Genomic DNA, 144,179 nt, shown 5'->3' on the forward strand with positions numbered 1-144,179 from the left:
GATTTGGCAAGAAGATAGTGGAAGGCCTTGAAACGTGGTGCTGCAAAAATATGTTACAAATTCAGCACCCATATCCAGAACGAAATTTACAAACATTCTGGAGAATAGCTGAGAAAAAGATGTGAAGAGTATAGTGGGACAAACAGCAAGAGTTAACTTGACGCTGGAAGGCACGCTAGAGGTGGAAAACTGTAGGGAGAGACAAAGATCGGGATACTTAAAACATGTTATGGAGTTTGCTAGATGTAGAGGGTGTGTAATTATAAAAATATTAACCAATGGTAGGCAGAGGTAGAGGAAGACATGAAACTATTGGATGGATTGGTAACTCAAATAGGAACACTCATGCAATCGGAGATAGGTTCACTGCACGACATTTTGAGCTACCGAGGGCGACAACTGCCGAGGACCGAGATCTCCACAAGTGCGGCTGATATATAGGTTCCGAGTAAATCCACAAGTCAATTGAGCGTAAAACATTCCCGTCATAGGGGTGGTGGGGGAGGGGAGGGAGGAGTCTCTGCGAACATCTTGAGACTCCGGCAGGAGAAACTGGTGGTGATACCCCATTACAAGAATTCGGCAAGAGAGTTCTCGTAGCCTCTAGCCTGTGTATCTCAATTCTCCAACTTCCTACCTACACGTGGTGCCCCTGTAAGCTGAGCAAATTAGCGGAAAGTTGGGTAGTCAGCCGAAGCGGGAAACTGAGTCGATGAGTGGGCAGGATTTGGAGGTCAATGGAAGACAACGGGAAAGTACCACTGAAATTTTTCCCATGGGAACCCCATGGTTTTTCTCATTTCTTAATTATCAAGAAGTCCTCCAGTCGTCCCTCCGGGAAGGTGGGGTTCGGGGGGGGGGGGGGGGGGGGGAGGGTTTGGGGAAGTGGATTGAACGAAGCCATTAGACCAACACTACAGTGCAAATGGTACATGTGTATTTTAAGAAAGGTTGCATCAAGGAATGCGCGTGGACTACTTCAGGTGGGAAAACTTTCCATAGTAGAAAGAGAAATGAGCGTGAAGGACCAAAATATTCTTGGGCTTTGGGAGACTCGCTAAAAGGATGGAGTCATTTCAACACCAAGGGCAGGAATACTGTGAATTTCTCAGGAAGTTGTGACCAAAGCCGAAATGGTGTTGCAACATGTTGTAATAATCGTTCCTAGAAATCTGAACAATTGTGTTATCTGTTAGGAACCCGTTAATTATAAGATCATCCCTATCAAGTTAGTTGCTTCTTCGTGTAAAATCAACATCATTCAGATATATCAGTTAATAAAACAGTACATATCGTAACAATCATTTATTTAAAAAAGATTCCCGGTTACGGCCTTTATGCTGGCCATCTTCAGATCTAACGCACCATATGGCTACAGTCAGCGTGCATGGTACAAGTGCATGAAACCACATTCGTATACGATTTTATGCAATTGTTCCGTGCATCGCCGGCCGCAGCCATACAACATAAATGCCGAAATAGGTCATTATTTTTAAATAAAGGATTATTACTATCTTGACTCTTTTATTAACTGATAATTTATGATAGATCGCTCTCAAATCTGCAAACTGTGTGTTTTTAAATTCAGATGTATGCCCCCACCGCCGCAGCATAGGATGAGGAGATAGAGGAATTGTAGATGTAGATGTATGAACAACTGGAACAAGTCCTTAGTAACTTCCCTAACAAAGAGCAGGTAATAATTCAAGGTTAGGTGTTAACGTTGGATATATTACCAAAGACCCTCATACTGTGTCGTTGGACCTTGTGGTCTGGGTGGGAGAAATGAGCGAGGTAGATATGTACTAGATTTCTGTGTAACGACATTACTGTCTGTAACGTAATGCTCCATCATTACCCAAGACGGCTGTACACTTACATTATCACCTGGTAATAGATTTAGCAACCAGATTCACTTCATCCTAGTGCGAAGACATTGGAAGACTTAGGTCTTGGACCGTAAAAAATTTCCTGCAGTTGATTGAGGAAGTGATCACAATCTGCTGTCCATGACAATGCTGATACAGCTCGAATCCGACAAGAAGACCAGGGAAAGACAATTAAGACTCACAAGCGAGGAAGGTCTATGGGAGTCTGGAGAGCTTGTGAGAAAAAACACACAACATGTCTGGATAAAGAAGCATCAGCATCACAAACGTGGGACCGGATGAAGAATGTCGTTTCATCCTCACATCCGACATCAGAACAACCGCAGAGTGCGAAACATCCTTGGATATCACAGTCCACACTACTTTAAGTGAAGAAAGAAGCAATCTGAAGAAAATATGTATCCATACTACCCCGGATCAAGACAGATATAAGAACCTGTACAGAAAAATACAATGGAATTCTAGAAAGGACGTGTCACACTTCGTAAACGGTATATGTGGCGACGGTTCAATCCCGAGTCCGGCCATCCTGATTTAGGTTTTCCGTGATTTCCCTAAATCGCTCCAGGCAAATGCCGGGAAGGTTCCTTTCAAAGGGCACGGCCGACTTCCTTCCCCGTCCTTCCGTAATTCGATGAGACCGATGACCTCGCTGTCTGGTCTTCTTCCCCAAACAACCAACCAACTTCTTACATATTCGGAATTTTCTCATGTACCTGTTTTTATCACGTCATCTCTCTTGAAATATGTGTCGTACAATCATATATTTAGAATGAATGAAATTTTCACTCTACAGCGCTGATATGAAACTTCCTGGCGGATTAAAACTGTGTGCCGGACCGAGACTCGAACTCGGGACCTTTGCCTTTCGCGGGCAAGTGCTCTACCGACTGAGCTACCCAAGCACGACTCACGGCCCGTCCTCACAGCTTTAATTCCTCCAGTATTTGTGCGCATACATTCAGAGGATTTGGATGCTATCAGCAAAATACGTTGCGAAAGAATTAGTAGCAAAGTACTAGACTAAAAAACTTAAAAGCCAGGCATGAAGCGGCAGCTTTTCACGCACCTCATTGTTTACGACGTCCTATCTCTTGAATTATTTGTGGTACCATGATACATTTTTGTATGCCCATTTAGCGGCATATGTGGATAATGCCTGCGAAATTTAATGCGAATATAGTTATGTGCACAGAAGTAATACATTTAGACGTCATGTATAATGCGGCGGTTTTTCACGCAATTGTTTATGAAGTTATACCTCCTGAACTATGATAGTTAGCTGATTCTTACCCCACAGCGTTTGTTGCTTGACAGTAATGGATATGTGTACCAAGTTTGTTTGAAATCGGTCCAATGGTTTAGAAGGAGATGTGGGACACACACAGACACACACAAACACAATCACACAAAAACACACACACACACACACACACACACACGCACGCACACTTTACGATAAGTATGCATTTCTCTCATTGAGACGTGTATTTGAAGTGAAGCGCAAGTTTCTTTTACAATTTTACAGGCTTTCTTATCAGTAGAGTACGCACTTCTTCGGCGTTGACAATTGGGTGGAGACGAATAGTATAAAACGGCAGCAGACAACTATATCACTGACTGCTCATCGTAAACGTGACATACAATCTTCGAAGTACCTGAAATACTTAGACAGACGCACGAAATTACGCTCACGATAATGCTGGGTACGAGTGAACGTGTGCGAGTCGCAATGCTACGGCGAACGGCAGATGTGCGCACAAAGCTGATGTACCGAACGTATCGGCCAGAACATAGATGTCAGCTTTGGCTCTGGTCGTGATTAATGGAATCTCGGGTTCACGGTGCACAAAACCGCATCTGCCGAGCAAGCGATATAGGAAACCGTACACGTCATATTGTTCGGCAGGGGGGCTATGCGCAAAGGAGAGTTTTATTGGCTAGGTTTCAATAGGATTATGTCGTCATCAAACGGTTCTTCATTAAAGCTGAATCGAAACTGGGGCGCCGGACCCCCCGAGGGCTATTGGAACGGCGGCGGCGGGCGTCGATACCGAACAATGTAAACGAGACGCCTGACTCCGCGCAGCGGTCGTTGCAGGCAGTGCGTTGGCGGCAGGATTAGATAATACACCGCGCCAAACTAGTAGACCATTACCTCTACATTGGCCGCAATTTGCATTGCGTGACGATGCGAAGACCATAGTCTGCCGGGACACAGACGCGTGCGATATGTGAGCTTTTAGAAAGTTTGCCGAGTGGCATCAATAAACGCGAGTCTCATCTACACTTGTTTCGAATAGGCCGGCTAACATAAAAATTACAGCGTATCGTCTGATTTAAGGTAGGAAATTACCTGTATCTGCTGTAAGTAATAACCTTTGAACCTTTATAGTTGCTGCTAATCAACATGACAAAACTTCAAAAATGTTGAGTAACACTTGTTTCACGACTCTTTCCCTTTCAGCCACAGAATCACCTAGTCTACTCGTTACTCCTTAAGGACCAACCCACTACTAAATTTAATCAACATTTCTTTAGCTGTAGAGAGTATTATTTTAACAAAACGCAGAAGGTTATACACTGCAAATACTGTCATCAGTGCACGACTTCATACAGAATAATGTAAGTAATCACTTGCAATATCTATCAAGAAAACCTTCACTGTGCACTGTGCTAAGATCATTGTGTTATTTAGTTTTTATAATCGATGCCTGTCCTCCACAGGCTCAATATTCAGGGGCTGTCAGTAGTACATAACGCAATATTTTGCGGGTTAAGCTATATTTTCACCTCACTAAATGCATTCATCTTATACCGCTCTGCTTTTCGCAGCTGTGTTAAGAAACTGCGTAATTAATTAACCAATAAATTACCGATGTCTTTTCGGCTCCTAGGATATGGTTGTGTGTGATGTCCTTAGGTTAGTTAGGTTGAAGTAATTCTAAGTCTAGGGGACTGATGACCTCAGATGAGAAGTCCCATAGTGCTCAGAGCCATTTGAACCATCTTTTCGGCTGAAAAATTATGGTCAATCACCCACTGTTTTACAGTGTCAATCGATAGCGCTAATGGCCGGCCGTTGTGGCCGTGTGGTTCTAGGCGGTGCAGTCAGGAACTGCGCTGTTGCTACGGACGCAGGTTCGAATCCTGTCTCGGGCATGGATGTGTGTGCTGTCCTTAGGTTAGTTAGGTTTAAGTAGTTCTAAGTCTAGGGAACTGATGACCTCAGATGTTAAGTCCCATAGGGCTCAGAGCCATTTTTTTTATTTTTTATTTATTTATTTATTTATTTTTTTGATAGCGCTAATGCTGCACTTTTGAATGACATCCTGTTTATTGCAGTCAAAATTACGTAATATTAATAGATTAGTCCTTCACTTTTAGTACAACAACTTCATATTTAATAGTGTGATTTGTTCCAGTAATATTTAGTACGAAGCAGTTATCGGTTTATCAAGCAATCTTTAGGAAACAACTGACTGTCGTTGGCAAGAGACATTAATGCACAAGAAATCAGATCTTAAAAAACTGGAGACACTAGCAATGCATAGAAACTTCAGTCATAACATCACGCAGAAAACAACATATCGAATTCTCATCACTCGCTTAATATATAATACATGACACAGATTTTGCTTCCAATATATAATCATCACATATAAGCATCATATGCCCTGCCGGGGTGGCCGAGCGGTCCTAGGCGCTACAGTGTGGAACCGCGCGACTGATACGGTCGCAGGTTCGAATCTTGACTCGGGCATGGATGTGTATGATGTCCTTAAGTTAGTTAGGTTTAAGTAAAATTGGTAAGAAGCACATACTGCCACGGAGCATCGGTACAAAGCACCTTGTGCCATGCAACTTGCCTAGGATGCAACCTTTACCATGTAACATCCGTACAGAGCATCGGCGAGCTACCGCAATTCCAAGGAGTTCTGCCATCCACCGCTAGATGGCAATAACGTTGTTTTAAAAGGAGCGAGAGGCTTTATTTCATCATAGTGGAGCCAATTTGCACGAAATATTTATAAATTATATACACAAACCTTCCTCGCAAGCCAGTCTGTCTATTAGTGAAAACCGTAGCAAAATCCATAAATCAGTTCCTGAGACTAGTCCGAACAACAGATAAAACCGTGGCAGGGGACTTCAATTTAATATACGTTATATAGATAGAGGAAGATACATCAGCCGGCATCCTGTACACCTCCCGCAAACTTAATCCTCCTCACCCGCTCATATCACCGATCCTCTCCCACCCCCGCCCGCTGCCGCGCCTGTATTCCCACGTCCCACCTGGTCTCCATCTCCACCCTCCATACCCTCTTCCAAGGTGGCTTCCGCCAGCTCCCCCTCCCTGATGATGTCCTCCTCCCCTCCATCTACCCCTCCTATCAACTTTGATCCTCCCCCCCCACTTCCTGTGCCCTTTCCTTTCGGCACCCTCCCTCCCTCCCTTCCCTTCCCTTCCCTTCTCTTTCCCTTCCCCCCTTCCTCCTCCCCTCTTCCCCTGGGCTTCCCCGCCCCCTCCCTCCCTCCCCCTCTCTCCTCTGCCCATGGCATCTCTTCTCTCCCCTCTCCCATTCCCCTCCTCCTCCTCCTCCTCCTCCTCCTCCACTCTTGGCAGGTCCCCGGACTCGTACACGCTCAGTGGACTTTCGCGCGCCGGAGATCATCGCCATCTCTGTGTCGTGTGTGTGCCTCGATTTGTGTTTAGTGTTCTGTCGCCGTCACGCCAACACTGTTCACGTGTGCCGTCGCCGTCCTCCGTGTTCTGTGCGCCGTGTCACCGTGTGTGTTTTTTCGCGTCCAGCGTGAACGGCTTCATGTTTATTGTTTTTTGTATCTCCATTTTTTGCCCGCCGTTTTTTGTATTGTCTGTATCACCTCTATGTCATGTTGTTGTTCCACTTAAGGCTGAAGAGCAGCGTAATATGCTGCTGACAGCCCGCCTGTATAGGTGATTAAAATTACAATAAAGGAAAAAATATATATATATCAGCCGGCCGTTGTGGCCGAGCGGTTCTACACGGTTCAGTCCGGAAGCGCGCGACCATTACGGTCGCAGGTTCGAATCCTGCCTCGAGCATGGATGTGTGTGATATCCTTAGGTTAGTTAGGTTTAAGTGGTTCTAAGTCTAGGGGGGCTGATGAATTCAGATGTTAAGTCCTATAGTGCTTAGAGCTATTTGAACCATTTGAAGAGATATCTGAAATCTCAAACTCCAGTTTTTCAACGTATTACAGCAAGAATTTTTTGATTATTACATACATTAATAAATAAAATTCAGCATGAAGAAAATTCGTGCCGTGTTCTTGTAATTTTGCACAAAAAAAATGTACAGTGTGAACACTGTCGTCTTGAACAGCAGTAAGGTAAATTGGACTTAAAAATTCAATAGACGACGAGGTCATTACAGGTAGCACATTACATGGGGGAGAAAACTGGCTGTATCCTTTTTATAACAGTAGTTCCAACATTCTAATTGGTTTGCAGTGGTTCTCTGTGTATGATGACCAGCCCACGAAGTAGGTTAAGTACTTCGACTTGGCAGATACGTGAAATTTTTTCCATACGTCAACCAACCAGTCCACAGGCTCAAAAAACTTTCGTAGCTGGTCCCACGAATCCGCCAGGCGGATTAGTGTGGAGGTCCGGTTTGCCGGCCAGCCTGTGGGTGGTTTTTAAGGCGGTTTTCCATCTACCTCGGCGAATGCGGGCTGGTTCCCCTCATTCCGCCTCACTTACATTGTGCCGGCTATTGCTGTGCAAATACTGTTTCCAGGTACGCGTAAACGATAATTATTCTACTACGCAAACATTAAGCGCTACACTCATCTGGTATGAGGCGTTCCCAGGGCCGAACTGCAGAATAACCCTGGGTTCGGTGTGGGGTGGCGGTGGGGTGGGTGGACTGCTGTGGCCTGTTGTGGGCTTGTGAACCACTGAGGGCTACGGCGGGACGAAGCCTCTCCGTCGTTTCTAGGTCCCCAGTTTAATACATACATACATACAAGGTCCAGTTGATGCAGTTGCCAATTTTCGGAAGAGACCAATGAGTGTCAGCTTGAGATGAGGACAGGAGGCACATTTTTTAACACTTATCTCAAATGTTTTGGGTGACTGGACATTCCACGGTACTACGTCAGTCCCTGAAAAGAGTTGTCGTTTCAACGATCTAAGTTTCGCTTTCATCGACAGCTGTGCTGCTGCTCCGCCATGTTTCTGTGACCACACTACATATACATACATACTTTGCAAGCCGACACATGGTGCGTAGCAGAGGGTACTCTGTAACACAACTAGTGATTTTCTTTCCTGTTCCACTTGAAAACAGAGCGACGGAAAAACGATGCTTGTTCTCTAAATTTTCTCAATAGTGCTCCTTGAAGAGAACGTCGTCTTCCCTCCAACCTACTGGTAACAAATCTAGCAGCCGGCCTCTGAATTGCCTCGATGTCTTCCTTCAGTCCGACTTCGATACATATTAATTACTGTTCCATCGAACAACCCGCAAGTACAACCTTAAGTGTCTAACAGGCTCCCAACAACGATGAATCCATACATTTCTCTCACTAGTTGGTCGTTTCTTTGAACCACTCTACCACTGTAACATTGCACAGATTGTCGAGACGACCATAATTCAGTGGTGACACAATGTGTGTTCTCATATGGCTTGCTGAGCGCAAGGCTACCTCTTGTCGACATGTGTAGCCTTTACAGCAAATCGTATTTAGATAAAATCGAATTTTTCATATAACACGTTTTTAAATTGAACTAAAAAGTATAAAATAATTTCTTCTCGACCTATCTAGATTCCTAACCCCCTATAGGTAATCCTAAGAAATTGTGATTGTGAATTTTTAATAGTTATAAAAATACTTGTAAGATTTAAAACGCAAGAATGATCTATTACACTATCTACTAATTGACACATTGATAAATCATCTGCTTAGCATTATCTGTTGCATGTGCTCCACGTTTCTTCTTCTTAAATCTTAGAAGTGTTTTCATAGCTATTATAAAGTCACGATTTTTCAAATCTCTGTATGGTGTAAGGACCCCGTATGAGACTAGGATAAATTATTTTATACCTTTTAGTTGACGTTAGAAACATGGTATATCAATAATTCATATTTCCTTAAATAATTATTTTCTGCTTTTTATGCTTGTATACGTGAAATATTCTAGCTAGTTTCAAATATTTTGAAGAGATTACAACAGAGACGTGAGGCAAATTTCAGATTTCTTTCAGTTGCTCTTCACCTGACGCAACCAGTACACTGCTTCTTTCTCCTCGTATCTTGTGAAAAGCCTGTGAAGATAAAAACTGGAAAGGTTGGAGCTCACAAGGATGCTTACCAGAATCGTTCTCCCCCAAATCATTCCTGACTACAACAGGAAAACTGAAAATGGCAGCAGTACACAAAATACTGTCCGCCATGCACCAAACAAGAAAGCGAGTTAATAATGCATTGTCATCAAATTGTAAGGTGTATAGAAAGTCTCAGGTCCCTAGCTCATCGGGAAATGACAATGCCAAACAAAGTAGCCTCCTCCTACACTAGGCCAGCCGCTGTGGTCGAGTGGTTCTAGGCGCTTCAGTCTGGAACGGCGCCACCATTACGGTCGCAGGTTCGAATCCTGCTTCGGTCATGGATGTGTGTGATGTCCTTAGGTTAGTTAGGTGTAAGTAGCTCTAAGTTCTAGGGGACTGATGACCTCAGATGTTAAGTTCCATAGTGCTCAGAGCCGTTTGAACCATTTGAACCTTCTACACTAGACAAGCCAGCGGGTCAGTGTTGGAGCATCATCCCGTTGTGATCTGTATTAAAAATTTCAGCTGTCTACTTCAGTGGCAAGTTTAAAATCAACTGCAAAATTTGTGCCGAACTGATAGACAGACAACAAAGCTATTCAATCTCTTCTCTCCTGCGCTCTCCGTTCAGCCGTGCCATCCGCTAGCGTACCGTCTGGAACGCATTCCGATATTACTAATGCGGATGAGCAGTAAAAACAATACCTTAATGTTCGAATGTAGCTTTAGCGCTGTGCTGCTTCACACAGCCTCATAGATTAAATAGCCAAGCACAAAGTTACAAAGCGATGTGAAATGGAACAAGCACATGAAGGCAGTAGTATGGTATGTGAATAGTCGTCATCAATGTATTGGAAGAACTATAGCAAAGTGAAGCTCATCTATATTAGATACCGTGAACAGAACACGAGTGTGACCCATTCTTGTGTACTGTTCGAGTATTTGGGATCTCCACTAGGTCGCTTTAAAGGAAGACTTCGAAATATTTCAGAGTCGTGCTGCTAGATTTGTTACCAGTAGGTTCGATGAGCACCCATGTATCACAGTAAAGCTTCATGAACTTCCCTGAAGGGAACATGAAGTTTTTTTTTGTGAAACGCTATTGAGAAACGCCAGCATCTAACTGACTGCAGAACGGTTCTACTGCCGCCAGCGTACATTCTGCGTAAGAACAGTGAAGGAAAAAGAAGAGCCGGCCGGAGTGGCCGTGCAGTTCTAGGAGCTACATTCTGGAGCCGAGCGACCGCTACGGTCGCAGGTTCGAATCCTGCCTCGGGCATGGATATGAGTGATGTCCATAGGTTAGTTAGGTTTAATTAGTTCTAAGTTCTAGGCGACTGATGACCTCAGAAGTTAAGTCGCATAGTGTTCAGAGCCATTTGAACCGTTTTTGAAAAAGAAGAGAAATTAGGGCGCGTACGGAAGCGTTCCTCCCTCGCCTCATCTGCGAGTGAACAGCAAAGGAAAACACTGCTAGAGGTACAAGGTGTCCTGCGTCATGCATTATAATGTAGCTTGCGGTGTTTGTACGTATAAGGAGCAGTCACATGTAAATCGAACACCCGTCACAACGAGTCTTCGGAATGGTTCCATTCGAAACTAATAATCACATGCCTTAAGATGTATGTCCCACTGGGAGACGAGATGGTCAACTCGTGTTTCGTACAACGCGGTCGACCACTGACGGACGCACAACCGCACGCACTCTTGCACTTCTTCATCCAATCGTAACCAATGTCCATGCGTCTTTTTCTTCAGGTCACCAAACAAGTGAAATCAAACGGTGAAAAATCCAGAATGTACGGAGATCTTCCAGTGTTTCCCAACCAAATCACTGAAACGTAGCTTTCTTCCGATTGGCAGTATGGAAGCGGACGTCATCGTGCAACAGGATGCTGCCTCTGGTCGTTGAGTGCCCCGCTCACAAAATCACAATAAATGCGATACACTATGAAGACATAAAGTCAAAACACCTAGGAATGCTGTCACATGGAATCATTTTGTTGCATTATAAGGCTTCAACAGTTTGGTTTGTAAACGCTTCAGCATCCTCCGTACAACCTGGATCTTTCACTGGGTGATTTTCACAACTCTGACAGCCTGAAAAAAGACATGCACGGACTTCAGTTTTAGTCTGACCGACAAGTGCCAGAGTGGGTGCTGTAGTGGATCCGTCATCAGCCAACCACGTTCTATGACACAGGAATTGATCATCTCATCTCCCAAGAGGATAAATGTCTTAACACATGTGGAGAGTACTTTTGAATGGAACCATTCCATGGTCCCGTTGCGGCAGGTGTTCATTTTTCATTTGACTGCCCCTCACAGAAGTACATGTCGATGTACCTACACAACACATTGGTCCTGCAGGGCAGCCTAGATGTCAGCTCCACTAAACTTTTTCACCCCAACCCCACGGCTCCCTAACAGAGCGATAAGAAAGTGAGTTAATATTGGAATATAGTCCAGTACTATGTTAGTTTAAAAAATGAATTAGAAAATTTGTAACGAACAGAAAAGCTGACAAGAAAGTGACTTATAAAAACATGGTAAAATGTTTTTCTGTCAGAAAGAGACATAGAGCCATATTAATTATAAACGTCAAAACAAATCATCAGCCTTGTCTATGGCACTAAACTTACGGCGTCTACAGCAATAATAAAGGAAACAGTGTAAGTCACGGAATGGGCTGCTAGGAAATAAATCAGCGACCGGGATTGGAATGTGGCTCATGGCTGCGCTCAGCTCGCCGGCAAATGAGATGAACGCGAGTCGGCACCTGCGCTTCCGGCGCCGCGGCGAGACATTTGCATGCTTATCTCGGCATTTGCATGTTTATTACTTGGCGAGTGCGCGCCCCGGCACGCGACGCGGCGCTCAGCGCCCACGCCGTGTCGTGTCGTGTCGTGTCTCGTGGCGCTCGTTGGCCTCGTTCGCACGGCCGCGGGGCTGCGCCCATGTCTTGGACTCCAGCCACGCCGATAAGGAAAGGGCGCTCCGGCAGAACTGCTCAGATAAGGGGCGCGATAAAGTGTTTCTTGCCAAGGGCCCACTTCTGTGTTGTGTTACAGACAGAGAAAATTAACGAGAATCGGAACTAATGTCACCCATGACTCAAGCAGAAAGCGTCAAGCTTTCACATCACTCATGCTAATGGATTGCCCTATCGTTAAGTTTCTAGTACAGTAACCAAATATGCACATTAAATCGGTATTCCATAGTATTATTTATAGTGTCAGCGGTGTAGAGTAATATTTACGAAATGCCTTAGAAATCAAGCGGTAACGTATTTCAGAAGTCGAAACACGCAGTTGAATTTTGACTCAAGATCAGGCGAACAGGCTAGTTAGTACCAAGAGAAAAATTGAAACTTAATTTAATTTTTTTTAATTTTGTAGACTCCACATGTAGCTGCTAACGCTCGTTTATTGTGGTATCGAAGTACAATCGGTTTCGCGATAATAATTCGCAGTTGCAGCTTAAATTTGGCTGGGTTACATTACGCCATTAAATCAATACAATCTCGCAACTATCTATAAGGCATATATCCTCACATCATCCAGTGCAATGAATGTTGAAACATTTGTCAATAATCTTAGATAATTACGGGTCTACACTGAAGGACGTTCTAGTTTGGACCAGTGTTGAACTCCTAGTAGTACGCAGCGTTTGCGAACAATGTTATCAATTCTTCATCGCAGCCGAGGTAGCTGTTTTTCTAAGTACTATCAAGAGCTCAATGCTGGACCAAATTAGAATGTTCCTCAGTAAATTCCAGTAATTTTCTAAGACTACTGATCGATCTTTCAGCATATTGCACTTCACAATGCAGATTATGTGCCTTACAATGCTGAGAGATCGCATTGGTTAAATGGCTTTAAATAATCCAGCCAAATTTAACCTCAAGATGCGATTCATTTATCACTCGAAGTAGTAATCTACAGCTGTGTCAAAGCAATGGACGTTGAAAACGTGAGACTGCAGTTTTAACCCTTTAGTCGTTTGCAAGTGGAATATTTTCTGCCTACGCACGTGTCATAACTCAAACGTCCCTTGGTTTGGAATGTCTTATCATGAACAAGAATGTTCACATTTTTCGCCATGTGCATAAGCAAGAAATCGTCCACTTAAAAATAGACGCACAGTTGGTTTTTCGTATCAGTAATCAACAGTATGAGTCTCCAGATCCGTTGCGTATGGTCGGTAGTGTGGTCTGGTGCTGATGGACCCCTAAAGAGCATAGATTAAAACATGGCCGATTTCCAGTTTGGGGAACTACTTGTGAATTGATTGTATCCGACAAAGCCGAACTATTTCCCAAATGGCGGTACAACAACACGCTAAGTGATTGTGATTCCCCAGTGCGAGAATGGTTTGAAGTTTAGTTAGTCCTCTGTATTTTTCATCAATGTGCGACCCTTGTTTTGTAAAAGGGATGAGGTGAAGACAATCTGCTTGCATCGACAGTGGTTTGTTTAGTAAGGGTGGAAGTGTCCCAGAAATTCTCAGTGATCTCCAATGGGAACTGGATATTATGGGCTTCGTAGGTCACGTAAAGAGTCTGTTTTAAAATTTTGAGCACTTTTGTTCCTCATAAAACAGCTTCCCTTGTGATCATTATGATCGAGACGATACAATTAGAGAAAGAAGGTAATACAAGAACCTTCTCAAAAATTAGAGAAATTCGGACTTTCACGAAGACTTGACGACACTCCTTTCCCCCGTGCACCATCCATGAATGGAATGGGAAGGGTGTGTTGTAATCCGACTGAAAGCTCGTGGGCGAAGACCGTGTGTGGCGGTCACAAACAGCTGTCACATCAAGCCGGGCCCAACTCTACGCAAGGAACAGTGTACAACAGTGTTAGTCAGGATTGCTGAATCTTAACAGGATTGTGTGTTATTACGTACAGCCGTTATTACGAAAAATTCAAGGTTAATATTTTTTAAATAATCAAGTCCACTGTCATTCGAAGCCACAGGTTCTATAACAAAAGTCATTGCAGATTCGCCGTTGAGTGGGGAACAGTGAGCACCTGGGCAATACAACACTGAGTCTTATCGCAATAAATGTACTGGAAGAGCTGATCGCGCACTGTCTATCGAGGATAATCAGATCTGCAAATCTGAAACACAACAGCAATAAATTTTGCACCGTTTAATGTATAGCAACACTTACGATATGAGGAATGATTAAACTATAAACTGATGTTAGACTGCAAATCACTTACAAAGAAGCCGTTCAGTTGTCGTAATTGTGAAAGGTGCAGTGCCGGTGTGTTCTGATTTACTTGCCTTCCTCTTCGTCACAACGCCACACCTTTTTTCCTTTCAGTTAACAGCTAGGTAAAGCTTACGGGCTAAAACAAAGAGAAAATCATAATTGTCATTTCACAGTAAAATTTCGGGGTTCATTAAACGCTGTTGTAGCATTGAATATTCTCTTCTACATCTACCAACACGTCTAGAACCCGCAAGCCACCTTAGCCGTCACAGTATTTCTCTTGCAGCGTCTACCGCCGGAGCTAGCTGAGCATTTCCATGATTCTTTCACGACTTAATGAACGTGTGAAGAAACACGCTGTTCTTCTTTGGCTCTTCTTTATTTCTTCTTCCGATCTTATCTGGTGTGGATCACAGACTGACGAGCAATATTCAAGTATTGGTCAAACGAGGATCCTTCTGCCTGTTTATGCGCAATATATCACATTTGTTTATGTTGTGAAGTACCAAGCATCGATCCTCTGTAGATCTTCTTGCATTTGTCTACAATTTTCTAGGTTTGTGACTTCTCTGTATTGAAGAGCATCGTCAGCGAACTTTCAGAGTTGTTCAGGGATCTATATGAGTATTTTAGTACAACACATCCACGGTCGCCGACGGCTCGTTGCAGAGTTATAGCATTTGGTTTGGTTTCTTACGGTTAGCTAGTACTGGATGATTGTAATTACACTGCAGCTGCTCACGGAGGTCTAGTGTGGGCTGTAATTATCGTACAGAAGAGAAACATAGTATATATGCTCATGCGTTAGTGCAGAATCGATTTACACTGGCAAAAAGTTAGTCCCAGTTTTGGCCACCAGGTGCAAATCTGGCACTGTACGGTATCTCGTTGACGTCTCCGGTGCTCATATTGAACAAGCGGCAGAAAATATAATAAGCTCAACGTTATACCTTTCTCACTTGTTTGACCTTTCCAGCCCAAGTCCCGTTCCTAATATACTGAAAATGCAAATAAACTGGTACACCTGCCTAATTTCGTATAGGGCTCCCGCGAGCACGCAGAACTGCTGCAACACGACGTGGCATCGTTCAAATGGCTCTGAGCACTATGGGACTTAACATCTGAGGTCATCAGTCCCCAAGAACTCGACCTGCTTGGACCTAACTAGCCCAAGGACATCACACACATCCATGCCCGAGGCAGGATTCGAACCTGCGACCATAGCGGTCGGGCGGAACAGACTGAAGCGCCTAGAACTGCTCGGCCACATCGGACAGTCGACGTGGCATGGACTCGACTAATGTCTCAAGTACTGCTGTAGGTAATTGACACCATGAATCCTACAGAACAAGTTGCATGGCATCTCAGATATGCTCAATAATGTTCACGGGAGTTTCGTGCCCAGCGGAAGTTTTTAAACTCAATAGAGCGAGCGTTCCTGGAGCCACTCTGTAGCAATTCTGGACGTGTGGGGTGTCGCATTGTCCTGCTGGAATTTCGTAAGTCCGTCGAAATGTACAGTGGACATGAATGGATGCAGGTGATCAGACAGGATGCTTACGTATGTGTCATCTTTGAGTCGTATGTAGACGTATCAAGGGTCCCATGTCACTCCAACTACGCACGCCCCACGCCATTACACAGCCTCCACGAGCTTGAACAGTTCCCTGCTACACGCGGGGTCCATGTATTCATGAGGTATTCTCCATATCCGTACACGTCCACCCGCTCAATACAACTTGAAGCGAGACTCGTCCAACCTGGCAACATGTTTTCGGTCATCAACAGTCCAATGTCGGTGTTGATGACCCAGGCGTGAACCTTCGAGTCGTGTTGTCATCAAGGGTACTCGAGTGTGCCTTCGGCTCCGAAAGCCCATATCGATTGTGTTTCGTTGAATGGTTCGCGCACTGATACTTTTTGATGGCCCGGCATTTAAATCTGCAGCAATTTGCGAAAGGATTGCACTTCTGTCACGTTGAACGATTCTCTTCAGTCGTCGTTGGTCCCGTTCCTGCAGGATCTTTCTCCGGCCGCAGCGATGTCGTAGATTAGATGTTTTACCGGATTCCTGATATTCACGGTACACTCGTGGGATGATCGTACGGGAAAATCCCCACTTCATCGCTACCTCGGAGATGCCATGTCCCATCGCTCGTGCGCCGACTATAACACCACGGTCAGGCTCACTTAAATCTTGACAACATGCCGTTGTATCAGCAGTAACCGAGCTAACATCTGCGCCAGATTCATATTGTCTTATATAGGCGTTGTCGACCGCAGCACCGTCTTTTGCCTGTTTACATATTTCTGTATTTGAATACGATTGCCTATACCAGTTTCTCTGGCGGTTCAGTATTGGAAACATTTGTGTACGTTTTTCTTGCATTCACGGCACAAGATTTGCACCTGGTGGCCAAAATTGGAACTAATTTTTTTCCAGTGTAAATCGGATGTACATTAACGCATTATAATATCTACGAAGTTTCGCTGCCATACGATACTCACAGCCCACACTGGAACTCTGCATTCTATTTAAAACAGTGCACAACAGTATAAATGGCGCTGATGCATGTTGTGTGTCTTCTTTCCATTCGATTGCAGTACCTGTTTTTGAGACGGTGACTCCCGCTTAAACTCTTTGCTCACAACTTTGCATTCAGTACTGCTCGGTTCTATGTAGGGTACTGTTTACCGGCTGTGTTACTTGTGCGTTAACGGTGATATACAGCAGTAGTGTGAATGAGTTAACAAGGGCTGCGCAGTGACGCTGTGCTGAGCTGTTCCCGCAGTGGCGGCAACTATATCAGTAGTACTTTTACGTTATATTACTCTGAGTTGTGTGTTGTACGTTTTGATTAATGCAAATTGTGGGTTTGTTCACTGAGTGAAGGTATTTTCATATAAACTCGGGTGAATACAATTTTGTCTTGGAACTCTTCCATTAGTCCGAGTTTGCATAGAGAAACAACAATATCACAAATTGAGTCCGCCTTGATGCAAAACAACTTGTTATTTGTTTATTTCTTTATTTTCCCAAACTAGTTTCGGTGACAAATATCACCATCATCAGTGGGTTTTTTAATCTAAAAAATGCAGAAAATATCATGGTTATAGGAACACAGTGGCACACTATTACATTTTTACTATTTGTTTTTTGAAACATAGTTTTCTATGGATACTTTCATACTACCTTATTTATTGTATGTTACAGCATGTTTTTGAGAATTTTCTGTGTGCTTTTTTTTTCGTTGCCGTTTTTACTCAGCGAACATCATGTCATCTGCGGCTGTTAGTAAACAAAATACTAAAAGGTGAACTTACGAAAGGTGGCTACACTGAGCCACAGCGCCAGAGATTGCGCCAAAGAGTATTATTCAGCCGCCTCCACTGGCAGTTCTTGTCGAGAAGTCGTGGTGGAGAGTGCTTGTCGAGAACTCGTAGTAGTCAGTGCTTGCTGAGATGTCGTAGTGAAAAGTTCTTGTCGAGAAGTCGTGGTGGAGAGTGCTTATCGAGATGTGGTAGTAGTGAGTCGGTGTTGAGATGTTGTAGTAAGGAGTGCTTGTTCCATGTTTTATGCAGTTGTTTGATGGGCTAGACAGCAGATGTTGTTCGAATGGAGATATTGTAATGATCCGAGTGCTTTTCGTCAATACATATTAAGGTAAAAAAATCCCTAATGTGTCATTACAGGTTCAGTCAACAAAGCATCTGGCTTGTGTTCTTGTATTAGAGTGTAATTCTGGTTTTCTTGCGCAATTATAGTATTTCTATTTTTTTTAAATTACTTCAGTATAAATGGTATTTAAAATTTCTTGTCTTATTGAAGAAGAACCGTGCCAGATGTGTACGTTGAATCACACTTCCACACACAGAACAATTACACTTGTGTTTTGGTTTCGTACGTTTTATAGTTGCTGGGGACTTAATTAATTAGTTGTGTTAACGGAAATTTTCTTTCATTCTTTGTTGTTATTATATGCAGTCAGATTGCGTACTAAAACTAGTCAGGGTTAACCGTTTACGACACCTCGTAACCGAACAGACAGCTACTAAAAAAAAAAATTAAAAAACTATTTGCATTGCATTCATTAATATTTAATTAAGCCCCCATGCACGTGGCGACCGCTGCTTCGGATCGTCCCTTGGAATTCTTCTGATTGTAAAAATAGTAGACAGTAGTATTGTTGTAGTAATTTGTAGTTTAGTAATTGTAGTCTATATTGCATGTGTAGATTTGGTAATTGTCATTCTTCTAATGGTATTTTTTCCAGAATTTAATTTTTGTTGTCTTGTATACGGGTTTGACAATTCTGTGCAGTTAGCAAGATTTCAATTGTTCGTTAATCGTGTTTGAGGGAAACATTTCGTGTGAGTGGTATTGTTGGAGATAAAGAGTCATTGTGTGTAATTTTTGTATAGTGACGAGTTTTGTATGTTTTGTAAATGATTACGCGATCTATGAGAAAGGCAAAAATTATGGATAGTCAGAATGACGAAATTGTTGACATGGCGAACTCGCCAACACAGGACAACAGTATGATGAATAATGAAGTTGAAAACAATTTAATAAGTCGGGAAAATAGTCCGGAACCAATTCAAATTTTTTCACAATCAAAAAATTTTCAGAATACGAGATTAACGACAGAAGATTCTGGAACAGTATCGAACACAGATAGCTTTAAAGCTATGACGAAGGAAGCTGGTTTTGTGGGAAAGGTTAGGGGTGAAAAGAATTTTGAACCAGTTAATATGGAACAGTTGATGGGTGTAATATTAAATTTGGGATCTGAATTAAAAACAGTGGGATCACAGTTACGATCTGAATTTAAAACAGAGATGGGAACTTTGGCAACACGGTTAGACTCACAAAAAAGGACAATTAAAACAGAGATAGGAACAATTACACCTGGTATGGGAACAATGGAAACACGGTTAGACTCAGTGGGATCACAAATAGGAACAATTAGAACTGAGATGGGAACAATGGAAACACGGTTAGACTCACGAATAGGGACATGTTTCAAAAACATGAAAGATGAATTAAAGAAAGAAATTAGAGAAAAAGTACAACCGATTTTGAATTCTCACAATAATAGATTATTTGCAGTAGAGATTAGACAAAAGGAACAGGATAGAGAACAGGATAGAGAACAGGAAGAAAGAGATCGCGTGATAGTACAAAAATTTTAGAGTTAAATTTACAACGTGCACACGATAAGGAAGAAATATTTGAGAGAATCGAAGAATCCGTACCAAATGACAGAATAAATAACCTAAAACAACAATAAGAACAGTTAACTAATGTCTCAATACTGAAACCCGAGTCGCGACACTTACGGAAGACGTAAATAAACAGAAAGAACAAATAGGTGACTTATCGGAAAGACTTGAGGAGATTGCAGATAAATTAACAAGTCTTAGTTTACATGGGGACAGTGGTTCAGATGATAAGCTCCATTACCATTTGCGGAAACTGAAGAGTACCAGAACATAAATAAACATGTTGAAAATCAGGGAAAATTTAATGAACGCGTTAAAAGGGAAGTTGAGGCATTAAAAAAGTAAGTCAAACAAATTGAAGGCGAAATTGTAGGAAAAGACAGCAGAAGAAATTTAGAATCACAGATAGCAGAAGGGTTTGAAGAAAGTAATTTGTTTCATTTACGGGACGCAACAAGAGAGCGCCAGGCGCGCGAACTTGACAATAATCGTCATTGGGACTGGGACAGACGCGGTAGGTCTTTGTCGTCACGAGGCGAAAACTTTGACTATAAACACTTTTTGACTGTTCAGAAATTTAAGATCTTTCACATTTCTAAGAATGACATACATCCATGTTCATGGATAGATCAATTTATGTACACACTTCCACGAAACTGGCCACTAAGTCACAAACTGGAAATTATGTGCGGCTATTAAAGTCCTCAGGGGATTCACTACACTAAGTGAATATGTGCCGTAGCGTGCATAGGGCCCCGAGCCGTAGTGGTGCTAGTTCCCTTTTAGTTTTCTGCACCGCTGCCTACTCTTTTACTATTCTTTGCATCTGTCAAAACAACTCTTCGACTATCAATCTATCTAAAGAATAACCGGATATGACTATTTTACCCAAAAGTGATTTCGGAAATTACCGTTTGGACTTACTGTATCTTCAGCAGCATTCATTCGTAGTTAAAACGAAATTTTACCTGTTTATCTTCGTGACAGTATTACTTCATATGTTGACATTCTTATTGCTAAACATTCTTGGAGTGAACACAAAAAAAAATTTGGATTCATTATTATGTATCTTTGCAAGAGTTGGCATTACAGTGAACTTGGAAAAATCTGAATTTGGTCGATCTCAGGTGAAATTTCTCGGTCACATTATTTCTACAGAAGGTATTCTCCCTGATCCAGAGAAACTAGACGCTGTTCGTAATTATGCTGTTCGTACTACAAAACGTGATGTTCGTAGTTTCCTTGGTGTCTGTAATTTTCTTAGACGCTTTGTTAGATTGGACAATTTGGCCACACCTCGTTTTGCGAACTATCTGGAAAGTTCTTTTTAAATGAAAATCGGTTGACAACTCTGTTTGGTTAGTTTGTATTCCTGATGAGTGGATTAAAAAACTGATTTGGTACACACATTTCAGTTACGCACACTTTGGTCCCAGAAAATGCTTTCATAAATTACGAGAAAATTGCTACATCAGTAATATGGAAAAACGTATTCGATTTGTTCTTGCCAAATGCAAATTATGTCAAAAGGCTAAGCCGCCAACTATTTCTCACAGAGCACCGTTGTTTCCTATTATTCCAGCGAAATTAAAGGACATGGCTGCAGTCGATTTGTTCGGTCCAGTGGTTCGTTCTACTAATGGTTTTGCGTACATTTTCGTAGCAGTGGAACTGACGTCAAAATATGTGTGTTTTACACCTTTACGCAAAGCAACAGCTCGTTCAGTATCTAACGCTTTCATCAAACATTTTCTTAAAGAAGTGGGTCATGTTGATAAGGTTATATCAGATAATGGATCACAGTTTCGCTCTAAAATTTGGCTTCGTACTCTACGGCGTCGTAAGATTAAACCAATTTTCATTTCACTTTTTCACCCTCAATCTAACGCTTCAGAGAGATGGATGAAGGAAATCAATAAACTGTGTCGACTTTATTGTCATCAGAATCACAGAACATGGGATCAGTATCTTCATATTTTTCAAAACATTCTGAATAAACTCCCTAATGATTCAACTTCTTTACCGCCTATACTGATGAAAAACAAAGCACAGACAAATCGCATTTCTGAAATCGTTCCTTTTCCGCCTTCACGGAAACTGCGGCATTCTGAAGTTGTCAACCTGGCTCTGCAAAATATTGCATCTGCGGCTGCTAGTAGAGAGAAATCAGCTAAACGTCCTGGTCGTTTAAAAACCTTGTCAGTTGGCCAAAAGGTGTTAATTAAGTCTCATCGTTTGTCTCACAAAGGAAAGGGCTTGTGTCGTAAATTTTTTCTGCTTTATAACGGTCCATATAGAATTCGCAAAATTATTCACGATAACACTGTTGTAGAAACTCTTAAATCTCGGCGCTCTAAGGGAATACATCATATATCGAACGTTAAAATTTTTGTAGAATGACATACTTTCGAGGAACCAATAGTTATACGTAAACACACGGAGAATGCAAGGATACCGCGCCATGTTCCGGCGGCGGCACATACTCAAAGCAACAGTCAAGTCTGCGCGCCGCACAAGGCAGTCGTTGACCGCAAACAATTGCTTCCTACGTCACGCGCACCTACAGCTGATCGAGCGCTCAGTGCGAATGCACTGACAGCCGTAAACAAATACACAGTCTAATTTCTCCGATTAAATTCAGTATAAAGCTATAGTGACTTGGTAAATTATGTTATTAACGTTCAGTATTTTTCTGGATACGGTTGTGTAAAATATTTAAGAACTTCAGGTAAATTCTGTGTGTGTCCGACGTTAAGAGGACTTGCTATCGAGAAAATTTCAGGAAGAATGTAATTTCGAAGAAGAAACTAATAAACTAAAAAGGTAAGTATTAATTGAGTTTATTTTTCAGGTAACAGATTTCCACTTAGGTACGTACTTTAGACGCAATTTGCTGCTCCCGATTACGTGATTCATACTTTGTGCTAAATTTCATATTCTATGAATTTACTTGTGAAGCGACGTGCTTGCGTGTATTTACTGATTTTGACAATGATTGATTAATGAACAGGGTTGTTATTTGTATATATTATGCATCGCTTGGCTGCTATGCTTTTTCACTGATGTCACTTTTTTCTATTATGTGCCAGCTGTGCTTATTTATTTAAATTATAATTGTCACGTGATTAGTTGTGCTGATATGTATGTAAGTTATACTTTGTGATTTATCTGCTTGCGCCTTCATGTTTACTTATTAAGATTACATACGAACATTTATTTACTTATGTTGATATGATGCTAATGACCTGTTTATTACGTAAGATATATGTTTGCTGCTGTGCGTATGGACTGCATATTTATACATTTCTGTTTGTTGTCATAACTACTCTTTAATTTGGTATATAGAAATGCTGATATACTGTGTGCAAACATAGAGTTTAGGTCACACTATGGTATTAATTATAGATTGTTTGCTTGGCAGAGCCTCGTTGTAGGAATTATGCTGCATCCACTTGTTGACATTCTGTTCTCTACTGGTATATTTACTTACTATTGCATGTTTTGCTTACGCTCAGTGCCTTATATTTTTAAGATAAGAAAATGAACTGCTATAATTCGACGAACGACATTAATACAAGAAACTTCATAGAAGTCACATGAGCTGGAGGTTTTATGGAAGCTGTATAAATTTATGCCAATAGGAAGGAAGCTAACGACATTACATACAAACACTAGGGTTAGACCATTGACAGTTATTACACTGCATTCCTCGTGAGCAACTGAAATAGCAAGTGACACTTGACACAAAAATACTCCACATGTTTGCTTCTGCCATGATTCTTGAAGTGGTGTACACACTGTGAAATATTATGATCATTCACATTCCGTAATCGTACTTAATTACTGAGAGTTATTCGAACTAAAGTCTGTTAGAGGTCATGTATGCATTTCTTTTATTTAATGATGGACAAGGTAACCAAAATGTATCTTATAATTCATAATGAGTAGAAGCTTTGGGTCAGATGGATTACACAGAGGTTGTGTGTGGACACTGTGTCTTCGGATTGTATGGGATGATGAATTGAAGTTTGCACTAGGATTTTATCTGTACTTGTTCGAGGAGACTGACTAGAGGAAAGAGTTGTTATGGAAGTGAAATGATATTGGTAATAAGGTTTATATGTATCGACGTATTGAAGAGGTATTATTGAGGTATTGAGATTGTGTGAAGCTGATGATTATTGGAGTTTTGGTGGACAAGAGGTAAGGTAAATGCTATTGATGATAAGGTTTATATGTATCGACGTAAGAGGTATTATTGAAGTATTAAGATTATGTGATGCTGATGATTATTGGAGTTTAGATGGATAAGAGGCAAAGTAAGTGAGGAGCATATTTTTTTTTTTTTTGTTGGTTTATATGGAACAAGGAGGATGAAGATGGCAGACTAGAACACTCAAGTAGAAGGAAGATTGTCTACACACACACTTTGTTAAATCAATAAGCAGTATATACTTCTTTTTGGAGAGAGGGAGTAATTGCATATCTTGGCTCACTGACAGTTGTTCAGCAAACGTACATTTTGATCTGGCTTGGCAAACATTGGTCTTGACATGATGACTATGACGTTGACTAACTATTATTGACTGTTATACATTGCTGCCACTACTACTTGATACACATGATGAACATTAAATTTTGACAGAATTGCATTTACACAGTTAACACTATTCAATTACACAGTAGTACTTAATGTGGATGAAAGATGAGTGAGTGTGTTTTGTGTGTTTTCCCTTCCTAATCCCAGATAAGTGGTACCGACTTATCTCCTAAATATTATTTTACTTGTTTGTTGTGGCTTGCACTGACACCCATAAATATTATAGGTTTACTGATATTTGTGTATTTGTAATAGTTAATATGACAATTATCTGACATCATTTGTGTGTTTGTTATAATTTGTATGTTTAGTGTAAGAGCATTGAGAATAATTTTGTAAAAGCAATTGTGTGTGCATTCAAACTGTTGTTCACACCTGTACCTGTTCAACATTGATGTTTGACACTTAGAAATGTTTAATTTCTGCTGATGAACTGTCTGATTAGTGATAGTGAATATTATGGACTGCTGTCTGCACCTGCTTAACATTGCTGGGTGCCACTGATGGACTGCTTCTACTGAGATAATGTCACTTGTTGGTGTCTGCACCTGTTCAACATTGCTGGGTGCAACTGATGGAACTGCTTCGATTGAAATGATGTCACTTGTTGGTGACTGCACCTGTTCAACATTGCTGGGTGCAACTGATGGAACTGCTTCTACTGACATAATGTCACTTGTTGGTGTCTGCACCTGTTCAACATTGCTGGGTGCAACTGATGGAACTGCTTCTATTGAAATAATATCACTTGTCGGTGTCTGCACCTACTCAACATTGCTGGGTGCCACAGTTGGAACTGTTTCTACTGAAATGATGTTACTTCTTGCTGTTTGCACCTGTTGACCATTGCTGGGTGCTACTGCTGGAACTATCAACTACTTGTTTTTTTAATAATTAAAAGCATTTTATGTGAACATTTGTATAAACTGATTTTTTGTGTATTGTGTAAAGTATTATGTAAAGTCACATGTATGAAGGAATTTGTATTGCTTACTGTATTTTATATATTAGGTTATTGAAAGGTGAGTGCAAAGCCAAAATTTTATCTAATTATGTGATATTTACGTATTAATATTATCTTTTATTTTTGTCTGTATTTTTGTGGACGAATTTGGTAGTATTTTCACCACCAATTCTGGCAAAAATACCATCAAATTATGGCCCCTGGAGGAAGGGCATATGAAAGGTGGCTACACTGAGCCACAGCGCCAGAGATTGCGCCAAAGAGTATTATTCAGCCGCCTCCACTGGCAGTTCTTGTCGAGAAGTCGTGGTGGAGAGTGCTTGTCGAGAACTCGTAGTAGTCAGTGCTTGCTGAGATGTCGTAGTGAAAAGTTCTTGTCGAGAAGTCGTGGTGGAGAGTGCTTATCGAGATGTGGTAGTAGTGAGTCGGTGTTGAGATGTTGTAGTAAGGAGTGCTTGTTCCATGTTTTATGCAGTTGTTTGATGGGCTAGACAGCAGATGTTGTTCGAATGGAGATATTGTAATGATCCGAGTGCTTTTCGTCAATATATATTAAGGTAAAAAAATTCCCTATTCTTTTTATTATTTCAATGTCTTAAATAATGTGTCATTACAGGTTCAGTCAACAAAGCATCTGGCTTGTGTTCTTGTATTAGAGTGTAATTCTGGTTTTCTTGCGCAATTATAGTATTTCTATTTTTTTAATTACTTCAGTATAAATGGTATTTAAAATTTCTTGTCTTATTGAAGAAGAACCGTGCCAGATGTGTACGTTGAATCACACTTCCACACACAGAACAATTACACTTGTGTTTTGGTTTCGTACGTTTTATAGTTGCTGGGGACTTAATTAATTAGTTGTGTTAACGGAAATTTTCTTTCATTCTTTGTTGTTATTCTATGCAGTCAGATTGCGTACTAAAACTAGTCAGGGCCAACCGTTTACGACACCTCGTAACCGAACAGACAGCTACTTAAAAAAAAAAAATTGTAAAAAACTATTTACATTGCATTCATTAATATTTAATTAAGCCCCCATGCACTTCGTAGCCGGCCATAGTGGCCGAGCGGTTCTAGGCGCTACAGTCTGGAACCTGGCGACCGCTACGGTCGCAGGTTCGAATCCTGCCTCCGGCATGGATGTGTGTGATGTCCTTAGGTTAGTTAGGTTTAAGTAGATCTACGTTCTAGGGGACTGATGACCTCAGCAGTTAAGTCCCATAGTGCTCAGAGCCATTTGAACCATTTTTTGAACTTCGTATGTCAACAATATACACTTGGGGTTGCGGTAGTGTTGTGGAATCCAGTTATTTGGTGTGTACTGAGCTGTTACCTTAACTATTCGTGTACTCACATTCTTTGAATGGTATGTAGCTGATTCTATACACATAAAAACAAAACTTTTGCACTTTCTTTACGATCAGGAATAATACGCCATCTTGCCGCTCGCGTGTGTCGTGAGAGGTGTATCGCATGGGGCGATAAAGGCTATGATAACTGTAGCGCGAATTACGACTTCTGTGTGCTCTGTCCACTTCTGTCTGCTCTGTAACAGGACACCGGAGACCGTCGGTAGCTATACTCAGAAGGTATCCCTGAAGATCATCTGAAATTTTCTCGGTGGACTTCTGGTTCACTCTGTACATATTGTGAAAAGTAATGGTCCAGTACCGTTCTCCTGCGGTACCCCCGAAGTCACTGTTACGTCTGAAGATTTATCTCCGTTGAGAATGATATGCTGTGCCCTGTTTGCTAAAAACTTTTCAGTCCTGTCACACAGCTGATGTGATATTCTGTACTCTCGTATTTTGTCCGTGAGGCGGCAGTGCGGAACTGTATTGAACGCTTTCTGGAAGTCAAGAAGAATGACAACCTAGGCGACGGTGTCTACAGCTTTCTGGGTTCACTGACGAAGAGAAAGAGCCGGGTTTGACAGGCCCGCTGCTTTCCGAAAATTTCCTCAAAGCTAAAATAACAAGTATGCTTAAAACTCGCCTATGGAGAGCTTTTAATCTTCCCCGACTACTGCCTTTTCATCGCCATACGTCTCTGAGGAATACCTACATTTGTTCCAGTGCAAATGACTCATAGATGCGGCGCGGAGTGAGAGAGGAGTCGTGTGGAGGAGGACAGGCCAGCCAGCTGCCTCTGAGTGTGCGACGTGTGTTTTCACTCGCTTTTTTCTGCTCTTCCGCAGCTACAATTTTTTTTTATTTGTAAGCCAGCCGGGGGCGGAAAGACGTCACGCCGAATTACGCGGGGCCACACGCGGGCCGAGCTGATGCGCAGCGTAGCGAGAGGGGGTGGTGCGCGGGCGGCGGAAGCGGCGGCCGGGCCACAGCCGCCCCCGGAGGGCGTGGCCCGCAGGAAATTAAATCGCCGGCGGCGGATTAGCGAGATTGCGGTGCACGACCGGTTACCAGCTCCAGATGCAGCACGCGCCGTAGCAGGCGACACCGGCGTTCCGGCTGCACCCCACCCTGCGGTAGTCGTCTACACAGTGCGTGCTAAGTTTTCTGGAGAACTCTGTCTGCAACGGTGCGCAGCGTAAAGATAATACCCGACAATCTTCATCCTTTTGATGCTGACCGTCTGGTGACAGAGGAACTTGCTCCACACCAACGAAGAAAGACAGCTTTTGTACGTTATGAACCTATCATACCACTGTCTCATGAATTAGTATGAGACAGTAACGCAACGGTTGTCAAACGTGCCAGATATTTATAACAACACGTATCGCGATCACGTTATCCCATTATCAAGTGCTTAAGTCTTCTACGCCGTTAAGCAATGTCGTAAGTGTTTGCTGCCAGTGGTCCCGAAACATGTTGTAAATATATCACACATTCGTCAATCGGTATATAAGATTCTCACCATTGAAAGACAGCTTCAATACGTTTTTATTTTTAAAATTTAACAATAAAACTTGTTGCGATTCATTACTACAATTACTTCTCACTTTTTGCCCTTACTGGAGCACGTAACACACTACAACATATTGTGGGTGAACCCTTATTGGGCTGCTACTGCCTCATTTTAAAGTGTTTTAGTTGTGACATGTCGGACCATACATTAAATGAATTCACAATTGTGAATGAGGACAACTATCAGCTGTAGAATGGAATGACAACTAAAATTTGTGCCGGACCGGGACTCTAACCTGGCCTTCCGGCTTATCGCTAGCGGTTGACTTACCATTGGCTATGCGTGCGCAACTCATAGATAGACCTAAACTTCCATATGTCGTCAACCATGCGTCTAAGACCTGGACTAGTACATCCATTATGTACACTACTGGCCATTAAAATTGCTACACCAAGAAGAAATGCAGATAATAAACGGGTATTCATTGGACAAATTTATTATAGTAGAATTGACATGTGATTACATTTTCACGCGATTTTGGTGCATAGATCCTGAGAAATCAGTACCCGGAACAACCATCTCTGGCCGTAATAACGGCCACGATACGCCTGGGCATTGAGTCAAACAGAGCTTTGATGGCGTGCACAGGTACAGCTGCCCATGCAAATTCAACACGATACCACAGTTCATCAAGAGTAGTGACTGCCGTAATGTGACGAGCCAGTTGCTCGGCCAACATTGACCATACGTTTTCAGTTGGTGAGATATCTGCAGAATGTGCTGGCCAGGGCAGCAGTCGAACATTTTCTGTATCCAGAAAGGCCCGTACAGGACCTGCAACATGTGGTCGTGCATTATACTGCTGATGTAAGGTTTCGCAGGGATCGAATGAAGGGTAGAGCCACGGGTCGTAACACATCTGAAATGTAACGTCCACTGTTCAAAGTGCCGTCAATGCGAACAAAAGGTGACAGAGACGTGTAATCAATGGCACCCCATACCATCACGCCGGGTGATACGCCAGTATGGCGATGATGAATACACGCTTCCAATGTGCGTTCACCGCGATGTCGCCAAACACGGATGCGACCATCATGATGCTGTAAACAGAAACTGTATTCATCCGAAAAAATGACGTTTAGCCATTCGTGCACCCAGGTTCGTCGTTGGGTACACCATCGCAGGCGTTCCTGTCTGTGAGCCAGCGTCAAGGGTAACCGCAGCCATGGTCTCCGAGCTGATAGTCCATGCTGCTGTAAACGTCGTCCAACTGTTCGTGCAGATGGTTGTTGTCTTGCAAACGTCCCCATCTGTTGGCTCAGGGATCGAGACGTGGTTGCACGATCCGTTACAGCCATGCGGATAAGATAACTGTCATCTCGACTGCTAGTGGTACGAGGCCGTTGGGATCCAGCACGGCGTTCCGTATTACCCTCCTGAACCCATCGATTCCATATTCTGCTAACAGTCATTGGATCTCGATCAACGCGAGCAGCAATGTCGCGATACGATAAACCGCAGTCGCGATAGGCTACAATCCGACCTTTATCGAAGTCGGAAACGTGATGGTACGCATTTCTCCTCCTTACACGAGGCATCACAAGAACGATTCACCAGGCAACGCCGGTCAACTGCTGTCTGTGTATGAGAAATCGGTTGGAAACTTTCCTCATGTCAGCACGTTGTAGGAGTCGCCACCGGCGCCAACCCTGTGTGAATGCTCTGAAAAGCTAATCATTTGTATATCACAGCATCTTCTTCCTGTCGGTTAAATTTCGCGTCTGTAGCACGTCATCTTCGTGGTGTAGCAATTTTAATGGCCAGTAGTGTATGTTCCCGTACAGGTAATACGTCGTACTTTTAAAGTCCCTTGCCCGGTATCAGAAGATAAATACGATATTGCGCTGCCTGTGTTATTCTGATTACGATGCAAAGTTCCTTTGGACATGTATGCATCGTAATGCATCGAAATCAGAATGACACAGGCACTGCAATATCTTACGTGTCGGTTCAGATCTCAGGCCTCCTGTCCGCTACTGTCTAGCATTTTGTTGGGCCCATTGAAGACACAGAACTTATATGCCACAGTGAGCAGTCACTTTCCATCGCCATAGCAAGCTTGTTGGTGTGCCCATTTCTCACAGCAAGTATGTAAACACCCGCCCGCTCCCCCGCGCTTCACCATGTTCGCTTGGAATCTGATTCAGAAGGATGTGCATTGCTGACAGCAGCAGTTCCTGTCGGGTAAGGAAGCGACTGTCATTGTCAAAACCGTGACACACTTCTCCAGTCCCTGCTAGTTCATATCTTTCTATGGTCACTGTTCTCACATAGTGTTACAAGTCTGCGGCTGATACACCATTCCTTGCATATACGTCTGATACTCCGCGTTGATACATCAACAAATCAGGCTGCTTCATTCACAGTGTCGTCATAAGCACGATAACTCCTTTCTGCCATTCTGTGCTAATTCGATACAGCTGACTGGAAAATACACACCACTTCCCTGCCACGACATACATCAGCGGTGGTGGGTCACACGACTGCCTGCTACCAGTCCTACAGCCGCGCTCCAAAGCGATGAATATGATGTCCTAGACTGAGTCCCAATCAAACTGGTAACGAAAAACATCCACTCGAAGCAATGCTTCCCGTGAATAAATCGAAAAGATCTTCCAGCTGTTAATGCGGCTTCCATCAGATTTCATTTTGTACCTGCTATTACCCGCGGCTACACTCGCACATCAATAGTTTTGTTAGCTGAGCGACGGTAAGTAAAGTAACTTATTGTGCGAGCAATAATGTCAGCTGCTCTCGCGTGTCTGCCGGCCGGAGTGGCCGAGCGGTTCTAGGCGCTACAGTCTGGAACCGCGCGACCGCTACGGTCGCAAGTTCGAATCCTGCTTCGGGCATGGATGTGTGTGATGTCCTTAGGTTAGTTAGGTTTAAGTAGTTCTAAGTGCTAGGGGACTGAAGACCTCAGAAGTTAAGTCCCATAGTGCTCAGAGCCATTTGAACCATTTGAATCTCGCATGTCTGCCTGTTTGGGTAAGCATAGCACAATGCATAGATGCCCCTCCGTCCAACTATCCCAACACACAACGACGTAGCACGCATAAAGCACTGCTATCGAGCGGTGCCTGGTGACGGGTGTGGGCGGGTGCGAGCGTGAGTGCATCTATGCATCGTGCTATTAAAGTAGCTATACTTTTACTCTATACAGTGCATTCAGTATGGAACAATTTTTTCAATATGTGTTATGTTCACTGATGTAAAAAAGAAAGTGTTCAATCCCCTATTTCACACTTTTAAGTTTCGACGTCTTTTTTTTATTTTTTTACTTTCTAGCATAGCCTACGTTCTTCCTGACGATCCATGCTATCTCCGCACCAAATTTAATTGAAATGGGTTCAGTGTCTTAGTCGTAAAAATTTAACATAGTTACTTTCGCACGTGTTATATTACAGTAGGGATTAAACACATTGACGATTGTACAAGCATTATGTACATTATGTTGAATCGTATTATGTAGGAACATATCGTTGAATAAAAACGTTTTCACCAAAGTCAAAGAAACATTAGCCTTTTCAAAGAGTAAATATATATTTCTCTAATTGCGTAATATATTCTAAAAATCCCGTAATACACACCGTCTAAAGTAGCCTATTTTCTTCCTTGGGCTTGAAGCTACCTACTTTCTAAATTTCATTAAAATCGGTTCAGCTGTTTAGTCGTGGAAAGGTAACAGACTAACACGCTTTCGCATTTATTAAACTTTAAGTCACAGTATCTTTTTTTCGCAATCCTATATTGAGGAAATGAAATCTATACCTTTCCCCAAGCTAGGCTCAAGTTACCAATGGAAAATCCATAAAATTCCTCAAGTAGTTTTGGAGAACAACGTGTTCACACACGAACAAACAGGCACGGCGGTTTTACCGTTTTACTATTATTACAGAATAGATTCACTGACTTCTTGTCGGTGTTGTGTGACGTCCTTAGGTTAGTTAGGTTTAAGTAGTTCTAAGTTCTAGGGGACTGATGACCATAGATGTTAAGTCCCATAGTGCTCAGAGCCATTTGAACCATTTGAACTTCTTGTCGCTAAAAGCACAGAAACGAGTCTCATCAAAGAAGATGCAACATCTCCAACTAACAGCAGTCAAATTTCGTAGTGTGGAGCAAACTAAAGTGTTATCTGTAGACCAACTGTCAGTAGCATGGCTGTAGACCATCTGTTAGGAAGTCCCATGCGCTGTAGGATTTTCTAATCACTATGACGTGAGAATGCTTGCCCTTGCTGTGTTCGAGCTATTCCTATTCAGGCACGATGGAATTCGGCGTCCATCGTACGTGGAACGCCACTGTTTCAAAGGAGATATTCGGCTCAGTTGGTGCTTTAGGGTAAATTTTCACCGCAGTGGTACCAGAAGACTTCGTAGTCTCTCTGTTGTAGGTATGTCTTGACTCGATATCCGGTGGTATTTTCGAGCAGTCACAATTCTCGCCGTTGCAGATGTTCTGGTCCCTTGCGGTAATATCCGATAGTTATTTTTGCCTCAAATACTAATCCTCAGCGATAGATGTGAACTACATGCAGACAGTGAGCACATGTGTCAGCTTTTCCAGTCTACATAAGTGACTTACGTCACGAGCTACGTGTTGAAGCAGACACACATAGAGAGTATTGTTACTATTGTGAATTGCCCATATATACTTGACAACTGAAACCTGGACATGCTGAAGGATAAATCGTATTCTCTTTTATTTCTGGCTTTTCTGTTCCACTCGCTAACCGGTCACCAAATAGAGACTGTGCTATTGTCCCTCATCCGTACCCCCTCACCAATAGTTTCTCCTATCTTGTTTTTATGGCCTTTATCCCTAGAAGTAACATTCTCCAAAAATATTCGACAGCGAACTATGGGGGGAGCTCTACAATGTGTTTCATGTGCAGCGCATACCCTGCTTTTTTCAAAAGAAAATGTACTGTAAACCATAACAAGCGAAACATCACTGTAGACCCTCCTCAAACTACTTTCAGATGCCGGTAAAGTATCTACACTACCTGACTAAACAAGTGAAGTTCGCAAAAGATACGTAAGGATGTTAATATATCTTCCTACACCTGCACACCATTGTCAGGCATAAATGATACGAATCTCTATGACAGGCAGAAAGGCCACAAAGTGAGTTAATGTTGCTCGTTTTTAGTGAGGTAGCTAGGCTTGGTGTAAAGGGAGTCAGATATTGGCTGATCACTGTGGAGACCAAGACATGACGAGTAATCGTGTGAGGCAGCATTATCACCAACCGACAAGAATTTAAAAGGGGCCTCATTGTGGTCGAATCTTGCTACATCCAGATTTGTGGAGCATTCAGATGTGGCAGTGGCCCACTGTTGGACTTCGTGTGAACGTGAAGGCAAGAACACTCGTCGGCAACGTACCACTTGAGTAAATTTGACCGTCACAAGGGAACACCGCTGTATTGAGCACCAAGCATTTTAACCCCTTCGCACATGCTCATGCCATCAGAGAACAAGTAATGGATTCCCCGCAACATTGTGTCATCCCATACCTCTGGTCAGAGACTAACAGTATTCGGACTAACGAATTACAGTCTCATGCGTAGGCTCCCGTTGACACCAAAATACAGAATGCTGCGCCTGGAATGATACCATTACCCAGAAGCTTGAACTTCCGACGAGTGGCATCACACTGTGATCAGTGGTGAATCGCAGTTCCTCACTACCCCAAATGGTCATCATCGGTGAGTACGATGGTGACTTGGAAATAGACTTATACACCACTGAATCTAACTTAAGCTAACTTACGCTAAGGACAACACACGCCCTTATGTCCGAGGGAGGATTCGAACCTCCGAGGGGGAGGGGGGGGGGGGGAAGGATCCGCGCGCCGCGCACTGTGGCAACGCGCCCTAGACCGCGCGGCTACCTCCATGGCTGGCGACCTGGGGCGAGGTGACATTCTCTCAGAGTTTTGGAGAGGCACAGCGATGTTAATCCTGGCGTCATGGTGTGGGAAGCCATTACATATGTCTTCTACATTTACATTCAAGTCACGGCTGGTAGTGATTGAGGGAACTTCGACGGCACAGCTGTACGTCACGGACATCCTACTTCCTCATGTAACACCTCTCATACGACAGTATCGTGGTGTCATTTTTCAACAGAAAAATGTTCGTCCTTTCGTGATACGTGTCTCAATGAATTGTCTGCGCGATACTGAGGTATTCTTGGGCTAGCAAGATTTCCAGATCTGTCCCCGACAGAACATATGTTGATCCTTTCAGATGCAAGTATCCAGGATGTCAAGTACAGTTATAACAGTTGTGACCCAGCTTGCCTCAGGATACGATACTACGCCTTTATCACGCCATTCTCAACTGAATCACTTCTTCATTCATTCAGGCCAGATGGAGTCTTATACTGCCGGGTTCTTTGTAAATTTGGCTCGATTTCGTAATCATTGTCATAGCACCACATACTCTTTCAACTAGTTAATTTCTTTTTCTCCTCCTCTTTTAAATGTTTCACTATTTTTGTCCGACACTGTAAATTGATCAAAAACCTTAGTATCTCTAATGTCTATGCAGACAAAACAAGTTATGAACATTGATCACACAATAAACAAGTAGCCTCTCTGCGTACTTCCCCAACTATAACTGTTGTAATTGCTGGATATCGTCGTAGCAACAAAAATTCTAACATAATCGACTGCTTCAGTGTCAGCTCCACACGTGACGGATCTGGCGCTAAGCATTCGTTTATGATGAACTCGGTATTATTATTCAAAAATGGCTCTGAGCACTATGGGACTTAACATCTGAGGTCATCAGTGCCCTAGACTTATAACTATCTAAACCTAACCAACCTAAGGACATCACACACATCCATGCCCGAGGCAGGATTCGAACCTGCGACCGTAGCGGTCGCGCGGTTCCAGACTGAAGCTCCTAGAACCACTCGGCCACATCGGCCGACTATTATTACTCATGATTTTGTTTCAAGGTAGTGCGACTAATATAAATTTTCTATTTATTGTGGCATAAATCCAAACAAATATCCCATATAACCTGTCTGGTAATGACTGACATTGACGAAACCTGAGGCTGCATTAACTTCTCTGTTCAGTACATCACACAAATCAAGCGCTGACTCCGTTAGGAGAGACATCACTGGACACTTCTGTCAACACTTTTCCAAATAAACTCATAAAATTTTATCAGTATTATCAGAAAGTATTAGTAGTGGAAAGTATAAAATGTAACAGATTTGTTCGTATAATTTTTACTCTATTTTTTCGCTAACTTCTGCTTGCACATGTTGATTTAGCCACGTTCTTGTTTTTAAATACAAGAGATGCTGCGATGACACTTTCGGGGCATTAGAAACATACCTTCAGGTGTTTAAAACTCCGTAATTTATCTAATTCATGAAAAACTCAAAGATCACTCACATTTCAAACATCATGTTTAGAAAAAAATGTCGTTTTAGAGTTATTTATCTCAATTTTTGCCACATACTCGAACTTACTTTGGAAACTCGAGAGTTTTTGAAATAAGAGTGATGTTTTTTAAGAGCCCGCCAAGTTTGAAAGCAATAGGACTTAAATGAACCTCCATGATCAGGAATGTGATCTGCACGTCGTTAAAATTACTGCTTGGATTAGACATTCAAAAAGGACATTCCGGCAACCAGCACCAGCACCATGTTTTTTCATCTGTTTTGTCAGCTTCTTTCCTTTTCCCCATTTCTCTGGTGAACGCGCCTTAATTATATCACCTCTAACAACGATTGTGATTTTCAGTACTGTGAATTCCTATTTTCTCTGATAGACATTTCCTGCTTTGCATACAACACTAAAACGTGGAACTGTATCATAAGCATTTATTAACATTGTATTTCTTCCCACAAAAATAATTTTTCGCAATATTGTCCTAACAGACTGGCTGTTAGTTTCAAGTTCCATAGATGGTGTACTCGATAAAGCGTAACGATGTGGAACGAGTCCTTTTGTATTCCCATCACAAATTATTTGTTTTTGCCACTGGCGTCGCTCTTGTTGATGCAGGTGCATACTTTCTCATGTATTTGTTGCTGCGGTGGCGTTTATCACATCGAAGCCACGGACTCTAGGCCTTTTCTTGTTATATTCTACAAAGGAGTACAAAACAACGCAACACAACGAACAACGCTACTTGTCAAATTTATGAGATCTAAATGGAAACGAGACTGGTGCGGCTGAAAGTGATGATGGGGCTGAAAGTGCCCCTGTAATAACCGTGAGTGTTACAGTAGCTGCAAAAGAAATTTGATTTGTTTTATGGTTCTGGTCACGTTGAGTCGGAACTACAGAGATCATCCTCGCTGAGCGGTCGTTAGCAAGGAGTGAATTACTGTTGCAGAGGTTACTTCAGTGGTCCTCCAGTTGGACAAAATTACCCAGCAGTGAGCTCTTGCCCAGTAAATCTCAGTGCACTTGGCCTGGATGTTAGATTTATGCTACCTTAATTACTTCATGTGGAAAAATTAAACGACGCAAATTCCATCAGTTCCCATGTGTCATACATCTTTTTGCACAGAAAACATAGCTGGGATTTAACAGCACTCCACAGCACCTGGTGTACTCAAATCTGACAATACTAAAATCCGTTGGAAAGGGTGAGAGTTTAAACAGACTGAAGTGCAGCTGATTAAAATTAATATTTACGCACATCTGACTAATATTGGACATAGAAGCACATTTGACTAATACTGAATATACTAATACAATGAATATCGTACGCATAGTTATAATGAATATATAAACTCAACGGCATTAATTTACAATTATTTAAACAAAAATTCACACACCTTTAACGTTTCTGACAGCGTTCAAGATCATCCTATCGTCTGCTCTATTGTTCTGTATGTATTCTAGCAACCCGTGGAGTTAGCGAACAACTGGCATTTACCTGTAGTCTTGATCGCAGCGCTCCTCGTACCAGAGCACAAAGATGAAAGGGAGCGATGCTACGTACGGTTCGTAACCAGTAGTAGTGCGCTGAACAAAATTCGTTTTGACTGTATTTATCAAAACTTTCGCATCTTCCAGTACAAATCTTGTATTAACTCTCTGGACAGAATAATAGCTTATTATTAAGAGAGGACGTCTGTTTTAATAAAGAGAATGAAACTGCAGGCATAGGCGGCACACGATTAATAAGAGCGACATAAATCTTCAGCATAGCTAACAAAACTCAAAAGGACGAAAATAAAAGTACAATATCTGCACCTAGCAGAATTCATGTTATTACGTTGAACTTAAAGCACATCTCGCGTATTGGTAGTCCCAGGACAAAGAATTCAGTAACAAATGAAATCTTTAATCAAAACTCACGGAGTCTGGTTTTCACTTAGATTATGTATTCAAGACAGATCGAATTAACAGCAGTAAATTAGACAACACGTAATGTACAGCTCATATAATAAAGTGATCCATCAGACCTGTCGCAGTCCACACACACTTGCCTCGAAGCTGGCTCACATAACCATTGTAACGTTCCCTGGCAAACTCACACTATTAATAAACTAAAATTTAATTGTACCATATACGCCGCTCTGAGCAATTTGTATATACTGTAATTATTGAACAAAAAATATTATTGAATTTTGTGTAAAGGACATTCATTATTATTGTAATATTTTCTGTAGTAATATTCTTTCTGTATTTAGGATGGTAATATTTCTATATTCATAATATAATTGCGAAATGTGTCAATATCTGCGATAACAGAGATGTGAAATTCAGCCAGAGGAAAATAATGTTGTGAGATTACAAAGAAATGTTAATAGTCAGCAGTAGTATAAAAGCACAATGTACAATGTATTCTTTGGTCATCCTCCTTTAGAGCTGAAAGCGAGAGCAAGCTGTGACGAAGCATTTTATGAATGGGTAGACGTCTTTTGTCTGTATCGAGATTTAGCCGCCATTAGAGGAGAAATTACAAACTAATGTGAGTTGAATATTTGTTGTGGTTTAAATATATTATAATTTATCAAAAGTGTGTATTATTAATGTAAATTAGCTTGCCCATGTCATCTATAATATTTCTTTAAAGAATTTTCAGCATTTTTAGCGGTGTTGCTGGGCTGTGCCGCGACCGAACGATTTGCAGCGGCGGCACATTTAAAAAATTGTTCCGCTAAGAAAAATTAACCAAACCCGTAAATCGGGAACAGATAAAAATTAGCAGTGAATTAAGAAAATGTTCTTCTTTTACAGCGATCCTGAGACATACGGATTTTAAAAATAGTTACACATTTGTGCATTCATAGGCGGATAGTTAACGTTGAAATTTAACAATTTTGGTTCTTTCAAATAACTTAAATGTATAGGGATGTGTGTTTTATCAGTGATAATTAAACGTCGGCTTGGCAATATTTAACCGTTTTCTGCTAATAGAGACAGTCTTGTGTTCCATAGCTAACGCCGGGAAGGAATTCAGTAAATATTTAAATGAAAAAAAAAACCACTGCATTTAGAAAATGTGTGCCAAGGCCGAATTATGTAAAGGATTTAATTCTCAACTAAATATTCTTAATCAGTTAATATGAGTTCACGTAATTTTAAATGTACTTAGTTCCGTGTAAACGAATTTTTTTATTACCACACGTAAATGAGAGGTTCTGCAACAAAGTTCGTTCGTACGTACAGAAAGAAAGAAAGGCAAATTAACTAAAAGCAAAAAAAATTTAAAAAGGGTAACTGATTATTTACTTTTATTCTTTAATGAAATTCCATTTAAATTGGCAAATTTCATTAAATTGGCGCCCAACGTGGGGCTCGAATATGCAGTGGCCACAAAATACCTATGAGATAACTAGGGAATTATTGTAGTCGAACTTTGTTGGAGAACAACCAATAATTTTTTCCATGTATTGTATGTATTGCCTAACCAATATTGTGTGGTAATACCTGTATATGATTTTTTGCATGAGAACATTATATACCCAGAGGCAAGCTGAAGAAGAGAGCTCATTATATCGAAAAATTAATTACCTACCACAATACCAGGGGGCAGCTGCACCCAAGATAGATCACCAAAAGGTAAAGCTACAGTGTAGTTGTCCTGTGGGTAGTACAGTAGCCTCAGTGCAGTGTCCTCGGATCATTAGTGGTGTGCTTGTTGTTAGTGCTCTTTTTTTTTTTAAATAACAGGACATTTGAGTAGTTAGTCATTGTAGTATATAATAAGTGTGTTTCAACAAATGACCATTTCTTGTGCGATTATGTCAGTGAAACCTGAGTGTTAGGATATTTAGTTCAGATTTTGTTTCTTTTGTTGACTATGGTTAGATTGCGTAGTCAGAAAGATATCAACATGGATAATGAACAACAGTTAGCAAGTAGTGATACCGAGTTAGAAAGTGGGGCACAAAGTAATGTTAGTGGCATAGTTCAGGAAGTACAATGTGAGAATCTGGGGGCAGAAGGGCAAGAAATGTTGTCACTGCCAGCCAGTGATGCAGTTGATAGTAGAAATACTGTGCCACCCACAAGCACTAGACACGTACCAGAGAGTGGTGAGGGTCAGAAGTGCAATCATTAAGAGTTATGTTCGAGCGCATGCTCAATTTCCAAGCTACGTTTATGCATGAACAAGCAGAGCGTGATCGACGCCAGCATGAGAGAGATTTGCAGTTAACGCAATCTTTGGAAGCTATGCAAAATGAGATTGTTAGTATGAAACAAAACTATGAAACCATACCCAAAGCGGTACAAGAACTGAGCGATAGAGTAGATAACATCCAAGTGGCTAACGCCAGTATCGTGGGTGAAATCAGTGTACTGGCTAACAGAATCGAACAATTAGAAATTGACACAACTCAAGTAATTGATCAGAAAATGTCCGAACAAGTGCACAAAATTCAAAACGAATTTATAAAAGAAATAGACGAGAATGTGCACGCCGCGATTGAAGCCAAGACGTGGGCTCCAATGCGGAAATGGAGGACCTACAAAAAGCTGTACACACTGACATTCCGCTGTGGCAGCGGAATGTCAACCGTCGTCTTGCCGAGCTAGAAATCAGCTTGCTGCACGGCGACGCACAGGCGTGTGTCAAAAAGCTGTACACACTGACATTCCGCTGTGGCAGCGGAATGTCAACCGTCGTCTTGCCGAGCTAGAAATCAGCTTGCTGCACGGCGACGCACAAGCGTGTGTCACGCCAGCCAGGTCCAACAATGATAGGCATATAAATACAACAGTAAAAAATTGCGACTGCGAGACAGAACAGGCAACCAATGTTAGCGAAACAAATAAATGTCATTCCAAAATACCGTAGTGATTGAAGAAAGCCTGATTAGAAACCGACAGTTTCAGATCTTTACAACGGAGAAGAAATCTGTTCACCCTGTAGTGTTTATCAAGGGATTTAGAAACATTTTGCCTAGCGTTTGGAGTCATACACAGAAAATACAGTTCGTTATGTCTTACATACAAGGAGATGCTGCATTATGGGCAACCGAAGCAGCTGACAGTTGCGACACATATGAGCAATTTGAAAAGGCATTCTTGGCCAAATATTGGTCAACATGTATTCAGGAGAGATTACGGAAAGAGGTATATAATCCAGAGCCGTATTCTCCACGATTAGGCAATTTGCGAAAATATTTTGAGAAGTACATTAATAAGACCCGTTACTTGGACGAGCAGATTTCATCCCGGGATTTGATCAGACTTTTGAAATCACACTTGCCGATACACGTAAAGGAAAAACTTATACACGTGCCGGAGAACGACATAGAACATTTCTTGTCTGTTCTGGACTCAATTGATCTGATTCAGGAGGATGTTAAGGCAGCCTCTGAACAGGCTAGAAGTAACGGAAAAGGTTACAGGAATGGTCGAAATAACACGCCTCCACCAAATAATGAAAACGGCGGAGGTAACAATAGGAGACAAGATTATGTACAAAACGGGAATAGAGGTAGAGACCGGAACGGCAATAGTCCGCCGATGAATAATGACCGGAAAAGGAAGTCAGATGACCGATATGAAACAGGCCCACCAAGCAATAGTAGATGGAAAAATGCCAGGGGGCCGTGGAACAGTAATACCTATAACGATGCAAACCGAACTTGGCCACAGAACCAGAGGCCCAGTCCGGACCGGCAAAACAGTGAAAGATATGACAATAACCGACCGCCACCACAAAATGCGCCAATTGCGCAACCGTGGCGGCCGACGCAACACAACTTACACATAGTGGAGGTCAGTGACACAGAGCAGCCACACCCATCCACCAGCAGCCACCTTACGGTGTGTGGCGGAGGGTACTTATTGTACCACTATCTGATCCCCCCTTCCCTGTTCCATTCACGAATTGTGCGTGGGAAGAACGACTGCTTGTAAGTCTCCGTATTTGCTCTAATTTCTCGGATCTTTTCGTTGTGATCATTACGCGAGATATATGTGGGCGGTAGTAATATGTTGCCCATCTCTTCCCGGAATGTGCTCTCTCGTAATTTCGATAATAAACCTCTCCGTATTGCGTAACGCCTTTCTTGAAGTGTCCGCCACTGGAGCTTGTTCAGCATCTCCGTAACGCTCTCGCGCTGACTAAATGTCCCCATGACGAATCGCGCTGCTTTTCGCTGGATCATGTCTATCTCTTCTATTAATCCAACCTGGTAAGGGTCCCATACTGATGAGCAATACTCAAGAATCGGACGAACAAGCGTTTTGTAAGCTACTTCTTTCGTCGATGAGTCACATTTTCTTAGAATTCTTCCTATGAATCTCAACCTGGCGCCTGCTTTTCCCACTATTTGTTTTATGTGATCATTCCACTTCAGATCGCTCCGGATAGTAACTCCTAAGTATTTTACGGTCGTTACCGCTTCCAATGATTTACCACCTATGGCATAATCGTACTGGAATGGATTTCTGCCCCTATGTATGCGCATTATATTACATTTATCTACGTTTAGGGAAAGCTGCCAGCTGTCGCACCATGCATTAATCCTCTGCAGGTCTTCCTGGAGTACGTACGAGTCTTCTGATGTTGCTACTTTCTTGTAGACAACCGTGTCATCTGCAAATAGCCTCACGGAGCTACCGATGTTGTCAACTAAGTCATTTATGTATATTGTAAACAATAAAGGTCCTATCACGCTTCCTTGTGGTACTCCCGAAATTACCTCCACATCTGCAGATTTTGAACCGTTAAGAATGACATGTTGTGTTATTTCTTCTAGGAAATCCTGAATCCAATCACAAACCTGGTCCGATATTCCGTAAGCTCGTATTTTTTTTCACTAAACGTAAGTGCGGAACCGTATCAAATGCCTTCCTGAAGTCCAGGAATACGGCATCAATCTGCTCGCCAGTGTCTACGGCACTGTGAATTTCTTGGGCAAATAGGGCGAGCTGAGTTTCACATGATCTCTGTTTGCGGAATCCATGTTGGTTATGATGAAGGAGATTTGTATTATCTAAGAACGTCATAATACGAGAACACAAAACATGTTCCATTATTCTACAACAGATTGACGTAAGCGAAATAGGCCTATAATTATTCGCATCTGATTTATGACCCTTCTTGAAAATGGGAACGACCTGCGCTTTCTTCCAGTCGCTAGGTACTTTACGTTCTTCCAGCGATCTACGATAAATTGCTGATAGAAAGGGGGCAAGTTCTTTAGCATAATCACTGTAGAATCTTAAGGGTATCTCGTCTGGTCCGGATGCTTTTCCGCTACTAAGTGATAGCAGTTGTTTTTCAATTCCGATATCGTTTATTTCAATATTTTCCATTTTGGCGTCCGTGCGACGGCTGAAGTCAGGGACCGTGTTACGATTTTCCGCAGTGAAACAGTTTCGGAACACTGAATTCAGTATTTCTGCCTTTCTTCGGTCGTCCTCTGTTTCGGTGCCATCGTGGTCAACGAGTGACTGAATAGGGGATTTAGATCCGCTTACCGATTTTACATATGACCAAAACTTTTTAGGGTTCTTGTTTAGATTGTTTGCCAATGTTTTATGTTCGAATTCGTTGAATGCTTCTCTCATTGCTCTCTTTACGCTCTTTTTCGCTTCGTTCAGCTTTTCCTTATCAGCTATGATTCGACTACTCTTAAACCTATGATGAAGCTTTCTTTGTTTCCGTAGTACCTTTCGTACATGATTGTTATACCACGGTGGATCTTTCCCCTCGCTTTGGACCTTAGTCGGTACGAACTTATCTAAGGCGTACTGGACGATGTTTCTGAATTTTTTCCATTTTTGTTCCACATCCTCTTCCTCAGAAATGAACGTTTGATGGTGGTCACTCAGATATTCTGCGATTTGTGCCCTATCACTCTTGTAAAGCAAATATATTTTCCTTCCTTTCTTGGCATTTCTTATTACACTTGTAGTCATTGATGCAACCACTGACTTATGATCACTGATACCCTCTTCCACATTCACGGAGTCGAAAAGTTCCGGTCTATTTGTTGCTATGAGGTCTAAAACGTTAGCTTCACGAGTTGGTTCTCTAACTATCTGCTCGAAGTAATTCTCGGACAAGGCAGTCAGGATAATGTCACAAGAGTCTCTGTCCCTGGCTCCAGTTCTGATTGTGTGACTATCCCATTCTATACCTGGTAGATTGAAGTCTCCCCCTATTACAATAGTATGATCACGAAACTTCTTCACGACGTTCTGCAGGTTCTCTCTGAGGCGCTCAACTACTACGGTTGCTGACGCAGGTGGTCTATAGAAGCATCCGACTATCATATCTGACCCACCTTTGATACTTAGCTTAACCCAGATTATTTCACATTCACATTCGCTAATAACTTCACTGGATATTATTGAATTCTTTACTGCTATAAATACTCCTCCACCATTGGCGTTTATCCTATCCTTGCGGTATATATTCCATTCTGTGTCTAGGATTTCGTTACTGTTCACTTCCGGTTTTAACCAACTTTCCGTTCCTAATACTATATGCGCACTATTTCCTTCAATAAGAGATACTAATTCAGGAACCTTGCCCTGGATACTCCTGCAGTTTACCAATATTACGTTAACTTTTCCTGTTTTTGGTCTCTGAGGACGGACGTTCTTTATCAACGATGATAATGTCCTCTCTGGTAAGCCGTCAGGTATTTTATCGTTTCGCCCAAGGGGGGGGGGGGTCCCTCTAACCTAAAAAACCCCCGTGTGCACGCCACACGTACTCTGCTACCCTAGTAGCTGCTTCCGGTGTGTAGTGCACGCCTGACCTGTCTAGGGGGGCCCTACAGTTCTCCACCCAATAACGGAGGTCGATGAATTTGCAACCATTATAGTCGCAGAGTCGTCTGAGCCTCTGGTTTAGACCCTCCACACGGCTCCAAACCAGAGGACCGCGATCGACTCTGGGCACTATGCTGCAGATATTAAGCTCAGCTTGCACTCCGCGTGCGATGCTGGTTGTCTTCACCAAATCAGCCAGCCGCCGGAAGGAACCAAGGATGGCCTCAGAACCCAAGCGGCAGGCGTCATTCGTTCCGACATGTGCTACTATCTGCAGCCGGTCACACCCAGTGCGTTCAATAGCTGCCGGAAGGGCCTCCTCCACATTACGGACGAGACCCCCCGGCAAGCACACCGAGTGCACACTGGCATTCTTCCCCGACCTACCCGCTATTTTCCTGAGGGGCTCCATAACCCGCCTAACGTTGGAGCTCCCTATAACTAATAGGCCCGCCCTCTGTGACTGTCGGGACCTTGCCGGAGAATCGGCCACTGGCCCAACAGGCGAGGCATCCTGTGGTGGCTCGGAAACGATGTCATCACCACTAGGAAGCACCCCGTACCTGTTGGAAAGGGGTAAGGCAGCTGCCACGCGGCCAGATCCCACCTTCGCCTTTCGGCCAGGCACGCGCGAGCCCACCACTGTCCGCCATTCACCCTGGAGTGATGGCTAACCGGTAAGATGCTCAATGCCGGAAGACGCAGCGACATCAGGGGTTCCATGTGATTCCAAGGCCACCGAAGTAGGCATAGGTCTCACCACAGTTGCCCCAACGCCACTACGAGCCGACGCCTGCGCCTCGAGCTCGATGAGCCTAACAGACAAAGCCTCCACCTGCCCCCGAAGAGTGGCCAATTCTCCTTGCGTCCGCTCACAACAACCACAGTCCCTACACATGACTATGTTTACCCTACTCTATACGGTGACAAATTCCCAAGATAATCTTCTGATGAGCTACTCTGATAATCAAGAAACACTCACTGAAATACGAGACGCGAAAACTACGCTAGGTTTTCCCAGAAAAACTATTTAAAAGCTAAGCGCAGCAAATAAGTACAAAAACGCTTTATACAAACAGTACTCGCTGCTGCTGGTGCTCTCGCTCTGGCTGTCACAAGACAACTGCTGATTCAGGTGACTAGTGGCTAACGGCCGCGAAACAAACAAAAGACGGTTTTAGGGCGCTTTCTGTTCTAAACGATCAAGAAAACACTAAGAAATCTAACACGAAAACTACGTAAAGTTTTATCAAGAACTGTTAGTTACTATGCAGAGCAGATAAACACAAATAGAATCCCTTCCTTAGTGGAAGGTCGTAAACAAAATGCAAAATAAACGCTTTATACAAACAGTACTCGCTGCTGCTGGTGCTCTCGCAAAAGGAGCATAAAGGAGCACAAAGACAAAGTACAAGCGATAATAGAGATCAAAATTAACAATATTGATGTGCAAGCAATCGTAGATACAGGTGCTACTGTCAGTGTCATGAGTATGGACTTATTCAGAGTACTGGGGAAAGAAAAGCGTATGCTGACTTTTCCTGTGAACAATTGTAAAGTCTCTGGAGCCATCAGTGCACAGCGACAAATAATTAAACTCCAAGTGCGGGTAGAGATGTATATAGGGGGAGAAGCCATAGCGTGCTCATTCCTGGTAGTAAAGGGTTTAAAGGTAGCCTGCATTTTGGGTGTAGATTTTTTGAGAGAAAGGGACGCAGTAATCGACCTTTCTCGGGGAAAATTAAGTTTGATGAACGCGGGTAGGAGGATAGAATTGTCCATGCTCAGATCTGAAGAGGTAACTGTGCCTAATAGTAATGCTATTAACATAAAACGTAGGAATCAGTGGATACTACATTTAGACAATCATTGTCTAGGACAAAATCTCTATTATCCAGACGTACAAAGCGATCAATTAAAAGCAAATGTGGACGCACTTGTGAACAAAGTATCACAGTCCGAAAATTTGAACTCAATGCAACAGCAGGATTTGGTACAGTTATTATCTAATTATGTAGATGTATTTTCAGAACGACCAGGAATCGTTAAGGAGTATCAATACAATATCGAGGTGAAGCCTCACAAAACCTACTGTCGAGCCTCATACTCCATTCCTTAGTCCAAGAAGGAAATAGTAGTTATCTCTTAGCAGATCCCCAATCACGGAGAGTACGGGGACTGTATCCACGTAAGGATGTAAAAATATTCCTACAGTAAATGACTATAGTCCTATGTGATATGTGTAAAAAAAAAGATACACCATTCTTTTGAAAATGAATGAACATTAATGATGTGTGATCTTAGAGATAATGTATTAGTGTAGAAGTATTTAGTTATAAGAATATGATTGGCTTTCTCATGTGTTTATGAATATTTGTGTTATGTCTTCTTTTAATTAGTGTTAGCTTAAACATGCTCTAAACGTCTGCACAGATAACCTGATTAGTGCAATTATTTATAGTGTTAAATTGTGACAGAGATCAGTCAGGAGGAACATTTTAGTTGTGATTAGTTTGTGTACTGCATAATATTCTATATGTGTGTCAAACTTGAAATTTTTCTTGGCACGATCTTTTCTATTATATATGTATATATGTGTAGCTGTCTGATTGGCAGATTCGAACCCAGAATAATATCAGTAATATGAGACCCTGAGAACTTTATTTTCAAACCAGTGTTATCAAAGAGAATAATGCACCCAGTAGTGACCCGAGGGCACCATGGGAGGCAAAGTATAGAGACTCTTTGCCAAATGCTGCCAGGGGGCAATGTAACGTTCCCTGGCAAACTCACACTATTAATAAACTAAAATTTAATTGTACCATATACGCCGCTCTGAGCAATTTGTATATACTGTAATTATTGAACAAAAAATATTATTGAATTTTGTGTAAAGGACATTCATTATTATTGTAATATTTTCTGTAGTAATATTCTTTCTGTATTTAGGATGGTAATATTTCTATATTCATAATATAATTGCGAAATGTGTCAATATCTGCGATAACAGAGATGTGAAATTCAGCCAGAGGAAAATAATGTTGTGAGATTACAAAGAAATGTTAATAGTCAGCAGTAGTATAAAAGCACAATGTACAATGTATTCTTTGGTCATCCTCCTTTAGAGCTGAAAGCGAGAGCAAGCTGTGACGAAGCATTTTATGAATGGGTAGACGTCTGTTGTCTGTATCGAGATTTAGCCGCCATTAGAGGAGAAATTACAAACTAATGTGAGTTGAATATTTGTTGTGGTTTAAATATATTATAATTTATCAAAAGTGTGTATTATTAATGTAAATTAGCTTGCCCATGTCATCTATAATATTTCTTTAAAGAATTTTCAGCATTTTTAGCGGTGTTGCTGGGCTGTGCCGCGACCGAACGATTTGCAGCGGCGGCACATTTAAAAAATTGTTCCGCTAAGAAAAATTAACCAAACCCGTAAATCGGGAACAGATAAAAATTAGCAGTGAATTAAGAAAATGTTCTTCTTTTACAGCGATCCTGAGACATACGGATTTTAAATTAGTTCACATTTGTGCATTCATAGGCGGGTAGTTAATGTTGAAATTTAACAATTTTGGTTCTTTCAAATAACTTAAATGTATAGGGATGTGTGTTTTATCAGTGATAATTAAACGTCGGCTTGGCAATATTTAACCGTTTCCTGCTAATAGAGACAGTCTTGTGTTCCATAGCTAACGCCGGGAAGGAATTCAGTAAATATTTAAATGAAAAAAAAAACCACTGCATTTAGAAAATGTGTGCCATGGCCGAATTATGTAAAGGATTTAATTCTCAACTAAATATTCTTAATCAGTTAATATGAGTTCACGTAATTTTAAATGTACTTAATTCCGTGTAAATGAATTTTTTTATTACCACACGTAAATGAGAGGTTCTACAACAAAGTTCGTTCGTACGTACAGAAAGAAAGAAAGGCAAATTAGCTAAAAGCAAAAAAAATTTAAAAAAGTAAACTGATTATTTACTTTTATTCTTTAATGAAATTCAATTTAAATTGGCAAATTTCATTAAACCATTACTTCCAATACGGTGTGACAGAGCGTCCTTATCTCGTAAAAAAGTACCTCAGTCTGAAAAAGACTCGAAAGCCTGAAGGTATCGACCAACCGCCGTGTGGTCGCCAATCCATAGGCGTCACTCGATACGAATATGGAGAAAAGTCAGAACACTCCTCTCCCAGACGTTATCAGTTTTCGTGACCGGAGCCGCTACTTCTCAACCAAGCAGCTCCTCACTAGGTCTCTCAAGCGCTAAGTGCACCCCTCTTGACAAAAGCACTCGGCTGATCCAGCAATTTCTCGTAAAAGATACACAGATTCTGGCATCATTAATCGCTGCCTAATAAGAGAAAAGTACGCAATGTCCCTAATTCACCAAGAATTTTCTCTCGAAGAAGTGACCAGCACGCCACGAATCTCAAAACAAATTATCGAATAGTTTCGAAATACGCGTCGAACAGGAGCCACAATAACAGCATGTAAACTCACACAAAGGAACATGACAATAAAATCGAAGCAACGTCTTCGCTCGCTTATTTAGGACACATTGTATGTATCGAAACATATAAAAAATGCAAGACTAAGTATTTACGAAATAAAAGAGCAAAGTAATATTAGAACTCACTGGTGGCAGAAGGCCACGTAGTCTTTGAAGAAACATCTTTCAATTTCATGCCGGCCCTTGTGGCCGAGCGGTTCTAGGCGCTTCAGTCCGGAACCGCGCTGCTGCTACGGTCGCAGGTTCGAATCCTGCCTAGGGCATGGATGTGTGTGATGTCCTTAGGTTAGTTAGGTTTAAGTATTTCTAAGTTCTAGGACACTGATGACCTCAGATGTTAAGTCCCATAGTGCTCAGAGGCATTTTTCAATTTTATGTACTATATTATGGAAGTGACTGCAATAATTAAACTGAGATGAGGCATGTAACGAAAAATGTGAATATAAAGATAATTCTCACACTCCTGCGAAAGCAACCTGTTATCCAAGGTAATCCAACACCGGCGGCGGAAAGGTCTATCACAGGCAACGTCGTATGCACAAGTGTCCCCTCGTGTGTCTCGTCGAGACTGTGTCGGTGGGTCTCTGTTCACTCGTTTCCGCTAAGTCCTTTGTCTGAAGTATACGACCAGGCCAGATGTCACAGACTGTGCTCAGCTAGACTGTCACCTCTCTTACTGAACGCAGCTAACGTGACATCTTTTACCAACGTGGAAGCCAGAGTACGCACGAGAACTGGAAAGTGACCTCCCTTTCCCTCTTCCTCTCTGCTCTCACATTCCAAACATACATGTGACTTGTATTAAGATAGATATGAATACTAAGATATTCCACAAAAATCCAAATATGCGCTGTTACTGTGTCAGGCTCACATAACAGGGAACTTTCAAGGAGACACCAAAAGCAGCTGTCGGCTCCAGAAGGTAGTCACGTATCGAATTCAGCTGTCGGCTCCAGAAGATAGTCACGTATCGAGGATGATATATTTATGTAGAGTGATTTTACTGCTACATTGCTGAAGGATTTATTGGTAGTGATTCATGGCCATTTTGCTACGGGCATACCTCACAAGCAAGGCAAGGCAGTACAGAGATAGGTGGCGAAGTGGCTAGTACACTGGACTAGCATTCGGGAGGACGACGGTTCAAACCCGCGTCCGGCCATCTTGACTTAGGTTTTAGGAGATTTTCCTAAATCGCTGCAGGTAAGCGCCGGGATGAAAGGGCACGGTCGACTTCCCTCTCTATCCTTCCCTAATCTGATGGGACCGATGACGTCGCTGTTTGGTCCCCTTCCCTGAATCAATCAACCAACCAACAGATACGATAGTCGTCGCAGTGCAATGAATGGGTGATAAGGTATTATAGGATTGGAATAAATGTCACCATAAATGGTGATGTTGTGACGTTGGAAAAATGTACCGCTGAGTGCCACGATTATCGGCAGCTGATAAGACTTCGAATGATGTGGTAGCGACAGGTGATATCTACAAAACGCTTGGCAATGCAGATTACGCAGACGTTGATGACTATGACACATAACTTGAAACAATCAGTAAACTACGTAGACGAATCGCCAAAGCTGACAGGCAAGCAGCGATGTCTGGGCTAATACGAAAGACTGTTAACTGGTTACGGCTACGGCCACAACAGCAACGACGGCGGTGCGAAAACGTGCACGACAAAGCAACGAGGCTGCTAAGATCGGCGAAGGACATACAAAAGCATGAACACTCACCCTCAGAGCAGCCTAGGCTACTCAGTATGGTTGGTGGTTATCGCTGAAACAGCCGGTTTTCGGTTATATCGATTTTTCCTCCGCCAACTGCAACTGACTGTTAAACCTGCTCAAAATAATCGGTTTCTGAAATTACTGATTTTCGGTTTTTTGTTCTTATTATTTCCTGTAGTAAACTTAAAAATCAAACATAGACTGAAGAACCTTGACTCTCTCAGTTTCAAGACAGATAGAATCAAATAGTAAATTAAACAGACAAATAAAAGAAACCTTAATGGGGCCCCTTAGGGATATGGCAGCAAGAGAGGGGAAGAAAACCAATATGCACTCCGTGTGCATACCGGGGGGAGTCATTCCAGATGTGGAAAGGATCCTTCCGGATGCCATGAAGGGTACAGGGTGCACCCATCTGCAGGTGGTCGCTCATGTCGGCACCAATGATGTGTGTCGCTATGGATCCGAGGAAATCCTCCCTGGCTTCCGGCGGCTATCTGAATTGGTGAAGACTGCCAGTCTCGCTAGCGGGATGAAAGCAGAGCTCACCATCTGCAGCATCGTCGACAGGACTGACTGCGGACCTTTGGTACAGAGCCGAGTGGAGGGTCTGAATCAGAGGCTGAGACGGTTCTGCGACCGTGTGGGCTGCAGATTCCTCGACTTGCGCCATAGGGTGGTGGGGTTTCGGGTTCCGCTGGATAGGTCAGGAGTCCACTACACGCAACAAGCGGCTACACGGGTAGCAGGGGTTGTGTGGCGTGGGCTGGGCGGTTTTTTAGGTTAGATGGCCTTGGGCAAGTACAGAAAGGGCAACAGCCTCAACGGGTGCGGGGCAAAGTCAGGACATGCGGGGAACAAGCAGCAATCGGTATTGTAATTGTAAACTGTCGAAGCTGCGTTGGTAAAGTACCGGAACTTCAAGCGCTGATAGAAAGCACCGAAGCCGAAATCGTTTTAGGTACAGAAAGCTGGTTGACGCCAGAGATAAATTCTGCCGAAATTTTTACAAAGGTACAGACGGTGTTTAGAAAGGATAGATTGCATGCAACCAGTGGTGGAGTGTTCGTCGCTGTTAGTAGTAGTTTATCCTGTAGTGAAATAGAAGTAGATAGTTCCTGTGAATTATTATGGGTGGAGGTTACACTCAACAACCGAGCTAGGTTAATAATTGGCTCCTTTTACCGACCTCCCGACTAAGCAGCATTTAGTGGCAGAACAACTGAGAGAAAATTTGGAATACATTTCACATAAATTTTCTCAGCATGTTATAGTCTTAGGAGATTTCAATTTACCAGATATAAACTGGGACACTCAGATGTTTAGGACGTGTGGTAGGGACAGAGCATCGAGTGACATTATACTGAGTGCACTAACCGAAAATTACCTCGAGCAATTAAACAGAGAACCGACTCGTGGAGATAACATCTTGGACCTACTGATAACAAACAGACCCGAACTTTTCGACTCTGTATGTACAGGACAGGGAATCAGTGATCATAAGGCCGTTGCAGCATCCCTGAATACGGAAGTTAGTAGGAATATAAAAAAAGGGAGGAAGGTTTATCTGTTTAGCAAGAGTAATAGAAGGCAGATTTCAGACTACCTAACAGATCAAAACGAAAATTTCTGTTCCGACACTGACAATGTTGAGTGTTTATGGAAAAAGTTCAAGGCAACCGTAAAATGCGTTTTAGACAGGTACGTGCCGAGTAAAACTGTGAGGGACGGGAAAAACCCACCGTGGTACAACAACAAAGTTAGGAAACTACTGCGAAAGCGAAGAGAGCTTCACTCTAAGTTTAAACGCAGCCAAAACCTCTCAGACAAACAGAAGCTAAACGATGTGGTGGTGGTGGTGGTGGTTAGTGTTTAACGTCCCGTCGACAACGAGGTCATTAGAGACGGAGCGCAAGCTCGGGTTAGGGAAGGATTGGGAAGGAAATCGGCCGTGCCCTTTCAAAGGTACCATCCCGGCATTTGCCTGAAACCATTTAGGGAAATCACGGAAAACCTAAATCAGGATGGCCGGAGACGGGATTGAACCGTCGTCCTCCCGAATGCGAGTCCAGTGTGCTAACCACTGCGCCACCTCGCCTAAACGATGTCAAAGTTAGCGTAAGGAGGGCTATGCGTGAAGCGTTCAGTGAATTCGAAAGTAAAATTCTATGTACTAACTTGACAGAAAATCCTAGGAAGTTCCGGTCTTACGTTAAATCAGTAAGTGGCTCGAAACAGCATATCCAGACACTCCGGGATGATGGCATTGAAACAGAGGATGACACGCGTAAAGCTGAAATACTAAACACCTTTTTCCAAAGCTGTTTCACAGAGGAAGACCGCACTGCAGTTCCTTCTCTAAATCCTCGCACAAACGAAAAAATGGCTGACATCGAAATAAGTGTCCAAGGAATAGAACAGCAACTGGAATCACTCAACAGAGGAAAGTCCACTGGACCTGACGGGATACCAATTCGATTCTACACAGAGTACGCGAAAGAACTTGCCCCCCTTCTAATAGCCGTGTACCGCAAGTCTCTAGAGGAACGGAAGGTTCCAAATGATTGGAAAAGAGCACAGGTAGTCCCAGTCTTCAAGAAGGGTCGTCGAGCAGATGCGCAAAACTATAGACCTATATCTCTGACGTCGATCTGTTGTAGAATTTTAGAACATGTTTTTTGCTCGAGTATCATGTCGTTTTTGGAGACCCAGAATCTACTATGTAGGAATCAACATGGATTCCGGAAACAGCGATCGTGTGAGACCCAACTCGCATTATTTGTTCATGAGACCCAGAAAATATTAGATACAGGCTCCCAGGTAGATGCTATTTTTCTTGACTTCCGGAAGGCGTTTGATACAGTTCCCCACTGTCGCCTGATAAACAAAGTAAGAGCCTACGGAATATCAGACCAGCTGTGTGGCTGGATTGAAGAGTTTTTAGCAAACAGAACACAGCATGTTGTTATCAATGAAGAGACGTCTACAGACGTTAAAGTAACCTCTGGCGTGCCACAGGGGAGTGTTATGAGACCATTGCTTTTCACAATATATATAAATGACCTAGTAGATAGTGTCGGAAGTTCCATGCGGCTTTTCGCGGATGATGCTGTAGTATACAGAGAAGTTGCAGCATTAGAAAATTGTAGCGAAATGCAGGAAGATCTGCAGCGGATAGGCACTTGGTGCAGGGAGTGGCAACTGACCCTTAACATAGACAAATGTAATGTATTGCGAATACATAGAAAGAAGGATCCTTTATTGTATGATTATATGATAGCGGAACAAACACTGGTAGCAGTTACTTCTGTAAAGTATCTGGGAGTATGCGTGCGGAACGATTTGAAGTGGAATGATCATATAAAATTAATTGTTGGTAAGGCGGGTACCAGGTTGAGATTCATTGGGAGAGTCCTTAGAAAATGTAGTCCATCAACAAAGGAGGTGGCTTACAAAACACTCGTTCGACCTATACTTGAGTATTGCTAATCAGTGAGGGATCCGTATCAGATCGGGTTGACGGAGGAGATAGAGAAGATCCAAAGAAGAACGGCGCGTTTCGTCACAGGGTTATTTGGTAACCGTGATAGCGTTACGGAGATGTTTAACAAACTCAAGTGGCAGACTCTGCAAGAGAGGCGATCTGCATCGCGGTGTAGCTTGCTCGCCAGGTTTCGAGAGGGTGCGTTTCTGGATGAGGTATCGAATATATTGCTTCCCCCTACTTATACCTCCCGAGGAGATCACGAATGTAAAATTAGAGAGATTAGAGCGCGCACGGAGGCTTTCAGACAGTCGTTCTTCCCGCGAACCATACGCGACTGGAACAGGAAAGGGAGGTAATGACAGTGGCACGTAAAGTGCCCTCCGCCACACATCGTTGGGTGGCTTGCGGAGTGTAAATGTAGATAAATGTAGATAAATATTCTATCCACCGTACACCGCTTTTCCCGAAAAGTTATAAGTGTTTGAATACTACAAAAAAAATCACTAACATTCTCCTAGTAATTCTAATTTTTTGAATCTCTGCTCAGAAATGATGTTGTAATTAGGAAGCTTAAAAATTGATGAAATATTTTTACCTAGCGTATTTTCCATTTCATGTCACTGACATTGTGCCATTTTCCATTTTAAATGACTCACTCTGTATTGTCTTATATACTATTACATGCACGCTAAAAAAAAGAAAAGCTGGAAAACATTTATCATTATTAATGAGACTCCTGCCATCTACTGGTGCTCCTCCGCGTTACACTCTTATCCTGATTGGTATCTGGCAGTGTGTGGCCGGCAGCCAACCCAGATACATGCAGCACTTCCTGATGTGCCACACTTGTATTACGCTTTCTTGCCACGAAGACACAGCTATATTTTTTATGTTCTACTCTTTTTATTGTGATGTAATGTTATCTTAGGCGTATAACGGGATTTTTATATTTAGTGTAATAACTTAGGTAATTTTGTTGTATTTCACAGTCCGTTACGATGGTATGAACACAAACCTGCGGTTTATCGCATAGCATAATTTCATAGCCTCTACTCTGGGGTACGTCTAAAAGAACTTATGTAAAATCCTTGTTCTACGATTACAGCTACTACAATGCAAATATTTTTGTAACCTTGTAGATCTGAAGATGGTAGTTTAGTCCTGTCGAAACAAGTACGTATACGCGATCAAGGCAATAGAAAACTTTATAATAGAAGCTTTCTTAACATTGGCTTACTTGATCACTCTACACCCACAATGTCAGATATTTATATCGTAATTCTGTTTGGGAGTTACGAATAGTGAGTGTTAAAAGGCGAAAACTGAGGTTGGATAACTATTTTTTTGTGTTAACTTATCCAAACAAAAATATGAATAATTTTTTTTGTGTTAACTTATCCAACGGATGGCTGATAGCAGCAATGGACAGAATACAGTGGAGGAGGAAAATTGTAGATGCGTGCGGTCCACTGGGCCTGATCACGTAGTAGTAGTGGTTGTAGTAGTAGTAGTAAACTTATCCGTTTTTAAGGGCTAAACACGGATATTATGTACATACAGGTAACAGATCATATACCTCCTATTTTTATTGTATACTTTGAATGAATTATTGTTAAATTTTTAATTTATTACTGTTACCATAATTTCCTTCCTCTTATTATTTCATAGAAATGGCAGACACAAGTTTACCATTTTAAAGCATTGTACTTCATTGACACAGCACTTCGTAAAAATATTTCCGGACTACGGTTGGTGCCATCCTGCAGTACAACGGATGTCCGGCGAAGACAACGAGAAACTACCGTATAGAGCAGGTGGAGGCAAGTCTTGCAGAGTGCACGTACCCGTGTATCTTAAGCCACACGGTAACAGGGACACATTCTCTCGGCAGTGCTGTGCTGATTCTTATGACATATGAGGTTGCTCGTTTCCGTGGACATTGTCATTAAAATACCACTGATCAATGTTCTCATGTTCTGTCATAACACAATATTTCAAACAAATTGAAATTTTACGAATAAAAATAATTCCTTTTTTAAAAGAAAGGTTTATTCAAACAGAAAAAAATTACAACTGCTCCTATGGTTGATTAATATTTCGGACTTCTTACTCGGTTATTAGTAAAAGATAAAAAATCCCTCTTATAACTGAGGCCAAACAAATACCGAAAAATAGCGTTTATTCAAAACTAAGATTACGGTATCGGTTTGAACGAGCTGGTTTTTCCACCCCTACTACTCACCGTGTAGCCACACTGGAGGTCCTAATCCTGTTTGTGATTAATTTAACTGAAGCATCAGATCTCCAGAGAGCTACTGTAATTAATTACTACAACCAGGCACCGGAGATCTCAAGTTGTGTTTAGGAAAAAGGCGACCAGACAGGCCAGCGTGACCCGTCTGTGCGCAGATGTTATGCTGCCTCCTGCTCGTCTGTCGGCCTACTGAGCGCGGGCAGTGGGCCAAGCTGTGGTTCGCCGTTAATCATTGGTTGCAAGTGACCAAGATGGGACAGCAGGGATCCTACCACAAAATACGCTCCGCCCTCTTCCTCCTTGAGCATTCTGCGTACAACGCTGCGAGAGGTGCTGCAGAGACGCTGCAAAGCCATTACAAGAGTTTGACAGGGGGGCAGTGTCGCAGCTTCCACAGAAATCTGTCATCTGACTGCATCTTAACGAGAGAGCTGCCTAGTCCAAAAGAAAATGGGATTTCTTGATATTCATCTACAGTACCGCTACATAAGATGCTGCAGAATTCCGGGAGATCTTGCACAGAGTTATATACCGTACAACAAGAAAAACAACGGCAGAGGTTAGTTGAAGCAGTTAGTGGCGTTGCTTGGACGCCCCAATGTGTAGAGCACTGCCCGCGAAAAATAAAGTTCCGGATACGAGTACTGGCGCGGCACACGGTTTTCTGATTAACGAATGACATAATAATCTTACCAATTTATTACCGAAAGAATGTGAAGTTGAAAAAAGTTGAATAATAGGTTTCACTGAATTTTGCTATCGTTCATGGTGTATAAATCAGCAAGATAATCACACAACTCAAGACATCTTCAGAGCCCATCCCTACGAGTCAAACAAACAGCCAATACTTTGTTGACTGCGCCTTGATCTGCAGACCACTTAATATAGTCAGAGAAGCTCCCGAAATGATATTTTTGACAATAAGAACTAAGGAAGTGACAGTGCGTAACCACCACCCCTATTATCCTCTATCATGAAGCGAGCTCGCAAACTTAATTTGGTAGCTTGCAGGTGAACACACAAATCGACCAATTTGGAACAAAGACCACATTTACTCATCAGTTCCACATAAGATACCTGTATCCCAACGAGAATGATCTGATTTTAAATAGAATTATTTATTAGGAATAAGGGCTTAAAACCAACAAATTGCATACTAAATTACTCAAAAAAAGACAAACGTTTATAAAAATCCATCACAAATGCTCAATATGTCCTCTATTGGCTGCACGGACGACATCTAGGCGATAGCCGAATTCATCCCAAACTGAGCGTAAGGTGTCTTCTGTCACTGAAGCTACAGCAGCTGATATTCTGGTGTTTAGTTAATCAATGTCACGAATTAAGAGAGGAACGTAAACACATTGTTTAACATATCTCCACAGGAAGAAATCACATGGTGTTAAGTCATGGGACCTAGGAGGCCAAGAGTGTAAAGCCTGGTCTCGCAGTCCTGGTCCTGTACGCCCTATCCAACGTTGAGGCACGTTGGCATCGAGGAAACAGTGCACGTTGTTGTGCCAGTGCGGTGGTGCTCCATCTTGCTGATAGATGAAATTGTCAGAGTCAAATTGTGGGAGTAACCAATTCTGAAGCATTGCAAGATATGATTGTCCTGTTACGGTTTCTTCCTCAAAAAAGTAGGGTCCATAAACCTTGCTTCGCTAAACAGCGCAAAAAACATTCACTTTTGATGAATCACGTTCGTGTTCAATTGTTTCATGAGGATTTTTGAACCCCCATATACGCACATTATGACGCGAATATAGAAAGTTGCCTCATCCCTGAATATCAACCGTGACATAAAAGTGTCAACTTCCATGACCTCTAGAACAGCACTGCTGAAGTCCACTCGCTGTACTTTGTCAGTATCTCGAAGAGCTTGTACCAGTTGTAATCGGTATGAATTGAGGGCTGAACGACGCCGTAACACACGCCACACTGTCATGCGCGGTAATGCAAATTCTCGGCTAGCACGACGCGTGGACTTGCTGGGGCTCCGCTCAAATGCTCATCGGATTTGCTCCACTGTTTGTTCAGAAACGGGTGGCCGGCCAGGACTTATGCCTTTACAGAGGCCCCCTTTTCTTCAAACTGTCTATACCACCGTCGAATGTTCTTTGGTGATGGTGGTTTAACACGAAATCGAATATGAAACGCTCGCTGCGCTGCGATCACTGATTGAGTACCACTTAATTCCACAACACAATACATCTTCTGTTGCGCGGACGCCATATTGCGCGAGACTGGCTGCACGCTCCAGGTGGACGCTCGTAGCGACATCTATAAACTCTGAAACTCTAGATCACGCCGATTATATCTAGCGCTGTTCCAGTTACCTAGTGACATTGGCCTCAATATTATCACAAGTTAAAATCTGGTCATTCTTTTTGGGACTCCGTGTATATCATGACAGTTATTGCATCTTCTAAAATCATGTCTCAGTACTACACACATAAAACACACTCTAAGAAAAGAAAAAACGAAGCACCACGAAGGAATTATCTAAATGGGACGGAAATCTGTCTTTGTTATGTACATGTGCAGACAAACAGATGATTACAATTTCAGAAAAATTTTATAATTTGTTCAAGAGAAAGATCTTGACAAATTGAATCAGTCAATAATACTTTGGTCCATATCGGGCCCTTATGCAACCAGTTATTCGGTTTGGCATTGATAAAGTTGTTGGGTGTCCTGAGGGATTTCGTACCAAATTTCCTCAAACTTAGATCCTGAATATCCCGAGAAAGTTTGAGCGCCCTGCCGATAATGCTCCAAACCTTCTCAGTCGGGCCGTATGGTATCAGGCTGGTATCCCACCGCTGTCTGGATCGTCTCCAGGCACGTCTTCCGGCCTGGAATCCCACTGACAGGAGTAGCACTCTCTCCAGTTGTGAGTTTCGCTACGAACTGAGCCCCGACGACCAGCGAAGGCGTGTCTGGAAACGGTGGGATACCGACCTGACTACCGCCCGTCATACGGCTCGACATCCAGAAGCGATCTTCCGATGAGCCATTTCATTTCATTTCATAGGAGGACCACTTTCATCGTCATCCGCGGCACCCTTACAGCACAGCGGAACTACGATGACACTCTACGCCCCGTTTCATTACCGGTTCTTGACAAGCCATCCTGTTCTTACATTTCAGAAAGATTATGTGCGCCCACATAAAGTAAGAGTTTCTGCTGCTTGTCTTCCTGCTTGCCAAACTATCTTGACCAGCTAGGACGCCAGATCTCTTCCTAGTTGAGAATTTCTGCAGTATTATGGACAGGGTTCTCCAAGCAGCTCGGGTTTTTGACGATGCAACGCGCCTGTTGGAAGGAATTTGGAACGATATCCCTCAGGAGGATATCCAACAACTCTGCCAATCAGTCCTTAGCTGAATAACTGCTTGCAAAAGGACAGAAGTGAACCAACGTGCTATTGGCTTGAGCAATTCGTAAAGCTCTTTCACTTGAATAAATCATCTAATTTTTCTGAAACTCTAATGATCGCAGAGTCTGTAGATGTACATAACATCCGCTGATTTCCGCCCCATTCGGATAACACCTTCGTGGTGCGTCCTTTTCTTTATCTTAAAGTGTTCAAACGTTTTGCTCGATGCACATACCCGACCAATTCATGTGGCTGCCCCGTCGGTCTCGTGAATACTATATCGCACGCTGACGCATGCCAAAAACCCTTCCCCATTGTTGTGACAAACAAACAGCAGTGGATTTTCACATTCATGCAGTAGGAAACACATTTACATCGCTAAAAACATTATAAAGGCAGGATCGCATAAATATTTCTTTACAAACCAACCAGTTTCGACAGATTTTGCTGTCATCTCCAGTCTTAAAAATCTTTTTCTTATGAAACATATTCATTTTAAGTTAGATCTCACGCTAACTTAATGAAGACGTTTCATAGTAAAAAGATTTTCATGACCTGAAGATGACAGCAAAGTCTATCTAAACTGGTTGTTTTATATAAAACTAAAGAATTATTTATGCGATCTTGGTTTTAGAATGTTTTTAAGCAAGTAAAACAGATCGCTCCTTCTGTCTTCTCAAAATGAGGAAATTCAGTCACACACAAGCAGGTTGATACAGAAATGGAACATGTGAGGTACAAATACTAGTATATAATATAAGTCTCACAAATCCCCAGAAAGGGAAACAAAATTATTTTTGTATGTAATGAATGAAAATGAAACTAGTAACGGAAAAAAAGAAAAAGAAAAAGAATCAATTACAGTAAAAATTTACTAATATGCCAGAATGACGCAGCTGTGTAAAACATATCCCTACACAATAAACTTACGTACAATCTCAAAATGGTAAGAATGTCACAAAGTTGATAATGGCGTCTCGAAAAAAGTTGGTAAATCGGTATAATAGTGCATGTATTAGTAATATGACAAGGAAAATTAATGAGCGTGTTACATTTCTCATGTGTGTGCACCTAAGCATTTGTCCCCAACGTTCAAATGCAGCTTAATGTGTGTATCCTCATTCATTGCAGTCAGAATGACTTTAAACGCAAGACAAAATACAAAATTATTTTAGGTGTTCAAAGCATCAAAGTATAAAAACAGAGAAAAAAATTTAAAAGTACATTTCTTATACCGTATAACAGTAACATATTATCTAACCATAATGCCTCGTAGCAAATGCACAGGAATCAAAATAGGAAAATGTAAATAATTTTTTTTAAACTGTGCAGAATATTTACACCCAACCTTGTATAAATTCACCAAAATGCAAAAGGCTTACCTTAATACATTTCAGTAAAAAGACAAGTTACTAACAGAGAAAAGATCCCTACTAAACTTCGGTAAAACCTCAGAAACAAAATCTGTATTTCTGCCTAACTGGTACCAACATAAAATAAGCGTATACAGAATAGTTCACCTGCCCCTACCTATCGGTTTTGTGCGACCCACAGCACCTTCAAATACCACGAGCAAGATTTTCATTTTCTCTCCCTCTCTGTGTGCAAACTATTAGTCCTACAGAAAAAATGAACAGGACCGTTTAATAGCAAATTTGCTGTAGTCAAAGTCAATGTTGTGTTATGTAATTCATAACGTTGTGTTTCAGTGAATGGTGGTACACTGTGATACATTTTTGAATAGATCTGTAGGAAAGGAAATGAATTACCGAATAAAAAATACAGGGTGCAATTTAAAAAAGTCATACTGCTGTTCATATCTTTGTAGAAAACAAAGCTACAACGAAGGCAATCATGCTGATTGATGACCCCCTTACGTATAACGAACATTTGCTTGAAACATTTTGTAATTTGCATCTGGACAAACATTTAGGGTGGTCAAGATAAATGGGACACCCTGTATATATGTAGTTCAACTTTGTCCTGAGATACGCTTTCGCTGGAAGCGAGTTATTCAAGAAAAAGGCGTTTGAAGACCACCTTTTTATGTTTTTCATGAATAATTGGAAAACTACGGCCTCTAGCGAAAACGAATTGCAGTGCAAAGAATTATTTACTGCTTCCAGTGTAGCCAGCTGAAGAGAATTATAAGCAAGCACGATACGTTGCTGCATGTCCTCTAGAGTTGTTGGAATATCGCGATAGACAACATCTTTAATGGATCCCCAAAGAAAAAAGTCCAGAGGGTTTAAATCAGGAGACCTAGCAGGCAAAGTAACTGTTCCTCCTCGACCAATCCATCTGGCAGGATACCTTCGATTTAGAACACGACGTGCACGCAAGGTATTATGTGCTGGACATCCATCGTGTTCTGGTTCTTAGTAGCATTTCATCCAGAAGAGGAGCAAGAATTCGTCTCAGGAAGTTGGCATACGCTGTGCCGTTTAGACAACCATTGATGAAGTAAGGGCCAATAATTGTAGTACCAAGCTTCCCACACCAGCCGTTAATTCTCCATTGACGCTGATGTTCCAGCTAAGCCATCGTGGGTTGTCGCTGGACCAATGATGCATGTTCCTTGTATTTACCTGTCCTTTGTTTGAGAAAGAACAGTCATCGGTAAATTGAACACTGGAGAAGAAGTTCGGGTTGGTGAAGATTTGCTGCTGTGCCCACTGACAGAACTGTACTCGATTCTGGAAATCATTCCCATGCAATTCTTGATGTAAGTGTACATGGTAAGGATGGAAATGGTGACGTGTAAGAATACGATGTACACTGGTTTTAGGAATGCCAATCTCGTGTTCAAGCTGTCGTGGGCTCACATGTGGATTCATTGCAACGGAAGCGAGAACTGTAACTTCGATAGCTTCGTCTGTGCGAGTGCTACGACTATTGCGTTGTCGTGGGTTGAAACTTCACGTTTCCTGAAGCGTCGCAACAAGACGAGAAAACATCCGTCGGGAAGGTGGATTCTTTCCGGGATGTTGCTCTCTGTGCAGTTCCGCTGCCAGCGTAGTATTCCGCCTACCTTCAACAGCAACAATAAAAGAAACGTTATGTCGATGCAGTTTGTAGGGAGAACAGCCTTTACTGTACGCCTACTCTACACAACAGTATTTAAAAGGACTAAACTACTGTACTAAATGTATCCGTACACAAGAAAACAGTATTGCAATTACAGTTCTGTTACTTTACATTCCTCATAGATGAGTAGCATTTCTACCTTCTCTTCGTTGTTGTACATTCTACTCACACAACTCTTCAACTGACGATCGTTGACGGAATGACGGGTGTGCATTCTACTCATGTTTACATTTGTCCTCTGTGAACGTCAGCACGTGGATGTGTTCCATTACCCCGAATACCTGCACTAAGCGCTGGGAGTGTCAACGCCATTGTTGTGTTACGTAATTAATAACGTTGTGCTTCCGTGAATGGTACAGTATGATACATTTTTGAATAGGTCTTTATGAAAGGAAATGAATTACCGAATAAAAAATACAGGGTGCCATTTAAAAAAGTCATACTACTGTTCATATCTTTGTAAAAAACAAAGCTACAATGAGGGCAATCATGCTGATTGATGTCCCCCTGACGGCTAAAGAACATCTTCTTGAAACATTTTGTGATTTGCATCTGGACAAACAGTTATTTAGGGTGGTCAAGATAAATGGGACCCCCTGTATATACACCACTGGTATGTCATAAATGTATACATAAGCAACAAAGTAAAGCTTTGTGCGTTTGAAAAATATATTAGGCAAATAAAATTGCAGAATGTTTTGCAGTAAAAGTTACGACAAAGCATACATATACAAGGTGAACATAAACAAAACCGACAAACTTCAGGGAGGAATTCCTGACTGGAAATGGAGGAAAAAAGGACCTATGAACATGTGTCCAGAAATGCATCATTGCCATGGTAGATGGTATTAGCGAATAAAAGTTCCTCTGTCCACGTGCCATGTGTTCCTTTTATGCTGCAGACTGTGAGATCCACGCAACGTACTGTAAGCAGCAGAATGGTCCAGCATTCACGTCGGGAACAAGCCGAGATGGTGTTTGTGTACTTCCAAGCACATGGAAACGGTCGAGAGGTAGCACGGCCAGACCAAAACAAGTATCCTCACAGACGCTAACCATATCCCACAACATTTCAAACCCTTTTTGATTATTTGTGTGATCATGTGTCCTTTCAGACATGTTGGGAGCCGGCGGTAGTCGGCAACGGGATCATTAGAGACGGATGACAAGCTCGGATTATGGAAGGATGAGGAAGGAAATCGGCCGTACTCTTTCAAAGCAACAATCCTGGTATTTGCCTGAAGCAATGCAGGGAAATCACGGAAAGCCAAAATCAGGATGGTCGGAAGGGGGGTTTGAACTGTCGTCCTCCCGAATGCGAGCCCAGTGGGCTAACCTCTGCCGCACCTCGTTCGGGCAACGATTAAGTGAAACAGGGCAATTGGTATCAGACAGTTCAACGAACGAAGAGGACGACGAATTACACGGACTCCCGATTTAGAAGATGCAGTGCTTGCTTCAGTGGATGAGACGCCTGCAAACAGAACTCTATCAGATGCATCTGAAATAAATGTTTCCCCGAACAATTGTGTGTCGAGTATAACGGGAAATACGACTATACCCGTATGTTCATGCTTTGACTCCTGCTGCCTTCGGACGTTACGCCGTGTTCAGCCAACGGTTCTTGTAACGCTGTGCAGTGTATCCTCGTTTTCCTGCATATGTAGGGGAAAGTGGGATAAAATTGGGTAGCTAATACTCCAAGGACCTTTGAAGCTAAATATTTAACCTAGAAACTGTCAGATTTAGTAAATATAATCATTGTTTAATTGGCCACAATATATTAGTCCTGAAAAGTCAAGCTTCATTACTTTTTTAATGATAGGTGCTTTTATAGAAAAAGACTAATCTCTGATCATCTGAACTTATGCACATAATAACCTTATGGGAACACAGTAAAACAAGATTTTCAGTAGAAAAGCAGTACCCTGATTTATTGAAATATAATTTAACTAACAATATTATTCACGAAATTCACGTGAAAAGTAGCAATCACCATCATCTGCTGCACTGTTTTTGAGGGCCCAGCAAAGACATTTTCCGCACTGAATCCAATCTTCTGCTTCCTTGTTTGAAAATAAGTCGTCACAATACAAGCACCTGACGTCTGAATTGCTTATATAATCTCCATCCATGGAATCATGGTCGAAGTACTGCCCTGTCTTTCCCCTCACTCAACGTACTCTGTCTTACCAGGAGTGCAGACGCTACAAAAACGAAACAAAATCACGCTATCGTCGAACCAAATCCAACTGTTTGCTAGTATATAAATAGTTACTATTCATATAATACTCCTGAATAAATAGCGTTTTTATAATTCTAATGACTATAAAATAATAGCATTTCAAAATTAAAAGAACATTACTCAGCTGATACCGTAAAACAAACTTACCTTCACAAATGAGGAGAACTAAACAGGAACAGTACATCAATATAGCCGCTCTTACTTCTTGACTAGATGAATGTACTTCTGTCTCTCCAACAGAGTGCATAAACAGTGGTATCAGAAACACGGTGTCCAGTTTCACCCCTCTACACGGTCTTACCCCACTGTCCCCTACTTTTCACGGAAGAAGCCTGTTTCAGCAGAGACGGAATGCTAAATGGTTGCATTAGTAATGTCTGGGCCGATGAGAATCCCCATGTCAGAGCTGTGAAGAGCCACCAACACAGATGGTCAGTCAACGCGAGGGTAGGCATGGTCAGTGATTACCTGCTGAACCCATCTCTTCTTCCTCCCCGCTTAAATGCACCAGTATACTCAGTATATATCAAAGACATACTACCCAGGTCCCTGGAACATATCCACTTGTTAAAGTCTCTTCGGGTTTGCTGCCGGATCCTAAAATCAACTTGAGCCAAGTAGATTTTAGGATCCGGCAGCAAACCCGTAGAGACTTTCATGACTTGTTACGCCGGGAAAGCCTACGAAGTCACATATCCACTTGTTATTCGTCAACGGATATATTTCCAACGTTATACAGACTTCCCCTCCTCCGTCCCCTCCCTCCCCCCCCCCAACCTCATTTTGGACTGAGGATTCGTGAACGTCTGGATTCTCTGAAAAAATGAACAGGCAGAAGAGGTCCTGTTTCGTGGCCTGATTTCATCGCACTTTATTTCTTCTTATGGGGACATGCGAGAAGTCTTGTGTACTAGACGCCTGTCGGGATTGAAGAGGATCTCCTGGCAACAATTCTCGCTGTCTGCAACACTGTTCACACGACGCGAGGATACTGTAATGGTTATGACAGAACTTTGCCCTTCGATGTCATACCTGCATTGATGCTGTGGGACGTCATTTTGAACAACTGTTGTAAATGTAGCAGCTTGTGAAACATATGCAGGTAATCTGAATTCATTATCACTGTACCGTACACTTATGATTTTCGGTCTTTCCCACACCATGTTATGTGTGCTGTTACTAGCCCATCAATAGGGAAAATTATATGAGGGTGTTGGGGAGTATTCAGCAGGAATTCAGTGCGTCATGATTACAGTCCGGAAGTTGAGGCTCTTAGTTTGAGCTCTGCACATGGGTAAGTACTTCACTTATACCTTTCGACTCGGTCGTTCTACGATATTCGATTAAAATACTGATGGAAAAAAAAATCCTTATCAAACGCAGTGAAGTTACGTTAAGAGCGATACGAGAACGGTAGCAAAATCACCAAACTAGTCGTCAAAGACTAGCGAAAACTGAGTCCATTTCGTGATCACAGTACACGAAAGATTCTCCAGCTCAAAACAATTGAGCGTGATGATCGACAAATTAACACACACGATGCAAAGAATAGTAACTCTTGCTCTGTCTGTTCTCAGTTCCGTACTACAGACCGAAAAAGTTAGAGTCCTACTCTGGAGCACGTTCAGTCCTCACGAAATATAAAGTCCCTTGAGAAATTAAAGTACGGTAGCGGCCGTTCAGCCCCGAGAAACTATCAGCCACACGACAGTATAAAGCACTACATCAGAGGCAGGTTTGCCTTCTTCAAAAACTCAACATTAAGTGCCAGAATCGCTACCTTGACCTCTTCACTCGAAAAGTCTCAGTCTCCACTTGACTCTCGTAATATTCCGCCGCTGTCCACTTTCACTTTCATTGGCTGAAGTCCGTCCCCACCAAAAATACATCAACATTACGCACTAAAAACTTAATTTGACTCATTTTGACCACTTTCCCTCATTAAACTAATATATTATAACAATATTTAACTAAACGAAATATTATAAACATTCGGTTACGTTCAGATTATTTACAATAATTATAAGCAATATTTGATACATAAATAAAGAAGCCAGCGTTCTTGCTCAGATGCGTATATGGTAAACGACAACAGATTGTCGCTAAAAATTGCTTAAACAGTTATTTATGCGTGCTTGACAGAAGTGTCGTCTGGCATTCTTAACTGTGGTGTCCGCTAAAACATGCGACTGGCCACTTTTAAATTAGCACAGTTTATTCAATCACTTGCAGTCAACATCTAAATAAAGTTACTGGCAAAATAGTAAACTGTTCATTAAATGAAAACAAGTATAACAATATGTGAGGTACTGACGCTGTGTTCGTTTGTTGTGTAACTGTGGAGAATACGATGTTCTGACAAACATTTGCATAATGAAAAAGACATAAAAGACGTCGTAAATCAATAAGTGAAATAGATGCAGATACGTAGCTTTTAGAGATGATAGTTACAGTGCAATGCTATCATATGAGATAAGTTGTTAATCAAACGGTCATTGTGAAAATATATATTCTCTTTGAGATGTAAATTTCTGAAGTTTTAATGATATTGAATTATTGTTGTGTCATTGGATGTATCTCATTTTTCTGAGATCGCAGATTTGCATTGATATTTGACGTGAGTTATTGTCGAATCTCGAAGAGCTGTAACATGCCCATCTTTAAGAGTGTCTGACACTCCGCCATTCCATAGAGAATATTTTGCACGGAGGCAATATGAGCATCAGTCGTCCAAATTCCCAGCTCTGGGATTTACCCGTTTCCGGCAGCACACTTATTGCCTCTGCAACTGGATGGACGGAAATGGTCAAGTAGCAGGGCTAGCCACGGCGTGCGCTGTGTCCTGGGCCCGATAGCAACAAATGTGTGGTGTCACCGCCAGACACCACACTTGCTAGGTGGTAGCCTTTAAATCGGCCGCGGTCCGGTAGTATACGTCGGACCCGCGTGTCGCCACTGTCAGTGATTGCAGACCGAGCGCCGCCACACGGCAGGTCTAGAGAGACTTACTAGCACTCGCCCCAGTTGTACAGCCGACGTTGCTAGGAATGGTTCACTGACAAATACGCTCTCATTTGCCGAGACGATAGTTAGCATAGCCTTCAGCTACGTCATTTGCTACGACCTAGCAAGGCGCCGTATTCAATCGATATTTATTATGTGAAGCATGTATCATCAAGAGCGATGTTCTACAATTGTTGATTAAAGTTAAGTATTATATCAACTACGTACTTTATTTGCTACTATTAATTGCCTTAACTGTTCCAGACCTCGCGCCAGTCAGCGTGTAATTAAACGCGTGCATTTCGGCCTCCTCTAGCAACACAGTGTTGGCCCTTCTGCCAACACTACAAAATGCACCTTATCTCATGCTAGCTCTAGGCGGCCGATTAGGTCACCTACACATGCACAATGAGAGAAGATGGTGAGTAGAACTGTGGACATAATTTCCGATATATTCTTCTGTTTGAGTGTCGGCAGCCTGAAACACTTCAAAAAATGTCAAATGTGTGTGAAATATTATTGGACTTAACTTCTAAGCTTACACACTACTAAACCTAAATTATCCTAAGGACAAACACACACACCCATGCCCGAGAGAGGACTCTAACCTCCGCCGCAGAAATAGTTGCGCCGTGTATGAGGATAATGCCACTGGACAAAGCATGGAAAGATAACGGTCTTTTCGTTTTAAGGAGGATCGTTTTTACATTAATGACTCTCCACGTTCAGGAAGGCCTTCGGGATTTGATGAAGAACGTTTAAACAGTAATTGACAACGGTCCGTATCAGTGTACTCGAGAAGTGGCAGATGTGATGAACAGTGATCATTCTCATCGTGCAACATCTCCATGCAATGGGGAAGTTTCAAAAATCGGGTGTATGGCTACTGCATCCTCTAAGCCAAAATCCCAAAAATCAGCGTGTGGCCATGTGTGCATCTCTGCTTCCTCGTCATCAAATGGCTCTTGAAAAACTCCGGCAATTCCTATTCTGCATCGCTACTCGTGACTAGAAATGGTGTCTTTACGCTAAGGAAAATAAAGGAACAGTTGAGCCCAGACAAATGGGCAACTCCCTGTACAAAGAAAAAAAAAATGGAGATTTGTGGTAAGTTCTATGGGACCAAACTGCTGAGGTCATCGGTCCTTAGGCTTACACATTACTTAATCTAACTTAAACTAACTTACACTAAGGACAACACACACAGTCATGCCCACGATAGGACTGGAACCTCCGACGGGGGGAGCCGCGCGATCCGTGGAATGGTGCCAGTACAAAGACCTGCGCGCCTCCACAAAAGGTAATGTTATGCATCCGGTGCAACAGCGATGGCGTGGTGTACTACGAATTGCTTCCCCGAGGTATAACTACCAGTGCCGACATTTATTATCAACAACTGAGACGTCTTGCTGACGCAGTCCAAGAACAACGACCAGGAAGACTGCGTGAAGTGATGCTACTCCACGATAACGTCCGTCCGCATTCGGCTTCAATGATAAAAAAAAAACACTATTCAGGAGTTGGATTGGGAAGTGAGTCCGCGCCCACCTTATTCACCTGATCTTGCTCCATAAAATTTTGACTTTTTCCGAACATCCTTCAAGAAATTTCCTTTCCGGTGAAAATGCGCTACGAACATGGCTCGACGGGTTCTTCGCCTCAAAACCACGTTAATTTTACTGTCGTGGAATCTAAATGTTACCCCAGCGTTGGCGGACTGTTGTAAATAGTGAAGGAGAATATACTTGTGGTGACTGAAGCGTGTATCTGTTGTGAAAACTTACGGAAAAACGCTACGAACTTACGCGCCAGTGAAATAAATTATGTTTTTCAACTAAAAGCCAGAGGTATCCTTTATGGAATTCTTATATAGTAATCGAACAAAAGAACATGTACAACATGGTTGTCAGGAGGTAGCACAGGGTGGATTTAGACACTGAAAGGGACTGTTTTACGAGACATACTGTGAAGCAGTGACAGCTACCGGCTCTGACAGGCCGGTTAGGGTGAGTAGTTGGTATTGCGGCTCTCACATTCGTCACTCAGGAGACGGCTGGCGGCGACAGGGGCGGCCTACATATTCATGCAGCGTGGAGCTGGCGGCAGGCGGCTGACAGCTGTGGCTACTTATCTGGCGATACAGCCGCGAGGGCAGCAGGGACCGGCGCGCCCACCGTACCGTGAAGGCACCCTGGACATCTGACCGCTCAACCGAGCGACAACCTATAAATCATCCCGCAGCTATCGTGGCCAGTTTGTCTTTAGGGCTTCGTTTTGAAAGTTAGTTCGTCAGCGCGGCAGCCTTTCCTGCTGAAAACTGTGAGTTACTAACGTTCTTTCTTAATTTCGGATGTGGATATTTTACTCCACGTATATGCAGTACTCCGCAAACCACTGTACAGCGCATGGCGGAGAGCACTTATCTTTATTATAGATTTTCTTTCCTATCCCATTCGTGTACTGAATGAGGAAAAATAATTCAGATGGTTCAAATGGCTTTAAGCACTCTAGTACTTAACATCTGAGGTCATCAGTCACCTAGACTTAGAACTTCTTAAACCTAACCAACCTAAGGACATCACACACATCCATGCCCGAGGCAGGATTCGAACCTGCGACAGTAGCATCAGCGCGGGTCCGGACTGAAGCGCCTAGAACCGCTCGGTCATAACGACAGACGAAAAATAATTGTCTATATGCCTGTGTACATGCCATAATCTACATCTACATACATACTCCGCAATCCACTATACGGTGCGTGGCGGAGGGTACCTCGTACCACAACTAGCATCTTTCCTCCATGTTCCACTCCCAAACAGAACGAGAGAAAAATGACTGCCTATATGCCTCTGTATGAGCCCTAATCTCTATTATCTTTGTGGTCTTTCTGCGAAATATAAGTTGACGGCAGTAAAATTGTACTGCAGTCAGCCTTAAATGCTGGTTCTCTAAACATCCTCAGTAGCGATTCACGAAAAGAACGCCTCCTTTCCTTCAGAGACTCCCACCCGAGTTCCTGAAGCATTTCCGTAACACTCGCGTGATGATCAAACCTACCAGTAACAAATCTAGCGGCCCGCCTCTGAATTGCTTTATGTCATCCCTCAATCCGACCTGATAGGGGTCCCAAACGCCCGAGCAGTACTCAAGAATAGGTCGTATTAGTGTTTTATAAGCGGTCTCCTTTACAGATGAACCACAGCTTCCCAAAATTATATCAATGAACCGAAGACGACTATCCGCCTTCCCCATAACTGCCATTACATGCTTGTCCCACTTCATATCGCTCTGCAATGTTACGCCCAAACATTTAATCGATGTGACTGTCAAGCGCTGCACTACTAATGGAGTATTCAAGCATTATGGGATTCTTTTTCCTATTCATCTGCATTAATTTACAGTTATCTACACTCCTAGAAATTGAAATAAGAACACCGTGAATTCATTGTCCCAGGAAGAGGAAACTTTATTGACACATTCCTGGGGTCAGATACATCACATGATCACACTGACAGAACCACAGGCACATAGACACAGGCAACAGAGCATGCACGATGTCGGCACTAGTACAGTGTATACCCACCTTTCGCAGCAATGCAGGCTGCTATTCTCCCATGGAGACGATCGTAGAGATGCTGGATGTAGTCCTGTGGAACGGCTTGCCATGCCATTTCCACCTGGCGCCTCAGTTGGACCAGCGTTCGTGCTGGACGTGCAGACCGCGTGAGACGACGCTTCATCCAGTCCCAAACATGCTCAATGGGGGACAGATCCGGAGATCTTGCTGGCCAGGGTAGTTGACTTACACCTTCTACAGCACGTTGGGTGGCACGGGATACATGCGGACGTGCATTGTCCTGTTGGAACAGCAAGTTCCCTTGCCGGTCTAGGAATGGTAGAACGATGGGTTCGATGACGGTTTGGATGTACCGTGCACTATTCAGTGTCCCCTCGACGATCACCAGTGGTGTACGGCCAGTGTAGGAGATCGCTCCGCACACCATGATGCCGGGTGTTGGCCCTGTGTGCCTCGGTCGTATGCAGTCCTGATTGTGGCGCTCACCTGCACGGCGCCAAACACGCATACGACCATCATTGGCACCAAGGCAGAAGCGACTCTCATCGCTGAAGACGACACGTCTCCATTCGTCCCTCCATTCACGCCTGTCGCGACACCACTGGAGGCGGGCTGCACGATGTTGGGGCGTGAGCGGAAGACGGCCTAACGGTGTGCGGGACCGTAGCCCAGCTTCATGGAGACGGTTGCGAATGGTCCTCGCCGATACCCCAGGAGCAACAGTGTCCCTAATTTGCTATGAAGTGGCGGTGCGGTCCCCTACGGCACTGCGTAGGATCCTACGGTCTTGGCGTGCATCCGTGCGTCGCTGCGGTCCGGTCCCAGGTCGACGGGCACGTGCACCTTCCGCCGACCACTGGCGATAACATCGATGTACTGTGGAGACCTCACGCCCCACGTGTTGAGCAATTCGGCGGTACGTCCACCCGGCCTCCCGCATGCCCACTATACCCCCTCGCTCAAAGTCCGTCAACTGCACATACGGTTCACGTCCACGCTGTCGCGGCATGTACCAGTGTTAAAGACTGCAATGGAGCTCCGTATGCCACGGCAAACTGGCTGACACTGACGGCGGCGGTGCACAAATGCTGCGCAGCTAGCGCCATTCGACGGCCAACACCGCGGTTCCTGGTGTGTCCGCTGTGCCGTGCGTGTGATCATTGCTTGTACAGCCCTCTCGCAGTGTCCGGAGCAAGTATGGTGGGTCTGACACACCGGTGTCAATGTGTTCTTTTTTCCATTTCCAGGAGTGTATATTCAGAGTCAGCTGCCATTCTTTATACCAATCACAAATCCTGTCCAAGTCATCTTGTATCCTCCTACAATCACTCAACGACGACACCTTCCCGTACACCACAGCATCAGCAGCAAACAGTCGCACATTGCTATCCACCCTATCCAATAGATCATCTATGTAGATAGCAAACAACAGCGGACCTACCACACTTCCCTGGGGCACTCCAGATGATACGCTCACCTCCGATGAACACTCACTATCGAGGACAACGTACTGGGTTCTATTACTTAAGAAGTCTTCGAGCCACTCACATATTTGGGAACCAATCCCATATGCTCGTACCTTAGTTAGGAGTCTGCAGTGGGGCACCAAGTCAAACTCTTTCCGGAAGTCAAGGAATATGGCATCCGTCTGATACCCTTCATCCATGGTTCGCAAGATATCATGTGAAAAAAGGGCGAGTTGCGTTCCGCAGGAGCAATGCTTTCTAAAACCGTGCTGATGCATGGACAGCAACTTCTCTGTCTCAAGGAAATTCATTATATTCGAACTGAGAATATGTTCGAGAATCCTGCAACAATCCCATGTTAAGGATATTGATCTGTAATTTTGAGGATCCGTCCTTCTACCCTTCTTACATACAGGCACTTTTTTCCAGTCGCTCGGGACTTTACGTTGGGCAAGAGATTCGCGATAAATGCAAGCTAAGTAAGGAGCCAATGCAGTAGAGTACTCTCTGTAAAACCGAATTGGAATCCCATCAGGACATGGCGAGTTGTTTATTTTCAACCCATTCAGCTGCTTCACAACCCCAGGAATGTCTATCACTATGTCCTCCATACGGGAATCTGTACGAGACTCAAACGGCGGTATGTTTGTACGATCCTCCTGCATGAAAGATTTCTCAAATGCTAAATTTAAAATTTGAGCTTTCGTTTTGCTGTCTTCCGTTGCCAGGCCAGACTGATCAGTGAGTGACTGGATGGAAGCCTTCGACCCTCTTACAGATTTTACGTAAGACCAGAATTTCCTTGGGTTTTCAGCAAGATCTTTTGCTAAGGTATGACTGTGGTAGTGATGGAATGCTTCGCGCATCGCTCTTTTTACAGCAGCACGAATCTCTACTAACTTTTGCCTGTCCTCATTCTCCCAATCTTTCTTGTACCGCGAGTGCAACTGTGCTTCCTGAGCGTTCTCCGAATTGCGCTGTTAAACCACGGTGGGTCTTTTCCGTCTGTAACCCACTTTTTCGGCACATACTTGTCGAATGCGTGATTTACAATGTGTTTAAAATTTGCCCATAATTCTTCCACGTCCATCGTACCGGAAGTAAATGAAGTCGATTCATTTACTAAGTGGGATGCTAACAACTAATTATCTGCTCTTTCTAGTAAGAATACTTTCCTAGCCTTCTTGACCGACTTTTTTAACTTTCGTAACCATAGTCGTAATGACATCGTCATGATCACTAATCCCTGTCTCAACACTGACACCGTCGATGAGGTCTGGTCTGTTCGTGGCTACCAGATCTAAAATATTTCCATTACGCGTTGGCTGTCGATTTAGCTGCTCAGGACAGTTTTAGGATAATGTGCTCAAAAGTAATCACATGATGGCTTGTCCGTACCACCTGTAGTGAACCCATAGACATCCCAGTCTATACTAGGTAGGCTGAAGTCGCCTCCGACTAATATAGCATGATCCGGGTACTTCTGCGATACAGAACGTAGACTCCCTTTGAATGATTCTAGAACTGTCACGGTGGAACCTGATGGCCGGTAATAACACCCCACAATTAACTTTATTTCTCCTAGCCCTGTTAAACGTGTCCAGATAGCTTCACAATCACACTCTACTTCGACCTCAGTAGACAATATTTTTGTCATCTGCAACGAAGACACCACCTCCTACGGTGTCTAATCTGTCTTTCCGATACACGTTCCAACCCTCACTAAATATTTCAGAACTTCCTATCTCAGGGTTCAGCCAGGTCTCAGTCCCGAGAATAATTTGCGCGCCACACGCTTCCTGGAGGGCAGCAAATTCAGGAACACACTAAAAATTTACTGCACTGAAGTGACGAAAGTCATGGGATAGCGATAAGCACATATACAGATGGTGTTAGTATCGCGTACACAAGGTGCTGGCGGAGCTGTGATTTGTACACAGATCATTCACCTGTAAACGTTTCCAACGTGATAATGACCGCATGGTGGGAACTAACAGACTTTGAGCGCGGAATAGTAGGTGGAGCTAAACGCATGGAACATACCATTTGGGAAATCGTTTGTGAATTCAAATACCTCGAGATCCACAGTGTCAATAGTGTGCCGAGAATCCAAATTTCAGGCATTACCTTTCACCGTGGAAAACGCAGTGGTCGACGGCCGTCACTTCACGATCGAGAGCATTGGCGTTTGCAACAGACAAGCGACACCGCGTGAAATAACCGCACAAGTCAATGTGCGGCGTACGACGGATGTATCCGTTTAGATTGTGCGGTAAAATCTGACGTTAATGGGCCATGGTGGCAGAAGACCGACGCGAGAGCCTACAGTGCCACTCTTGGGCTCGTGACCATATCTGTGGCACCCTAGGCGACTGGAAAACTATGGCCTGGTCAGATGAGTCCCGATTACAGTTTGTAAGAGCTTGGTGGGAGAGTTCTAGAATGGCGCAAAATCCCACGAAGCCATCGACCTAAATTGTCAACAAGGCATTGTGCAAGCTGGTGGTGACACTATAATGGTGTGGGCTGTGTTTGCATGGAATGGACTGGGCCCTCTGGTCAAACTGAACCGATCACTGAGTGGAAATGGTTACGTTCGGCTACTTGGAAACCATTTGCAGCCTTTCGTGAACTTCATGCTCCCAAACAATGGAATTTTTATGGCTCACAATGCACCATGTCACTGGGCCACAATTGTTCGCAGTTGGTTTGAAGAACATTATGAACAGTTCGAGCGAATGATCTGGCCACCCAGGTCACCCGACGTAAATCCCACGGAACATTGTCGACAGATGAGTTCGTGCACAAAATCCTGCACCAACAACACTTTCTCAATTATAGACGGCTATAGAGACAGCGTGGATCAATATCTGTGCAGGGCATTTCCAACGACTTGTTGAGTTCATACCACGTCGAGATGGTACACTACGCCGGACAAAAGGAGTTCCGACACGATACAGAAGCTATCCCATTGCTTCTGTCACCTCAGTATATATTATTCTCTTTATCCTCGCACGACATATACTATTGCGGTAACATTATGATCGCATTCTCTTCAAATGCAAGTGTATCAGTTTACACAACTGGGTTTCCTAACGACTACGTCATCTTTCTCACATCATTTCCCATTTAAAAATCCCGACCATTTCTGGTACACATTTGCGTGGGCTCTACCTACATGTTTTGACCCTAATAGCGCTTCTCTGGATTCGTTCGATGTCTGTTTTCATGCGTACTTGATAAGAACTCCAACACTGAGGACCATTACAATGATTCAGTAACTCCTTTACAGGTAAGAGTATTCAGCTGTGATGTCATCATAACGAAATATCTTCATTTTTTTATATTCTCCGCTTTCTCAAGAATTAGGTTAGAAACAAGCTTTTTTATATCCTAAATTAGCCATCCTGTCTCTTGTCTCTTCTTTTTAATAGATAATGTGCTTCCGAACAATAGGATGATCTCATTTCTTTTGGTTACAAAAATACTGTTGATAAAAGTAAATATCCATCGTCCCCAACTTTGTCACATCAACAGGTTAAGAGCTACGAATTTACTTCTGTTGTCTTGTATGAACCGTCACAATGATTTTTTTTCCTTTCTTATCCTGCATAACTTTTCTTGAATAAGCAGTGATGTCTTGTACAACCGAAAACAATACTTTTAGGCCGAGAAAACAATTCGCACACTGTTTGGACTTGAATCCTAAACAAGCTGATTTAACGTTTATCTCCATGAGTAAAAAAGAAGAATGTCATTTTTGTCATCTGTTAAACATTCATCTCTGGTTAGTTTTTATTATGTTCCCCTTATTTGTTTGTATGTGTGCGCACATATTGTCCATATAAGTCTTGTAGAATAATAATTAGCGATAAATGAAATTCATTATATTGTGCTTCTTATTTTTATTATGAACATTACGTTTCAACAACTCATCTCATGGATCATGCGGTGAGTTTTTCTGATCAGAATAACCGGCTTTATCCCAATCTGTTCAGCAGCTGCTATGGTGATCTCATGGACATAATTACTATTTATATTTATTATATAGAACGTTCTTGTTTGGTCTTGACAAAGTCTGATTTTCTAGTGTGAACGGAAATTGGCGCACTTGTAATTTTAAATTTCACGATCATAGAGTCTTTAACCAAGCCAATTAATTCCAAAGGTAATACTTCGCGTTCTCATTACTTAAAGTTTGCAGCGTGAGAGAAAGCTATTTTATCGTAAAACATTTGTCATGAACTACTTCAACATAGTTTTATCTTTTACCGATGTGGCGGACGTGTAATCTGAAATCACAGTTCGCTAATGAATCACCCTGAGTTTGTACATTGCTTAATTTGAAAGATTTTTCGTATTTTCTTCTCTGCTCAGCCCACACGTAACGGAGGTTACCAAGAGCAACATACTTCCAGTTTCTTTCGGTATTCAATCTCATCTCTCTTCAGCCTGTTTTCTAAAGTTACCACTCAAAAACTATACTTACAGTTAATCATATTTCTGTCAGATACATATGTCTTAACGTATACAACTTCACGGTGATCCAAACATCAAATTTAAAAAGCACTGACACTGGTTTCAGGTCTATACACGCAACATCGGAGGCTTATATGGTTTTGTCAAACACATGGTTTACAGATGAGTTGCCGTGAAATCGACGCCAACAAATAACGTGACGTTCTTCAGATTTCCACGTATCTCACAGAGGTCTTTATCACTATACAAGTTCGTTGGGCAACAACACAATTCATTTAGAAATACCAGGTGTCTTGACTCCCTTACATTAGATGAAAACAGTACTGTAACGACTTACGGGAAAGCAGTCTAATGACGTCTAAAGATGAACGCGCCGTCGGTTTCAAGGCATAAATGCAACAAAAAAGTGCTGTTCTAGAAGGTTTAAACCCTCGATAGCTGAGGCTACGTCTCCCAGAACCATAATACCAGACACTCGGAAAGACCACACACACACACACACACACACACACACACACACACACACACAGTAAACAAACATCTCCGCAACACAACCCACGATGAACAAATACATTAAATGTATTCGCAGTTCCGAATATGGATAACTATCAGCTGTAAAATGGAATGGCGACAATGAAAATCTAAGCCACATCGGGACTCGAAACCGTATTTCCCACTTATTGCGAGCGGTCGCCTTATCATTTGGCTATCTGAGCACGATTTACTGCCAGATGCAAACTTCAATATGTCTTCAACCACGTGTCTACAACCTGTGCTCATACATACATTGTGTATATTCCCGTACAGGGGAGACATTTTACTTGAAAGACACTTGCCCAGTGTCGGCAGATAAATACGGTATTGCAGTGGCTGTGTTATTCCGAATTACGAAACAATGTTCCATCGAACATGCTGTTGGGAGTTTGCACTAGCTACATACGAATTAACCTTAGTAGTGTACACTTCTGAATTTATCACACTGTGTACACTAGGGCCACAGTGAACCTGAATCATTTTCTAGAGAAATTTTCTGAAAATAGAATATTTCATATGCAATTGGACGCTTACGTACTAAACTCATTTTATTTTACCTCTCCCATGCATTATTTAGATCATTATTAGTATTCATGAATCCAAAATTCTAAGCTAAGTAACAACTGTCATGGAAACTTTTCAATGAAGAAAATTGAAAGTGATACGGATTTAAAGAATTCAAAAATGGCTCAAATGGTTCAAATGGCTCTGAGCACTATGGGACTTAACAGCTCAGGCCATCAGTCCCCTAGAACTTAGAACTACTTAAACCTAACTAACCTAAGGACATCACACACATCCACGCCCGAGGCAGGATTCGAACCTGCGACCGTAGCGGTAACGCGGTTCCGGACTGTAGCGCCTAGAACCACTCGGCCACCCCGGCCGGCCTTGAATTCATTTGCAGTTTAATTTGATAAAAATCCTATTCATTTAAAGAAATGCACATATTACACGAATATTTTGAGTTGCTGTATGTCAGTCGCTTACGTCACTTTCACGACTGACTTGTTCTACCAATTCTTCCCGTATAGCACCTTTTGCTAGTGAAATGTCATTTCTGCTTGCCATTTTCACATAAATGAACTTTATGATCAGTAACAGAACAGTTACACAATGAGTACTCCAGAGTCACAGTCACCCTTCAAAAATATTTCTGTTAGATTAATTAAACAACAGCGTCTCACAACTCCGAACCTCCGCCCTCTGCTAGGCCTCACTCATCGCTGGATATACATCGGTGGCAGCGGGCTGCGTATGTGCAGTGGCGCGTTTGCAATAACCAACAAAACCCTAATGTACACTTCTAGGCTTAAGTATTACTATGTTATGGAAACATACAGACTTCAAAGACGTAGTAGTAAAGAAGTAACGAAACTCCATCCGAACGGGACTCTGAAGGCCCAACGGTACCGACCAACCGTCGTAGCATCCTCTCCCAACATGCGTCACTGGACGCGGTTACGGAGTGGCATGTGATCAGCACACAGCGCTCCTGGCCGTTGTCACTTTTCGTGTCCGGAATCGCTACTTCTCAGTCAGGTAGCTCCTCATTTGACCTCAAGAGCTGAGTGCACTCCGCTTGCCAACAGCATTCGGCAGCCTGGACGGTCATCCATTCGAGTGCTAGCCACGCCCGACAACGCTTAACTTCCGTGATCTGACGGAAACCGGCGTTACCACTGTGGCACGTCATTCTCTATCCTGGTTCCATAGTGGAACTTCTGGTTTTTGCCTCTGTTTCGGGCAAATGGTGTTATAAAACAGAAGATGTACAGTTACCTTGAAACGTCCCCTTAGAAAAATTATTGAATTACTGTGCTGATAAACATCTTATGTTATTTGATTTTCAAACAGCTGAGCAAAACTGAACGTACTCAGACATTACTCTCTTTACTTATTCTGATCAACACTAAACTGACACACAACATTTTCAGCGCAACGCAATCTGACTTCAAAAATCCCTACAAAAGGATGGCCCTGACTAACATTAACCTACACGTTTCACAAATCACTTACCTCACAAAAATCTTCGTTACTCGAACTACTGCAATACAGCGAGCGCCACTACTGCCAGCTAAATAAAAAATTCTAACTACTGAAGGCACTAACTACTGCTAGGCATAGTTAGCAAATGAAAGATTTTGATAGAGAAAAAACAATGTATTTACCTTAATAGTGTTCAAAAGTGATAATATATATATCTGTCCATGATATCCAGTATTACAAATTTACTGTCTCTGTCCAGGATATCCAGTATTACAAATTTACTGTCTCTGTCCAGATCATCCGCTCTCAAAACTCCGCTACACGCTGTTAACAGCCAACAGCCAACTGCCCACCACTACAATAGCAAATTCCAACAATGCCACCCAGCCACAGACTGCACACAGGACAGCCAGTGATTTTCATACAGTGCGCTACGTGGCGTTACCAGTATAAAAACCTAAACAGCCTACTTACATAGCCCCCATGCTTCCCACAAAAAATTTTACAAATTGTTTTGGGCACTGGCCAATACATATTTGTTAAAATTTTTGCACAATTACAACAACAAAAAAATCAAACGCACAAACTTATTGATACAATGTTGGTCAAAAGCTAAAATTTTCTCACAGTCCATAAAGACAGTCCTGATCGTTCATCATAGTAAAATTGCAGTGTTTTTCTCAAAGTCTGAGCAGTAAAAGAAAATGCACACGGAAGTAGCGGATTTCCATGCAGTCTTGAAGAAGTAGTGTTGTCCTTCCAACGGAAAGACAGTGCTGACTCTTGACATGCAGACAGGTAATGGGCCACAACAGAGCAAACCCACAGCAGAGTCAGTCGAAGTTTTGAAGAATACTGGTAGGTAGGTCATCACAGAGCAGACCACTGTAGTCTTGTTAGAGATTACGGTATTGGTGGGCCACTAGAGGTGCAGACCCACTGCAGTCCTTGTAGAAATAATGGTATTGGTGGGCCATCAAAGATGCAGACCCACTGTAGTCCTTGTAGAGACGGCCAGCAGCCATCTGTTGCGACTGTGCAGATGCACAGTCACCATCAAAGAGTCTTGCGGACAATATAGCACGTCCATAAACCACCACTTGTGCACTCACAAAGTTTTTGGAATTGTCCTTAGAACCAGCAATGCTGTTAACCAGTCCCTTGCTGAATTGTCAACACACGTGCAAACACTAACGGTCCCAACTTCTCACATATTGTGCATATACTATGACCAACAGAAACGTGTGCACTGAAATGAATGCTTACAAGTTACTTAATTTGCTGAACTGGTGTCCATTACAATTTTATAACATGAGAATACAATTATAAAGATACAAAAAACATCATTAAAACATAATAATACAGATAACATTTGTAGTAATACAGGCTTTACAAAAGAATAGAAATAAACATATACATCAGTGTTACAGGAATTATGACGTAAGTAAATATATAAAATAATGAGACTAGTTTTCGAAACATTAATTTCACACATGAGCATTGAACAGGACAGAATCAATAATGTCTATAAACATCTTTACAAAGTAAATAACATATTAATTGTTGTTGTTGTTGTTGTCGTCTTTAGTCCTGAGACTGGTTTGATGCAGCTCTCCATGCTACTCTATCCTGTGCGAGCTTCTTCATCTCCCAGTACTTACTACAACCAACATCATTCTGAATCTGCTTAGTGTATTCATCTCTTGGTCTCCCTCTACGACTTTTACCCTCCACGCTGCCCTCCAATGCTAAATTTGTAATCCCTTGATGCCTCAGAACATGTCCTACCAACCAGTCCCCTCTTCTTGTCAAGTTGTGCCACAAATTCCTCTTCTCCCCAATTCTATTCAATACCTCCTCAATAGTTATGTGATCTACCCATCTAATCTTCAGCATTCTTCTGTAGCACCACATTTCGAAAGCTTCTATTCTCTTCTTGTCCAAACTATTTATCGTCCATGTTTCACTTCCATACATGGCTACACTCCATACAAATACTTTCAGAAACGACTTCCTGACACTTAAATCTATACTCGATGTTAACAAATTTCTCTTCTTCAGAAACGCTTTCCTTGCCATTGCCAGTCTACATTTTATATCCTCCCTACTTCGACCATCATCAGTTATTTTGCTCCCCAAATAGCAAACTCCTTTACTACTTTAAGTGTCTCATTTCCTAATCTAATTCCCTCAGCATCACCTGACTTGATTCGACTACATTCCATTATCCTCGTTTTGCTTTTGTTGATGTTCATCTTATATCCTCCTTTCAAGACAATTAATAATGCAAATTATATTTGAGGATAACAGTATTCCTCATCATAGTGAATGTAGCTTAGTACTAGAAAAATTCTACAACATAAATCTTATTAGCGAAACACAAAGACAGGAAAAACACAAATACACAAGGGTAAACAAACATATAGGGGGATGACATAAAATGAAACGACAGAGTTCGTTTTCAGTGTAACATTTGGTACTGCAGTATTTTGCAAACAAAACCTTTTTTTCTTGGAGATCTCCCTTCGTTCATCAATATTCCCAAAAAGTCCTATCTATACCTGCTTTCTGTACTTTTTTCGTATAACTTCTCAATGCATTTCTTCCAATTCATCGCAACTCATTCTCTTATATAGTCTACCCCCTCTTAAGCTAACTTAAATCTAATGAGCTCAGATGCATAAACTAAGGGACGAGGCAATGCAGCAGCACAAAACAATTAACACAAACAGCAATGACAAAAAAATGCAAATTGGCAAATCAAGCACCATTATAGATATTAGCAAAGCAAATGCAACATTACAACTAACGTGAGGTGATCTGCAGCAAACAAGAAAAATAAATCAGTAGTAAAACTGGCTTAACAGAGTAATACAAAGTGAAATTCAGCAGCACTATGCCTGGCAAACAGCAGCAGCAAATGCTATAACTTATATCTAAACATGACAAAGCTCAAGCAGAAAAAATAGGACACTAAATACAAGAAAGCAGATAAGGGAAATGTCTATTCACATCCTAATGTCTACGTAATTAAAGTGGTGCACCACAATACTTATTCTACAAAAAATTACCAAGTACTTGAAAAGAAAATTATGTATGCAGTTACTGTTATTAGTCCCTTCTCATTATTTTTTCCTTTCCAAGTTCTCCTTTTTCGAAGAGTGTGGATCACAAAATTATTATTTAATAGATCTGTTGACAGAAAGTGTTCACATTAGCAAATGCATTAAATTTTATTTTATAAAACCAATGCTGCAACACAGCTGGAAATCAGATATCAAATGAAATAAGCAACTATGTACAAAGTAAAGCATAAAAATATCATTCAATAGTCATGTGGCATTTCATAAGTTAGTAGAAATTCTCATAACTCTCATAGAAAGACTCTTGTCATAATCAGGTGTGCAGATTTAAGTATCTTTCCAAGTAATGAGCGTGTCGTATTTGCGATGCTTTCTAGTAAGGAATGTCAATAGCGAGGTTAATGGCCTCTCCTTTTTTTGTTATGCCTCTGAAAGGTATGGCTTTTTTTTCCTGGCGACTGTCGCATAGCTTGGCGCCTACAGCACATTACGTCAAGGTCACTTAGCTTTCTTACCAAAATATTTACAATACCAGTTTGCAGTACAGTGACAGTCTCATAAAAATTTCACAGGTCGAGAATTTGCGTTGCAAATGTGTAGAAACAAAATCCTATAAATATAACAGTGTCCAAAAAAATTTTCGTCGGCACTGTAATACACTGACGCATTTACACACATTTCATAACACTTTAAGTATGATTCTTGGTTTCCAGCATCCTTTTTCACAAACCAGAGTCCCTAACCACTACTCATTATTCCTTACCTTATTACACAGACATATTCGTCGACATTCTTTAATATTTCATCGTTATAAATATGTAGCATAATCAAGTTCCTCATATAGCATCAGCTTATTGATCATAAACATACCTCAACAGTATAATACACATCGTCATCGCAATAATAACATCATAGCACCTCAGTCAAATCTCAGAATCGTCGTAGCTTTCTGTAATAATGTCAAAACCTAAAAAGATTCTCTGCTCATTTCAATAGTGTCATCTACCTCAAACGTACTTTAAAAATCATGCTCCCTTACCAAATACGACATTCAAAGCTCTCATAGTATCACAATGGTTCTGAAAAAATATGAACAGTTCACACAGTGCAGACAAAATACAATTTCGTAAGTGTGAAATTATCCAACTGTGTAATTGCGTAAACACGTATCACTGACATAGTAAAAAAATTTTGGTTTCTCTGTTAAATAATCAGATAGCTGTGTAATTCAGTGTTAGAGAAATATGGTACCGATGTGTAAAGTTGTATAAGCAAATACCATATTAGCTAGGGCTCCTTGTGCTTTCCAAACACATGGTGCACAAAGTAAGCGTGTACCCCCCTGAGGATTAATGTAATTATACCCTCAGGTCTTACAGATTACAGCAATGGAATGAAATCTATCACGGAAAACCTTTGTATCATTGTGATTCAAAAATCTTTAAAAAATAAATGTTTTAAGTACAAAATTTATCACTCAAATACGTGTCCTTTAGCGCTAAATGTGCGTCTTGCCATAATATAATTCTGTGGAAGTGTCGTAGTTATCGTCCTCCGAAAGCTAAGTTCTGCAGAAGTCAATATACTTACCTCATGATAAACAAAAGTGAAATGCTATGCGTATAGATATCGTAGTTATTACGTACATTACCGTGATCAAGAAAGTACTATACTGTAACGTAATATTGTGCTACGAAAAAGGCTGTCACATTGTAGCCATACCACAAAAGTTACTACTAAAACATGTTTTACTTTCCAGAAGAATTCAGAAAAACAGATACACTGCAAAAGCAACAATGTAAATTGTGTCACACATTAGTAGCGTCGTGATATAATCGTGTAGCTGTCAAAGAAACCAAATGCTAAGTCATCTTTAATCCCACAGAAAGTACTTCAAATAAAGAATGTATTTCAAGTAAACCAAAATGTTGCATTAAAATCTCATTAGCAGTACCTGTATACGTTCTAAGTATGTAAACCTTATAGTCGTTACATAATCGTGCAACTAACAAGCAAGAATGTACACACGCAATAACACTGTGTCGTCTGTTCACTATAACAAGGCATTCGTAATTACTGTCTAAATATGTTCCTAGGTTCTAGACTGGATAGTTTATTTTAAAACATAGTTGCATGTTAACAGTTTCTAAGTGTGACAAAGAGTACTAGAAACGTAAAGTGAAAAGTTTTATGGCAAAGACAAAGTTAAAAAGATTACCTTTCAATAAACGGTTTTACATGTGAAATGTGGTGTAAACCTTTACCCTTCCTAGTATGCAGAGTTTCAACTTCAACGCAATTATCATGTGGTATACGTCGGATTCTGTAAGGTGCATTGTAAATCAGAAATAATTTGTAACTCAAGTGTTTCTTCTTAATGAAGAATGAGCTTTAACGAGAACTTTCTGACCAATATATAATTTCTTTGCATTTACTTTACCGTGTAGTTTTCTCCTTTTGTCTGCTGCAGAATTTGTATTTTTAATAGCCAAATCAATGATGTCTTTGTGTCGAAATTTACGTATATTCGGAAAAGGTACAAGCTCTCTGATTCTGTTCGGTGGTTCTTCATTCTTCAGTACAAGAATAGGTGATAAAGCATTTGAGTCATGAGGCATTTCATTCAGCAAGTTTTGAAATAAGTGTAAATATCTGTCCCAATGCTGATGCTTTCTGTGACAAAGTTTGCAAAGCTTATTGATTTCTTTCATAATCTGTTCAGATGGCTTACAATGTGGTGAGTACAATGAAATAAAAACAGGTTTGATTTTATGGTTCCGAAGCATGCGTGACCAAACACCAGATCTGAATTGCGGTCCGTTATCTGAAATGATTTTAGCAACGTGGCCTACTTCACGTAAGAAATTTTTAACAAAGGCGTTGGATACAGACCGTCCAGTGGCTTTACGTAATGGAGTGAAAGAAACAAATTTTGAAGTAAGTTCAACAGCGACTAGAACGTACGAAAATCCATTCGATGTTCTGACAAGGGGTCCCAAGAGATCAACAGCAGCAAATTCTTTTAATTTAGAAGGAATGATAGGAAACAACGGAGTACGATGTGAGATAGTAGATGGTTGCGCCTTTTGACAAAGTTTACAAATAGACAAGACTCTTCGAATTCTCTTTTCCATATTGTTAAAATAACAAGTCGTTCGAAGAATATGATAACATTTTCGTGGACCAAAATGTGCGTAGCTGAAATGAATGTACCAAATGATGTTATTAACAAAATCGTCTGGAATGCAAAGTACCCATAGCTCGTCATCAACAGTACAGCGTTTGAAGAGTATGATGTTTCTAACCAGATAATAATGCCGAATCTGAGTGTGCGTCTCTTCATGCCATTTACTTTTGATGTCTTTCAAAATCGGATCTTTATCTTGTTCATGAGCAATGTCCTTTAAAGATGTGGTGATGAAGTTTTCAAAGACAACTTTCTGAATGTAAAGAATACTGAAATTTTTCTCGAGGTTGCCGCCTTCTGTGTTACTTTTCTCAAGCCCAGCCGGTGCGCGTGACAGTGCGTCCGCAACAATATTCTCCTTGCCGGGAATGTAGACTATTGTGAAGTGGAATTCTTGCAGAAACATTATCCAACGTTTTAACCTGTCATGATTTAATATTGAAGACATAAGAAATTGTCATGCACGATGATCACTGTATACTTTTACGTGCTTACCAGAAAGAAAGAAACGGTATTTGTTAAATGCCCAAACGATAGCTAAAGCTTCTAATTCAGTAACGGAATAATTTTTTTCAGATTTTGTTAGCACTCGGCTAGCAAAAGCAATGGTTTTCTGAACAGTAGTGTCATTTTCTGTGGCTTCTTGAAATAAATGGGCACCAAGACCGACTTTAGAAGAATCCGTGCTAAGGCAGAAATCTTGTGACCGATCTGGATGAGCTAGTATTGGCGCATTAAGTAGCGATTCTTTCAAAGAATTGATTTCCAACTGTGCTTGTTCGTCCCAGTTCCAAATAGTATTTTTTCCAGTGAGAGAACAAAGTTTTGGTGTAACTAGAATTTGCATATTCAGAAAACGATGGTAAAAATTTACGAGACCTAGAAAACTGCGGACTCTTTTTTGTGGATGGAACTGGAATGGCTCTGATTGCTTCTAACTTTTCAGGATCCGGCTGAATGCCTTCAGAAGAAATAATATGTCCCAAAAACTTCACCTTTGACCTACCGAATTCAGTCTTTTCCAAGTTAACTGTAATTCCAGATTCTGCAAAAATATGTAACACGTTGTTGAGGATGCGGTTATGTTGTTCCCATGAGGCTTCTGCTATCAGAATATCGTCCACATATAAGGTGATGTGACGTTTTAAGAACTCAGGTAATATGGAATTTAGCCTGGGAATGAATGCTGCCGAAGAAATGTTCAAACCAAAAGGAAGTTTCCAAAACTATAACAAATGCCGAAACAATGGAAAGCTGTGTATTTTCTACACTCTGGATGAAGTTCGATCTGATAAAAGCTGGATCTGAGATCAACAGAAGACAACACTTTTACAACCTTAAAATTTTGAAGAAATTCTTCCAACGTTTGCGGCCTGTCTGTTTAAGGAATGATGATAGTATTGATTTGTCTCGAATCTAAGACAAGCCTGATCGATCCATTTTTCTTCTCAACAACATGTAATGGATTGTTGTATGAGCTTACTGCAGGCTCAATAATGCCCTCGTCAAGCATAGATTGTATTCCTATTCTAACACAGTCCCTACAATGTACCGGAATTACGTATGGTCTAACACAAAATTTAGTATGCTCACGAACACGAAATTGGTATTGAAATCCCTTGATCGTTCCTGTTTTGTGGGTAAAAACTGTGGAATGTGCTTGTAAAATCTCAAAAAGGTCCTGCCTATCAGTGTTATTACAATTCTCAATTGTTTGAATAATTCTGAATTAACTCATTAGTATCAAATACGCCGTCGATATCATCCCTGTCAGTACTTGCAGAGTGATTGTTAGTATCAAGTTCCGTCGAAAATTCTGAACTGTTGTCTAACAGGAGGTAAAGCCGATTAATGTCTTCGTCATGGTTTGAGAGCCAATCTTCAAATTTCAAAGCTATTGACTTACCTTCTTTCTCTAAACTTATTTCAGCATGTGAAAGCTTAAGATTGCTTTGTATTCATTCAAAAAGTCTACTCCCAATATAATTTCCGTCGACAATAATGGAACAATAAGGAAGTTCATAGAGAAGCTGTGGCTTTGACAGAAGAATTCTAAGTTGGTTTGTTGGCGTACATCTAAACTTTTTCCAAAGATTGCACCTTGTAATTTAATCTTACGTAACGGAAGTGTGGGGCAATCGTTCGATTTGTTGCATTTTGCTAAAGGCTGTTTCACTAATTACTGAAATGGGACTGCCAGAGTCAAGTACTGCCGTAAATTTTACGTCATTTACATCACAGGATATGCAATGTTATGTTTTACGTCGTGTTCCTGGAGTAAGATGTCCCTAATGTCTTCCATTTTTACGTAATTACTAGCAACAGCAGCTGCGTCGTCATTTTTGTAATTACGTTTGGTGGCTGCCAGCGGTATGAGTCATCGCCTATTGTCTCCTTGTTGGCACGCGTCGTTATTGGGATTTGGAGACCTAACTTCTACAAATTCACCTTGTCGAGAGGGCCCTGCACTGTTTGATTCCCGCCAGTTCTGACGCAATTCGGGTCTTTCATTACGATCATATCGTCTGTCGTCATGTCGGTAGATTCCATAGTTTCTTTCTTGTCGGTCACGTGGCGGAGAATGTCTCCCTGAATCGTAACTGCGCACTGGACCGTTGCGTCTAAAGTTATTTTGTCTCCCTTGATAATAATTATTTTGGTTCCCATTTTGTCTGTTTCTCTGACTGTCTCTGTGATAGTCACTACCACGGAGAGGTGATCTTTCCCTGTAATTATTACTACTCTGCCAACGGTTGTCATATGGGTGGTGTCTGTTTTGGTCACGATTTGTGTTGTGAGAATAGCCTTGTCGTGTCCAGTTATTTCTTTCATCGCGAAATTGTGACGGATGTGACCTGTAATTGTTGTGCTCCTGTTTTCGCTTTCCACTATTGTCAGTGTCAATTTCTAATTCTTGTAAGAGTCCCTGAAAAGCTTCAATGTCGTCTTTGCAACGTCCTGCCAAAATAGTATGTCGTAAATGTTCAGGCAATTTGATTAAGCAAATGCGGATGAGTTCTGAGGGGCTGTAAGGGTTGGATAGGTACTGATTCTTGTGCAACATGTCTTCAAAATATTTCACAAGACTGGAAAATTCAGATTGTTCGAAATGTTACGTCATTATGATGCTATGTTTTACTCGGTCTTGTGTGGCTTGAGACCAATATGTTGAGAGGAAGGCATGATAAAATTCTCCTTCACTGTGGCAATCGTGAATGACCAATCGCATTCTTACAGCTGGTTCATTCTCTAAGTAGCCACACAAATTCTAATCTGTGCTCTAATGAGCACAGATTAGAATTTACGTGTGGTAATGAACAGCTTATAGTCAAAATCATCATGTCGGCGAGTCGCATATCGGTCATTGTTACGTCGTTTCGGCGGTTCCATCTCAAAATTCGGTGCACCTTGTTAATTTCTTTCATAATTTCCGAAATGCCCTGTGTTATTATTTTGTGGCTTTTCCGTATTTCTAAGTCCCTCTTCCCGTGTTGGAGCGCGAGTGTCCTCTGAAATATGTAATACTTGTATTACCTGTGTCAATTGATCTTGTACTTCCCGGATTTCTCTTTTGTGTTGCGTATTAATTTGATTCTGATTTTGTTTGAATTTCTTAATTTGTTCATACTCTTCTGTGTCAGAGAAGGCTACAGGTCTTGTGTCATTCAGAATCATCCACCTTTGTAGATAAGTTAGTGAACTGGTCCGAAAGTTCGGCTACTTTCTCCGATAGTGAACTTACTTCCTCAGTGTGTTTTTCTGAACCAAGTTTCAGAGTGTCCTTTGTGTTGAAATCGTATCTAATGTGTCCTTTAAGTTTTCCTGAGTTTTTGCAAGTTGCGTAACCGAATCGGTAGATGCAACTGAGTCAGTTTTAGCTTGCAAGGTTTCATGATTTTCATAAACAATAGTTTGCAGTTCTTTTATGGCTGCTTCGTGATTCTGTAATGTATTTTCATGCCGCGAAAAAATAGGTTGGAAATACTCACAAATTTGTGTTGTTACGTCATTACAGACTTTTTGACATTTCGATTCGATTTTATGTAACTCAGTAGTTAAATCTTCACGTGTTTGTTCAAGCGTGGTGTCCAACGTTTGAAGATTTTGTTCCATTGTGTCTAACTTTTGTAGCCTTTGCCCCATTTGCTGCATTAACTGTAATAACAATGCACTGGTGTCTGAAACATGTTCCTCAATGCTATTTGGCAGTGCATTTGAACCGGCAGTATTCGCATTTTGAAAAGCAGAAAATGTGTCTTGACTTATTTGAGAAAACGGTGAGGACGCAAAACCTGAACTACAGTATTTGCAAGATTGTGTCCTGTCATTTCGGATTCCTGAGGCGAGCTGTTGCCGACCGATCGATCGATAATGCTTCCCTGTTCACTAATTGTTTCACTGCCTACACCATTATTTGCAGCCCACTCCATTTCCCTATGCACAATTACCAAATTACTACTTTGAATATTAGTTAATTCATTACTCGGCGGCGCTAACACACTGCTTTCGTCTACACTGTCATTTCTCAGTTTACTTTGGAGCCCAGTATTACGTTTTTCACACGCCATTATTGTCACAATATTTCACACGACAACACAGAAAAACACAATTTGGAGAGCAAAATAAGAAAACACATTAACATAGCATTGAAAATAATTGCTAGTGCAGCTGCGAAATACTTGGTGCAAATCTACCTGCATGCCACAACTGTTTTACTGTACAACAATGAAAGACTGCAACTACAAAGGAGATTCTCTTTACAATTACGCGCTAGCAATAAACAAAAGCTATACTAATTACACAAACTACAAGAAAAAATCAGAAGATTCCAGTGAGGTATCCTAGGCTAAGGGTCGACACATGAAACGTTCCCCTAGAAAAATTATACGTGACTGTGCTTAAACTGACACACAATATTTTTTGCGCAACGCAATCTGACTTTCAAAAATCCCTACAAAAGAATGGCCCTGACTAACATTAACTTACACGTTTCACAAATCACTTACCTCAAAAAAATCTTCGTTACTCGAACTACTGCAATACAGCGAGCGCCACTACTGCCAGCTAAATAAAAGATTCTAACTACTGAAGGCACTAACTACTGCTAGGCATAGTCTCTTTACAATTACGCGCTAGCAATAAACAAAAGCTATACTAATTACACAAACTACAAGAAAAAATCAGAAGATTCCAGTGAGGTATCCTCGGCTAAGGGTCGACACATGAAACGTTCCCCTAGAAAAATTATACGTGACTGTGCTTAAACTGACACACAATATTTTTTGCGCAACGCAATCTGACTTTCAAAAATCCCTACAAAAGAATGGCCCTGACTAACATTAACTTACACGTTTCACAAATCACTTACCTCAAAAAAATCTTCGTTACTCGAACTACTGCAATACAGCGAGCGCCACTACTGCCAGCTAAATAAAAGATTCTAACTACTGAAGGCACTAACTACTGCTAGGCATAGTTAGCAAATGAAAGATTTTGATAGAGAACAAACAATGTATTTACCTTAATAGTTTTCAAAAGTGATAATATATATATATCTGTCCATGATATCCAGTATTACAAATTTACTGTCTCTGTCCAGATCATCCGCTCTCAAAACTCCGCTACACGCTGTTAACAGCCATCTGCCCAACACTACAGTAGCAAATTCCAACAATGCCACCCAGCCACAGACTGCACACAGCACAGCCAGTGATTTTCATACAGTGCGCTATGTCGCGTTACCAATATAAAAACCTAAACAGCCTACTTACAACCTTTCGTCTACTACAACGGGAAGTCCGCCGAGCATAATGAACTGCCGACAACGATTTTGAAGGTGCTCGAAACTGTATAACGAGACTTCGATCGAAACACTTACACATTCGACATCCTTGGACGTTTACTGGACTGTGTTTCGTAAGTTTCTCCTACTTTACTCGAGATTGAAATGATATCGCTAGATTTCATCCACTGAGGTGACTTGCAGGAAATAACCTTTCAATTCTTTTTTTTTTTTTTTATTTTTTTTATTTTTTTTTGTAGCAAGTTCTCACATCACACTGACGTGGAAGTTGGCAACAATGGTAAGCTGGTAACTCACGATTCAGCAACAATACGAGAGCCTCCGTCTGACACACGCACAGCTTGTCTTTACCAGTCAGTTTTTTAAGACTCAGTCCACGTGTTGCATATGTTGAGGTTAATTTTTAGTTACACATGAGTATGCATTTTTGGTTAATGTGTTAATTTCTTGGTGTAGCTAAATTTTTGATTAAAAGGAAAAAACTGAAAATGACACGGTCGTGTGACTAAGGTCTCCCGTCGGGTAGACCGTTCGCCGGGTGCAAGTCTTTCGATTTGACGCCATTTCGGCGACTTGCTCGAGTGACACGGTGACACAAATAAGAAGTGACAGCAACAAATGTGACAACGAACAGATTCCAAATGTAAGTCTCGTGAAGGCAGTGCAGCTTATTGAAATACTTCGTATGAACCAAGGTACTTGGTTAAACTTTGGATTTGTGTTCAGTAAACCGGATAACTCTACATTACCAGAATGTGTCGTGTGCGGAAATACACAACGCCAGAAATCCATGGTCCCTAATAAATTTGGAAGTCATTTCAATAGCAAACATTGTCAATTATGTGGAAAAGACGATAACTATTTAAGCCAGCTGGTTTCATTAGCCGAAAAGCAAGCCAAGGCTTGCTGAAAACGCACAAGTGGTCATTACAAAGCTGCCAAAATAGTAGCGAAACAATTCAACCTCGTACTGTTGTACAGGACGTAATTTTTCCTGCATATAAAGAAACAGCGAAATCGATGTTAGGTGACGGCACCATGAAGGAAATATCTTTGGTTTCACTGTTAAGCGATACTATTTCTCGACGAATTGATGATATGTCTACAGGTATCCAGTGCAATGTTCGTGAAAATCTAAGCGACAGTCGTGTATTTTCATTACAGCTCGAAGAGTCAACTGATAAAAGTAAGCAATGACAATTACTGAGTTACATAAGTTTTGTTGATGAGGACTCAATTACTGAAAAATTTCTTTTGTGTACTGATGCGCCCTCATCGTCTACTGGTTCAGATGCGTATAATTCTGCATCCAGTATCTTGGAACAAAGCGGGCTGTCCTGGAAAAGATGTCTTTCTGTTTGCACAAAGGATGCAGCAGCAGTGACTGGAAACTACAAATGATTTGTTGCAGGACTGAGACAAGATTTCCCGACGGTAAGTACCGCACAAAATACTTCGCACGTCACAAGACTCTGGTGGTAAAGACTATTGCAACAGAACTTAAAAGCGTTTTAGATTCCGTCACTGACATGGTAAATTTCGTTAAGTCTAAAGCTTTTAACGCAAGACTCCTCAAACAACTGTGCGATGAAGTGGGATCTCTAACATGACGATTTGGTTCTATATTCCGAGATCCGTTGATTCTCAAAAGGTAGAGTCTAGGAAAGATTTTTTGGATTGACAAAAGAGCTATTAAATAATCGTTTAGCAAAGAAAAAACAGACTTTCCTTATCAGTTAAATGACGAGGAGTGGTGGACACAGATAGCGTGTTTCGTTGACATTTTTTGCCTTTCAAGTTCCTGAATGAGAGTACGCAAGGAAAAGAAGAAAATGTGCTGATGTCAAGTGATAAACTCGCCAGTTTCTTCAAAAACTTTAGAATATGGAAATCATACGTGGAAAAGGAAAACCTCAAGAAGATTCCTCTTATTTTCCAGGTAGATCCACACCGGTTACGTAACCTACGAACAGCTTTTAGATCACCCCACAGTTATTGAGAATAACATGCCACAATATTTTCCCTCCATCACTGTCAACAAATATAACTGTGTGTGCAATCCTTATGTAATGTCTCCAGAATCCACCACCGACTTCTCTCTGGAGAAATAAGAGCAGCTCGTAGAACATCAAACAGACCAAACACTTCAACAGAAATATGGTGAACAACTTGCCAAGTTTTGGATGTTACAGAAGAAAGAGTGTCCCGTAATAGCAGTGAAGGCAGTTAATACCCTGTTGCACTTTTCCACCACGCATTGGTGCGAGCTGCGGTTTTCGGCTCTAACAAGCACAAAAAAGAAGAAATTTAAGAGATTCCTCTCAGCTGAACAGGAAATGTGTGTGCTTTTCTCTTCATCTGCGCAACGAACTGAACTTCTGTTTAAGAAGCAAGAGGTTCATCTTTCTCGTTGTTAACTCAAACATGTAAAGCGTTAACAAATGAAGAACCTATAAATAATTTTAAGTTCTGGAGTATAGGTATGTATTCTGTTGTTCTTTGCCGGCTGGGGTGGCCGAGCGGTTATGGCGCTACAGTCTGGTACCGCGCGACCGCTACGGTCGCAGGTTGGAATCCTGCCTCGGGCATGGGTGTGTGTGATGTCCTTAAGTTAGTTAGGTTTAAGTAGTTCTAAGTTCTAGGGGACTGATGACCTCAGAAGTTAAGTCCCATAGTGCTCAGAGCCATTTGAACCATTGTTGTTCTTTTTTAAACATAAATATTCAGTGAATTTACTTCAATTTTATTTATTAGTAGTGTCATAACCCCAGAAGTACCGCGGTGCACCTAGGTGTCAACGTACTGTGCAGCGGCTCGCCCGTTGAGAACCGCTGTTACCCGCCAGCCAACATTTGTATAATCCAGATATTAACCTAACACAGCTCCTTTAACTCCATTCACGGTAGTCCTCAACTCCTCCAGCGGGGTAAGTCCGTGAGAGTTGGACCACTTTTTTCTTCGGCATAAAATTTGTGTGGTTTTCAGCTTCTTTCTTACTTCTGGCAGCATTTTCGTATAGTGTCATAAAATTAAGTGCAGTATTTTATCGAGGAACTGCCACTTAAAATACCGGATAAAATGAAAATGCAGATGCAGATGAGCGGTCCACAGGTGTATCGGTGAAATGGACCAGTGTAGTCAGAGAAATGGACCATATAAAAATGGCTATACATGAAGAATAAAGTCAGTTAGAATTTCAAATTTTGTTTGGAACATGTTGTAATGAATACAGAATTATGCTATTAAATAATTTAGTCCAGAACAATTTAATCAGTTTATCGTAAATCCTGATTGCAGGTGAACATGCAGCACACTGAATCCAGTCTCAATTTTCTTAGTTTCGTAATAGATTTCACGACAGTCAACATATTAATTCTCATCTCAGTCATCAAAGTTATTTTCGTAAAATTCTACAATATCTTTACCTGACGAACACGGTGAGCTCTTCGCAGCATTTTTCTTATTGAGCCTCACTAGTATTTCCCACTGGTGAACTTTTTGTACCTTTTTTCTGTTTCCTTTCTTTTATTATCCCTTATTTTCTTCAGAGTTTCAATATTGTCAGCAGAGTTTAGCTGCATTCTTAAAATTCATGGCTTTATCAGTAGAAGGAACAAGTGACATTTCTTCCTAAAGTCTTGTCTGTGTTGACTTAGAAGTAGTCAGTTTTGATACGGTAATCTTGAAAGTCTCAGGTTTAATAGGAGTGAAGTGCGAAGTTGTCAGTGAAGCAATTTGACCCGTGCAGTTACCTCTGCTCTTTTGTTGTGTTTGGGATCAGTAGGTCTTTTGATGAGCTTTTAAGTGGTTGGTTGGTCTGTGTACAAAATTCTGCTCTTCCATTTGTTGTCACAAACAAATCTTCCGACAAATTAGTATGAGACTGCGACCATCATCAGCGGCGTTATTGCACATGCCTTGAATCCAAATTTAATTGTGATCTATCTCCCTCTCATCAAAACAAGTGGTCCATCTCTCCCAAATTACAATGTTCCATCTCTCCCTATTGCCTGGTAGAGATGGACCAATCCGACTTCTGCCTATAGGCAGCGAATTCGATGACCATTTGAGGTTACTTTCATGCCTACACATTTATGAAGCCCACAGTAAAAAAAAGTGGGTATCAATACTGTGCAGTCTAAACCTTAACACACTAATTCTGTAAACTCGTGGTAAAATTTTTCCGCTTACCAGAACAGAGAATGTGATTTTTCTCCAGAACTGACACGAAAAAGACAGCAAGACTTCCGCACCACGGTTCTTCAGAAAAGAGCTGCTTTACATGTCGAGGGAACTGCTCTCCAGCACCGCATTTGTGAAATATGCCACTGGTCCGTCCCGTCTTACCCAGTGGTCCAACTCTCCCGGGCTTAGGCTATCTTTGTCGGTTACAACTGCCAATTTTGTGCCGACATCTGTTGTATTTCCTCGCGTCTGGCGCACGTGCTGCCCATTGACGCAAACGCGGAGAGTCTTCAGTTGTTGCTTTCTCGCGCCACTTCACTACCCCAACGCTTGCACAAGCATCGCATCGGTATCCTTTGCCACTTTTATTGTGTAATAAAATTTTGTCTGTGCGTTGCTTTGTAACGCGTGGTTCATCTGTCCGTAGTAAACAGACCTGCTTTAACTTCTATTACCCGACGTTACATGGCGCTTCTCGGCATACAATATGTGATCAAAAGTATCCGGACACCTCCCAAAATCATACGATTTCCATATTAGGTGCATAGTGATGCTAGCTACTGCCAGGTACTCCGTACCAACGACCTCAGTAGTCAGACATCGTGAGAGAGCATAATGGGGCGCTCCGCAGAATTCGGGTGATTGGGTGTCACTTGTGTCATACGTCTGGACGCTAGATTTCCACACTCCTAAAAATTCCTACGTCCACTGTTTCCGATGTGATAGTGAAGTGGAAACGTGAAGGGACACACACGCACGAAAGCGTACAGGCAGACCTCGTCTGTTGACTGACAGACCACCGACAGTTGAAGAGGGTCGTAACGTGTAGTAGGCAGACATCTATCCAGAGCATCTCACAGGAAGCCCAAACTGCATCAGCATCCACTGCAAGTACTATGACAGTTAGGCGGGAGGTGAGAAAACTTGGATTTCATGGTCGAGCGGCTGCTCTTTAGCCACACATCACGCCGGTAAATGCCAAACGACGCCTCGCTTGGTGTAAGGAGCGGAAACATTGGACACAACAGTGGAAAAAACTTTGTGTGGAGTACCGAATCACAGTAAACAATTTAGCAATCCCATGGCAGGGTGTGGGTATGGCGAATGCCCGGTGAACATAATCTGCCAGCGTGTGTAGTGCCAACAGTAAAATTTGGAAGCGATGGTGGTATGGTGTGGTAGTGTTTTTCGTGGAGGGGGCTTGCACCCCTTGTTGTTTTGCGTGACACTATCACAACACAGGCCTACACTGATGTTTTAAGCATATTCTTGCTTCCCGCTGTTGAAGAGCAATTCGGGAATGGCGATTGAATCTTTCAACACGATCGAGCACCTGTTTATTACGCACGGCCTGTGGCGGAGTGGTTAAATGACAATAACATCCCTGTAATGGACTGTCCTGCGCAGAGTCCTGGCCTGAATCCTATGGAACGCCTTTGGGATGTTTTGGAACGCCGACTTCGTGCCTGGCCTCACCGACAGACATCAATACCTCTGCTCAAGTGCAGCACTCCGTGAAAAATGGGAACAACTCCCCAAGAAACCGTCCAGCACCTGATTGAACGTATGCCTGCGAGAGTGGAAGCTGTCATCAAGGCTAAGGGTGGGCCAACTCCATACTGAATTCCAGCATTACATATGGAGGACGCCACGAACTTTTAAGTCATTTTCAGCCAGGTGTCCGGATACTTTTGATCACCTAGTGTATCCACTCAAGCGCGCGATCATGCATCCATTGTCAACACGAACAATTATTTAAATAGCAGTCTGTTCACCAGACCTTTAGACCCACTTAGTATAAGGGCACAGATACAGATGACACCTATGAAGATGCAGATCAGAAGAAAAGTCATCGAAACACTGTACCTTCTGAATAAAAACACTGGGATGAAAATACGAGTTCGTCATGTTAGTAATCTTTGGGGAAAAAATTTGTGTTAAGTGATAGCATTCGCCCAAATTAAGTATTTTCGTAGAATTAATTACCAAACAACTTAATCCAACAATCCTTTCTTTAGCTGAATGTTTACTGAGATTTATTCTCGTGTGAGATGAAAAACTGTTTGTAACACGCAGCGAAAACCTGGATTTTGCCGTTTGCGAATTATCAGATATAATATCTGGTCGCACATATAAAGTCTGCCTGCTCTTCTCACCCACTTTTCTAGACTCCACGGATACCTCCATACTACTGCCCTGCCCACACGGGGCTAGGCAGCTAACGTGGACATGGACGAGACGTCCGACCGCACGACCGTCGACTCACGGGACGAGCTGTTAACGTTATTTGCCCTTTCAGCGCTCTCCAGCGCCGTTGTCCGCTTTATTTGGCTCGCAAACCACACAGTTTGTTAACGAAAATGGACGTGCTTAAAATAGCTGCTTTTACTTTATAGGCGATTGTCGAGGAAGAGCGGAGAAAATCGCAAAGAAGACTCTGGATTCTTCGACGGCTTGAAAAGCGAATTTCTGGTAGAGGAACACTACACATAAGGCTGTACAACGATCTTAGATACATACTAGTAGAACTTACGCGTTAAGTCAATTTAATTTTCATCCCAGTTTCGGTTTCAAATTGAATATAGTTAAGGTATACTGTCTAATGTTAGTCTGCGCATGCATAATATCCATACTCTCGATGTTGCGTCGGCTACCAACTGTCTGAACATCACATAGATTTCAAGGAAGAGATTCGTTTCGTATTTTCATTCGAATGGAAGAGACGCGTTTTTCGAAACAGCTCACCATCATTGAAAAATGCATTTACCGGAAGGATATAAACATGAGCGAGTCCATAAGCCCCAAGATAGGTCTATATGTTTACAGAAATTTTCATAATGGCAAAAATCCCAGTGTGCAATTTGCGTTTACTTGCAGGCATAGATCAACAGTCGCGTTAAGGTTTCTGGCCATTGGCGAAACATTCCAGTCGTTGGCTTTTGTAACAAGAATTTCAGCAAAAACATTACTTATAATAAATAACGAGTTTTGAGATACTAGTTCTATTAAATAACAAAGATTCAACATCTTTTCGAAAACAAAATGCGAGGACTGAAAATATTTGGAGGGAAGGAGGCGCGGACCCACTATGTTTAGCTCACGGCACTGTCTTTGTTACATCGACCAGATCTCTATAGAGATGGAAAGTAGAAATGTCATTATTTGACATTTAATGTGCAATTTGCACCAAAAAGGTGTACTCTTCATAAATCTTTGTGCCGTGTCATTGAAACGGTATACTTTCGTATCATGTGATTTATAACACTAAAACCATTAACTACAGGAAGACTATCGATATGTAGTTTCCTGTCATTTTATTATAACAAATATTAGGTGAAACGACACATTTTCGAGTGATTCTCAATTTTCTGAAGCTTTGAAGCAGTATATATTGATACAATATAGTCTGCGAGAAAGAAAACCTACAAAATACGATGTTTAACGCCACACAATGTTACGGTTTTTGTGTTGTTCTTGACAAGTAAAACGATGTCGCAACATAGTGGCCATGTTCCTCTCAATTAGGTTCCTTATTCCACGCTCCACTGTATAGTAAAACGTGAAATTTCACTCTGTGACGTCACCAGCTCTTCGTCCACGTGCGTTTTCGGATCCCGTGAGAACACGGCTTACGCTACATTATGGAGCCAGCACTTTAGGAAGACAAGGGTGAGGAGAACGTGGAAGAGATGGCCGGGAAGGAGGGAAGCAAACAGCTCAATAGTAAAGAATTGCCCACAAAAAGCAGAAGCCTGAGCTCTAGTCGTGGCAGGCCAAGAATATTCATCTGCCAGGATATAAAGTTAATAACTGAGTGTAAACGATCTTAACGAAGTCTCTCACCTCGGTGCCATGTTATGCATGCTGCAAATGTAATATACGCCGAGTATTCTGAAAGTTAGCTGGTGCCAGAGGAACCAGTGAGAGGTTCCCGACATTACTCAATTACGAGCGTTTCACATTAGCATTGTCTTGCTTTTGTAGCGCACAGCGCCTGTTTAAGGCCCCAGAGACGCGAGTGGTCGCTTGAGGCGCCAAGCTGGCAGAGAGCCGCGTGGGGAGCCACGGCTACAAGGTTTCCATACAGCACGGAACACGGTAACAGCTGACTGATGCGCCAAGCCGAGATACGCGTTGCGGGCACCCGAGTGCAAGATTTGCTTGCAGTGCGTATCACAATTACTGGCTAAAACTGACATGGATGAAAGTACGGGGGGAGGCGCCATGCGATAATTCGCTTCTATGCAAAAATGTTCTCGAAGTGGACCTCATAGCACAAAAAATCTGTATCCTTGGACTGGCGTCATCACTGGTGCCACCGTCGGAAACGTGGAAAGAAGCTCAGCTGCCTACAAAATTAAAAATTTATTTACAAAATCTAAAAATTAGAGGAATTTTTGTAGATAAAATTTACGAAGAATATTTACATGTCTTTTTCACAACTGATAATTTTGTGTTAGGTAGGCTGAGCAGGCGTGTCCCTTTTGCCGAGACTGTCCCGGTTTGCAAATAAATGATCTGGTGACCCGAGAATCTCACTCAGGACACACAAATGTCCCGGCTTTTAATCGAGAAACAAAGATCTTGCAATAGTATTTCTCATTTAATTAAATATATGTGAAAAAGAAGTTTCCTAGAAGTACAAAGTTATAAAAATATATTTTTTTCACAATACCCCCAATAGACCTACCACATTTGGTTGAACCCGTCTTATGCCTAAAGAAAGAGTAAGTGCTATATATAGAACTTGTTGGCCTTCCGCATTATGGCCCTCCAGAAAAGTGTAACTAAAGCGAAAGGAGGTATAAGGGCTTCTCACTTAAACCATTTCTCTTAGCGGGGCTCTAGCCATATGGGAGTTAATTTTGTGAAGAATGTGAGCAATGCGGCGGGTGTTATTCTTTGGCATGTATACACGCTTGCCCTAATAGTCTGCTGTCAAACGAAATTTTAAATTTTAGTGTGAAATGTATAATTTGTATCTGATTACTTACAGAATTACGTGTTTTTAGGACTAACAAATTGTTCCTAAGAAAGCAACTAGATATTGCGAAAAATGTATCCAGGCTATTGAAATAAAAAGTACTTACCAGTTTTTTTATTTCTGAAGAAAACTTTATTTATGAGTATATACCTACATGTTTCTTTCCAAATCACAAAATAAAGCTACACTCTTGCCATGGGTTTTACAACTGCTGCATCGTCATAGGCCTGTTATCGATTTCAAAACATCATGATAACTCACAAGAAAGATAAGCGCAGGTGTAATGAAGTTAGGTATAAAGTATTAAAAGCGTCCCTATTCTTTGTCTTTGAAATCGGCTCGGCCTAGAGATAGGTTATATTAGTATTATGCAAAGAACTAGTTACCACTGAAAACGAGTTTTGAAAGTAGGTAGGAACAAAACGATCAATAAATTAGAACCTATAAGCTGTCAAATAACTGCGTTTATATTATAATGTCTTCACTTCACAAAGTTTGAGCAAAACGTGAAGACATAAATATGAAGGATGAGTTCAGATTCAAAAACTGAAGAGCACTTGTGTATAGCGCATATTGTCTTCGTCTTCATCTCCTTTTTCTTTTTTTCGGACTTTATGCCGTATCTGCACGCGGTAGCCATGTTAATCTGGATTTGGTGGTGTTAGTAGTCATCCCTTTCCCCCTCGGGAGGGAAATTGTGTATTCCACCTGTTTGCGTTGAGTGAAAATACGTTTTCTAAATGAAGACATGCACAGAACGGGCTAACCCTCAAATGTAAAAGCTTAGAGATAAGTATTAACATCTGTTGCTGGGTACGGGAACTATCAAAACTGACATTGGTCTCACTCCTAAATATCACAGTTGAGTTCGCGATGCCGACGAGCGAGGACGATGCGCGCTCGGCCGGGGCAGCCGCCTCGGACGCGCCGGAGTTGGCCGCTGATCGGTCGGTTGGGCCTGGCCCGCCGCTCCACACAGGACGGATCCCAGGTTAACGACCCCAGGCTACGGCACCGGTTCATGACAGGATAGAACGTCAAGAACGACGATCGACAGGCGCTATTCGACCGCAGAATACTACACACCACACGACGAAACCGTATTCGGACGTCGGCCATACGTCACATCACGACGGACGCAGCAATGAAGACGACCGCCAGGACTACGCCAGAAGACTCGATATATGTCGGGAGGCGGACAAAGAAACGCTGAAGGACATACAACGCCTTATCCGCTATTCACGGGAAACGCAAGATATGGATAATGACACCGTCTGGCATCACCAGTTATGGATTCAGATGTCGAATCACAACACTCCCACCAAACGGTCGACGACGGGGAGATGCCAACGACCTTTCCAGCAGAAAACGACAACGGCTCCCCACACGCAGAGGAGGACTTTACGCTCGTACATAACAAACGGTGCAGAAGCAACGCATTAGCCAGGGACTTAACCAACCCGGCTAAGAGAAGAACAGAGACCATCCCCACAACGAACCGATTCGCCCCACTGACACCTCAAGCTGCGCCTCCATCCTCCACCAACAAGCCACAGGCACAAACTTCTAATGCCGCAGAAACCGTGGACAGAGACAAGAATATGCTTCGCAAAGTTCCCCCAGTCACTATTTATTACACGGATGATTACGTTCACCTCAATGAAACGCTCAGCGGACTTCTAGAGGGCAACCTTAAAGCTGTATATCAAAAGGACCGCATCAGATATCACTTTGAGTCCTTCGAAGACCAAAGACGTGCAATAAAATTCTTCACGAACCACAGCTTCTTCTATTCTACGCACCAAGCACCAGACGACAGAGAACTGAATGTAGTTGTCAAACGCCTTCCGGCGGAAGTTACCGAAGAACAACTTTCCTATGCCCTCAAGGAAAAAGGCTTCAAAGTGCTACAAGTCTACCAATTTAAAGAACGCGACGAGAGGACGAAATAACTGATACCGCAACCTGTGTACCGAGTCACCCTCCCATCCGGAAAAGACAGTGACAAGATATATGTCAAGTACCTGCTCTACACAGAAGTGATAATAGAAACCTATAATAGTAAAGAAGGACCAGTTCAGTGCCGACATTGTCGCGTCCGCTGCGGTGGCTCCACAAATCATCGAATTGTGCCCATCCTAGGACGGCGCCCCCAAAGTGCGCCAATTGTGAACAAGAACATCCAGCAACCTACCGTGGCTGCCCCAAATTTCAAGAACTCCTACGGAAATATACTAGGAGGATACCAAAGAAGTCGACCCCACAACGGCCTATAATTGTTAAGAACTCTGCCATGGCAGCGATTCCGGCCACCCAACAACAAGTGCCGGCCGGTGTGGCCGTGCGGTTCTGGCGCTTCAGTCTGGAACCGCGTGACCGCTACGGTCGCAGGTTCGAATCCTGCCTCGGGCATGGATGTGTGTGATGTTCTTAGGTTAGTTAGGTTTAAGTAGCTCTAGGGGACTGATGACCACAGATGTTAAGTCCCATAGTGCTCAGAGCCATTTGAACCAACCAACAACAAGTGGCACCGCTCCCTGTGGAAACAATCGCTGCTCGACCACAACCGGCACCCAGAGTGACTCTGCGACAGACAAGACAACAACGCTCTTACTCCGAAGCAATATATTCCTATGCACCGACGCCAAAAACAGCGGAGACATCTGCCTGGTCGACCACCTTTACACCAGCGTTAACAGATATTCTTTAACTACTCACCGCCCTCCAGCAGAAGCTGACGTCTTTCCTCTCGCTTGTAGAAAGCGTACTGACAGCTTTTCAAACACCCTCAGTGGATAGACGGCATCACACGAGGAATCAACTTCTGCATGTGGAATGCCAACGGCCTGAAACTGAAGAAAATAGAATTCACGGACTTCTTACATCGCCACAGGATAGACGTAGCATTTGTCTCCGAAACACATCTCCGCGAGTCCACCGACCTCCGCTTGAGGAACATGTACATCTACCGGACAGACAGACGGGACCAACGGTGGGACAGCAGTTCTGATAAAATGCATTCGTCACCACCAAGAACATTTACCCCAACTCCAGACTTAAGAGGCCACGGCAGTAACAATCCACACGACGCTTGGAACATTACCTGTATTGGAGCTCACCTTAGCCCAAAGAAGCCTCTCCACCCAGATGATCTTTACGCCGTTACGGAGAGTTACGACAAGATCCTCCTTGGAGGGGATCTTAATAGTAAACATGTTGCCTGGAATTCCCGTAAGATTAACCCAAAATCGCATATGTTGTTTGCACTGGCTGAAGGTTTACATGTTTCCGTCCATGGCCTACGGGAACCGACGAGGATACCTTACGTCCAGACACTAGACCCTGATGTTCTAGACATCGCCATAATCAAGAACATCAACCCGAATCTCCATCTGCGGACGCTGGATGATCTTTCGTCGGACCACAGACCGGTGTTAGGACTCAGAGAGGGCTACTTTGCAACTCCCACTGCCGACGACAAGAACTTACGACTGGCAGCAGTTCCAAACGTAGCTCAACAACAATGTGCGACCAACCCAGGTCGTTACTACCAGAGAAGCGATTGATGTGGCAGTCGCAGTACTCACGAAGAAGATTAACAGTGCGAAACAACGAGCACTCACGGAGCACCTGCAACCAGAAGTCAATTATGACGAGTTTCCACCACCACTGCAGGAACTTAAAACGAGGCGCAATCGATTTCGGAAACGATGGGTCCGTTACCGCCATCTGGATGATAGACGAGAGACACACAGACTAACCCGAGAACTCCGGCGGAAGGTTCGGGACTGGAAGCAACACACTTGGGAACTCAAAATGAACAACTTTCTATTACGCACCAAAGATGAATGGCGAATAGTTAAAAGTCTCTGACAGCAACAGCCCCCCAAAAGGGCAATTCGAGGAGCCCATGGCCTCTTGTACGACTCATTGGCGCAGGCGGAGCTGTATGCGGATACTTACCAACAACAGATGACTACGCCCCCCGCGGAGGATGGAGATGATGCACTCCACCGTGCAGAGGAGGACGCAGCGGCGGAATGGGAAGCTATTCGGGACGCCCCGACTAATACTATGCCCCGGCTGACAACGCCGGAGGAAATTCGGAGCATTATCAAGTATAGCAAACACACCTCACCTGGAACAGATAGAATCGGCAATACGGAATTGAAACACCTGCCGAGAAAGCCTATTGTGCTTCTCACCCGGATAGTGAAAAGCTGCCTCGGGACTGGATACTTCCCCGAGGCATGGAAGATTGCCAGAATAGTGCCAATACCAAAACCGGGTAAGGATCTCTCACACCCTGACAGCTACAGACCCATAAGCTTACTGCCGACGCTGGGAAAGGTACTGGAACGTGTCGTACTGAAACGCTTACTGGACATCCTTGTCAGCTATCGGCTGAGTTGTAACTACTACACATCACTGAATCTATCCAAGACAATTTCAACAAGAAAAAACATACCATTGGAGTCATTCTCGATATAGAGAAGACTTACGATAAAGTATGGCAACGCAACTTGATCGTCAAGCTCCGACGTACCACTCCCCTACCAGACTGCTATTTAAGACTTCTCGACAATTTTCTTCAGGACCGCAGATTATATGTTCGCATTGATGACAAGAATTCAACAACACGGCCTGTCCTTGAAGGACTACCACAAGGATCGGTCATATCTCCACTGCTGTTTAATTTATACATTAACGACCTCCCGACGGTGCCACATGTTACTGCCAGTTTCTATGCCGACGACACAGCGCTCCTGACTGCAGGCATCAGAATGGACCACCTCGTTACACGGATGCAGAGCCAACTAGATTTAGTGGACCACTGGACCCACAGGAACAAAATAACGATCAATGCAGAGAAAACCAAAGTTATTGTCTTCACACGTCGGAGACCCATCGTCAATGAACACCTACGGATATCAAACCAGCCACTCCCCTGGGCAACAACTGTAAAATACCTTAGAGTGCATCTGGACGCCAAACTGCTATATAGTCATCACATTATGGAGAATAAGACGTCTGGCCTCAAAATGCCGGGAGCCCTCCTCCCATTTCTGAAGAGCTCGTACCTCAACCAACGCACGAAACTCCAGTTGTACCACGCCACAGTCGAACCATCTATTTTGTATGGATCGACTTCTTGGGGTACTACGTGTGCCACTAACTACAAGAAGTTACAGGTTATACAAAGCAGATGCCTACGATAGATCACTGGAGCCCAATGGTGGATCCGGAATCATGATATTCATCGAGCCTTAAGCGAATCTTACCTCTAAGACAAGGTCAAGGAGAAAGCACGAACCTTATTTCGGGAGTTGGACATGATACGTGACAATACAGCACAACTCACCACAGTAGGTACGGTAGAACCCTTACGTAACCACAAATACAAAGTACCAAAGGCGACAGTATTTGAGCCTCCGTAAATGTTATCCCTACGTAATTCTCCATAATTTAAGGACATATATTCCTTTAGCACTTCTACACACATGTTTTCAAACAACCAAAAGCAGCGAGTTAAAGCACCCTTCTGTGTGCCCAAACTAAAGCTGAAAGAAGAATAAATTCATAAATCGAAATTTTTACCCTTTCCATTCCTACAGAAGTAAAAATCAACGAAGTTGATCAGACTTCAGCAGCAGCACACACACACACACACACACACACATACACAAATCCTTAATATCGCAATGTCATATGTAGGGGTGAGACCAGTGTCAATCTTGATAGTTCCTGTACCCAGCCACAGATGGCAACACTTGTCTCTAAGGTTTTACATGTGAGGGTTAGCCCGTTTTTCCGCACATTTCTTCAAATACCAGTATTCGAGGACCGTATAACTGATGCGGGACGTGGGTACCAGCCTGGCAGTCACCTTGTCGGATACGGGAAACGTCCGTCCAGGCTGGCCGGCGCACCGGCCCTCGTCGTTAACCCACCGGCTGGAGCCGGCGTGCTTCCCACAATCCCGGAAGGGGCGTGCCAACACGCGCGGCTATCCAGATAGCTGTTGAAACACGTATGTAACATAGCAGCGATGGCGAGGCATTGTAGCATCTGTGACCAGAGAGTTTGCGCTTGACCGCGCGAGTGTTGCGAGCGGTTCTCAGTCTGTCAGTCAGTCGTTGCAAGTCGGTCAGTAGTCGTTGCGAGTCTGTAGCTCTGTCTAGTTGAGAGCAGTACTCTGTCAGTAGTCGTCGCGTGCAGTACGCTAGTAGCCGTCATGCAGAGCGGTCGGTCAGTGATAGCAGTCCAGTGCGGGTGATGTAGGCGGTCGGCAACACTGGTCAAGATGGTGGATAAGGTATACTGTTAATTAATATAATCATTAGATAATGAAAAATTTTATTTATTGTAATTATTGTCCAACAAGTCCCCCAATAATAATTTTTATTTCAAAAGCATTTTTTCAAAAAATTAATTTTTATTGAACTAAAGATTTCGTTGCACTTCCCATTTCACTCCACTTCTTTTGAAGAAAAATTTCACTAAAATCACAAAAAAAAAGGAATATTATCATTTGCAATGCAGTTCCTCCAAGCCGTGCAGAAAGATAAGAGCAGAAATGTGACATGCATTTATTCTGAGGTAAGACTTTAACTCTGATTGTTTTACACAGGGCCAAAGACCGATATTTCGGTTTAATTGTATTTTCTTGTCACTGAACGGACTTTAAATTTTGTGAAGAATTTATATTTGAGTCAGATTGCGAATTTCACATTTTTGTTGTCATTGTCAGTACATTTCATTGTGGGCAGGTTACGCTTAGAGCAGTGTCCATTAGCACTCATAATTAAATATTGTCATATTTCTTTCTTTCAAATTTTTGTGGAGAGGTTACAAACGGCTCCTATTTGTATTAAATATTGTCATGTTTATTTCCCTTTAAAATTACGGTGGGGAGGTTACACTTGGCGACACCCAGTCCAGGATCGTATTTCGTTGAGAGTCTTTTGAGCGACAGTCAGATATCTGCTCTTATTTGCTTAGATATAATTAGGATTTGGCGCAACGCTTTTATTAACTTGTGACTTTTCTTTCTACAGGTCAACGGCAATTCGTTGCTCTATTGTATTTGTGTGTTGCTTTTGCATTTGTGCTTATTTGTTTTTGAATAATTGTGACTATTGTAAAAATGCCGCGAAAGACTGTGAATAGTGTATCGCGAGGTATTATGAACGAATTTACCGACTTAAACAACGTGACGAATAGTAATTGTGACACGCAGTGTAATGATATCAATCCTGCGTTCACTGACAATCAATGCATTCCAACCACTAGTGATGACTTTTACCCTGATAATGAACAAACAAACTCAATTGTCTCGTCTGTTAATTTGACGACAATTGATGACGCAGAACGCTCTATTATAATGAGCGCTGCCCAGCTTAACACACCCGATTCGGAAAACTCAAGTAATGTACAGACAAATTTGTCTAATGAAAATGAACAGATCACACAAAGTAGGACAGATTCATTTAATTCCGAAATAATGTCTGACAGTGTAGGTCCGACTGATAATCCTTTTTGTAAACTGCAGAATGACCAAATGGTCACACAAAGCGCAACAATTCCAGGTACACAATCAAACAGCACAGATAATGGAGTAGGTAATGCTACATTTGATTTGAATCAATTTATGGCAATAATGCTACAATTTAAGAACGATATTGGTGTAGATATCAAACAACAGAGTCTAGATAACAAACAATTTAAAGAGAATTTCAAACAACTTAATGAACAGTTCAAACAACTTAGGGAAGATAGCAAGCAAGATAACGAAAATCTCAAACAGCACCTTAATGAAAAACTTGATAAACAGCACAAACAACTTAGCGAAATGATTGATAAAAGTTTCAAACTCACAAACGAAAAACAAGACGACCTTAAAGAACAGAACAAACAAGCTAGCGAACAGATTACAGGTGTTACGATGCAATGCCAGGACATTAAAGAACAATTACGTGTGAATACTAAGACTTGTGCTAATAACAGTAATGAAAAAGTTGGCACTGTTGCACAAGAATTAAGTAGCACACGTGTAAGCACAACAGAATTACACAAAGATGACATTAATGCAGTCACTGAACAATGTTCAGCAAACGAAACACAGAAACACGAAATTAATGCAGTCACTGAACAATGCCCTAAAAACGCAGTACAGATACGCGACGAGTTTAATTTAGAGCCACTGGAAGTTTCACACACTCTGAATACGGAAATTGTTAATAAAAGTGAACGACACAACAACCAAATTGACGGAAGTATTAAAGTAACAGAATTAACAATTATTCCAGCCACCAATACGTCACAGAATCCGCCACGTTGCGAGTATTTGTCAGACTTACGCAGTGTGTATAATGTGAATAATTTACAGAGACTACGCGAAGTAAAATCCGAAAAGCCACGCGACTTAAAATCTGAAAAGCTATGCAACTTGAAATCCGAAATGACACAGACGAACAGATTCACACACAAACCTGAACGTGTTATCAAACTGAGTGACGAGAACGTTGATAATAAGCAGTTTGCATTTGTAAGAAAATGTAAAGAATTTAATAATGACAGAGCACAGACACACGATTTGCACTGTATGCGACAATTTATTTTTTTGCTTTCACCACTATTGCCTGTAATGCAGAAACTAGCTTTGAACCAGATGCGACAATTTATTTTTGTATTTACAACAGCATTGCCTATAATGAAGAAACTAGAATTAGCATGCAGACAGCAATTTATTTCTGAATTTGTACCGCCATTGCCTATAACACAAAAGCTAAAATTTATTTGCAGTGCGTAATAGACCTCAGGGGATTCATTACGCTTTAATGAATATGTGCCGTAGCGAGCATAGGGCCCCGAGCTGTAGTAGTGCTGTTTCATCTTTAGTTTTCTGCACTGCTGCCTTCTCTTCTACTATCCTTTATATCTATCAAAACTGCTCTTTAACTATTGCTCTACCTAGAATTAAGAAAAATGACTAAAGAAAACCGGATATGACAAATATTTTACCGAATGTGACAATTTTCAGTAGGCACTCCCGTAATGACAACTACCGCCGTAGTTTTAATTACAGATAAAATCGTAATCATCAGTACGTATAAAATTTTAAGCAGTCGGAACCACATTTTGGTAACAATAGATGTTTTTCACCACAATAGCATGAAAGTCAGCCGCTTAGCATACGTAACCAACAATGTAGTCTACAAGGTCAACCAAACTTTAATGTTTCGCCGCGTGCACGTATAGTCCCAGCTCCAACAAATAGTAACGCATGGCAGCAAAGAAATAACTACGTACAGACAACACACCATTTCAATTCCTATCGCAATGCACCGTATAGAAATTACTATCATGACAGACGTAAAAATAACGAGCACAATTTTCAGCGTACATTTAATAACAGTCGATCTTATAAGCAGCAACAACAAATAATCATGAACGAAACAGACAATAGGTGTCATCGATAGCGTAACACGTCAGTAAGAAATAACAGAACAGTTCATATAGTGGATATGCCACAACATTCTCCCGTAAATAATAACACGTACGATAGATTTTAACCAGATACAGCACAGATTGCATATTACAGTAACGCAAACATTACTTATGACACGCAGAATTTTGTTCACGAGAATGTTATTTGAAACATGCTTTGTTGAATGCTCCACTTTTATCGCACCCAGACCTTACTAGAAATTTTTCCATTGCTACCGACAGTTCCAACACCGCTTTAGGCGTACATATTTTCCAGGAAATTGAAGAAGATGGTTCAATAGTAATTAAAAACATTGCATTTGCAAGTCGCATTTTGTCACCTGCTGAACGAAATTATTCTGTTACAGAATTGGAAACATTATGTGTTGTATGGGCTTTTACGAGATTTCGGCACTTTCTTTATGGCAGACATACCACAGTTTACACAGACCACAGAGCGATACAATTTTTACTTTCAGCTAAATTCACTCACGACAGATTAAGCAGATGGAAACTATATTTACAGGAATTTAATTTTACAATAGTTCACATTCCCGGCACGCAAAATGTTATAGCAGACGCACTATCGCGTTCTCTCGGCAACAATCAGCAAGACGTAGCAACCAACTTCTGCAAAACAAATTTCAGTGTCATGTACATTCAGCAAGTTGCATTTGAAAACTTTATTTCATCGTCATTACAGGACATAGCACAAGAACAAAATAAAGACAACGTGTGGAAAGAAATTAAACACCTTTGGCAAGACAGGAATAATGTTACGATTAGAAACCACTACACTGTACGCAATGACATTCTGTTTCGCCGCTCTCATCCTGACAGCAACATTTGGTTATTATGCATACCTGACGAACTGGTTAACAAACTAATTTGGTACACTCATTTAAGTTACGCACATTACGGAGCACGAAAATGTTTTCTTATACTGAGACAGAACTGTTATTTTACCAACATGGAGAAACGTATTCGACGAGTTTTAGCGTCTTGTAAAATTTGCCAGAAAGCTAAATCAGACACCACTTCACATATTCCTCCATTATATCCCATTATACCTGTTAAATTAAGACATATGGCCGCTGTAGATATTTTTGGTCCGATTCCCAGAACTAACAGAGGTTTTTGCTACATCTTTGTCGCTGTTGAGCTCACTTCAAAATTTGTTACTTTCACTCCGTTACGCAAAGCTACTGCTAAAACTGTTTCGAAAGCATTTGTAAATCATTTTCTATCTCATGTAGGGCATGTAATGAAAGTAATTTCTGACAATGGATCTCAATTTCGTAGTAGCGTATGGACACGCATGTTACGAGCCAGAAACATTTCTCCGATTTATATATCCAAGTACCACGCTTCTTCGAACCCCTGTGAACGATTAATGAAAGAAATTGGTAAACTGTGGCGAATATACTGCCACAAAAGACATATTGATTGGGACACACACATATTCTCATTCCAAGATGTAATTAATTCCATTCCAAATGAATCCACTATGCTATCTCCGTCTGTTATACTGAAAAATGCTGAACCACCTAACAAAATTAAAGAATTAATAACATTTCCTACATCTCGTCGATTACGACACCACGAAATAATTGACATTGCGCTGAACAACATCAAACGTGCCGCAGAGCGCCGGAGAAGACAGCAAAAACAGGTTTGTACACGCCGTGACTTTCACGTTGGACAGAAGATACTAGTACGTACACACTATTCATCCAGTAAATTAAAAGGTAAGTGCAGTAAATTTGAACTTCTATACGCAGGTCCATATCGGATTCGCAGCATCCCTCACCCCAATGTTGTACACGTCGAAACTTTGAGAACCAGAAAATCGAAAGGCAATCACCATATCTCAAACATTAAACCGTTTATTGAATGAAGACACTTTATGATTCAACACACTATGATGCCATTTACTAATGCAATTATATTCACCTGACTAATTACTGATGATTATCGTATTTTTTTCTTGGCAAGTGCCCGGCAAGGTAAGGTTAGCAGGTCGCTCTTCTTGTCGTTACACATCAGACCGTGCATATTTTTTCAGACACACTTACGTATTTTATGACTAATTATGCAATGTTAGCTAATGACATGTTAATTTCATTACATTTTTTTTATTAAAGTCTTTAATTCTCGCCTTGATTAACTACACTCTATACAAGCTGAACACAACGAACGTCACATTTTGTCTTTTTATGTACGATTGTATTCTAGTTTTGTTAGTATGCACTGTGAAATAGTTAAGATATAACACACACCAGTTGACTTTGACATTTTTTTTTGCCTTATGACATCTCAACATCGTGACTGTTTTACATTTTTTGCTGCTGCATTGTGATATTCTCTGTACATTTTTAGCTTTGAACACTGTCAATTTCTTTGACATATTACGTTTTCTGTCATGATATGCTGTATGCTTAAGTATGTTACCATAAACCAGTCATTATTTAGTGGGTATATGATTTAAATGCAGGACATTAATCTTTGTTCATGAATTTCAGAAAGAAATGATGCATGTAAGAAATAAATTCAACAGAAATGGGAATTTCACCTATGGAATAAACGAAAGGAGATGCAATAACTTTATGAGGAAGAGTAAATGGATCAGGATTAACAAGCATTAACAAGAATATACAATACTCATCATAGAATAGCAGTCTTAACTAATTTTTTCTTTCAGAATACAAGGTGATTGATGCAGGCTGTCAGACTGAACTACACATCTTAGTTTTAGTGATGAAATATGCTAGAGATAAGTAATAGTTGTATAATGATTAATGAAGTAATTTTTTGCAGATGAAAATGAATACTGATGAATAATGATGAAGGATTATGAATAATGAAGTTTTTCTTTACAGGTGATGATAATAATGAAGTTATGATGATATGGATAATGAAGTTTTTTCTTTACAGATGAGGATAATGTTGAAGTTATGTATTTATGCTATGTAGTTATTTAAGTTTTTGTTGCAGTTTGCTTTGACAGCAGGTGCTACATTGCATAGTAGGATGACAGAAAGTTTTGGAAAGGACAGCTATGGAACACATTTTTATACACATTTCACTACCTGTTAATTCGAAGTTCACTACTTTTCAGCATAGTGTGCGTTTCTTCTTTCAGGCCAATAATCCATTTTGTATTTTTTCCAGGAGAAGCTTTTCATGATACTTGCTAAACCTGTTACTTATTATACCTGTTCTAGTACTTGCATTTTTTTTTACCCATTTGTGTCCATCATTTATAAATGTGATCACATATACTGCCTTGTTACATAACCTTGCTACAGCTGACTCATGACGAATGACGTTACCTATCCTCATTTGCAGCAATAGGTCAAAAAAAGCAAAGAGTGTAATGCCTCAGCAATTAATTATGGATCCCAACGCAATGCATTGCTAACAAAAAAAAATGTATTAACAGTCCCAAATAGTGATACCAGTTTGAGAAAGTTCTGAGTAATACTGATTAGCTCTGAATAGTATGTCACTTGAGTAATGACCTCTTAATGAGACAAAAAAAACGTATATATTTAAAATAATGCTTTGTCACTAGTTAATAACTGCCACTGTTTATTGTAATGAGACTACTTATAATGCCTATGATTACTAATGCTATGACTAATTAACTGATTTTAATAATGACTTTGTAATGATCTGAATACTACTGAAGGAGAAACACTGTTTATTGTAATGAGACTACTTATAATGCCTGTGATTATTAATGCTATGACTGTAATTAACTGATTTTTAATAATGACTTCGTAATAATCTGAATAATACTGAATGATGATTCTATTCAATACTTGCTGGCCACTGAGTGCCAATAATTAATGTCACTTGAAGAATTGTTATTAATTATGCCATTAATTAGCCCTTTTTTTCCCATGTTGAGTTTTCATGTTTTGGTTAATGGCCAATGAGTGCCAATAATTTGTATCACTCAATGTATTATGTTAATGCTAGGCCAACAATTGACTCTCCTTTTCAACTAAGACTTCTGATGAACATTATTCTGTCATACTAAATATACTTTGTAACTGGCCAAGGACCGCCACTGTTTATTGTAATACGATTACCCATGATGCCAGCTAGTGATTCTTAATAGATTGGAATGACACATAATTAATTAACTATGGTACTGTTTAATAATGCTTTGTAATTAGGAGAAGACTAATAATTCTTACTATTGGAATGACAAATGATTAATTAACGACAAATGATTAATTAACTGTAATTAGACAAATGATTAATTAACGACAAATGATTAATTAACTGTAATTAGGAAAAGGCTAATGATTATTATTGGAATGACAAATGATTAATTAACTGTAATTAGGAGAAGGTTAATGATTCTTAATTACACTCTGTAACTGAAAAGAATGCGATTATTTAATAATGCTTTGTAACCAGGAAAAGAAGGCTACTAATTCCATGTAAAACAATTAATGAACATTTTTCTGTAATACTACATACTTGGTACAGAAATGTTCAATAACTGGGCTATGAATGCCACAAACTAATTAAGTCTCTAATTGTCAATATTATGTGACTTGATGTCCTTCACCTCATAAGCTGACTACCCTGAATTACTGCAATGTCCATTTGTCCTGTTTATCCTAGTGATCATGGAGCACTATCTTTGGTTTTGCACTAATTCTACGTTGGTGTGCCTTGTAAGAGCGTGGTGTTGACACGACATGCTGTCCACCACCATGAGCGATGAAGACATTATTATGGTCCCACTGTCTGGTGTACCTAATGTACTGCCAAAATGAAAATATGGAACATTACTACGACAGTTCAGTGTCTTGGCTACACTGATAAATTCTGATGGGAAAAGAACTTCAAGTTGTGTCACTTGGTGTTGTCCTTCTGTGGAAAGATATGGACTTTCAGAACAGCTGTGTGCAATCTAAAGTGCTACAACCATGATGCAATCCTTCCCTTTCCTATCCTGATTCTTGTCACATAAAAAAAATTTTCGATTTGTTGAATTCCAGTGCGAGTACACTTGTGGCACTTTCGACATGATTTTTTGTCATTATGTTTATTTATTGCGAAAATGCTAAAGACATTTTTCGATTTGTTCTGAAGTACAGTATACAGTATACGTATGTACACTCTTGTCTTTTATATTGTATATACATTTTTATTTTTATGATATGTTCTGAACTACAGTGCATGTGCACTTCTGTTAGGTGTTAATATGTTTTCTACTGAACTTCAGTGCCTGTACACTTATCTCATTTTTCAATATGTTTTCTACTATTCTGTATATTCAATACTTTAATGCGAATGCACTTATGCCATTTGTTACTAATTGTACATACATTTCATCAATTACTGATATGTTCTCAACTGCAGTGCATGTGCACTCATGTCACTTGTCAACATAATATTTTTGCCAGTCTGTTTATTTGTTCTGAATATGCTAAAGAATTTTTTCAGTGCCTGTGCACTTTGTTATCTGTCAAATAATTTGTATATACATTTTTCTGATTTGTTACTATGTTTTGTACTCACATTTTGTCTTTGTCTGATATATCTTGTACTTAGTGCGTGTGCACAACATTTACTTTATGTACTATATCTAATTATTCTGTAAATTGTAGAAGTTTATTAGTTAATTAAAAATTTTGCCGCGATTGGCAAGTCCAAATGACTCACCATCGCTGCCAAATTTTTGCCCCCCCAGTGGAGGGTTATGAAACACGTATGTAACATAGCAGCGATGGCGAGGCATTGTAGCATCTGTGACCAGAGAGTTTGCGCTTGACCGCGCGAGTGTTGCGAGCGGTTCTCAGTCTGTCAGTCAGTCGTTGCGAGTCGGTCAGTAGTCGTTGCGAGTCTGTAGCTCTGTCTAGTTGAGAGCAGTACTCTGTCAGTAGTCGTCGCGTGCAGTACGCTAGTAGCCGTCTTCAGAGCGGTCGGTCAGTGATAGCAGTCCAGTGCGGGTGATGTAGGCGGTCAGCAACACTGGTCAAGATGGTGGATAAGGTATACTGTTAATTAATATAATCATTAGATAATGAAAAATTTTATTTATTGTAATTATTGTCCAACAAGTCCCCCAATAATAATTTTTATTTCAAAAGCATTTTTTCAAAAAATTAATTTTTATTGAACTAAAGATTTCGTTGCACTTCCCATTTCACTCCACTTCTTTTGAAGAAAAATTTCACTAAAATCACAAAAAAAAGGAATATTATCATTTGCAATGCAGTTCCTCCAAGCCGTGCAGAAAGATAAGAGCAGAAATGTGACATGCATTTATTCTGAGGTAAGACTTTAACTCTGATTGTTTTACACAGGGCCAAAGACCGATATTTCGGTTTAATTGTATTTTCTTGTCACTGAACGGACTTTAAATTTTGTGAAGAATTTATATTTGAGTCAGATTGCGAATTTCACATTTTTGTTGTCATTGTCAGTACATTTCATTGTGGGCAGGTTACGCTTAGAGCAGTGTCCATTAGCACTCATAATTAAATATTGTCATATTTCTTTCTTTCAAATTTTTGTGGAGAGGTTACAAACGGCTCCTATTTGTATTAAATATTGTCATTTCATTTCCCTTATAAATTACGGTGGGGAGGTTACACTGTGCAATGTATGTAGTGATGTTGAAGAAAACATCAGACCTGTGATATGTAGGATTACAGTATACTATATTTAGGGTGGGAGAAGTAATCCAGGTAATTGCGAGGAAAGATTGTTATTCTCAGCAGTATCGTTCCTGCCCGAATGTAGAACTGAATACTGCACGAAAGAATAATAAAAATAAAAATGAGCGAGAACCAACGTCGTCATTTAACTAAATAAAATGTATGGAACTGCTGGAAATGCACAGCATCTGCTGATGTGTATTTAATAGAATAATAGATCAAGAAAATGCAAATCACAAAAATAGTCAAGTGAAAAGATTTATTGTCTGACGAGGGCTTTGTAAATGAAAAGCCAATTACGAGCTAAATAAATCAGAACATCAGCAGATTAAGCTTTCACTGATAAAAGTCAGAACCGATAAATGTGCCACATATTGCAATTCCTACCTTAGTAATACCTGACAGAGGAAGGACACACCAGAAAACCGCTTCAAAAATTACACCCCAGTAGAAATTCTCCCGAAGCAAAATATGTGAGAAGAAGCATGAATACGGCGTATGATAAATTGTATCTCTAAAAGTAATCTACGAAGATTACATGTTCTCCCGATTTCTATTGCCCATAATCAACAACTTTACAGGGAGTGATTAACAACGGGGACACATAATATCCAAAGAAGCGCGGCAGGTTTCGTCCAGAGTTCACTTAGTAAGAACAAGATCGTCACAGACTTGTTAATCAAATTCCAGTGCCAGAAGCACAAGGGCAAGCCCTTTGCATCACGCAGATGTTTACTCTTACATTTCTTAGAGTGTGCGTTCCAAGAGGAATCATGCAGCACATTACTTCATCTCGCATATATGCTACCTCTTCACAAGTACCCGGACGCCAATTAGCGAATGTTATTAAGATGTGTGTCCACCCCCACCCCCCCCCCCCCCCACCCCCCCGCCTTTATAACGTCTTGAAGCCTGCTGAGAGCACTTACAATGAGATGTCTGAATGTCTGTGGAGGAATGACAGACCATTCTTCATCACGAGCCGAAACCTGTGAAGATAGTGATCTTGGACGCTGTGGTTTGGAGAGAAGTCGGCGTTCTAACGCATCCTTAAGCTGTCAAATTGAGCTCGCGTCCTGAGTGTGTGCGGGCCAATCCAGACATGCTGCATTATGACAGGGTGCTTTGTCATGCTGATACAATCAGTCACCGTTTCCGAACTGTTCCTCTGCTGCACGCAGTGTAGTCTGCTGTAAAATGTGTACACATCTTTCCGCATTCAGTGTTTTCTTAAGCGCACTAAGGGGACCACACCCTAACCACAAAAAACACCCCCACACCGTAACACCACTTCCAGCGCACTTCCCTGTTGCACTAGACTTGATTGCTGGTAACGTTCTCCATGCATTTGCCAAAGCCAAACCCTTCCATCAGACTGCCACAGAACATAGCGCAATAGCCCCAAATCATGCGTTTCCAGTCCGGTGGAGTCCCTTTATGCATCACCTCAAGCATCGCTTATGATTGAATATAGAAATGTGTGACTTATGAAGAGCTGCTCAACCGTTGTAACCTGGTCTTTTTAACCCCCTGTGTAGTCTTTGTGTCAGCTCGACTGCAGGTAGCAATTCGAATCTCACGTGTAGTTCCTTCGGCTGATTTCATGCGATTTCTTTCAGTCACACTCTGCAAAGCACGACGGTCCCTGCCGCTAGCACGTGAAGTCTACCTAGTCTGTTTAGCTGTGCTTGTTGCTTCGTGTTTCCATCTCACAATCACGTTTGAACACTTGGGTTAGGCAGCCTTAAAATGGTTACTCAGGTGACATCCAGTGACTAGTTCACTTTCGAAGTCACTGCTCTTTCCTGATCGACCATTATGTGGTTTCAACTTACCTACTGACAATACAATAACCAGCGCGTCGTTTTACACTGGAGGCTGCGCGTCTAGTGGTCAATTCCGCATTACATAGGCGTCCCCTTATACTTTTGATTATACAGCGTATCTCGCGGAAAAATAATAAAGGGTAAGTAAGTGGTATCTGAGGTAATACTAGGGCTAACCTGTTCTTCTCGCACACTGTTTGCTATTGGAGAAGGAAAGTGGGTAAATCTTAACTGCTCCAGATGGGCCCTCATTCAAGCGCTGAAAGGTCACTTACAGAGCGAAGACGTAGTTATTGGTGTTAACTATATGGGGAATAAAGATTCTTCGCTTGCACAGGGGCGTAACATGTCTGGAGCAACCGTGGCAGAGCCCCGGGGCTCTCTGGCGCTCAAGAGGAAGAAAGGTAAAAGATGAATTGAAATGTAAATGATTCGTCTTAAGTAGTTTAACAAAATTATGACATATCTTAATCTGAATGGCCGGACGGGAATCTGAACTATCGGCTTCCCGAACAGGAGTCCAGAGTCTTGCCATTGCACATACTTGCAAAAACTAAAAGAAATTCTCCAGCAACAAGATAATAATTATTTGTAACGTACTGAAAATAAGGAAAGAGAAAGGAATGGGGATAATGGAGAAAAGATTTTAAAGCTATATAATGAACTGATCAAAATTGTAGACCCGTTCAATGAGTGTGTTACATTAATAGCTGATTATGTCTGAAAGATTTCTGAATGAGTAGGTTACAGTTCCCAAGAAAAGCTCCCAAAACACTGCCGCCAAACGAAGCAGTAAATTTTCAATAATACAACTTACCGACCCAGTTTCATTCAAAATACTGATTTAAAGTCCTCAGTAGAATGGTCGTGAGTGGAGATTTCTATGAGAGCGACCGATTGTAGGGGAGACTGCTGGCGAGATTGCCAGCGATATTTCGATCGTGGGATTTTAAATGAACTCGTGGTCGACAGGATTGCCTCATGTGTTAGACCAGGAACACAAGATCGTCAAGTACAAGTGATACTTACTGCTACAAATTATTTATCGCTGAATCTAATTACAGCATTAAGCTGAGACAACTTTTTTTGTCAGGTCTACAGCGCACAGTATCGTTTGATCATCAAACTCGGCAGCGAGGCGAATAAAAACATTAGCAGCTGTCTTTACGAATTCAGTACCAGGCGACAAAAAGTACTGGACTACGACTGAGGATCCGAACTGCAGGGCACAAAGATGACACAGCTGTACCACAATATTCGATTATACGTTCAACGAGACAATTTCAAGCCGTATTTCACTTCGTTAACATCAAAGACTTTGAAGATTCCTATGATGTAAGTGGAAAATTAATTTCCTGGAAGTAAAAAGCTTTATGTATGAAATCTGTGTACAGTGAGGTAGAAATCCGTACAAAAAGTATTACTTGTCATGTTACAGGCACGAAAAAAGTGTTTAAATCACCATGCTGAGCGACCGCTACGGTCGCAGGTTCGAATCCTGCCTCGGGCATGGATGTGTGATGTCCTTAGGTTAGTTAGGTTTAAGTAGTTCTAAGTTCTAGGGGACTGATGACCTCAGCAGTTAAGTCTCATAGTGCTCAGAGCCATTTGAACCAGAGCCACCATGCTGATACACTCAAATTACTGAACATTATCTGCATGAGAATGCAGAAGCGCCCTGGGCACGGAAACTTCCTTGGAGAATGTAATTTGTAGTATTCTGTTTTTCCTTCAGTTGCAAGACTCGAAACAGTTCTCCAACAAAACTGCTTCATACAAGCTGTGATACACAGTCTGGATGACTAGTTTTCAACCTGAAAGTATTCTGCATATATTTTCCCTGGCTAAGATTTACATATTCATTACACACACATCCCAGAGCATATTTACGTGTATGTCCGCAGAAAGATGCCATAGATTGGCGGAATTCATATGTCTGTTGATGTCTTAATTTTTTACTCATAACATTGCCCCTTCTTACTGCATTGTGCAGTTTTCTAAGGCGTTGCTGGCTGGGGACGGATACATTCATGTTGCTCGTCCGCCGTCTCGACTTAAACTAATCGTAAGTAACGTTATGAGTCTGAAGTTGTTGAGAGATGCGGCACGTCGCAGTCCGTTGTTTACTCTTAGACGACTTACGGAAAATAATCACTGCATAATTAAAGTAAATATCCAGCTATAAAACTACGGTGGAACTAGTCTGGGGCACCAGGTCAAAGCCTCCAGACCTTCGAGAACAAATACAACAAAAAAAGGAAAGTTTGAAATGGAAAGAAAAAGTGGAAAATTACTAAAATTGACTGGTCAAGTGAAAAATTTCACTACCTTCAAATAATCAAAGATGGTTCAAATTCTACAGCTGTAAAAATACACGAATCATTTACTTCACCCGCAGCAAAGATCAATCTCCAGTACGACTAACATCAATTAATTGGATCTACAGAAAAAAGGTCTAGATGTGAGCAAATGTTGCGGCCAAGCTCATGGCGGGACATCCATCAGAAGTGGAGCACATAACTGTGTACAAATGCGAATCAAGTCACATATTAAATTTAGCTCTTAAAGTCATTGCAGAAGATAATCATGATAAAGCTCTGTATTCGAAACACTTGACACTTACAAATGTTTTTGCCTCACGGTCCTACGGTGGTAGGATTCAAACCTTGTTCCGCAATCACTTCCAAGGTAACGCTAAAGACACTAAATCAGGGCTTTCCACGGCGTGCCAAAAAGAGAGTCTAGCGACATATCGACACAAGCCTTTAGAACTGAATGGGACTGACAATAGAGGGATGAGAATATTCAATATATATTATGTAGTAGTGTAAGTGATGGGTACTGCAAATTTAATATCAAACTATATTACTATACCATGCAGAAAGAATTTAAAGATTTGGTTGACAATGAAAGAACAAAAAATTACAACGATCGACAGACGGGAGTTATGGTTCAGTACATGGAGAAGCACTTTGTGCTAAATTTTCTGCCAAGAAGAAATTGGTGGTATGTATAGTAAAATTTCTGAAGTCACATGCATTTTCCCATTGTTAATTGCAACAGCTTTCGATGGAAATGAAGAGTATGGAGACTTTACGCGTTACTGGAAAGTACGTTGGTTAAGTCAAGGGGCATGTCTGGAACGATTTTTCGATTTAAAACTCGCTATTGCAGAATTTGTGAACAAAAAAGGAGTGCAGGAACGAAAATTAGAACATTCGGAATGGATTGCAGGTCCCGCATTGCAAGTGGATTTGACTGCACTCTGGCCACAGTAAGACATTCTAAGATGAGTAACAACTTTTTCTGCTTTCATGGGGATGCATTTAAAAAGAAAATCGCGTCATGGAAGAAACACATTTTGACAAACAGTCCATTCCCTAAGCTATCTCCATAATGAGGTTGCAAGAGTGCGACAATATGTCGCCTGATATATTTGTGTGAAAGACCTTATTTCGATTATGTAACTAAAGGAGGATTACGTGGCAACTTGAGTGCGAAAATCTGCGTAATTGTCTGTGTCCCTCCGCATGCCGACATTTTGTACCATACAAAAACTGTAGTGTTTTCATTGTGCCAAAAATAATTCAATAATACTGAAAATTGGTTTTTATGATCTATGTTTGAGAAATGTGAAATTTAAAGCCACATCGTACACCATGACTGCACTGCCATTTAAATGCGGCGCGTTCGCAGTTCCTCCCCCTCCCCCTCCCCAAGCGCTCAGTATTCCGTGGCGGTGTAGGAAATGTGCACCGAGGCTGAGCACTACGGCACTCTTGTCAGGGCACGGCCCGTGAGCCGATATTTTGGCTACCCTACACCAAACTCAATACGATGGGCTCGTACATACGATGTCATCTACAAAATTAAAGAACGAAGTGCATCAAATGGTCTAAAATCCCAACTGAACCCAATAGCTTTGTTATTCAGTGTAAAGTAGGCCTTCAAGAAAGAATGAACACAGTACCTAAGGCCTTGACATATGAAACTATGGACTCTGCAGCTGCATACGATCTTCAAGGGACAATGCTGTCAGAAAGGATCATTCGGCGAAGAGCTTGACAGAACTTCCAACATCTGTGAAAGACGAGGCATCGAAAGAAAAATTCTCTAACGAATAACAATAAATGAGGCTGAAATGGCCCTCAACTGAACTTAGAATGATATTTTATCGAATGACTAACAACATTCATTCACAACTAGATACCTGGTATTAAGTAATGAAGTAAGTTACAGACGCATACATTGCAGTGATGCTGATAACTTCTTCGAAACTGCTCAGTATACAAGACTTAGAGCTGGTAGAAGCTACCCTAACATATACCGGCCTGCTGATGTAAGTAATAGAACCTTAAGCTGTTGCAAAAGCTGCACATTCCTTCTCGAAGTTAAAAATATTTAACTTTATATACACTACACACTGAATTAGGAATAGTTATTTGATTTCGCAATACTATCAACACGAGAAGGGTGGTGCGTACGGGGACAGGATTGATTGATGAAAAAGTAACAAAAATTTGACACGCATTAAATGGCAGATCTCTAAGCAAGCCGTCGTACATCTCGCGAGAATGAGCATGGATGGCTCCAATACCTTTTTTTCAGAACAGAAACTAAAAATATTCTTCAACCAGCTAAGTATCCATCCCGTAGAGGAGCTATAGTTAAAATCAGGCGAACATCAGCTTGCACGGAGACATCAGTCATTCTCCCTATGTACCATCTATAGATCGAACAGGAATGGGTTTCAGTGAGTGCTTCAGTGAAAAATGTTTTCTGTCATTCATTTTACAGTGATTCACATCGTATGGAATAGATATCAATAGAAAACAAACGAGCTCGAAACACTGATTCTCGGGAAATAGTAGACCAGTTTGCAGATAATTGGAGGAAAAATACATTTAAGAGGACATAAATTCAGGTCATTGAGCACATATTTTTCATTAATGATTTATGCTTTCATGTGGACGTTCATAATTATGTGCTTCTTTGAGTCTCTTTTCGTTTTTATTTTTTTTGTGTTAGATATTAGTTCACTGTTTGTGAGACTGTTCTGTGTTATAATTAATTAATTAAAATGTTCTTGGATATTGTACAGTATTTCTTACGTGTAATTATGTGACGAAAAGCTGTTTCACGCAATGATAAATTAGAAAAATTAAGGTTATACTTCTCTGAACAGTCTTTTTTTAAAAAAAGTAAGTAGTAGTTCAGTGTAGTGTAGATACGTGAGGCGAGGAAGGGGCAGTTGGGAATGGGGTGGATGTGGCTGGAGGAGGGGCAGGGGGCTCCACTTTCTGTACTTTTCCCGGAGCCCAATCGTATGTGTACGCCTCCATATAAACGCATCCCTAGCGTAGACGATTGGCGACCACAGTCGCTGCCCCTTCTCCTGAGCCGTGCAGAGCGCAGTCGACGTCCGCGTCATCAGCGTGGCAGCAGTAGTGCGTACGCGAGCAGAGCGGGCAGCACGTGGTGCTGCCGCTCAAAGCGCGCGCCTTCCCGCTGGGCAACCTTTTGAAGCTTTGCGCTCCAGTGCCGCAGTAAAGGTCGCTCAGGTCGTGCGGCTAAATTTGCTCCGACGTCCCACCAAAGGTTACCCCGTTCTTCCACTGCCGTCGCCGAGGCACCAACAGCTTTATGTCAAAAGTGCATTTACTTTTCGACGAAGTCCCGTGTTAAATCAATGTAACTACTTTACGTAGCGGTATTTCAGTCTGAAAATTCTATCTCTGAAGCACAGTTGTTGAAGACTTTTCTTCAACGTCCTCACTTATTTGTTGGATGTATCCCAGTCTCCGTCTTGCTCTACAGATTTTATGCTCTGCAGCTTCCACTAGTACTATGGAGGTTATTCCATGATGCCTCAACACACATATCCTACCATACCGTCACTTCTTGTCAGTGTTTTCCATATGTTCCTTTTTTCTCCGAGTCAGCAAGGAACCTCCTCATTCCTTACCTTATCAGTCCACTTAATTTTCAACATTCTTCTATAGCATCACATCTCAAATGCTTCGATTCTTCTCTGTTCCAGTTTTCCCACTATCCATGATGATTCACTACCATCCAATGCTCGTCTCCCAGCCTACATTTACAAAAAAATTTTCCTCAGATTACGGGTTCTCTTCGCCAAATATGCCATTTTTGGCTGTGTTAATCTGTTTCTTATGTTCTTTCTTCGTCCGTCATGGGTTATTTCGCTTCAAAGGTAGGAGAATTCCTTAACTTGTCCACTTCGTGATTGCCAATTTTGATGTTAAGTTTCTCGTTCTCATCTGTGCTAATCCTTATTACTTTCGTCTTTCTTCGGTTTTCTCTCAATCCATATTCTGCACTAATTGGACTGTTCAACTCTTTCTACATGTGCTGTAATACTTTTTCGCCTTTACTAAGGATACCAATGTCATTGATATCCTTTCATCCTGAATTTTAATCTCATTCTCGAGTCACTGTCTTACACTCTTTGTAATCCGAGCACTTCTCACTTGGTCCTCCATCCGATTTTCTTAAAACCTGGGTGTAGGTTATAGTAGCTAAGAGAGTTCAAGATCCGGCAAACAGGCTAAATGTTTCAACAACTTGTAGCACAAATCCACAATGCAGGAAAACAGATTCCTACTTACCTTATCAAAACATGTTTCTGGGAAGACACCGTGATGAAACGTTATTCTATTTTCCTGTTATTTTACAGTCTAGACCCTGGATTCTCTCTAGGAACGGTCTCAACATTGCTCAGAAATTTATTTTCGCATTTCTTATTGTTCAGATTTGTAAAATGTGCTGTACGCCTTTCTCTGATACTCCCATTGAGTCAGACGTTTCTTACACTGTTCTCACCAATCGGGCAGTACTGTATTTATTGTACACTTTCTGATATTTTCATCTGTGCTTTCGGTTTTTGGGATGTCTTTCACGTAGACCAACTTAAAGAGAAGTATGACTAGGATTGGATTCATTCTGATATTCCTTAACTATCGAGAATTACGGAGCACACAGTTTGATAAATTTGTTTTGACCATCAACGGTACAAAAAAAAATTATAAGAGTACGACACTTCAGGTAATCCATTTGAACAGAACAATCACACTTACTTTGAAAGCCCCTATAAACGAGTCTATTCCGCAAACTGACCTCTGAATAAAGTTCTGCTCAACGTCTACAAACCGAACAGGTTTTTATACACACTCATTTACATACTTTTCCGATCATTCTATAGAGGTAGTCATACAGAGAAAAATGTGACGAGACCACTTAAACGAGTACTAATACAAAGTATCCCTCCTGCACTGCGGTGAAGGGATAGCAGCTCAGGAATACGAACTTTCACAGAATACTGGAGACATCTCGAGTGGTTCAGGATCTCACACAACATGTGGTTGTAAGTTAACATTAATCATCATAAAATCCTTATCTGCAAGTACACTAAGGTACGCTTCGGTAGTCTCTGCACCGAGACATTCTAGTTGCGATAGATGTCTTTCCTATCTTTTTTTATAAGGCGTGCAGAAAGGTGTTCCTTTAGCTGAATAACGAATTCCCTTGGAATTCAATACTTTGAGGAGCAGAAGAGACACTCCTTGCTTGATTTCTTGCTACATGAGAAACCAGATGTTGCTTTTAACCATAAACGAGGAACCTTTTCGTACCATAACCGGTTATAATACACTCCTGGAAATGGAAAAAAGAACACATTGACACCGGTGTGTCAGACCCACCATACTCGCTCCGGACACTGCGAGAGGGCTGTACAAGCAATGATCACACGCACGGCACAGCGGACACACCAGGAACCGCGGTGTTGGCCGTCGAATGGCGCTAGCTGCGCAGCATTTGTGCACCGCCGCCGTCAGTGTCAGCCAGTTTGCCGTGGCATACGGAGCTCCATCGCAGTCTTTAACACTGGTAGCATGCCGCGACAGCGTGGACGTGAACCGTATGTGCAGTTGACGGACTTTGAGCGAGGGCGTATAGTGGGCATGCGGGAGGCCGGGTGGACGTACCGCCGAATTGCTCAACACGTGGGGCGTGAGGTCTCCACAGTACATCGATGTTGTCGCCAGTGGTCGGCGAAAGGTGCACGTGCCCGTCGACCTGGGACCGGACCGCAGCGACGCACGGATGCACGCCAAGACCGTAGGATCCTACGCAGTGCCGTAGGGGACCGCACCGCCACTTCCCAGCAAATTAGGGACACTGTTGCTCCTGGGGTATCGGCGAGGACCATTCGCAACCGTCTCCATGAAGTTGGGCTACGGTCCCGCACACCGTTAGGCCGTCTTCCGCTCACGCCCCAACATCGTGCAGCCCGCCTCCAGTGGTGTCGCGACAGGCGTGAATGGAGGGACGAATGGAGACGTGTCGTCTTCAGCGATGAGAGTCGCTTCTGCCTTGGTGCCAATGATGGTCGTATGCGTGTTTGGCGCCGTGCAGGTGAGCGCCACAATCAGGACTGCATACGACTGAGGCACACAGGGCCAACAGCCGGCATCATGGTGTGGGGAGCGATCTCCTACACTGGGCGTACACCACTGGTGATCGTCGAGGGGACACTGAATAGTGCACGGTACATCCAAACCGTCATCGAACCCATCGTTCTACCATTCCTAGACCGGCAAGGGAACTTGCTGTTCCAACAGGACAATGCACGTCCGCATGTATCCCGTGCCACCCAACGTGCTCTAGAAGGTGTAAGTCAACTACCCTGGCCAGCAAGATCTCCGGATCTGTCCCCCATTGAGCATGTTTGGGACTGGATGAAGCGTCGTCTCACGCGGTCTGCACGTCCAGCACGAGCGCTGGTCCAACTGAGGCGCCAGATGGAAATGGCATGGCAAGCCGTTCCACAGGACTACATCCAGCATCTCTACGATCGTCTCCATGGGAGAATAGCAGCCTGCATTGCTGCGAAAGGTGGATATACACTGTACTAGTGCCGACATTGTGCATGCTCTGTTGCCTGTGTCTATGTGCCTGTGGTTCTGTCAGTGTGATCATGTGATGTATCTGACCCCAGGAATGTGTCAATAAAGTTTCCCCTTCCTGGGACAATGAATTCACGGTGTTCTCATTTCAATTTCCAGGAGTGTACATCATCGCATCAGTCTCGTTTAATTAGCACCATCTTACCTCGCTCGCCTTTTCGCAATATCTTAAATATTATCTCTTCTGTCCAGGAAATACCGGTGCTACCGTGTAGCTAATGAAAGCACGAATGGATTCTCATAGAGCAGTTGCTGCCTCAGTGAACTCTGCAACAGTTCGCATAGCAATAGGCGTTCCCATTAGAGGCGCTCTAGTCAAAGCAGTCTCCACAAATTTCTGTTTCTTCAAATGAGGTAATACATCATCCGAATGTGTTGTTAATGTACGTTATTACTACTGTTGCAATCACAAACATAAAATAAAGTCATCTTTCACGAACCTCTGTCGCCAAAAGCACATTTCTAAGTTTACACACGTAACGGCAGGTTGAAAAAAAAAGGCTTTTTGCTGCTACTGCTGTAAGAAAGCGATATTTCTTGCACCCATAAACAGTGAATGTTCTGAGTAGTACCAAATGTAACTGAGGACTTTACTGTAGATGAAAATCCGTTCGTTACTTGAGATACAATAAGCGAAATAATGACCTCTAGAATGATTTCTAAGTAAGCGTTACACTTGAACGCATTCGCAAAAAGACAGAAGTGCATTAAAGCTTATGTTCTGAATACCTTAGATAGTACCATTGTAATTTGTCATTAGGAAACCTCTTCCCTTCGCGAAATAACGTCTCTGACGCAACATAGCAATGACACCGAAAAATCACAAAAAACAGATTTCGTTATTGTAAGGATCGTTGTTTGAAATGTGTCAGTTATTACCTATAAGCTTAAGGGAACAAATTCGTGCTACATCACAACAAAGCTTTATGGTGTGTGATACTTTAACAGAAAGAGATAACGTAAAGTATGTTATATTTCTTGCTTTAGCAGCCGTCATATCTACGTCCTTGATTCTTTCCTCAGGGCAGAAGAGGTTTCAGTACTATGCATATGACGTAATCAGTGGTATGAAGTACCAGTAGCAGCTGGTACCTTCTCATGGGAATGATCGCCAGAATCGTAATCTGCCAATGTGATTGGCTGATACATGCGGAGGCTGCGCGCCAAAACGCTAACTCTTCCATTAATATTTTGATAACGGTGCATTAAACTTGCTTAACATTATGTAACAGGTGTCTATAAATAGCAAGCTGTTCCCTATTCATTCCGAAAGTCAGAATTACATTTAAATTAAAAAAAAAGCTAGACGAAAAGACGCACGAAGCTCTTCGGGTGGCTTCTGAGCTCTGCTTACAGAGGGCTCCCAATCGAAGTAGCGTTGCTGCCTAGGCAGATCGGAAAGGGCAGTCATTTGAGAACAGACGTTATGTGGTGAGATAATTTGTACAAGATGTATCAAAAAGAATCATCCGATTTTTAAAAAATCGGAACTATGTCATTTGAGATATGTATGTGAACAACGTACTTGAGCCATGTACCGACTCGTGCTACACCTTGTATTTAGATTGCATTGGTTTTCCTTTTCTTCCCCTGACAGGTTTGTTTGATATGTTGTCTGTCGTTAAGTGGCTTGGTTGTCTTTTCCCTCTGCTATCGATATCTGCGTTTTTGCTTCCAGGAAACTGTTATGCAGGAAGTGAGATCTTGACTGGTTGTAACCTCGTGTGGTGGCGCGGTAGTAGGGGCGTTGCGCGGACAGAGTGTGGTGGACACGGAAGGGCAGTGTGGCTCTCCAGCGCAAAGTAGGCGTGGTCGGTTGTACCGAGTCCACGTGATGTATGTCGGTTGTGTGTAACGAGCGGGTCGAGTTGACGGAAGAGCTCCCCGCGTGTTGGATGTATACAGAATCGCCCCACGAGTAGTTGCTATTCATTTCGCCTGGGTGGGACGTTAACAAGCTTCTTTAAAACCTCCGTTTCAACAGTGGAGTTTGAAAGGAGACACCTAACATGAAGGAGCGGTCACTACCCGTCAACGTTGTAGAGAAGACGTGAACTCCGGTAACAGAGCGTGTTGTCGCGTGACCGTGGCGTGTTGGGTACGCTTGCGACGCGTGTGCGGTCGGATGTGTGGATCCTTGCCATCGGAGGTCGTGTACTGCCTGTTTGAGCATAGTTGCAAGTTAAATTCGTGGAAGGTCTAATCATTAAGCAATAATGTTGTGTAACCAGCGTCTCTTCTGCCTTGTCGCCTCCGGCGACCGGTTTTCCTGTCCCTGTCACCGGTGTAATTGAAGACAGTGATCTTTCCTCTTCCTCTCGTTACTGTCCGATGGGATGTGTAGTTTTGGCAGTTTAATCGTTTCGCTTTTCTGTCGTGGGTTAGGAGTAAATTCATGCTTCTTGTTGGCTGATCATGTGGTCGCTCATTCAGGACTGTGTGGTGTAATGTTTCCTTGCACGAATTTAGCTATAATTCTGTCAGCAAGTTAAGCCTGAGAGTGGCAATTGTGTTTACGGGGTATGGCAATTGTGTTTACGGGGTATTTAAATTGGTCAGTATTCTGTCTAGCCTGAGCATCTCTGAGTGATTGTGGCCGCCTTACATGAGTCCGTCATATCTGTTATGTTCTAATGATATTCCAGGACACTTTTGTTTAAATTTTTTTAAATTCCTCCAAGTTTGTAAATTCCGTTTATTGCCATTAATCGTGTGTTTGCTGAGACCTGTTTAATTTTTTTAAAGGCGTTGTTGGTAGCTTCACTACCTCACCGTACTTTATTAACAAAGTCCTGTATTTATTTTAGTAGCCTGTTTACTAATGTTCTTTAAATTTTTTTAAATTGTTGTATTGCTATAAATTACTTTGGCGTTAGCGCCGTGTTTTAAAAGGTAGTTTATTGCCGTACTGCTAGCTTCTGCGTTTTATTAAAAAAATGTAAACTGTTGTATTGTTATAAATTACTTGATTGCCATTAGCGGCGTGTTTTAAAAGGCTGTTTATTGCTGTACTGCTAGTTTCTGTAAGACACGAATAAAACAGTTGTGAAAATCTCAACTCGACAGTAAACTACCAGAAATTTGGCCCCGTTTCCCAGCTTGTGGTGTGGCTTGCAGTAACAGTAACCACTGTGTGTGTTAGTACTGTTGGAAAGAGCAAACTCACGAGTCTTAGATGCTTCCCACTAGGTAGCAGCAGTGTGCGCCCACATCGGTTCTAGTAAAAATGGTGTCTGGGCAACAGAAGTCCTTTTGCGTTCTACGTTTTGCGCTGTGTGGGTCAGTAATAACTCTTCAGTGTGACTTTCGTTCTAGATATGACTGGATCTTCCTACAGCACAGAGCATTAGATGATAGCATGAACAATTCCGAGAAACAGATTGTTTGTGTAAAGGCAAATCGCCGGGCAGTCCCCAAGTGTCTGACATGGACGTCGAGCGCATCCGCCATAGTTTCACAAGGAGTCTGCAGAAATCCGTTCGCCTTTCAGCTCGACATGCCACCGACATGCTACTGCAATGTCTTCGTGAAGGTGGCAAACAACATCGTGTGGAGTTCCGTAATTTCGTTCTTGGCAAGATGGAGGAAGACAGTTTTCGTCCACACCTAGTATTTAGGTATAAAAAACTGAGTTTCCTGTTCATCAAAAAACGAAATTCATTTTCATATATTTATTAGTTTCAGAAATATAGACGTGCCAAATTGGATGGTTCTTTTTGATACACCCTGTATTACCATTTTTCTATGAATTCAGTGAAGTGTTAATCAGATCAGGAAGGGCAGTCATGGTGGATAGACATGTTGTCAGATGCAAGGAGATATATTTCAACTTTATGAAAATTTAGTAAAATGTTAAACACATCAGAAGGGGTAGTGATGACGGACAGACAATCAACTGAAACATTTTACGAATCCGTAACAGATAATCAGTTACTGATACCGCAAAATAAAGTTTAAAAATGTTACGGTCGCAGGTTCGAATCCTTCCTCGGGCATGGATGTGTGTGCTGTCCTTAGGTTAGTTAGGTTTAAGTAGTTCTAAGTTCTAGGGGACTGATGACCTCAGATGTTAAGTCTCATAGTGCTCAGAGCCATTTGAACCATTTTTTAAAATGTGTCAATAACGTGTGACTTGTTCAAAAGACAGTGGCCAAAGTTCGTAGCTTGCAGTTTCTCGTGTTCTACTTAAACAAATATAAGTGAGAGCCCTAAACAGTGATCGAACCAGTTATTTACGTTCCTCGCTAGTAGTTCATTACAGTCAACTGACCTAAAATCCGAGTACTGCTGTCTGCACAAGGAAGATCTGTAGAAGACTGCAGGTTGGTAAAAATTAATAGATCTCTGCGCATTCACTCAGGGAAGTCAAAAGCAACCAGGCACCTCGTGTGTAATACAGTCCCAGAAGAAATGGGACCGTTAACATGTATCTGTTGTAACACAGAGGAAGTTGATGATATGTTTCAGGATTCAGCTAATCATATTATTTTACACCGTAAGCATCGCGATTTAGCAACAAACAAATATTCAAGCATTGTAGCGTACACAGTGGAAAGGCGAAGAAAAATATCTGTGTTACTTTTGAAAAGTGTAAAGGTAAACTGCTTAATTATACAGTAAAATGTGTTGAATTGGGTGCTGGTTGTTTGTGAGAAGATGATGATATGCCTCGTGGGAACGTGAGAAGCGTCTACCAGCACGTGCCGACGGAATTTGACAGCCGCAGAATATCGCGGCCTATCGAGACTGTGGCTTATCATTCCGCGGTAATGCTGCTCGCTTTGGTCTGGTCACACGACTGTCGCACGAATACAGAATTTGTGCGTTCAGTAGAGCCATCTCAACGCCTTACTGTCCGGTCAGCCATGCAGGATCGTGCAGAACTGTCGGGAAATGGGCTAGTTCGCAGCAAGACAAGTGAAAGGTGAGGTCACGCAGTTAAAAGTAGCCCGCCTCCCTTTTGAATGCGAATGCAGTATTTCGGTGTCTGAAACAGATTAAACAGCTACAATAATATTTTTCTGGAGCAATCTATTGTTAGCGTTCTTCTGTCAGCTGCAGATTATTTCATTAGTGAAGTTAGACGTTTCTCTTTGCGGTCTCTAAAATGTCTTTCTCGATAGAAGAAATAATTGAAATTGTGGAAGCATTTTTTAAAAATAGTTTCGATTACGGAAACTCGTGAATTTTTCGGTTAGAGGACTACTAGGAGAGAGAGCAATACAGAGTCTGTATAAAACTGGCGCATCTACGGATCTGTGCAAAATGTAAAACGACAAAGATTTCCTTCAGTTCGCGACCAGGAGATATTGCAGATATCCGCCGAAGAATTATTCAGAGCCCATAAAAGGCTACAGGTTAATTGACCCTACAGGCGCATGTAAGTAGGAGTTGCCAGCGGTATTGAAAAACCTTAATTTGAAGCCATATCGTGTGACGGTTGTGCAGCAGTTGCGGGAGGATGGCAGTCACAAACGTGTAGATTACTGCTCGTGGCTTTTGAATGACATCAACCAAGGTTTGTTAGACAGTTTCCATCACATAAAGAGGGATGAGGCATATAGTTTCATATTTTCCGGTCATGCGAATTCACATAACAATAGCTATCAGGCAGCGGAGAACCCTAACACTGTGTGTCAGCAATCACTCCATAACGAAAAAATCGGCTTTTGGTGCGGTGTAACACGAACGTACGTCATTGGATCGATATTTTTTGACACTGCTCTCAACAGACTCGCATACATGGAAATTTTTGATACATTTTGTGCTCGACTCACTGAATATGACAGTCAGTTCTGCTTATTCCAGCAAGACATGGAAACGAGCCACACGTCTAAGGTATCCCGGAAAGAGTCCATGACGTCTTCGCTGCGGAACGGAATGTCAGCAAACATATGGGCACCACGTTCGCTGGATCTAGCAACATCTGGACACTGGGGACACTAATAGCAAGGTACGTGAAATAAATTCACACACAACACAGGAACTGAAAGACATCATCCACCGTGAAGTTACCGAAGCTTTCCGTCGGGTGTGTCTGAATATGATTAGACGTGCACATCTGTATTGATGTTGTAGAGGGTCGCTGTAAATATATTTTATAAATGCATGTTCTACTGCTTTTCCGTTATAAATCGTAAGTCTATTCCATCTCTTCGTTTCTGTAATTTCACTGTATTTCCTTTATGCTTACACGGGCTACTTTAATCTGCGCCAACCTGTATAAAGGCAGTGCGACGACGTCTGAAGCTCCATGGGCTGCAGGGACGGCGACCATTGCTGCGGTTTCCCTTGAGGCAGCAGCAGAGAGAGGCGCGCCGGCGAGGGTGCGCCCATTGAGGACACTGGACTGTGCAGTGGCACTTGGCCGTCTTTCCAGTCGAAACCTGGTTCCGTGTACAGCATGGATGTATCCGTTGGTAGAGGCTTCAAGGAGAACGAACGTTGCTAGATTTGAGTCGTCATACGGGCCTGTACCCGATGTGATGGTAAGGGGCACCATTGGATACATATAACCATCAGCTCGGGTTCGCATATATGGTTGTTTGGACAGCAGCCCCTAAATTTCCGCATTTAAGGGGGTAGTCCTCATTTTAAGCAAGAAAAATCGGCGATTTTCGTTTACGTTTTCAAGTAAGACAAAAATTAATGCTAACTGTGTGCTGTGTCGTCCGAACACGGCACAGCCATGACAAAAGCACTATAGGCGCAAAGACGCGAGCTGGTGCCAATACCATAGAGACTCGCCACTGGCGCAAGTCCCACCAGCTCCACGGGCGCCGCTGAGGATGAATATATCGACTTCGCCTCGGCCAACTGCTGGCCGAGTACAATCCGCCAATGACCGGACGACAACGGACGGAAGCCTACTCGGAAGACAGAAGAGCAGCGCTCGCCCACTTGGTTATACATCATCGCTCATCACTCACTTAGACAGGGAACGTCGTTTAGTGAACTCTTAGAAGTCAGCAGACAGTAGTTGTAAATTTCATTTGCTATGTACTGTAACGGTTACCTACGATTATTTGCACTTAGCCATTGAAAGCCTATTTTTGTGTTAGAGTACAAGTAGTTTTGTACACTTCTTATTCGTCGAGACACAAACATAAGTAAACCTTTTAACTCCTTTGGGTGACTTTGTTACTAACTTACTGCAGAGTTGTAGAACTTTCGTTCTCCTATCCTGTCACCTGACCCTGAGGCATAGATGTGTAATAGTGGCAGGGAGAAACTGTCTAAATAAAATAATTTTGTTTAATCATATGATTTAAGATTTCACGTCTGGTACTGATATCACTTTAAACATCTTGGCTAGTAGACCGTGGTCGATGTATACAATGTTCCCCTAACGTTTCTTCTCCGACTGCGCGAGATGTCTTCAGGGGTAAAATAGCGAATTGCAACCAGAAATCGAGGAAGCGCCCAATATGCGGGCAGTGTAGAGGGCACCACAGTCCATCTCGTGACCTCGGCGACGAGATATTCTCTGGTAGTGCCAACATTCCCGATTGAAAGTAATCGACCGTCATTCTTACATTGCAATGTTGACAACCAAATTCTAATTATTAGATAAAATTTGGTTGTCAGCTTTGCAGTGTTTTAAGTGAAACTTTGTACAAGCCATTTTCAATATGTTTTCTATCATCACACCTAGGATAATTGAAAAATATCAAGTTCTGACAAAATGGTGACATCCCAGTAACTGAAATTAAAAACGTTTGAAGTCGCACAGAAAGAACATTTATTTCCTGATGACCAGTTTTAGACTATTTGTCCTTTATCAAATCAGCCTGAGAGAAAATATAGGAGATGCTACACCGTACAGCAATAAAGTTTACAAAACTGCATTACAGTAGCAACTTAGGCTCTAGAGTACCCTATGTGCTCGTCGCTAACCGTCAGAGCGATAACACCGCTAAGATGCGTGTACGGCATCCACCTGACCTAGGAGGCGCGCAGTAAACTGACTGTCATCATCTAACTTTTTTAGAACGTTTTCAGTAATCTTTCACTTCAAAACTCCATTTTAACAGAGGGGGAATAAGATACAAAATCATGTTTTGCACTAAAAAATATATTTCACGTTATTGACTGGCTGATAGATATTTATTAGTATCGATCTGGCATTTTTTTAGATGTGATACATAAATCTAACATTCATCGCCTGACGTTTTTAACAGTTGTTTAATATAATACTGTCATCTCACCAACTATCATTTTAGGGGGGAGGAAGATAATTCATTTGTACTACATTAAAAAGATAATTGACACTATAGATTGACTGTTTTTGCTGATAGTTCAGATGTAGCTTTATACCCGAACAGCTGCAGCTGGTGGTTGCCACACTGAGGAGGGCTGCTAGATTTAACTATCAGAACTACGGTTTCTGGACACACTAAAAAGTTTCCAGACTGTATCTCCCTCCCTTTCCATGGGAAACTACCAAATAACATCAAGAGCTAATTCCAATATAAGACGTATGGCATGTTAAGCTTACTGACACTATAGCACAATAAATTGTACTAAAAATGAACTGTTTTAGAGAGGTCTGTAAAGTTGTGTAACACAAACTGCATATTTTCGTAAAAAGCAAAAACACCACATAGAATATGTTTGCTTCGTGAACACTTAGATCAGCATGGCGGTTGCTCGTTGTATCCTGTCAGTCGGATCTCTGACGTCAATAATACATCATTATTCTGTCACAGGAACTCGTTAACACTGTACGGTATTGAGACCACCACATTTAGATGCAATACAACCACCCTTTACAAGCAGATCCAAATGGAAATGAAGGTTTTTACACAGATATTTCGTGTTCCTTTAATTTTCTTCGAGTCCTCCAACGCATAGCCACTTTCCATTCCTATTTACAGTAAATATTGATATCTTGTATTCTCCAGTCATATCCAGATTTTTCCATATATTGTATTTAACGCAATTTGTAAGCCTCACTTGCATACCAGCAACGGTTGTTCTTTTTCCAGTCACAGTTAATATTATTCCTGCATGGTAATCGTTTTTGCCAAATACTAAAGTTTGCATTTTTTGACCTCAACATTTCTATGTCCTGTTTTCTTTTGCGTACACATAAAAACAATTTGTGCCCTTAAAGGAGTAATACTTGCAACAGGGAATGGTTTAAATCTGTTGGATGCATTGCTTCTCTTTATTAAGATCTGCAGAATATTATTATTTTTGGGAACCAGTCATAATTTGCTAATATTTATATTTCGGGATATTATGGAGGACAATATCTTGGATTCAGATAAATATGATTCTCCAGAGTTAAGATAATACTTAGGTTGTTATTGTTGGAGTCTGTGTCAACAATTTCCACATAGTTATAAGTAAATAAAACTATTGGCAGACAGAACATAGTTTATACTCTTCTCCGTCTTGAATGTCTGGAAGATTTATTTGTACACCAGTCAACTTGTTATATTCAGTGTCCCCAGTAGATGCGTTACAAAACACTTAAACACAACACAGCTACTGTTACATAAACTGTTTGATAGTTTGTACCACATAGAAGCGAATGGCACTGAATATAGTGGAGCACGTTGTAAATGCTGTTTTTTGCTATTTAATACCGTCAGGCTGTCTTTCACAAGATCAAACATGCCATCTATTCTGCAGTTATAAATCGTAGCTTCGAGTCGGGTAATAAGACATTCTTTAGCCAAAGTAGATATAAAAGTTTATCCTTTAAGCACATAAGGGCACTTTATAAAGTCTATAAGATAGTTACAGACACATTTGTTCACTCCTGTGCTTGTGATTGGCATTTGAATTTGTTAAATATCTTTACTCCACAGTTGGTGATCGTCCACAGTAGATTGTCTGTTCTATCTTATCTATCCTGGTCCAGAAGGTAACAGTCATCAACACAGAGTTGCTGCAATAAGCCAGGCATGTCATCCGTTAGTAAAATCGCTTTAATGTCACCCAACTGCACTTAATATGGTACAGCCACAGAATTATTTTTCCTTGAAATGGTTTCGAGTGCTTCCTTCCCAATCGTTTCCAGTATTCATCTTGCTGCTGTATTGTCATTCCCATGTAGGAGAAATGGTAAACATATACTTTGAGAATTTATCAAATGAATAACTGTCAAATGCACTATAAATTTCCTTTCTGGAAACCACAGACCGTTCTTTCTCTAATTGTTCTTGGCAGTCCACTCCATCGCATATTTTAACCACCATAATGTCACAAAACGGTTGTGTAATCAATGTAGACACATGTAAATTTTTCTGCCTTTTCGATGTGATTTATGTTCGCAGTGTTAGTAACAAAACTGTCCGGGTTCCACAATTTCATGACATTTCCAGTTACACCTCCTAAATTAAGAGCGCTACTGGGTGCTGCTCATGAGGCTTCTACAGTGTCACACCAGCATCAGTTTTATTCCATGAGAAAGAAGCCATACTCTTCCTAAAGAACGTATGACCACACGTTGCTCTTGTTAGTATCCTATAAGAAAACGGACTTGCCTCATCAATAAATGTAGACCAATGAATGTAATGGTTGTGCGCTGTAGTTTCACCACTCCAGTCAAACTTTTTATTTCTACAACTGAAAGTCGGCTCATTTCAAGCTTACATCTGTCCAGTCTTCTAATGAAATTTTCATTTAAATTTGACTGTGAAATATAATAACTTTTACCATATCATTCTCTAGTTCATATAAGTTTATGTAACATTAAATTATTTTACATTTTTAATGTCAAATACTGGGTGATCAAAAAGTCAGTATAAATTTGAAAACTGAATAAATCACGCAATAATGTAGATAGGGAGGTACAAATTGACACACATGCTTGGAATGACATGGGGTTTTATTAGAACCAAAAAATACAAAAGTCCAAAAAATGTCCGACAGATGGCGCTTCATCTGATCAGAATAGCAATAATTAGCATAACAAAGTAAGACAAAGCAAAGATGATGTTCTTTCCAGGAAATGCTCAATATGTCCACCATCATTCCTCAACAATAGCTGTAGTCGAGGAATAATGTGAACAGCACTGTAATGATGTCCGGAGTTATGGCGAGGCATTGGCGTCGGATGTTGTCTTTCAGCATCCCTAGAGATGTCGGTCGATCACGATACACTTGCGACTTCTGGTAACCCCAAAGCCAATAATCGCACGGACTGAGGTCTGGGGACCTGCGAGGCCAAGCATGACGAAAGTGGCGGCTGAGCACACAATCGTCACCAAACGACACGCGAAAGAGATCTTTCACGCGTCTAGCAATATGGAGTGGAGCGCCATCCTGCATAAACATCGTAGATTCCAGCGGGTGTTTATCAGCCAGGCTGGGGATGATGTGATTCTGTAACATATCGGCGTACCTCTCACCCGTCACGGTAGCAGTCACTGACGTTTTGCTGTCCAGCGCCATCTGTCGGACATTTTGGAAACTTTTTTCTTCTAATAAAACCCCATGTCATTCCAAGCATGTGTGTGAATTTTTACCTCTCTATCCACATTATTCCGTGGTTTATTAAGTTTTCAGATTTATACTGACTTGATCACCCGGTATTTTTATTCTGCACAACTATAGTGTCAAATATTTATGTTGCATAGGCTTACAAAAAATGTAATTTTGCCAACAACATATGGTAGGCATTCACTGCATTCAGCGATGTACTGTGCATGCCATAGAAACTAGTGTGAGGCTTATAAATCCGTGCATTTGTCCTGCTCGTTATTGCGAAAATAGCTCATTGCCTTAATTAGAATCTAAATTCATCAGATCTTAGGCATACTGAAAACCTACTGGGCTATATAGACCATATCTCCGTATCGACGTACAAGACAACATTCACATCGTAACTTCTTTACCTGTTATTCTAGTACTATCAGTGTTCTGATATACGAAAAGCAAAAGACGTTATATAAGTGACCATAATGATCACAGTATGTAATAAGTGGTTAAAATAAAGGGTAGAAGATTACATATAAACACACATGGTTCTATGACCACGTAAATCTCATTAAAAACCTTTTGGTTGTACTGATTAATCATTATGCAAAATTCAAAAATAGCATATAGTTGAAAACGAAAGCTTACCTTTTTTATTGTCACATAGATGACGAGGTCATCAGAGAGGAATCAATCTGGCAAAGGCAAAAGAATGGGAAGGCCATCGGTGGACTTCTTTCCGAAAGACCCATTCGACATTAGCATAAATTACTCTAATGAAACCGCGATTAGCCTAAATTTGCACGGTTACATGGTCATTTGATGTCTGCTCCTCCTACATGGGAGCCCACTGTGCTAACCTTTGTGTCACCAATTTTTCGTTAAATATGGCTTACAGTGACTATGTTGCATTAACAATATTGTAAGTTACGTTCCTGCAAACTTCATACTTCAATTGAGGTCAGGAAGGGACCTACTTCAATTTATTGCTGGTACAGCAGTATCCTATGTAATATGTGTTGGAGTGTGTGTATGTGTATCAGCATAACTAGGAAGAATAAAGACTTGTTCAGTTTGTATTGGATTGTAATTAAACCGCTGAATAATTGCGATATATTTAAAACTAATTCGGGCTGCTTCTGACGTGAACCAAAAGCAATTTTTTGTTGCGCGTAATCCACGATCGAATAAACGTTACCTCCCACACATCGTAAAATCGGTTGTGGGAGACTTGTTCGTGACAACGGAGTCAGATTCGCATGGTGTTCTGCAAAGGAATTATGAGAAAAAAGTTTTGGAGATTTCTAGAACAATATACTTGCCGTCGTAGCTGTAAAAAGTTCATTAAAGTAAACTGTTGTGCGTCAGTAACCGATTAAGAGATCTAAGGCCTAGATGAAATCACGTAATAAGATCACCCATGAACGTAGTGTGTACCCGTGGTCTAGGGGCAACCGGCACGGTAGCTCAGCGTGTTCGGTCAGAGAGCTGGTTGGCCTCTGCGAACTTGACCGGATGTCATGTGACGTCCGCAACGACCAAACACATCGATCAACAACGAAAAAAAAAAAGAAAAGAAAAAAAGGGGGCTAGCGTCTTTGATTTATAATCAAAACGTCTTCGGTCCCGGGTTCGATCCCCGCCACTGCCTAAATCTTGATAAATAATCAGCATTGGCGGCCGAAGACTTCCGGCATAAGAAGTCAGCCTCATTCTGCCAACGGCCTTGTCAAATAGGGCGGAGGAGTGGATATAGGTTCAGGGCACTCTCTTGTCCTAGGGGTGGGAAATTGCCCCTAAATGCGGAAGAATCAGCAATGATCAACGACATGAGGATGCAGAAGGCAATGGAAACCACAGCATTAAAGACACGTAACGTGTATCCACAGGACATGTGGCCTGTAGTTGAAGAAGTTTCATGATGATCTCTCCATTGGCAAAAGATTCCGGAATAGTCCCCCATTCGGATCTCCGGGAGGGGACTGCCAAGGGGGAGGTTACCACGAGAAAAAGATTGAATAATCTACGAAAGGATAACGTTCTACGAGTCGGGGCGTGGAATGTCAGAAGCTTGAACGTGGTAGGGAAACTAGAAAATCTGAAAATGGAAATGCAAAGGCTCAATCTAGATATAGTAGGGGTCAGTGAAGTGAAGTGGAAGGAAGACAAGGATTTCTGGTCAGATGAGTATCGGATAATATCAACAGCAGCAGAAAATGGTATAACAGGTGTGGGATTCGTTATGAATAGGAAGGTAGGGCAGAGGGTGTGTTACTGTGAACAGTTCAATGACTGGGTTGTTCTAATCAGAATCGACAGCAGACCAACACCGACAACGATAGTTCAGGTATACATGCCGACGTCGCAAGCTGAAGATGAACACATAGAGAAAGTGTATGAGGATATTGAAAGGGTAATGCAGTATGTAAAGGGGGACGAAAATCTCAGTCATGGGCGACTGGAATGCAGTTGTAGGGGAAGGAGTAGAAGAAAAGGTTACAGGAGAATATGGGCTTGGGACAAGGAATGAAAGAGGAGAAAGACTAATTGAGTTCTGTAACAAGTTTCAGCTAGTAATAGCGAATACCCTGTTCAAGAATCACAAGAGGAGGAGGTATACTTGGAAAAGGCCGGGAGATACGGGAAGATTTCAATTAGATTACATCATGATCAGACAGAGATTCCGAAATCAGATACTGGATTGTAAGGCGTACCCAGGAGCAGATATAGACTCAGATCACAATATAGTAGTGATGAAGAGTAGGCCGAAGTTCAAGACATTAGTCAGGTAGAATCAATACGCAAAGAAATGGGATGCGGAAGTACTAAGGAATGACGAGATACGTTTGAAGTTCTCTAACGCTATAGATACAGCAATAAGGAATAGCGCAGTAGGCAGTACAGTTGAAGAGGAATGGACATCTCTAAAAAGGGCCATCACAGAAGTTGGGAAGGAAAACATAGGTACAAAGAAGGTAGCTGCGAAGAAACCATTGGTAACAGAAGAAATACTTCAGTTGATTGATGAAAGGAGGAAGTACAAACATGTTCCGGGAAAATCAGGAATACAGAAATACAAGTCGCTCAGGAATGAAATAAATAGGAAGTGCAGGGAAGCTAAGACGAAATGGCTGCAAGAAAAATGTGAAGACATCGATAAAGATATGATTGTCGGAAGGACAGACTCAGCATACAGGAAAGTCAAAACAACCTTTGGTGACATTAAAAGCAACGGTGGTAACATTAAGAGTGCAACGGGAATTCCACTGTTAAATGCAGAGGAGAGAGCAGATAGGTGGAAAGAATACATTGAAAGCCTCTATGAGGGTGAAGATTTGTCTGATGTGATAGAAGAAGAAACAGGAGTCGATTTAGAAGAGATAGGGGATCCAGTATTAGAATCGGAATTTAAAAGAGCTTTGGAGGACTTGCGGTCAAATAAGGCGGAAGGGATTGATAACATTCCATCAGAATTTCTAAAATCATTGGGGGAAGTGGCAAGAAAACGACTATTCACGTTGGTGTGTAGAATATATGAGTCTGGCGATATACCATCTGACTTTCGGAAAAGCATCATCCACACAATTCCGAAGACGGCAAGAGCTGACAAGTGCGAGAATTATCGCACAATCAGCTTAACAGCTCATGCATCGAAGCTGCTTACAAGAATAATATACAGAAGAATGGAAAAGAAAATTGAGAATGCGCTAGGTGAAAGGATATCAATGATAAGATTCGCTGATGACATTGCTATCCTGAGTGAAAGTGAAGAAGAATTAAATGATATGCTGAACGGAATGAGCAGTCTAATGAGTACACAGTATGGTTTGAGAGTAAATCGGAGAAAGACGAAGGTAATGAGAAGTAGTAGAAATGAGAACAGCGAGAAACTTATCAGTATTGATGGTCACGAAGTCAATGAAGTTAAGGAATTCTGCTACCTAGGCAGTAAAATAACCAATGACGGACGGAGCAAGGAAGACATCAAAAGCAGACTCGCTATGGCAAAAAAGGCATTTCTGGCCAAGAGGAGTCTACTAATATCAAATACCGGCGTTAATTTGAGGAAGAAATTTCTGAGGATGTACGTCTGGAGTACAGCATTGTATGGTAGTGAAACATGGACTGTGGGAAAACCGGAACAGAAGAGAATCGCAGCATTTGAGATGTGGTGCTATAGACGAATGTTGAAAATTAGGTGGGCTGATAAGGTAAGGAATGTGGAGGTTCTACGCAGAATCGGAGAGGAAAGGAATATGTGGAAAACACTGATAAGGAGAAGGGACAGGATGATAGGACATCTGCTAAGACATGAGGGAATGACTTCCATGGTACTAGAGGGAGCTGTGGAGGGCAAAAACAGTAGAGGAAGACAGAGA

At 41.7% G+C, this 144,179-nt stretch overlaps 1 non-coding gene across 1 annotated transcript; it reads right to left on the reverse strand.

The window, feature by feature from the left end:
- Positions 1 to 52,661: 52,661 nt before the first annotated feature.
- On the reverse strand, positions 52,662 to 52,734 carry Trnaa-cgc. The gene has a single exon. It is a non-coding gene; the product is annotated as a tRNA-Ala (tRNA).
- Between the last annotated feature and the right edge of the window lie 91,445 nt (positions 52,735 to 144,179).

This window comes from Schistocerca piceifrons, chromosome 1 (genome assembly GCF_021461385.2).
Source record: "Schistocerca piceifrons isolate TAMUIC-IGC-003096 chromosome 1, iqSchPice1.1, whole genome shotgun sequence".
Classification (NCBI taxonomy): domain Eukaryota; kingdom Metazoa; phylum Arthropoda; class Insecta; order Orthoptera; family Acrididae; genus Schistocerca; species Schistocerca piceifrons.